This window comes from Nilaparvata lugens, chromosome 10 (genome assembly GCF_014356525.2).
Source record: "Nilaparvata lugens isolate BPH chromosome 10, ASM1435652v1, whole genome shotgun sequence".
Lineage (NCBI taxonomy): Eukaryota > Metazoa > Arthropoda > Insecta > Hemiptera > Delphacidae > Nilaparvata > Nilaparvata lugens.
This window is the reverse complement of record NC_052513.1, coordinates 20,860,027-21,004,205: the sequence shown is the minus strand read 5'-3', so window position 1 is coordinate 21,004,205 and position 144,179 is coordinate 20,860,027. Positions and strand designations below refer to the sequence as shown.

Here is a 144,179-nt window from a genome sequence, read left to right as displayed (position 1 = left end):
TACCGTCTAATTTACTGTTTGTATGTGAACAATAATGAAACCAATTAGAACGTCTTTACTCCGTGTGCTGCACTCAAATCATCTTCCCTAGAGACAATTCAAAGCTAATATCCAGCAATCGAGACTTCAGGCTTCGGTTTATAGTTGGGTATATACTAGGAGAGAGGCAAGCATGACAGATATTTCTAGTATTTCCATCTCTGTTCCTCCAAACATCAGGGATAGTGCGTCAATTTTCAATCAATTTGCAAGTCAGAAAGCTCCTATTCACCTTCATTTTGTGCTGCTTATTCCTTGGGCGTCTCAAATTTCTCCATTATTCCTCGAGGGTAGTATTATAACTGAAATTCTCCTGCAATGTTTGCGTGATCAAGCGAAATTTCAGATGGAATTCAGTGTTTACTCCGATTCAACTAGGTCATGATCATACAAGTACACATCTATGAATTATGTATTATATTGTATTCATCAATAGATCTAGTACACTGTGGATATCTAGTATTGCAAGACATGATATTAATAAGTTTCCTAATGTATAAAATCACGGCTAATCAAGAACCATTACCATCTTTAGTTAATTCAATGAATTCAGCCATTCTAATCTAATCGTTACAGAGTTTTTTATTTTGTTTCTGAAAATGAAACCCTTGAGAGTTCCAGGCTTATGCAATGGGATATGAGATACCTTCCTAATAGTCCAGTCAACGAAATATTGTAGAGGGAAAAGTTCATTTGAAGGGCAAGTTCAAATGAAGGAAAGCTTCATTTTTATGTAGTTGATTATGTCAATAGAACACATTGTTTCCAAGATATAAGCATGTATGTAATAAGTGGAAAATGCAACTTTCAAACCACCCTCATCCCTTCAGCACATGATGTAGGGATTGGTATTTTTTATATGCTAACCTCCAAACTAGTCTCAACAATGCTGCAAAGTCGAAAATTGTGTTCCAAGCATTCCCTTCAAATGATCTATAGTCGAAAATAGTATAAAGTCGAAAATTGTGTTCCAAGCATTCCCTTCAAATTGTCAATTGATCTATTGTCGCTGAACAGAAAATTTCACTCTCAACACTAAAACTGCTGCACAGTCGTAGGGAAATCCGTAAAATAGTGAGAGTATACATCTAATTGAAGATAATTTTATGCTCTATCAGCTCATAATCAGCACGGATTTTTTTCATCAATCGTTCAAAAATTATGAGGCCGAAAAGATGAAAAAATTGGAGGCAGAAGTGTTTTTTCAAAAAATGTCTTACTTTCTAGAGCGGATATCTCAGAAACCATGAGGGATATGGAAAACATGTAAGGGACAAAACTTGTCGGCAATTTTGTAAGCTTTAATTTTGCACGGAATACAAATGCTCATAAGATGCATAGTTTCCGAGATATATGCGAAAAATAAAAAAAATTGGTACTTTCAAACCACCCCCACCCCTTTAGCACAGTGGGTAGGGGTGAGGACTTTTGATATGGAAATCCTCTTACTATCCTTAAAAGATCTGTGCAGTTGAAAATTGTGTTCCAAACTTTTCCCTCTATACCTTTATTTGAGCATTCGTTGCCTGAACTATGTCACGTTATTTTTGATGGAATAACGCTTAGCCTCCTGCTTGGCGGCAATCGGTAGAGCATGAGAATTAACAATTATAAAATCTGGTCGTGGTTTTCTAGGCTATAATTTCTCCAAGATCCTAATAGGCTCATTCCGGAGCTCTCACAATAATTTAATACTGATAATTTATATATATATATATATATATATATATATATATATATATATATATAATTATAATTTATATCCTATGGTATTGGGGAATAAAATGAATGGTACACCATGAAAAATTTGATACATATATTAAACAAATAATCTCAAAGTTGGGTCAATATAGAAAATATATAGAGCAACAAATATATAATGAAACAAGAAACGAAATCAAATAAAATATCACAGATCAGTACTATTTTCTAGTTCTGTAGCACGAAACTTTACCATGTGCTTTCACTTCATTGATCATATGCATTTATCTGCATGTAGCTTTGACATCAACTTGCTGTTGCTTGTCGATTTGGTTAATCCTACTTCATATATTAACTTCCCAAATCAGAGCATGATAAATTGACAAATCACCAATTAAATATATATTAATTTATTAATTTCTACAGTTTCCAATATATATATATATATATATATATATATAATATATATATATATATATATATATATATATATATATATATATATATCAGGGTGCAAGATTCGGCACCTGATGGAATTAGATAAATCAATTCATCCAATGAACCAGAGCTACATTATATTATTACAAATTATATTATAAAATCAATGATCATGTGAACATTAGTATTATTAGCTTAGAACTTAATATTCTTTTAATTGGTGTATCCTTTGATATATAAATTGACTCATTCCTATTCAATAAAATATTTCTTATACCATTTTTAAGACTTGCGCAAGTATTTTTTATTAATTTCTTAATTTTTAAAACCTTTCCGACGAGCTAGCTTCCAATTCTTATTTCACTCGAAGCACTGAGGGTGCCCTATTCTATTTTCAACTATTTGTCACTCACGTGCTGGATTTTTTATAAGTTGCTGATGGCGATCCGAATTCCTGGTAGTCCTGGATATTTGGTGGCCGAAGTCGTCTCTTCCAAGGGATTAAAACATATTTAAATGACTTTTGCTTTACTATAGCATCACAAAGTCTTATGGAAAATTAATAATTTGATAAAAGTCATTAAAAATGTACAGTAAAAGATATTGTGCTCTATAAATTTTGGTGACATTCCATGGTAGTGGTTGGCAGGCAAGTGGGCAAGTTCCACTTTCTTTTTCACAATTTTCATTTCCGACTTGCAAATTTGCATAAAATTTAAATAATTCGTTACTACGCCATTCAAGGCTCAAATAGTTCGTGCCAATCTATTAAATTATTACTTATGTTACCCATCTGACGTTATATCGGTCTTCGGGCAATATCCAAAACATAAACTGAACAACAATAATTCATAAACTCTTATCATTTATATAAATATATACAAATATATTTTAATCGGCTCACTATTACCGCCCATCAATTGCTACCATTCGATTGGTTCATGCAAATTTGTTACAGTATACATGCGCCTACGAACCTCCTACTTCCTTAATACATTAAATTATTTTTATCTTGGGTTTTTAGTACATTTTTTACATGCAATATAATTTTCTAATGATTATAGGTTGTTTCTCATTTTACAACAATTAGCCATGTGCATTTTTGGTTCCTCTAGTTGCATACCATTTAGTTACAATAAATTTCTGCCAAGGTGTCTGGCTAGATTCTACGTTATGCGACTCAATCGATCATTAGGTCGCCGATCAATAGATATTTTACGCCTAACCTCAATTTTTTAATACTTTATATAATATTATATAAGTAGCAAATTATTTCCATTTCTATTCGGCCGTTATAAATTTAGCCATGATACCTAATATTATCTAATCTTTAAAAACGTTATCGCATTTGACGATATTAGCCTATTATTCCACTTAGACCTATAAATTTCTTTCAAGTAAGGATTTTTATTTACCCATCAGAATTTGATACGTTACAACTATAAGCTGGTAGATTTTTATCTCTGCTGGGATAACCACACGTTCTGGCTTAAACACAATTGAATCTTAATATAAATAATTTAGCACGGAGTGTTTGAATTGAAATCGTTTCACAGCACAACTATTTCCAAACTAATATAATAGCTTCTATATTATAGTAACTTCAATAGGATGTAACTCTTTCAAATTTTTAAAGTATTTTCACAAAAATATCTATAATCAACTATGGCTAATTTTTATATCAATTTTCGTCGTGAATGGAGTTTTCAAAGTCTCTATAGAAGATTTTTGAAAGATAAATTGGCGGAGACAGACCCATTTTTCAAACATTCATCAACGATAGATATTGTAGACTGTCTGATTATTCACTATCGAAGAGCACATCCAATAACAACCAGGAAGAGAACATGTCTATAGTGAGCTCCACGTGTTGCTGGCAATGGTATTGCTATCCTTGTCTATCATTCAACACAGCGGATAGCGCTCTCTCTTTCTCGCTTTGCTCTTTTGTCAGATCGTCTTTTAACAATGTAGAATTGATTATTAGCTAACAAAATATTCCATCTTAATTATAAAAATTCATTATGAAATTATTGAAAAATCTAATTTCTTGTTTAATAAAAATCTTTCTATAATTGATTATTTTAAACGAGCATGAACAGTTAATATCACGGTATTTAGATGAGAACGGTAGGGGTCATGAAATGTGTGCGCAGTGGCCAGCCAGCTAGATTGCGCCATCGCCACCAACCGAGGTTTTTAACACCTATTGACAATCTATGAAACTTATTTGTTTAGAAACAGATGATTGGATATAAAATGACGTCAGCTACACCGGAAATTTAGCACAAACATGCGCGTGACACCTACCGTCTTCTTCTATATACCGTGGTTAATATTACATCAATAAACCTGTATCAGCTACCGTCTATAGAAGGCATTGACAAGAAAGAGGATCGGCAACGTTGTTCTCCTATCATTACTGCCATTATATTATATTACTGCCATTAGTTCTTCACTGCCATTATAACGTGGACCTCACTATATGATTGTACAATTGGAAGTAATAATAGTTTTTGTCAGAAAAAATAGCATTACAACAGTTATGAGTTATTGATTAGATAGTAATGAGTAATTTATTAGATAACTTAGTTTAATACAAATTCCTACAATAAATTACATGCTATACTTCAAGTATCATACCCTATACCCTGATATACCCTATACCCTATATCATACGACTATACCATGAATGTCGTATTGAGATTGCATTGAGCTACAAACGTATTTTACTATGTTAATTATACCTCGATAAGTTCGTAATTAGATTCATCCAAGCTTTACAGAAGCAGTGCTAGCTTCCTCTAATCACATATAATTACCAACCCCATTCAGTTCATGCAAAACAGATTAACTCTGGTGAACATGACTTTGCTTAGCTTTTTGAGATAATAATTCAAAGGAACTCACTCACTCCATCTCTCAGAGCGAGTTTAGTTGCCGCTTCAAACGCTCCTCGTTTGTATTAATAACAGAGTTTCTCTTTGAGTAGAGATTTAAACAACTGACGTAAGTAAAACTTTTAACCTCAGAGTCCACAATGCTTAGCTGATGAAATTTTTAAAGTGGTATGTCGGCCAGTGAGATTTTCAAAGTTTGTCACGATTCTTGAATGACAATTTAAAAATATTTCTAGAAATTATATACTATGATGGTGACGCATTTAAATTCATGTTTACTCAAATTCAGATAACGTACTATAGTACTGCAATACTACTACTGAAAAATTGTACTAATGTAGCTTTTAAAGTTGAATACAGCTAATAAAGTAATCAAGTACAGCTTCAAAAAGTAACAAGTTATTTTTTTATCAGAAAATATTATCCACATTCCGACAACATTCTTCAGCCACTTATCACTTGGTATACACTTTTTCATCCAAAGGAATTCCATCAAGTTGGAATAAATTGATGAGTTGCAATCATTCAATTGCTCATTATCCATAAACTCATGAAATTTCATTCAAAAGCATACTTAGTAACACCAGATCTTCCCTTATCCCTGATCATACGATTCTTGCTAGTTGTGTGCTATTTCTTTCAGTAACTAGTTAATATTATAGTTTGAATTGTTTTGCTCTTCTCTGAATTTTTCATCCTTCTTATCCTATTTTTCAATAATCTAATATAATATCAAATATTCAAATTTGCAACTGAAAAACGTCTTCAAATGCGTCCAGCATTCAATTATTCACACGACATGCATGTACGATTGTGAATTTGAAGATCTAGTACTGCATTAGATTGTTCCATTAATTCCAAATTTTATACTATTTTTCTTCTTTATTGAACACCAAATATTTCTTCCGATCTCCAAACCTTTTGTAAATTTTCCCATTATCCATCCCACTCAGACTTCATTCCACAGTTGAGGCAACTTCCCACTAATCCTCCCACATAACTTCTTCAACGGAAGCAATATTCCGATTCTGGAGAAATTCTCATCACCACCCATTGAGAACAATCGATTTTATCCCACCTATATTTTCGCCATTTGAGAGATACTTCACAACAGATCTATATCAGCAGCTACTGTGATCATAATCTCACCTATATTTTGAAGAGGCTTCGTACAGACTCCGCTTGTGAGAGACGTGACCTGTCAACTGATGAACTCCACTCTCGAGTCGAGCTAACACCGTTCCAGTGCTAGTCTCACCACAAATGCAACCCTCGAATTATAATTATCGATCAGGGTACAAACACTGTCGACACTGAGCCAATGGCTTTGGAATCTCAGTCTTGATTTAAACACCACCCACAGACAATAATTATTGTAATACAGTTTTGGTAAGAAACTTGTATATTATGATTAGAAATTCATATACATCGAGTAATCCGATTATGCATATGAGAACATTTGTAAATAATTGTACATTATTTGTCATCATTCAGCATAATTATACAAAATTAGTGTTTATACTATAATATTTTCCAAATCATTCTCAATATATCAAAACACTTTTGTTTCTTCTTTGAGTCTTTGGCATGGGGTGACCAGACGTCCCGATAATCCTAAATTGTTCAGTTTTTTACCAAAAGTCCCTGTATTTCAAAATCGTTTTTTTCGGACGTTTAAAAGCCCCATATTTCGTTTGCTTTTCATTTTATTCTAATTGAGAAACCTTGCATATCTTGATAGGTTGCCCACTAGAACTAGAAATAAGACGTATCTGTCTGTTGTAGTTGATTACTGTAGTTATCCTTTATAGCGATGTGCGCTAACACCTATTTAAGAATAAAAGTGTAGTGTAACCGGTGGAGGTGTGTCTCTTGCATCATATATGGCAACATTATGTAACTGAAAGGGGGGTTATATAATATTTACGGATATATTCTATAATATTTACTGAAATTAAACATCTATTTGAATCATTGACTAGTTGGGAGCTTAGTGAATTCATTCATTGAAATGCACATATCCTCATCATTATTCAACTGTCACCGATTCTAGCAACTAGTAACTAAGAGCCAGGAACGTCAAAGAAAAATATATTTAAATGTCAGGTTTATTGGAGTTTTTGAATCTTGAAACTAAACAAAGCTAATCAGATACTAGATTCATTAACCACTAGCTGGCTCGGCGAACTTTATACCGCCAAATAGTTGATGCATCTCATGAAAAACTTTAGTTGGATGCACAACTGAAGAGACACGTTGCGGCATTTTATTTATATAGATACGAAGACAGTACAATTATTCGAAAAAAAGCAATGAATGTCTTTAGAGCATGTAAGTGCTGAGGCCGCACTACTGGATGGTTACACACAGAACAGTCATTTTGTTTTTAGTCGGGGCGTTTAGAATACATGGGCGTTTATGGAGCACAAACTCTTGTCTACTATCTAGCGACGGCTGTTGGATGACGCAATGATTATAACAGCTTATTTTCATTTCTGTGTGTGGCCAGCTCACAAATCTTCTCCCATAAGGATTACATGTAAACTTTGAAGGACCGTAGGAAAGAGTCCTGAAGTCGGATTATAAATTTGATAGGCCATAAAGCTGGTCCTGAACATAACGAACACAACTGAAAAAATCATAAAATTTGGTGCACACATAAAAAAGCTATTGTCAAAATTTGAGGCTCGATTTTTATTTATATAGATAATCTCATCTCAAATTTTGATACAAAACAAAGTTGATCGGCTTGACAAAAGTTAATGATTTAGGACAAAAATGTATATTCGATTTCAATTTCTACGATTTGTTAACTTGTTGGCATTTTAATTTGGAACTTAGCCATTCTTCTTTCATAACCTTCAATCATTCGATTGGTAGGCAGGATTCCATCATTTTCTGTCCAGAGCTATACTTTTCAATTGGATGTAGCTCTGCATCCCTAGATCTTTGGTAACTTGCATCAAATATTGTAGCCGGGGTCTTCCACAAGCTCTTTGTCCAATTATTATTCCTTCCAGTATTCTCAACAGCCATTCTATGGAACTCAATTTTGAGCAAAATAAGGAAAACCACAAAATGTTGGCACTCACCATAAGAAAGAATACTTAACTTCTGACATTCACGATTTATACACAATAAGATACACAACTCACGAATTCACACAGACGTTCTACCAAACTTCTATTTCATTTATGTTACTTATGAATTTCATTACTAAATTCACCAATAATTTCCATATCCATTTCTCGAAATATCAAACTGAACAGTATCAAAAATGACTATTTGCCTCTCTGAATGGGAAGCTGATACATTCATAGAGTCGAGGCTTGTTCACCATTACATTTTCAATTGCTCAAATCGAGCTGTGGCTTTTTCACTGAAAATTTCCCCCCTCCACGAGCGTTGAGCCCAACTTTCAGTGGAAAGTTAATAATACGCTCCCAATATCCACTATTACATTACAAAAATTATCTATGTTCGAATAATTCCAACGTACAAGTGTAGTAGATTTTTCCAACATTAAATTGAAACTGATACTTGGGAAATGCACGAAAATTTCTTCAATTTTGACAACTAAGCAGCAAGTAAGATCAAGACATCGTTAATCTCACACTAAAAATTCACAGTAAAATCAAAGGTGCATTTCAGTTCAATTTCAATTTCTATCAATAACCTCAAAAAAAGTAACAAGACACACAAAAACTATAATAATACGCTCCCAATATTAACATCTTATCCACTACGAAAGTGTGACTTTTGCGTGGTTGGCTAGTATTCTTCCTGAGATCGGGAACGGAAAATGTGGAATTTGAAAAACCTAAAATAAATCATGTTTTTGGTCTCAGGGGACCTTGAATTGAAACAAATAGAAAACTTGTTTGTTCTTTTCAAAGAAAATTTGTTTAGTTCTTTTGGAAAGCAATACTTTGCTTACCTATGGTAGTAAGTGGGCAAGGGAAGTAAAAACCGTTCAACAACCGTTTAAATCCGCTAAAACAAGAACAAAGAGAATAAATTATTTCTCTTGAACTTAACCTTGAATTCCACAACATCATTAGTTTTTTCCAGGCATTAGTAATTATTCAAGTCTTTCCTGTTGACATTTCCCTGTTCCAAACACTTATCAAATAACTAATTATTATCAACGCTCCTGTCAATTTTAATCAAAACGAACATCTCCAGGCATTCAGGTTCCTCTCCAATCTTGCAATAGTGGAGTGTTAATGAAAAAGATATTGTTGCCACATTCTTCGGATGCTCAAGACAATTGGAAAGCGCAGGAGAATATCGAGCATCTCCGAGCCAACAGCTTACTTGCTCTCTTGTGTTTGTCCTTAGTAAAAGGAAAGTTTCTGTTTAACAAGAAGAGACAACTCGGATACTTTGAAGCTGTATTTTCAATTCAGATACCCAGCTGCTGGCTTTTCACTCCTCCTATAAGGAATTCTCGTCCACTCCGCTGTGCAGGATTTTGAAATGTTCGCTGAAATACAAAACTGGTGATGCGCAAATACTAGCGGCATTACTTTTCAATCTGCTACTTATTATTCGCTCTGCAAAGCCAACACACGTTTCACCTTCGCCAAACTTTTGAGATCTGATGTTATGAGAAACGTAAATGAAGTCAAACTCTGTCAAACTTCTTGTCTTTCACAGTTGCTTGAGGATTAGCTTTTTTCGCACTGACATGTGACATGTACTCTTCTGCTCAGTAAGTTCATTCATTTGTTATGAATTTTAGTTGTTATTCCTTGATGATAATAATTATTTGTGATCTTTAATAACCTCTTTTAATCCATTAAATTGTCAACGAACATGTTTTTTGTTGAAGAATGATGAATTAAGATGGACAAGGACAATACACTCCAAAATAGAAATTCATTCAAAAATATAAAAAAAATAAAACTTAGTAGAAGAATTTGTAGCTAGAAAAGCTTGAGTACACTAACAATGAATTTTATTACACAAACATTGAATTATTGAGTTGTTTCTATAATATTCATCATCAAATTGAACATTTTGGAGTGAAGAAACGATGTGAGAGTGTTATGATGAGAGTGCAATCGTTGAGTATGAGGATGAAGAAAATATTAGAATCTTTTCCAGTATCGATTGCTTGTTTCGTAAGATTCATGCAGAATAATGTTCATGCATGTATAATATTCCGAACAAGTACCTAGAAATATTTAAGTTACTTTCTAACTGTACAGTCTTTATTTTTCTTCCAATCTGTACTATTCATCATCATAACTATCACAGTCATCCTGATTGACCCATCCCAGTAGCATCATAACATATTGAGAGCCATTAAACGTTCCTCAACCCTCCACAAATAAACTAACAAATGTATCGATTTGTAATCCAAACTAAGAATCTGGTAATCTGCTATCAACCAGTTCCAGTCGAGCTACAGAGTTTTATTCCGCTACTTCTCATCAAATACACTATAAACTATTCTGGTATAGAATGTAAGATATATAATAAAACTTTATACCGTACTATAGACTACTTGATATAGAATTTATTCTGTTCGAACTTAACAGCCAGCTAGCTATAGATTCGTCTGATATCGTACTAGGAATGGAGAGAGATTCTACCCCCAACCATCCATATAGAAGAGTGGAACTCAGCAAATTGATGAAATTCGTCAGAGGAGAAACGGACCAGAGAAATTTATGACGCGGCTAGCTAGCCCCATAAATTCGTTTCATACTTGCTAACAGATGCGACAGATCGTTCACCCCGTAAATTTCACCTTCAAGCTACAATATGCTTCAAATCATGGCCTCCATGAACAGATCAATCTTGAACGTTTCAAAAAAATATATGCTATGATTTTGATAACTTCATAATGTTTATGCGGTACCGGAAGCCGAGTTGATAGAATAATAGTTATTTGTGTTTATTTGGAATACTTATCCAACATTTGGAATACTTTACCTATTTTTGGAATACTTTTATGATCACAAATAAAATGTATTTTAATGTCTGTAATAATAATTATTAAGTGCATATTTATGATTTCAGATTCACAGAATAGGCTATAGATCTACTGAAAATTCCTTAACATTTATAATATTCTCATACTCATGTTTGAATACTAGACTATGAAATACTCTATGAATATAGAGTAATATAGAGTATAAAGAGTATGAATACTAGATTTTAGTATGAAATAATTCTATATTATTCCAAGCGGAGAAAGAATTAAATCATTTGGAATTTTTTTCATCAAACTTTCGAATAATTAAATCAGATCTGTTTTCAATGTATATTCCAATCTGGATCAATTTTATATTCTCTTCGAATTCGAGGATATGAGAAAATGAATTTCAACATATACATAAAAAAGACGGAAAAGAGTAAATAATCAGCCTCCACGATGTGAATCTATAGTGAGGCTCATTTTAAACCAACACCATTCCTTATTAATAACATGAATGCTTCCCATTCAATCGATGCTGACAGCCTGAAGTGAATCTCGCCATACCTCATCCACAAATGAACAAAGGTTGCGTTTGTTCTCCCTTGGGTTGGAGGCGAATGAAATCTCGCAATATGAATGTTTTAATTAGCTCTCACAGCGCGATCCCGCCGGAAAACGTTTACGAAGGGAGCAGAAAAGGATACAAAGAGAATTCAGAGATAGAGAGTTAAAAATTAAGAGAAAAATGAATGTACCTTGCCATTGTGCACTACTGTATCTCAGTTCTTGAATGAATCAAGAAAGGAATCATGAATTGAGAGCGATTCAATCGAGATACGTAGAAGCGAACACCATTACCCTCGAGTTTGAGCGTTTTAAATAGCTTACTTCTCTTTTATTTTGTACAGTGGGCAACATTCGGAAATAATAATATTGGTAGACTATACTAATCTGAGGTGGAATAATTTTTCCTTGTCTCATGGAAAGGACCAGAGCTTAGTCGTTAATTGTTTTATCGTTAGGAAGCAGAACATCTATAATTATTGATCGATGGGCACCAGTAGAATCATCCTTCTTTCGTGAAAGGGAATTGGAATTTTAATTCGAGAGATATCATAGCATAGCAGACATTTCATCCTTGATTGGAATATAACACTTCTCCAAGCCTCGATCGTTGGTGATCATAGGTAAATTTCCTCTCACAATTTCTAGACCTGAACCTATTGCCTTGTAATTATTCTTAAAATGGAATGAATCGTTAATAGTTTTTAGCACGTACAAAATGAAGATCTAAACACTGATGCTATTTCTCTTCGATTCTCTCAATAAAGATAATTCTCTTTGCGTCTGCAATAACGCAAATTAATTATAAGCTTTTATAAGCTATTGACAAATTTAGCTATTATCCCTCTCAGGAAAATTGAAATGTTGAGTTCATATACTTGGTGATTGTCCGCCAATAAATCAACCGATTATATTCAAATTGCTCGAGATCACTTGAAAAGTAGCAATTCCATACTGCAAAACATTTAATGCTCTCATCGAAAAGTGACCTGAATAATATAATAATTGGAGAGAGAAGACTCAGTAAGTCTATGCAATCGAGGAAGGTAGAAGATTATTTAGACTGAACGAGATTTGAGTGAGGCGTAAAGGTTGGAGGAGGAGGAGGAGGAGGAGGAGGAGGAGGAGGAGGAGGAGAAGGAAAATTATAAGAACGATGGAAAATTTCATTACACGTATTTCCAAGGCTTTCCACCTCAGACATTGTTCGTCTGCGCTGAACTTAATAAAACTCTTTCCGAATAATTAGGTCCACATCCAATCTTCTCTTTTCTTTTTTCCTCCCTCCTTCATCAATTGCCCCCTCCTTCCCCTCCAACCAGCCACGGATCAAACAATCATCATCACAATCGTCTGACCAATATGGTATCCGAAAAACTCCGCAAAAATATCTTTAGACCATTTTTATTGCTCAACCCTGGGGAAGGTACCTAAGCCGCTTAATGCTGTCTGAATCCGCTTTGTGCAAGCTTATTAATTTTTTACAGGCTCACCTCATTCTCATTATTTTTTGTGGTGCTCATTTTCCTTCGCCGGTCTGTACGCTTGAACAATGAAGTCAGTTAATTCAACTTCCTCGATTCTTTTATAAATGTAAGCAACAGAATTATGCTCATTATTCTCATGTTTTGAACTGCGAAAGTCGCTTGAATGATATTAATTCCTGAAAAGTATTAATTCAAATTAAGAAAATTAAAGTTCACAACACTCCATCAAGGTATTAGGAAGGATAATGGAGTTAGAGTTGTTGATCGCCTCAGGCTGAACGTCTCAGCTTTGGTACAGTACCTACTTCGAAACAATTTGAGAATGTTTTCACTTGATAAACCGACATGTACAATTTCAAGTGAATCATTCCAGAATATTTCAGCGTTTTATTCAGACTAGACTACAGTTTATGATTCAACTTTCATGTAACTGTAATTTTAAATTATCAGTAGATATCAGTAGAATCGGGTTAAAGAAAGGAGACGGCGCCGCGCTACCTGTACACTGGGCTATTGTTCCAAAAAGTTTCTTCTTCCAACTCTCGACTATCACACTCTATTGTCCTCTGAATCCGCTTCATTACCTTCATTAGTGGCCGGAGTGGCCCCGTCTGCTTTCTTGAAGGCAGTTTTAGCTGGTATGGACTCATCTATTACTTTCTATATAGTAATGAAATATAATTTACAGTTTTTGTTGATAATTTTTTTTTTATTTTGCAATGCGTTAAAATATTCATCAAGCTGTGTACAGACTTGTGCCACGAGCACACGCCGTATATATGCTTTCCATAAGCTGATGCTATAATTATCATACTATACATATATATTTGATTATTTGATAATTATAGCATCAGCTTATGGAAAGCGTACGGCGTTTGTTCGTGGCACAAGTCTGTACACAGCTTGATGAATATTATAACGCATTGCGAAATTTAAAAAAATGTAACAAAAACTGTAAATTATATTTCATTATTATAAGGTTCCTCCTATAACCTACACTACACTCACTACACTCTCTTGCTCTTGACTTCTGCTATCCATTCAATCAACTAGGAACTATTCATGATCTATGTTGCCCTAGTAGTTTGAAATTGAACCGGATGTCCAAAAATACATTTCTTGACGATGGATTTTCCCAATCAATTTTCTCATCCTGAACTTCTCCCTTCTCCGGGGATGTCATTCCAGTACATTTCAGTAACAATCACTTGCAGTTTGCAGCTCGTCCAAGCAAGTAGACAGATCTTGTAACTACCGTCTCGAACAGTGTCTTACAATTTACCTGTCCTACATGGAGTATACTCGAAGTCTCACTGAGTTTCGGGAACACATATCAAAGACTGTTATGAAACGTTTTTTAATACCACTATCACCAATTTGTACTTTGATATGTGTGTGTTTATGTACTGTAATGTATATGTGATGTATTTAGTCTCATCATGTACAGTAAATATAATAGGACGTAAGGATAAGTATAAAAGTATGTAAAATAAAAAATAATACGTTCTTAGTTTGACTAAATTTTTTCTTATAATCGATAGTAATGTATGTGTTTATCCAATCAATGTAGGCTACTACTGGTTCACAGCTGAAAATGCCTTTAAGTAATCAGACTGGGCCATCAATTTATTCCTCGGAGTAGAATCCTTAACAATAGACCACGAAAATGTCGAAACTCATTAACAATAGGCGACCACTGAAGGGTCACTAGAACTTCTACCAATTCATCCATTGCTTTCGGCGGCCCCGTCTCCTTTCTTTTACCCGATCTACCTGGTAACAGGTTTGATTCTTTGTACATTCATCAATCCGCAGAGAAACTTTTATAATTTCACAAAATTTTATAATCTTGTTAGTTATTAAAATTTTTTACTCAGGATTCAACTCATCGCAAGTGATCAATTTCTCTTCCGACCGGTTATAAAGACCTTGAAGGCTTTTAAGGGTCTTACATAGGCATTTTTATATCAGAGCCCAATCGATGTAATGACTCAATTTTACAGCTATATAGTTTATTTTTATTATAAGTTTTCGAGGGTGATGAAAATCAGATTTTATGTTCTCCCTTCCATTTAATAGCAGCTGTACAAGCAATCGAGCAGTGCTATAAAGTTGTACGTTATTCTTCTTGTAATTGATTCAAGAATGTGAGGGTGAATCAAAACTGAATTTCATCAAATCTGAAACTTAAATACAAGTTGTACGTCATTGGAGCACAGATGCGACCCGTACTATAAGAAATAAACGCACTTCAGCGTCTTTCTGGCATCAGAGTCGAGCGATAAATTGCCAAGTTATTATCCAAGTTTTAAAACCGCAGTATCAGTTATGCTCTGTGGGACTGCTACAGCCAACTTTTCCACCAACTTTCTTTCCTTATTTGTGGAATAATGTTCAGAAGTTGCCATTCAGTGAAGTTTGATCGCTGCTAGTTTTGCCAGTCTTTGACTTCTTGATGACACCGTCAATCTCATTCTGCAAAGAAAAAAGATAATAGAAGTGGTTTGGCAGTTTTTCATTGTTTTCTACTATTTTCTCTCCTCTATCCTCCCCCTACCCCTCATCCTCCTCCACTCACTGCTCCACCACTTCCCCAACCTTCTACTCCACCACCACCTCATGTCTTCTCCTGTTCCACTTAATACGCAACTATTGTGACATTGTTGCAGCTTCAATACAATTACACTTTGAAGTCAACGGAACTGAGTTTATTCAACTGTTGTTTTCGCCCTTTCTGTTTTTATAAGAGGAAACCACCCTTTCAGAACATCAAAGCTCACATTCTAGTTGCTTTTCTTTAGCATACTGCTTTTCAGGATTTGCTGCTTTTAAAAGTTGAGTGCCTTGTGGAAAACTAAAACTAGCTTATATAATAGGTTCTGAATGTTTTTCTTGTTTCTTCGAATCTAAGACAATATAAGGCCAGTCTATTTGTCTTTGCATTATATTGTCTACTGCTGTCATGATAAAGAACAGACAATTATGATTAATTGGCTACAATTATTGTATTATTTCTTAAATTAGAAGTCAGTACCATAGAGAAATATAGATATAGAATAATAGCGACTTGGCTTTCCTGTTGCAAATGATATTATTCAAACTGTTGAAATGTGTTCAAGCTCTGGATATTTTTTACAGTTAAATCGAGATTCAATTTCAGTAATAATAGCAATTAAACCATTAAAATAACAAAAGAGAAATATAGAAATTGCAATAATAACTACAATAAAGAATAATAAAGTTGTCATTTTCATATTCCACGGAAACGCGGAATATTTGAAATCCAGCTTAAACAGTGACTGGAAATAATACTTCGAATTTAATATTTAATTGAACTTTTGGAAGAGAGATCCAATAAGAAGGAGAATCGCAAGTACACATATACCAGCAATTTATACAGTATAGAACGTATTGTATTATAAATTATAGATCAAAATTGTATTATATTGTATTGACTGTATTGTAGATCAATTTACAATGGTCCAAAAATTTTACATTCTCTATGTAAAGAGGGAAAATTTAAGTAATTTTAGATTTCATAGATTAATAGCAGTTATCAAATTTGAAACTATAAACTTAGGTGCAAAACTATCATATAAAATTTACCACAGCTTTCTCTATAAAATTTTCTAGGCCCTATTAGTAGGATTCAGCATTTATCTTAGATATATTAGTGCAGGAATGATACCGATAGTAAGATACCACACTGATATCAAATATTTGTACATGTAGAAGTCATCCATTTCGACCGTCTACAAGGCTGTAAAATTTGACAAGCCTCTCAGGCCAGCTCACAAATCCATCGCTGAAAAGTGAAGCTACCATAGAAACACCGCTATCTAGAGTGCACTCCTCATTTTATGTGGGTTCCGTCAGCGTTGAATCGCACTTGAAACGTTCAATGAACGTTTATCAACGAGAGCGCTCACCGACCAATGGGAAAGCGTCGTTTTGATGCGGTGAAAGTGGAGCGGCACAGTACGGTAGGGTGCGGCATGTCACTACCACAATGTACAACAAGTACAGCACAACACACAATTGCCGCGGCAAAGTGGGGTACTGCAAAGACAATAGGAAACAGCTCCAAGATGTCCCGCCGCAAATGGCCACAAATCCCCATTGTTTGCCGCAACTCGTCTTCTCCGTTATAAGCCGCCATGTGTCTGAAGTCTCAACCCGTTCTCTTGCAGAGTCTATCCGAAGACAGCTTCGCACAAATCGTGTCACTGTCAAAGACTTAGCCAACGATATGTTTAGTGTTGTCTGGTCGCGCTTGCAGACTCTCTCACGCCTGTCAAAGTGCAAGATATGTTTATTCCTTCTAGAGTTGAACTGCGTTCAAACAGACAATCGCGTCTTAATCAAACTTCAAATTAGTGGGGGTTCCAATGTAAAGGTTGTACTGAAACCTCAATAAAGAGTTTTTCTCATGTACAAGAGATTATAACAGTTATAGAAACTTCCAATATTGACACCACCATCCTTCCAGACTTGAACAGCACTCAAACAGAGACAGCTGCGTCTTAACCAAACCTCAAATTAGTTGTGGCTGCACAGAGAAGTAGTAGTGAGTTCTCAACAAGGAGTTCTTCTGTACACGAGTTTATAACAGTTATAGAAACTTCTAATATTGACACCACTATCCTTCACAAGTTGAACAGCATTGAAACATACATCATTAATTTGAATCTTTATCAAAATTCAAATTAGTGGAGTTTGCACATAGAAGTAGCAATGAGCTCCTCAACAAGGAGTTCTTCTGTACAAGTGATTATAACTTCAACTATAGAAATTTCCAATATTTTTTTTTCTATTGGTCAATACTATAGCCATCTAATGAGCTAATGAGCTAATGAGCTAATTTTTTCTATCCTAAATTACTACTTGAAAAATTGAACAGTGAATTTCTCATTAGAAACTCTTACTGCTATTGTTTAATTAATATGTACACTTATTGACTGCACTATAGAAGCTAGATTCACTCAATCACTGCTCTGCTCTTTCACTGGACACTACTTAAACAAGCACTACACTAGTTCAAACGGTTTCCTCCTTTTGAGCCTCCGCACCAACCCTCCATTGTCTAGCAGCTGGATCGCCTCGACGTTGTGTTCCAATATTGACACCACAATCTTTCCAGAGTTTTACGGCATTTAAAGAGACATGATAAATGCTCTAATCAAACTCAATGTTGTGGGCTGTTTCATAATGTGGTATTGATGACACTTCAATAATTTATAGTATTAATACGTAAATCAATATGAAATATAAGCTGCTAGAATACTAACTTAGTTGTGGCTGCTTTAGAGTATCAAGAATCGAGTAAACTATCAAGTCGACTATGTTGTTGAAAAATACTGTGGAAATAATTCACGTGGATAAATGTTTTTCTTCTTTTGTATCCAACTTTGAATGATTGAACTTCGTAGTTTTAAGACTTCTACAAGGAGACGTAAGAAATGTTTAGATATGATTTTCTCTACTTCCTATATAATTATGTTTTTACAAACAAATTATTATTAGAATTAAATTTTTGGATCAGACAGAAAACTTTAACTGAAACTAGTTTTGAGACCTTGAAAAAACTTTTGTTGTTTAATATCTGTTAGTATACTTTCTGTGTAGGAGTAGACATGACATGCTGTATTTTCCAAAAACGTTTTTGCAAGGACTTTATCGTTCACCACTGAATTCACTGAAGCAGCCTCAATCAAGCTACTGCTGTATTTATTTTAGCTCGAGCCAATAATATTATTTTTCCAATCCAAATAGGAGCTTTGAACTTCTCATGCTTATAATTTTCAAATAGATTTTCTACTTTAGTTCTTATTGAATTGAGGAAGGAAAGAATTGGTCAAAGATTCGATAAATCTATCTATCACTGTCCTTGGTGATGGGATGGACCCATTTAACAGCTTGATCAAGCTTTGAATATACTTTGCATATTCTTCTGGTGAAAATGGAATTTCATAAATCTCTCACTTCCCATTCTCTAAATACGTTTTTTCTCATTACTGAGTAGTGTACAAGCTTTGAAAATCGTTAGTCCTAGTACTAGTAACAGTTATATTAAAACATAATCAATGTACTGTAAAAAAGAAAAAATAAACATATCAATCAAAATTCATCTCATGCTGATCTATAGTTAGTTGATCAACATAATCAATCTACTGTAAATTGATAATTTCCATTTAATAAGCTTATATAGTTCAAAAAGGCTTTCTCTACAATCATTCACATTTATTTATTCATTCATTTTCATATATGAATAAATAATTTGATAATTATTATTGGAATATTTTATTCACCTGGAGCAGTAATTTTAAGACTCAAAATATTCTAACTACAATCGATTTAATACAATGATTAATAGTTTATTCATTTGTGTTGCAGGGCATTGAATAGTCTGCTTCGCAGTTGCAGTTAGTAGCTGAATTGAGCGAGGCAATGTGAAACAACCCTTTCAAAAAGACATCTTGAAACTATGTCATCGTATTTTGGAGTACGCTCAGTAAACGAAATCCCTTTTCCGATTATTTGCCCTGGTATAGAAAGGTAGTTCTCTCTAGAGAGTCATAACACTCGACTTTGCTCAAGAGAAGACAACTTCTCTGTTGAGTTTCTCTCCTGAGTGAGGCAACGTGTTGCAAGTTTGTTTTTAATAAACGAGAAACTTTCATAACGATAGATTTTCACAGCCATCTTACCTGATAAGGAGAGAGACAGTTTGCCATCTTCTGCACTTCACTCTCCCTCAATTCCTCTTTCCCCTTCTTTCTCTTCTTCTTCTCCTTTTCATCATCTTCTCTCTCATCTTTTCTACTCCTTTCATAGAGAACTTAGCACAGTTTCCGCCGCCTGGTGTGATGTTTGTCAGTTTCCAGCTTCAATTGTCTCTATTCAAGCACATTTCAGCAGTATTTGACTGTACACTTCCACACAATAGATTTCAAAGGTTTATGTCACTTTAAGTGAATGTTTTTCATGCTCTGATGACACGATGCAATCATTTCTAAGCTCATATAGTTTTATCATTGATTTTTTTCTCATCAAAGGTCCTCCAGCTGAACTTTATGCAAAATAATAATATTGAGATTTCATCTATAACATGGCATACCTCGAATGATTATGACTAAGAAATTTGATGAATATTTTTCGATTGTTTGGTGATTTTTCAAATACCGTTCCACAGTATTTCATTCTGATATTATAATATCTGCCATATTTATTCACCATATATTATTGTAACCTGAGTGATATAATATTCCAAGATACAGGCTATTCTATTAGCATCATGAGTAAATTCTCTTCTAGATTATAATCAATTAATAGTACCTATGTTGTTTTCAAGAAATGTATTGATGATGTTTCACGTAAGAGAAAGTAAAAATCAAAAAATTGAAAAAAATTGGGCGTTTAAGAGTTAAAGTCACTTGTTTCTGGTGACAAGTCTTCAATTTATTGGTCTCTATTCCAATCTTGAAATTACTCGAGTTACATGAAGTATTTTATAGTGATTATTTTACAACACTGAATCCTTTTCTTTATAAATCTTCCCTATATTGTAATCTGACATCAAATTTCCTTATTGAAATTTCCCTAAATGAATACTCATAAATCAGTTACCGAAGCTTATTTCTTACTTAAAAACTAATTATTCATCGCATCACCTACGCATAGCTCAGGGCAATCAGTGGAATCCATTAAGGACAGCCGGAAAAAAGAGGAAAACAAATTAGTGCTGTTCTGTAAGAAAATTGAGAGCATTTCAGCGCAAAGATGCAATCTAGATTAGTGCGGAAATTCGCGTTCATTGTCGGGACAAATTTCATGAAACCTATTGTATTATTTTGCGCTGCAGGCTGCTCTGTGTTTTGATAGCATATATAGGAGTTTATCAGTGTTTCAGATATGATGGCAAACGCAGTGTCGTCTAGCCACTATAGCCAGTGGCCCACTTTCTGAAATTAAAAGCTTAGAAGCTATCTCGGTTGGAAATTTATCGTCGACAATTCATTTTCCACCTCTTATACAAGTTTGAAGTAAATTTATGGTCGGACCGTGTCTAGCTAGGTAGCTGCTCTCAAAAGATACAATCGTCGTACCAACTGCTAGCTTCTTTCCGGATAAATTAATTTCGACTCAAAAGTTTAACTCTTAAATCACTCACAAACTTTACTACGGTTGCAGCCTCAAAAATTCATAAACGCTTTCTTTCGATTTTCTCGGAACAAAATCAAGATGTTCGCTTGGATTGTGATCTGGAAATGATTGAAATTGAATTTAATTTTAAAGTTTTCTCATAAAATATTTTTACAGTTCTGGATAAATAACAAATCAACTAGATAGTATGTTTGTGATACTTCAAGTGAAATATATTAATGCTTGATGTACTTTTAGTCCAGTCAAAGGTTATAGAGGGAAATGTTTGGCAGACTATTTTTGACCCCGCAGTTCGGTTTAGGGTAGTAAGGAGAAAACATATCAAAAGTCCTCACCCCTACCCACTGTGCTGAGGGGGTGGGGGTGGTTCAAAGGTACCATTTTTTGGTTTCTCGCATATAACTCGAAAACTATGTATCTTACGGACATATCTGTTATATACGAAATTGAAGCTTACATGATTTCCTACAATATTGATTTCACAACGTTTCCTATATCTCCTCTAGTTTTCGAGATATCCGCTCTTGAGGGTGTGACATTTTTGAAAAAACACATTTGCCTCTAATTTTTTTCAATTTTTGCTCATATAACTTTTTTAAAATCGATGGGAAAAATCCATGCTGATTATAAGCTTATAGAGCATTGAATTCTCTTCAATTTTATGTATAATTTTACACTCTTACAAATATTTCCCTACACCTTTTGCAGCAGCTTTAGTGTTGATTGTGAAATCTCCATTTTTGCAACAAAACAAACCAATTGTCAAAGGAATCTGGAGGGAATGTTTTAAACCAAATTTTTCACTCTGCAGCTTTGTTGAGACCAGTTAGGAGAAGAAAATAAATCAAAAGTCCCCATTCCTAACTCATGTTCTAAGGGTATGAGAGTGGTTTAAAAGCTGCATTTTTCAGCGTTTTGCTCCCTCGCTCATATCTTGAGAACAATGCGTTCAACTGACATAACTAACTATTCAAAAATGAAGCTTAATGAATTCTCTACACTTTTTGTTCAATGGAATTTTCTGATATTCCCAACAGTTCCCGAGTTATTCGCTCTTGAAGGTGTGTAATTATTAAAATGACAGGTTTTTATCCAATGTTTTGCTCTTATAGAGCTTACTAGCAAGAGCCCGTGCTTCGCAAGGAACTATTTTAGAACTTGACAAAATGAAAACTTGATGTAATGAAATTTTGAAGAATTGAGAATAGGTCTATAACCATCCTTGGTTAATTAAGAATCTATAAGCAAAATTTCAAGTTAATTAGTCCAGTAGTTCAGACGTGATGATGCGTCAAACATAATTTTCCTATCCCGTACGTGCATAAGCCAGCTCTTTACTTTATATAATTATTATAGATAATAGTTAACGACTAGCTCTTTACTTTATATAATTATTATAGATAATAGTTAACGACTGCAAGAGATAGGACTGTAGAACAGAATAGTGATGAAACTATGATAGCACCAGAAGTGTCTCAAACACAATAGTAGGTACTACATGAACTTATTGAAAGTGATTTGAAAAAATGTTAAAACAACAGAACTGAATCCTTATCATTCTACCTACATTTAGAGAGGCTTTTGTTTCAGCCGAATGGAAATCTATTTATAAAAAATTAATGTCTGTTTGTGTGTTTGTTTGTTCCCTGTAGACTTGAAAACTACTTGAAATAACGGCATGAAACTTTGGGAATATGTTGTGTGAATATTGGGGATGGTTTCTGAACAGAAATTTTAATAGTGGGGCTAATAATAATTATTCATTAATCCATTTTAGAGACATATGTTTTCGGAATAATGAATGCTACATGACTAAGCACATAGGAAGTCCGTATTGAGATGTAAATGAACATGTTGATTGTCAGATAAATTTCATGATTCACCAAATAAAGTCAAGTGTAACATGAGATACATTGGCGGTACGGAGTTCGCTGGGTAAGTTAGTTGTAAATTAAGCTTTATTATTAATAGACAATTCTGAAAAAGACAGGCTCAATCACCAGGAATACTATAAATCTATGAGGGACCAGTAAGCCATTAATTTTGAGTAGTTCAATTACTTCCATTATGGACACTGGAACTGGATACATTATGGACAATCAATACGTATGAAAGCTACCGTACAGAGTAAAAAACTTTTGATTGCAGTTACCCTGACTACTGTATTATGAATAACCATTCGGATCAAATATAAGGAATAACTCGCATCTCTCATCAACTCGTAATTTTTATTCACAAAATATTAACAAAAAATATATATATTAAGTTATATTTAATAAACTCATGGCTAGTACTCAAGTTTGTCTTTTTCTGGCCGTGCTACAAATGAATGTAGGTATATGTTTGACATTTTGTTTCTGTAATCTTGTTGTCTATTAAGAAAGTTTTCAATGTGATTTTTAATGGAAATAAAATTTGAATTTGAAAAAAGAATTATCAACAAACTCCTAACCAAAGAAAACCTTTGTGCTCTGTTCTAATCGGAGTGTATGAGACTCCATATACAGCTGATAGAAGGCGCAAACCGAACTGGCCAAGCATACAACGATGGAACAAACACGTGGTAAGCTTGCGCTCTCAATCAACGCAAAATCAATTCGATCAGCTAATTGATGAAATTGTTTTAAGCTTTCCAATGTTTACAACATATGTTAGAATATGATGTTTCAATTATTTCAGTTCCATATGGAGTTCACCTTACCATAAGCTTACTTAATAGGATCCTTTTTCATCCTTTGAAATTCTTAGAGGCAAAATATCTCAAAATCCGTTCTTAGTGCGCATCTAGCATGTTTGAAGAATATTTGTGCAAAGTTTTAAGTCTGTATACCAATTAGTTTGAGCTGTGGTGTGATTTTACATCAAAATTTTCGAATAGTGCCCTCTCCTAAACCCCCCTGTGCTCCTGATTGGAATTTTTCTGCATAGATCTGATTTTTTTCGTACCTGAACGAAAAAGTTCCTCATGACTTTGCTGTGCAATGAATGTTTTAAAAGTGATAATTTTGGGGGACCCAGCTCCCTCAGGGGGGGCAGATTCCTGAAAATCCTTTTCTAGTGGATGTTTTGAGGCTACAATAAACAATTATTGTGCGAAATTTCAAGTTTTTAGGCTTAGTAGTTTGGGCTGTGGTGGGATTTCAGTTTGTCGGGGCTTAGCCTTTTAGATATAGGTAGAAGAAGAAGAAGAAGAAGAAGAAGAAGAAGAAGAAGAAGAAGAAGAAGAAGAAGAAGAAGTAGAAGTAGAAGTGGAAGTAGAAGTGGAAGTGGAAGTAGAAGTAGAAGTAGAAGTAGAAGTAGAAGTAGAAGTGGAAGTAGAAGTAGAAGTAGACGTAGAAGTAGAAGTGGAAGTAGAAGTAGAAGTAGAAGTAGAAGTAGAAGTAGAAGTAGAAGTAGAAGTAGAAGTAGAAGTAGAAGTAGAAGTAGAAGTAGAAGTAGAAGTAGAAGTAGAAGTAGAAGTAGAAGTAGAAGTGGAAGTAGAAGTGGAAGTAGAAGTAGAAGTAGAAGTAGAAGTAGAAGTAGAAGTAGAAGTAGAAGTAGAAGTAGAAGTAGAAGTGGAAGTAGAAGTAGAAGAAGAAGAAGAAGAAGAAGAAGAAGAAGAAGAAGAAGATAGATTATTATGTTGCTTTGGCCTGTGATCTGTATAAATGTCCTGTAAGAACTAAAGGTGCGTTCACACATGCCGAACCGAACCGCGCAGCAAACCGTGCATTCCTCCGAACATCTTGCCTTTCAGTGAACATGAGCATAATTATGTTTCATAAAGTTAAAAATCAGCTGTACCGTATCATTCGCCATACTATACTCTTAACCATTCGCCGTGCCGCTTGCCTCTGTTCTAACTGCTCGCCTCACCTCACTCCGAACGCTGAACTTTTCAGCCAATCAGAGCCCTCGATTACAATTCGCCGTGCAGCTCGCTCCACAATATTTTGGCTATCCATCACATGTGAAAAACATGCGAACATGAATACAGAAGTATGGGCAATTTTTTATTTGATTAAATTCATGTTTTGAAGAATTCATTGTTACAAATGATAAATTGATAGGAGCTAATAAATATTTTCTAATTCAAATGAAATAACTTCTGAAAAAAATAATGATTGGATAAATACCAATATTGAATTATTGTTGACCAAGGACTCAGTACATCGACAATTCATTCAACTAATTCTTTATTGATAAAATTATAATCATTTTCTCTATTGATAATCAATTTCATCAACTAACTGAAAAAAGTACTTCAATTTTCATGAATTTATTAATAGAATTATATAAATCTAAAGTGTAGGTCATATCTAAATTCACAAAGAGTTCGATTCTTGTTGGCAAGATAGATGTTATTCAATGCAGAAATCATTGTTATTTTACTAAAAGATAGGATAAGTTGAATAGTTCTCTTTGAGGGGGAGTTTTGACAACCCACAAAACTCATTTTTTATTTGAGGAAATATCGAAAATGTGCATAGGATCTTATTTTTTGTTCAGCTTGCCAAAATACCCCTCATTTCAATATTAAAATTTTCGACTGACTGTATATGCAGTGAGTCAATCATTCTATCATGGCTCGAATAATTTTGAAATTGTAATTGGAAAAAAATGGTTGAGAATAATTAACTCAAGTGAATATCAACACCTTTATTTAAAGACATATTAACTGCATTCGTTTTCATATTGCCGATACAGCATTGATAAAACTGTAGACGGTTTATTTAGCAGTCTCAAAAAACTGTTCTAGCTGAAAAATTAATAATCCAATTAATAAACGTGTAGGCCTATACATTGCATCAGGAAAACGAAGTTCAAAACTATGGTTTTCCTAAACATACGTTTTTGAGATAATTTCTTTGATGCAGCTGTTTCACATTCACCATTATAAATTATACAGAGTTTTGTGAAAATAAAAATATTTATTGATTACCAAAACAATGCTATTATTATATTAATGATAATAATTAATTATTAAAACAATACTTTTATTATATCAATAATAATAATAATAATATTATTATTAAACATATTTATCAATTATCAGAACAATATTATTGAGGTTGAGTGGAATCAGGTAGAAAGCAATAATAGAACAGATGTTCTTTTTTGAATTTCTATCATATTATTTTGTTATTTCCAATGATTACAACATATGTTAGAATATCACATGTCAATAAATAAATTATCTCATTTCCATATGGCACTCACCTTACAATGTTCATAACCTTACTTAATAGGATCCTTTTTCATCCTTTGAAACACTTAGAGGCAAAATATCTCAAAATCCGTTCTTAGTGCGCGTCTAGCATGTTTGAAGAATATTTGTGCAAAGTTTCAAGTCTGTATGCCAATTAGTTTGAGCTGTAGTGTGATTTTACATCAAAATTTTCGAAAAATGCCCTCTCCTGGACCCACCTGTGCTCCTGATCGAAATTTTTCTGCATAGATCTAATTTTTTTTTGTAGCTGAACAAAAAAGTTCCTCAAAGTCTTGCAGTGCAATGAGCGGTTAAAAAGTACAACATTTTGGGGGGGCCCAGCTCCCTCAGGGGGGCAAATTTCTGAAAATCCTTTCTTAGTGGATGTTTTCAGGCTACCATAAACAATCGTGCAAAATTTCAAGTTTTTAGGCTCAGTAGTTTGGGCTGTGGTCTGATTTCAGTCTGTCGGGGCTTAGCCTTTTATAAGTATAGAGAGAGAAGATAACTCTTCGAGAGCGAATATCATGGAAGCTTCAATTTTGTATATAACAGTTATGTCCGTAAGATACATAGTTTTCGAGTTATATGCGAGAAACCAAGAAATGGTACCTTTGAACCACCCCCACCCCCTTAGCACAGGTGGTAAGGGTGGGGACTTTTGTTTACCACCTTACTACCCTGAACAGAACTGCGGGTCAAAAATAGTCTTCCAAACATTTCCCTCTATACCCTCCCTTTTTGAGCATATATTGCCTTGACTATTATACATGTCCTGAGTACTGTTTATACACTTTCATTTCCAGAGTTTAACATTGTAGAAAGTCTAGTCTATAGAAAAGAAAGGTTTTATAGACCTTCTTGACTCGTACAATAATTGATTGAAAACAGCGCCACATCGCCAGAGCTATCACAGCGTCCCTAGTGGTCGTTTTAATAAGCTTCAATAATGAAACTTGCAAACAAACCAGTTGCACAGCTGATCAGTGTCATGTCAAGCAGACAGCCTACAGCAAGAAAACATTCAACTTGCAGGGACTAGACTAGAACGGTTGACGCAAATTACTTGATAATAGCTTACGCAATTCAGTTTATTTGTTGTTTTTCTTGTTTTTAAGGTCAATAGTTATTAAAATTGTTATTCTGTGAGAAGCTTTCAGAGTGTTATTGCAATAAAGAAGATGGAACTTTCCACCGATAAAACTTCAAATCGGGTTGAACGACAAGCATTATTCCAACCGCAATTTGAAGATGTAGTGAAAGGTAACAGCCGGCAACAATATTGTCTGTCTAGGCTACAGTTTATATAAATCAAGTTATTCAATTATTTTTTATAATTTGGACTCTTAAAACTATTAAGTTGCTGTTATACTTCTTGTTTCTGAAGTCTGAATCCATTTTGAAGTTTCTAACATCAATTAAATAAATCTTTATTTTTGTTTTTTGACAATTTTTAACTTTGTTTTTATAGACTTTTCTTCTTAGTTTCAATTTTTCTTTAACTTACGTCTAACGGTTCTGTATTATTTGAAACCCATGAATCAGAATAAAATTCATGACCTGAATGCTGAAAGTTTGAAGAATGAAACTTTAATTATATTTGTCTCTCTTTCAGCATTGTCCAAGGGCCTGAGAGAGAATTTTGAAACTGTCAATGTTTCATTAGAAGACTGCCCAGATCTCACCCAGGAACCTTTCCATTTAGCTGCCAAAGGTATCATATCGCACATCTCAGATCATTAGTATTAGCTACATACGGTATTGACATAGATCGAGGCTATGTGTTGTCGTATAGCCTTTCTTTCTTCAAGAGTTACTAGGTTCAGTTTAGTTAATTATAAATTATTCAAAGATGAATAAAAATATTGTTACGGTACCTCTTTATAATAATTATCCAGTACCTATTCAATATTTGAAAGACTTCTTAAAAATGAGAAGATGGTGAATGATAAGAAGATAAATTACTAGTAGAACTTCCATAATTGAGTATTTTGAGTGTCATCACAGAACAAAATGATTATCACCATAGAAGTCCTTTTATCTGAATCACTATTGACTATAAGTTTTACTCAAGTAATTGTAAGACTCATCAACTGTTATTTATTGAAACAATTCAGTTACCGTTTTAAAAACATCCATTATTTACATTTTTTTCTCAAAAAGAAAAAACATTTTGAAATCCCACAAACTGTCTATGTTTTACCTGAAGTATTTTTTTTATTTTTCAGGTCTAGGAGGCTCCCCAAAAATTGTTGATCTAGGTGGTCCACCATATCTCCTCCCAAATGTCGACAAATCGAGATATTACGACTGTGCCTTGTTGGGTGAAATATGCCAGATAGAGCCTGCTTTCATTGTTGGCGCAGGGGCTGGACCTTTCCAGTATGTTGGAACTAATAGTGAGGTATTGATTCATACAATATTATTGGTTTATTATAATGTCATGGATAGTGACAAGCACCATATCGACAATAGTCATACATAAAGAGAAAACAAGATATTGACACAAAACACAACAATTTTGTACATAATAAAACAATTTTGTACATCATAACAAAATAACAAATAACCTATATCTAAGACCATACAACATTTATAACTAATGCAACGTATTCAATGGTCGAATTCGCCACTCATATAAACATTTCTCTAATAGCCAACATTTTAGATTAGTTTTGAAAGAGTTTAGGGTTTGGGCAGCTTTAATATTCTGGGGTAAACAGTTGAACACTTTTTTGCCAATGTAATTTGGGTTGTGCTCATAAAACCCTGTCCTGTGCTGTTCAACTCTGACTAAGCCCCTGTATCTTGTATTGTGTTGATGAACATCCACACCTGTCAGCCAATCATCTTTCATTTTATAAGCAAAGATTGCCATATGGTACAAATAGAGACTAGGAACCGTCAAAATTCTATTATCTTTGAATAGCGATCTACACGAGAAACGGGGTGTTTTTTTAAATATGATTCTTAGGACTCTCTTTTGGGCACGGAAGATAGAGGCAGAGAATCTTGATCCTCCCCACAGTAATATCCCATAAGACAGTAATGACTCATAATATCCATAGTAAGCAGAGATCACTGCCTCATGAACTAATACCCTCCTGAGCCTGGACATTGCATACGAAGCTGAGTTTAATCTCCTGGAAAGAGATTGAACATGAGAGGACCATATTAATACCTGATCCACAGAAACCCCCAAAAAATCCGTTGCATCAGAGGGTAGTAACCCTTTTGCCTCAACCTCAAACTCCAACTGATTCACAGGAAGTCTATGGATTGAGAATTCAATGAAGGTTGTCTTGCCTATATTGACTTCAAGCTTATTTGCAGAGCACCACCTTGTAATTTCAGCAAGAACAGCATCACCAATAGCTTGCAATTCAACGACATTATTCGCCGAAACTAAGAAATTTGCATCATCAGCAAATAAGACAGACCTTCCTGACGGCACATTACAAGGGAAATCGTTCATGAAAACAAGGAACAACAAAGGGCTCAAGATCGATCCCTGCGGTACTCCCTTAGAGAGGGAACGTGGATGTGATTCTGATCTGACTTCTACCCCTCAAGTAAGATTCTACAAGACTCAGTAGATTGCCTTGGATACCATAATAGTACAGCTTCTCAATCAAAATTTTATGGTTAAGCATATCAAACGCCTTTTTGAGGTCCACAAAGAAGCCCAACACCTTTCGACCCTGATCCAGAGAGGAATAAACTTCACTCACAAACTATTCCAATGCCTCCACTGTTGATTTATTATGTTGGAAACCAAATTGGCTGCTCGAAAACAAATTGTTGCTCTTAAAATGGTCATGGATTGCATTATAAATTGCTCGCTCCCAGGGCTTGGAGACCGATGACAGATTGGCTATCGGCCTATAATTACCAACCTGGCTTTTGGATCCTTTCTTGAATATTGGCTTGACCCTAGCTACCTTGAAGCAGGATGGAAAAATGCCCACATCATTAGAGAGATTGAACAAATGAGTCAAAGGTTCACTCACCTCATAGAGAAACTCCTTGAAAATTTTACATGGTATCTCATCCAGGCCACTTGACATCTTATTCTTCAGCTTAGAAACAATGGCCATCAAATCCTCCTCCGAAATTCTAGGGATCCCAGAGACGATTCATTTCCCGAATTGGTATTCACCAACAATTCATGAAAATTCACTGCATCAGTACTAGCAACATCACTCATACCACCCGCAAAGTAGTCATTGAATGCATTTGCAATAACAGTGGGTGAATTCAGAGGGAGCCCATCTACAACAATTGGGAGATGAGAAGTTGTAGCCCTGCTAGCTGTCTCTTTTTTTATCAAGTCCCAAATGACTTTTGACTTGTTATTTGCATCACAAATGAGTCGCTTTGAGAAGTCAGCCTTGATGGAATGGATGAGGGCTCTAATCTTCCATGAACCAAGTTTGAACAAAATTCTAAGAGACTCGCTCCGAGGATAGGTCCTGATGAATAACTCCAAATCCCTCTTCATATCACAGAGACTCTTTAATCCAGGATTCAACCAAGCTAGCTTCCTTGTATGATTTTTGCTCTCATCCTCACCAATGGAAAAGCACAGATGAAGGCATCACTATACTTTCTCATGAAGTAGTCCATCCTTTCATCAAAGGAACCATGATCAGCATAAAGAGGGCCCCAGTCACATTCAAGGAGGAAGTTAGAGAACATGTACTTATTTCTTGAAGAAAGGATCTCCTCAAAACAAAATCACTATGTTGCATAGATCCCTCCCCCATAGAGATCACAAATTCCTGAGCTAAATGATCTGACAAGGAGAGACCAATGACCTTTGCAGAGACTGAGTCAACACATTCCGTTGTGATAAAACCATTATCCAATAGTGATGAAGAATTAGACGCTAAACGAGTTGGCTCCGTAATGAGACCCCGCAAGCCATGAGAGTTGAAGACAGACAATGCCTCCTGTCCCGGAATAGAGTCACCCAAAAAATCCACATTAAAATCGCCAACAACAAGTATTCTCTCAAATCTTCCAAAAGTCTTGATTAAGAGATGATCAAGATTGGTCACAAAAGCTGCTATATCACTCCCAGGAGGCCTGTAAACACACACAACCAAGAAACATTCATTGAAAATTAATGCCGAAGCCTCAAAGTCAGTCTCACATACTCCCGGCAGAGAGTACTCTGATACTAGGATTCCTTCTCTGGCATAGATAGCAACGCCTCCACCCCTCCTTGTCGTCCTATTGAAACAGCAATAAGTACATCATCAAAATGATAGGAAGAGAAAAAATATATAAATATGATTTCAATTATTTTTTTCAATAATCCTTGCAAATATAACCAGAGTTTTATGGGGTTACATGTATACTCATTATAGTATTGAATTTCCATAAATAAACACACAAATATCAGATAGATTTCTTTATCATGAAAAAGAGCTAAAATGTCAACACATTATAAATTTACTCAAGTACTCGCAGATTTTTTTTACCAATATTACAATTTTTGCATGTATGTTTTTTTTCTCACTTATGGGTTTCACCCAATTTCTAATTAATGATGAGAGTTCTTCAATTGAAACGTTGAATTCTTCAAATTTTGTTTTCATTTCATTTTCCATTTGGAGTTCTTATTCTTGAAGTTTCTTCAATTTATAATATAGATAGTTTATTCACTCTCTAATCCATATTCTTTGTGTTGTTTTAATTGTTGATTATACATTAGGTTGTAATTTGGACATCATTTGAAATGATATTCTTGGCCAGGCATTTTTCATGAAAATGTATGTTTTCTTTTGTCTGTTCCATATTTTCTTATAGAGTATTTCAATGGGGCTACTTGAATTGCTAATTCATAGAGAATTAATTTCATAGTACTCTTGTTTTCAAAACGTTTTATTTAAAACAAAACAACTAGTTTCGGCTTTCAAGTTTCCATTTTTAATTAATTATTTTCCTCGTAAAATAGTCAAATACACACTTTTTGACTCGATTCAATCTCCAGTTGACTGAAACCTCGCAGAAAAACGCCGATTTGGGCGTATCGCTGAGACGTACTTTTGAAGCTCCTTTCTACAGAACATTTTTAGACATCAGTTCTCAAAAAAGTCGATATTAACTATGCAGCCTAGGGTTGAAAAATGTCTGTCCATTTTCAATATGAATATAATTTCCCACATAAAGTGATTGAGATATGAGAATTATCGTATTTCAGTCTAGTCCCTGATTGAACCCTCAAAAGTAGCTCGCCATTACCATAGAAAAACAATAGTGTAAGTAGATATCCCATGGTATAGGGAATTTATGTCGCAACTTTTACTGTTATCTCAAGCCGATTACTGTCGATTATTGTCAATTTTTACTGTTTTGTTGGGGTGAGAGTGTATGAATGGCACAATCCGAGAGACTACCAGCGTCACACAGCTGCATGGGAAATAACTACGTGAACTATCGGCTTGGGATAACAGTAAAAGTTGCGACATAAACGCCCTATACCATGGGATATCTACTCATGCTATCGTTTCTCTATGCCATTACCCAAACAGAAATTGTGTATTGAGTTGAGATTTTCAAGTTTAGTCATCATCAACGCCGATTCAGGAATTTTCAAGCACTCTCAATACAACTTTCGCACACTAGTTGAACTACTGTCACAAAAAGCAGTAAACGCCAATTATATCTTCGGCGAAATTTTGATGCCCATCCAAAACAAAACCTCTACTAAATTTGAACATCATCTGACATTTGCTCTTGATAAAATTGAGAAATGCAAATGAACGCTGAAAAAACGCATATTTTGGGCGTATCTTAAGCGTAATTTTCAAGTCCTTCACAAAAACACCTTATACAACAATGTACTCCTTAGCTGAACCTTGTACTAGATTTGAATATTTTTTCTTAATTAGTTCTTGAAAATCTGAGAAAACGCTGGCGAATGCTAGGAAAACGCTGCAAAATCGCATATCTTGAGCTTAATTTTGAATTCCTCTCATGAAAAAATTTCTATACCCTAGCTGAACTTCTGTACTAAATTTGAACACTTTCTGTCAATTAATTCTTGAATAATGGTTGAAAACACAAAGAAAATAAAACCGCCTATCTTGGGAGTATTGGCGTAAGGAGTCCTCTAAAAAACATCCTAGCTCAATTTCTGTAACTCAGCATACATGCCAAATTTTAACGTAGTTGGTTTAGCAGATTCTTAGTTCTGTTGATTATGAATCAATTTTGCTTTATATCGTGCTTTATATATATTTGCTTCAATTTTTATTTATAACGTGCCATTTTGTTTATAGGCCTATATAAAGTCAGATTTAAATATAAATTTCATCGTGTTCTGTGTGTAAATAAGTAATGTAATTTCTTGATGTTAAACTATTTTTCATAATAAATAATTAATATTATTTGAAATGTGTGACTTATTTAGAAACATTCTGTACTTAAATTCAAACTATTTTTGATTTGTATAGGCCTACAGACATGTCGTTTTCAATTTGCAAGTTCTGTCTCAATTTCGGATCATTATTTAAATATATCATCAGCTCTATGTATTTATTTTTATATTTACGATAAAATATTTATTAATATTTTTATAATTATTCAAATAGATTAACTATCCATTAAGTGAATCAACTCACAATAGGCTTTGTCTTTTTTCATGAATCAAGTAAAATAATTTGTTGAACGATTGATAACATCATGACTATTCAATTTTGTGGTGTAATTATCAGTTTAGTGGCTTTCTTATCAAGCAAACAATATGTATCCAAGCTACATTACTTACTGATTGAACACTGAATTATTCATATCAGTATCAGTTCACCTCACTTTGCGGTACGATGTGAATCCCAGATCCATTATCGGTTTTACAATTAGCTTTCATCAATTAGTATCCTATTTGTGGTGAGATGCAAAATTCCCACAATACAGTATTATTATCATTCGCCTTCCTTTATATCTTCCTATTTATTAGGTTCCTTGTTTATCCACTCTGATTTTTTATAATTTCATAAAATTTTATCAAATTCAGTAGGTAATAATTTCTTCTTAAAAACAAATTTTGAAGTCAACATTTCTATGTATGAATGTTGTTATTTACTCATTCTATCACTCACTCAACCTGGGTTCAATGTAAGAGAGGTCCGGCTGCGCCCTACCTTGCCCTCCAAGGTTCAGAATAAGGGTAGCAAATCAATTAATGAATTTTTCAATCAAATGAAAAAAATATATATTTTACAAAGCGGTAAGAAAACTTATCTAAAATAAATGGATCACATTGAATCTATAGATATTATTAATTTTATTCCTAATGACGATTCCATTCTGCATTAATACTCTCTCATCCATGAGCTCAATAGTAGTTTATACTTTTCACTTTTCATATCAAAAATATTTATTTTATAAAAATCCAGTTGAATTGCTGCCACTAAGTAACAATCCAGTGAAGATTATATGTTTGAAAGTATCATACATGAATGATTGATTGATATTAATTTGAAAGTGATCTCTTAAGTGTGCAAGAATTCAAGGATCACTATGTAAGTTACCAGGATGTTGATCGTGTTAGATTTTATGTTCTTATGTATATACATTTCCTGGACTAATGTTCTACTTTTGACGATTTCCCATTCTCTCCAAGAGTCAACATGAAGAAAATTCAAACAAACAAATCATATTAATATAAAATCTGAGTTGCCTTATGGAGCTCAGATCCACTGAGAGGTCTTGAAAATTATTTGTATATAAAACTGAAAAGAATATGATTGCATTCGTTCAATTCTCAACATAAATAATAATTCCCTGTCCTAGTGAACGAATATTGACAGATACATTATTCATTGTTCTATAGTAAGATTCAAGTTTCAAAGAGCATCTGACCAACATTGGTAAGTTTGCTATCCTTGTCTGTCATTAGACAGCATGGATTACTCCACTTTTTTCCAATTCCACACTGTTGCCAAATTGTCAGATACTTTTGGAGCCTTTGTAGAAATTTATTGAATTACCAGAATATTTTATATCAATTATGAGAATTTATCATTAAATCATGAAAAATATACTTTCTTAATGAATTAAATATATTCAACATTATTAATCATTATTAACAAGATTAAAATTAAATCAGATATACCGAGATGACTTGAATCACAACCAACTACTACTGAAGGAAAAGGAAACGTGACAACTATGCTCTCCCATGAAGTCCACTAACTGAAACGTAAATCTCACAATTTATAGGTATTTGCGAATTTTAGAAAAAATCTATTTGGTACAGCCTACTTCCATGTAATACAACAATAATTAAAGATGATTTATTTTTCAGATGATAGCTAATCTTATTGTTGAAAAAGGAAAGGAAAACAAAGTTGGAACACGAATTGTTAAATTACAAAACCATCAGAGAGATAAAATTGAAGTCCAAGTTCTACCCAAGGAAGAAACAAAATGTGCCTTACTAGCGAACTTTTTCCTGTCACAGGGTAAATCTGGAAAGGTCAGCTACATTTCAAATAATCCAAGTGGACTCGATTGTTCAAATAGTTGATTGTATTGTGTAGAATTTGTAATGTGGGTTAAATAGAAGAGAGAGCTGTTAATGCATGCCTCAACTTTGCTTACAGAACTACATTCTAACTTGAAAAGTGTATAGGCCTAAATAAAAGCGAAAAATATAGAATCTGCCCATTCCATTTTTTCTGAGTTCCATCTCCTATATTATAATAGTAGTGATAATATGACAACCAGTCAGCTTCCTTTTTCTAATAGGTGAATCTTCATTTCAAGTAAAAACTATATGATAAAATTAATACTTCATCCTTCTCGTAGAGAGAGACGATGAGGGACCTATATAGATAAAAAAACCTAAGAAGCCCCTATATAGATAGGGACCTCCTATAGAAGATAAGACTTTTAATGTAGGAGGACATGTTATTTGAACTCTTGCGAATATGGTATTTGAAAAAACACAGTTTTATTTTCAATCACATTTATTAAACTTGTAAAAATGAATCTGAAATCAAAATGAACACAGGTCCAATAAATGTGGATGTGACAAAAATAAAACGGTGTTTTTTCAATCATGGAAAGATTCCTCAATATCAATTCTCATTCAACAAATTTTATGTTACACGAATATTTTTTTTTCAAAATGATCAATTTTTAGGTTATCAAAGTTCATGTCAAGAAACGCACTGGCTCAAAAGACTTTGTCACTTCCATGAGAGAAGCTCTCAAAAGTCAATTTGGAGATAAGGCTGTGGGTGAGTACCACACATATCTATCGTTTCTACTTTTTTCCAGCTCACAAAAGGAATAATTCCTTATATATAATCATTCATTTTTCATGGAATCCAGTATACTAGTATTTGGCATCTATTTCTTCATTCAAATAATAAATTAGCTTTAATTATTATAGAAATTAATTTTACTCTCTTTTTAAGTTTCTATATAAACTCAAGTAGTTTCGAGCACTCAGGCCATTGTCGAGTGCCAAAATAGATAATATTTTGAATAAAAAATAAATCAACTTTGACACTTCAAAATGGCATGAGTGCTCGAAACTAGATGTGTTAATGTAAAAATCTGGTGTGGCGCACTCACACAACTTTCCTTGCCGTTATGAAAATTGATCACCTGACGCTAGTGTTCCCCGCGCATCTCAAGTCTACTATTCAAAGATTTGAGCCAGCTGGTGGCAGGGCAATAACGCTGGAAACACACATGAGGTCTGCTATCTCTTCATAGTGAATGATTTAATAGAATCAACAATAATTTGCAATTGAATAATCAAATTTTCTCGAATTTAAAGCTTATTTTCAATTTTAGGTGGAAATGTTACTAAACATTAATTGTAGAGATTTTCATGCTCAATCTACTCCACTTGATTTGTTTGTTTCAATCGTATCTGAAGCCTGATAATTGGGAATCTATCTGCATTGATGGGGCGGAGCTCCTGAAATTTTTACAGATATGGGACTTGTGGCAGTTGATAGAGCTTATCGATAAATATTTCAGGTATGAATTTGATCAAAATCGTTGGAGCCGTTTCCGAGAAAATCACAAAAAACCCTGTTTTTGACAACATTTTCGCCATTTTAGCCGCCATCTTGAATTGCATTTGATCGAAATTGTTCGTGTCGGATCCTCATAGTGAAAGGACCTTAAGTTCCAAATTTCAAGTCATTCCGTTAATTGGGAGATGAGATATCGTGTACACAGACGCACATACACTCATACACACACACACATACAGACCAATACCCAAAAACCAGTTTTTTGGAATCAGGGGACCTTGAAACGTATAGAGATTTAGAAATTTGGGTACCTTAATTTTTTTCGGAAAGCAATACTTTCCTTACCTATGGTAATAGGGCAAGGAAAGTAAAAAAGAAAAGAGGGTACTAGTAGTGTGATGATATTGATCATATATGATCATCATGATCTATAATCATATGCTCTAGTTCCTAGGAAAATCAATTGCATGTTTTATTTAAGTTGTCATTAATGTTTGATAAAGCCTTGTTAACACATCAAAAGGTTTCTCTTTTGTTTTAATTTAGTTCAATTAATCATACATTAATCGTTTAAAACTCAAATGGATCACCTCTTGAAGCCTAAAGTTTTGGATTTGGACGCAAACTCGGCCACAGCTCAAACGGAATGGTAACATCGGCACAAAACGTTATGAATCTCATTTCAACAATACAAACGATGGATGCAGAAAAACTCAAAATACTAGTCAATTTTATATCTCCAGCAGTATTCGAACGAATAAGTCACTGTGGTACGTATACCGATGCTCTTAGTTCATTACAAAAATTGTATACTAGGCCAATTAATGAAATATTTGCACGTCATGAACCTCAAACTAAAAATCAACAACCAGGCCAATCTATTGAAGAACTGATGCTTTTAGGAAAAAAATGTAAATTCAAGGCAGTAACAGCAGAACAGAATCATGATGATTGTGTGAGAGATGCCTTTATAAGTGGTTTGCAGTCTCCAGACATTCGACAATTTCTCTTGGAAACAAAGTCTTTAGATTTCCATGAAATAGTAGACCACGCTAGAACTTTAGAATCAGCATACCGTGACTCACTTAGTTTCAACTCGTCCTCATTGCTACTAAACGCCGCACAGCCTGTAGTCAAATCCTCAGTTGAATCTCTAACTCCGGCTGAGCCTGTTATTGCACAAGCCACTCAATCAAGAAAAAAACTCAAATTATGTAATTACTGTGGCTTCAACTCACACTTCAAAAATGAATGCCCTGCTCGCAATATATTCTGTAGGAAATGTGGAATAAAAGGGCATTATGCAAAAATGTGTAGATCAAATCAGGCCCACATCAAGAATGATAAACTAGTATCAGCAGCAGAAATCTGTTATTCATCACCTCCAGGACTCAGTAAAGCTACTGTACCGGCTTTGTTGAATGATTTTAGAGTAGCTGCGCTAATTGACACTGGCAGTTCTAGTAGTTTTGTTAATAAACAACTTGCAAAAGATCTGAAATTAAAAATTTACCCCTCTAATGAACAAATTTGTATGGCTACTACCTCTCTCCGATCATCAGTTGTTGGACAATGCTCAGTTAACCTCTCAATTCTTGGCCACAAGCACAAAAATGTAATTCTCCTTGTTCTCAAAGATCTCTGCTGTGATGTATTACTCGGTCATGACCTATTGTCTAATCATTCAGGTCTGTATATGTCTTTTGATGAAACAAAAGACCCACTAAAAGTAGGTGGTCTTGCCGCTGCTCAAGTCAAACCTGCTACGCTGTTTCAGCACATTACTCCAAACATCAAACCCATTGCTGTAGAATCAAGACGTTACAATCAAACCCACATGGAATTCATTACTCAAGAGGTAGATAAACTATTAAAAGAAGGTATCATAGAGCCAAGTGACTCCCCATGGAGAGCTCAAGTGCTTGTAACTTCCAATGACAATCATAAAAAGCGTATGGTGATAGATTACTCTCAGACGATTAACAGATTTACTCCACTGGACGCATACCCCCTACCGAACATAGAAGAAGTGGTTGAAAAGGTTGCTAGATATTCTGTATTTAGTAGATCTTCGAAGTGCTTATCACCAGATACCAATCAGGAATTGTGACAAATTATACACGGCTTTTGAAGCAGCTGGCCGTCTCTATCAGTTTAAACGTATACCTTTTGGAGTGACAAACGGGGTTGCTGCCTTCCAACGAGTGATTGATGATATCATTCAAAAGGAGAATCTCTCAAGTACGTTTGCCTATCTCGATGACGTTACTATTTGTGGAACTACAACAGAAGAGCATGATAGAAACTTGAAAAACTTCATGAATGCTGTGCACAAATACAAATTGACAATAAATATGGAAAAAGCTCTTTCGCGAAATCAGAAATTAATCTCCTTGCCTATATTATCAAGGACAAGACTATCCGCCTAGATCCTAACAGACTAGAATCACTGAAATCCTTCCCCCCGCCGACGAATGCAGCTTCAATGAAAAGAGTACTTGGTATGTTCTCTCACTATTCAAAATTTATTCCCAATTTCTCTGACAAGATGCAACCTCTAATTCAAACTACATTTCCAATGAATCAAACTACCATTTTATTGTTTGAAGCTATGAAACAATCTATACTCGATTCAATGGTAGTTTCCATTGATCCAGAAGCTCCCTTTGTTGTAGAAACCGATGCATCAAATGTTGCTATTGCTGCTAAATAAAAAGTAAAAATCTGCCATTCTCCCTTGATGAAGTACGACAGGCCTTAAATCAATGCAGAGTGTGTGCTGAAATTAAACCGAAATTTTACAGCCACAAAGGAACTCTGATCAAAGCTACATCACCATTTGAACGCCTCAACTTAGACTTCAAGGGCCCAATACCTTCAAAAACCAGAAATCATTACATTCTGACAGTGATTGATGAATACTCAGGTACCCTCTAGCTATACATTGCCCTGATATGTCTTCCACAACTGTTATTAAGGCCTTGGAAAGTATATTTTTTATGTTTGGAACACCAGCTTATATTCACTCAGACCAAGGGCCATCTTTCATGTCTCAGGAACTCAAGAGCTACTTAACAATGAATGGGATTGCTTGCAGCAGAACAACACCCTATAATCCAAGAGGGAATGGGCAAGCTGAAAGATACAACGGGATAATATGGAAAACAGTTCAATTGACTCTAAAATCTAGAAAACTCCCAATCACACACTGTGAGGACTGCCTACAAGAAGCACTCCATACGATCAGGTCCCTACTATGTACATCCACCAATGAAACTCCACACGAAAAAATATTCCGGTTTCCTAGACGAACAGGAAATGGCGGTTCAACTCCATCTTGGCTCATCTCACCAGGACCCGTATTACTCAGAAAGCACGTGAGAACATCGAAGTATGACCCGCTTGTTGAAGAGGTTACTCTGCTTCAAGGAAATGGTGAATACGCTCACGTACAATTTCCAGATGGGAGAGAAAAGACAGTGTCCTCGAGGGATCTAGCTCCCACTGTGCCCATAGCCAGCTCGGAAGAAGTAGAAGAAGCATCATCATTCCCAGATCCTTCCAGAGTTCAAGAGCCAGAGTCGGAATCAAAGTCAGAATGGTATTCCGGAATTGTATCCCCAGACATCCAAGGAGCGGAGGGTCCGCATTCAGTTCAAGAGCCTGACGTTAGTGAGGCTAACGGCAATCAAAGAAGCACAAGGACAAAAAGGCTTCCAACTTATTTAAAGGACTATGAACATTCATTCTCCTAGGTGGAGTGAATGTGATGATATTGATCATATGATCTATAATCATATGCTCTTGTTACTAGGAAAATCAATTGCATGTTTTATTTAAGTTGTCATTAATGTTTGATAAAGCCTTGTTAATACATCAAAAGGTTTCTCTTTCGTTTTAATTTAGTTCAAGTAGTTTCTATAATCATTAAACAACTTAAGTAGCCCTATAAAAATACTTAATTAGAAAATAAGTGAGCTATTTACTCCAGACGAATTGGGAGAATGTCTACTCTATATTGATATTCTATATTCTTAATCAAACCTGTATTCTTTCCAATCAACAATTTAATGAAGCTTAAATAAAGAACATAATTGTTTAAGTATTTTAATAGGGCGAGTTCAATTAAAAATAATTACTAGAACACTTAATATATTATTTTATTTCAGACACAACTAGTTTTGAGTATTTATCCCATTATCAAGTCTTAATATTTTATTTAATTATTTAAACATTTCAGTGTGGGAGTATACTGGGAAACCCCCAAAAATGTCTTCCTAATCAAAAAATTACAGAAATTTTCAAAATAATAATTTACAAAAGAATAAAGATTAAGAGAAATAATTTATATATTTAAATATATAAATTACATTAAACTGAGATCAATTCAACAGATCAAGGTGCGTACAGTATTGATTATACAAAATCATCATGCTATTTATTGGTGACTTATAATGATTATTGGAATTGCATTGAGGAAGCTGACATTTGAGAATGTAGCGCCGCGTGACTGGAGAAACTTATATGTTCAGCAATGACTGCAGGTATGGAGATGAAATCCAGAGATGATATTATTTTGATTGTAGGACTTGGTGGAGCTTTTCTGGTGAAGGAAGGAAAGGTGAGACAGCATGTAATGTCAGATTTTTCGAAAACGCCAATTCACACAGAAGAGGAGCTGAATAGCTGGCTCAACTTCTACGAGATGTCGGCACCTCTGGTGGCTCTTGGAATTCTCATTTCTGTTGATCCTGTAAGTATTAGTACTTTGAGTTATGCTAGTGCTGTTCAGTACACAATAAGAAATTTATTGTATTGGGCTACAATAAATTTAAATTTATGTTTGAATAAATGTTATTTTTTAAATAAAATAAAAGTAAATGAATAAAATTGAAATTTATTTATCGGGCTACATTAAGGATTAATACTATGAGTTATGCTAGTATTGTTGTAATGGGCTTCACCAGCTGGTATCAATCATCATGAACCAACTAATCATAGTGCCTGTTTCTTGTGGATTAGTCATCGTCATCTAGTCAACAGGTCTGCGTATCAATACCCTATGACATAGTGCTATTAAACACAATCACCAACAGATTATTGTAACTGTTGCTTTTGTAATATCCAGTATAATATTATCAATTTACCATATTATCTATTTAAAAAAAGTCAATCCTTATTAACGTGAATGTTTACAAAAATCTGAATCATTCCTCGGAATCATCCAAACGTATTGGCAATCCGAAGAACTAGTCTTCACACACAGACCTCAGGTCCATGTGAAGATCATTCCTGAATAAAAGCACTGTCGGTTCACGACTCTTCCCTGATAAGTTATGAATCTCAATCATGATTAAAATACTAGGTTGTGTATTTTTTGAAAACCACTTTCTATTTGATTTAATTTTAATTTTTTTGTGTTTTTTATTGTACAAAAATATTATTCTCATGTATGAGTTCTTGTAAGAGTATGTAGAACTGACAGCAGATTGTAAATCTTATTGTTTTCTTTTCTATCAGGAATAAAGAATTTTTTGAATTGAATTGAATAGTTAAGCTTCACAAGCTAGCTTAGCATAATACTGATCCTGTATTAATGATGGCTCACATTGCTGAATCGATAATCGCATTTAGTGATGGAATCTAAAATTGAAGATTGATAAAGTATGAAGCGCCTGATTGGAAATTCAAATTATAAAAAATCATTCACAGCCAACAATACAAATTGTACAATGAGGCAGAGTCAGAATAGTTGATAATCAGTTGACACTATATAGTCATTTTTACAAAGAACAGAAACTATTAACATAGAAAATGAATTAAAACTCATTTAAGGCTACTAAGAAGTATGGTCATTATTTACAGTTTTCTACGCAGTCAGTATATTATATCGTAGTCGGTAGAAAGATCGCGATAAATTTGTGAAAATAATATTCAAAACCTCTGCACGGTATAATTGATGTGTTATAGATTCGAGATTCAAATTATATTACTGCACTGCTTCATGATAATTTCGTTAATCAAAAACAGTTGAATGGTTTAAAACCATTTAAGGCCATATCGTCTGTTTGGTGTAAATTCACGAGAGGTTGACTAATGATTACGGTAGTGAACCATTTTATATTATGATATTTTTCCAATATTCCAATCATCAGTTCTTAAGTTTCAATAATAAGAGAAAGGCTTATTTTGCACACCTTCCACTCCATTGTACTTGCTATTGATAAATTACATTTATTCTTTTCAAACCAAAAATATTGATCAAATATTTAGTTATTTACTTATCTTTTATCGATTCTATCTCCTATGCAAAGTTGTATAATAATCATTTTGAAATCCATCTTAACTTTTAACTAAGGTCTCAGCGATCTTAACTTTTATTTTTTTCGAAATTTTCAGGGCATGGATTTGAGAGTTCAGCACTTCCACAGCTTTAGTTTGCATGGAGAAGGTGGTCACTACCACTATGACACTACACCCGACTCAGTAGAATATCTGGCCTATCTGAATATGGCCGGAGAACTTATCCGCATTGATCGACCCGAGGTCACCCACCAATTTGGACGAGATTAGATACTAAATTGGACTAAAGCAAAATTAAATCTCTCAAGTTACCATTGGTCCTGATTCACGCTATCAAGAAAGCTATATGTCATGTAGGTACCAAACTACAGATTGATCCCCTTTAATAGATATGCTATTAATATTTAGGGTTAGCTGACACTATGAGAGTATCCTTGAGTGATTCCAAGGTTCCTAAAGTTTACACTTATTCTTATTTCAAAAAGTCTACCTTTGAATTCGAGAAAAGTGACTTGGAGGACTTGAAAACACTGCACAGAGTTGAATTCGGATTAATTGAAGATGTTTAGCACATACAGGTTAGCATAGGTAATGATATTATCTAGATCTAGTGTAACTGCTGCGATATGATTTTGCTTTTTTGTTGAAGCCAAATCTGCTGAACATTATTATGTTAATCTTTATGAACTAAAAATTTCCAATTCGCCTAAATTTAATTCTGTTCAGTGTTTTCAGGTCTTCTAAGCCTTCTACTTCGAAGAATCAACGAATTCCACATACCGGTATCTCTCAACAGCTTTGTGCCTTTGCCATGATCAATTTCAATTATCTTAATGCCGTGTTCATCCTCCTTGCAGCAAAATATAATTAATTTTAAATTGAAAACAAAAACGATAATATACTTTTTTCAGTCCCAAAGATACAGATACAGATACACAGAGTGGCCCAACAGAGGCACTATTCCATGACTAATACTTGCATTCACTTTCAATTTCATTTTTGCACTAGACATTTCTTCTATCTTTTTCTCCTAACTTTGCTCTGCCTATGTACTAAACAAAAAAATATAATTGACATACATCAAGTACTTCATTTCAAGTTGATTTATATACATTTTACTGTGAATAATACGACTTAAGACAAAAAATTATATTTTTCATAAAATTCTCTGATTAGCTTCAAATTTTACTGAAGTATCAACATTTTAAGTCGCATCCTACATTTAGGATTAATGTTCAACTTACCTCACCCTGGTATGCTGCAATCTTGGGTAGGCTATTATCGGCACAGTCGTAGGCTCGAATCCGGCCAAGCTCTTGAATTTCGGAACATCTCTCATCTTATCACCCACGCACAAGTAGATAATTATTTCAGCATCATTCAGAAAAAATATAATAGCTACATGCAAAATGGTTTTTGGTATTTCGGTGGAAGGAACGGGAGATATTGTACCGAAACAATGCTTATGGGTTCAGGATTATACATAATCTTGATATGTATTTTATTATTTAATAATTTCAATTATTGTTATTTCAAGTTCTATAAATTATATTCTATATATACAATATATATGTTTGTTTTCTTTTTTTTAATTTGAAGCAATTTTATTGTTGGAGGAATATTAAAGAATTGCATATTAACTCAATCTATTTATTACCAGTGTAGGTACTATTCTCGTTTTCCAAAGAACGAGTATTAGCGATATATTGACTGGGATTTACTGCAGAACTTCAATTTAGCATTATGAATTTTACTGAAAGAACTTGAATTATTTTCCGTTCTATTTCATTATAATTCATTCAGAAACTCACTTTCAAAAATACTCCTTTCAAATTAGAAAAATAATAAGGGAATGTTTAAGGCAGATCTAGAATATTGTCACCATCCTTTCATTCATCCCCAAACTAAAATATCATCAAAAAAGAATTGTTCTTATTCAGCAAATGTTATCTGTTAACTCTGCCAAAAATTTTGTAAGACGTTCTAGTCTTTATTCGGATGGATTTATTTTTTAAAATTTATTATTCATTGTCATATTACTGTAGACTATTATGACATGGATTGAAATTAAAAGTACTCAAATTGGTTTAATATATTCTGTATTCATATTTATACAAACATTGCCAATTTACAGAAAAATATTTAGAGAACAGTTGATAGTTCAATTATTTCCAAAAATATCAATTACATTTACAACCTATAGAGGATAAAAACACTACCCATGTTGAAGAGAAACATGATAAATCAATATTCGGGGTTCAAAAATGAGATCTAATAGATGAGAATTGGACGATAGATACTTTTTTCAATATGAGGTTTCTAAACAACTATTTTTTTTAAATAGATTCAAATCTTTGAAGGATTGATTTTTAAATATCATAGAATATGATAAAAGTCATTATAATTTATTGTTATTACAGTATTGTCTGGATAGGTTTAACTTGAAATTTGTTTTCATTTCCAATGAAATCATTTAGAGCACAATGAGTATAATTATATTTATAACATTCGTTGGCAAATCATCTTATTATTCAAATTGAATTATTGATACATATCTCATTAAAAATCATTATATAGCATTAAACTTGGGTAAATTGAGCATCTACCAATATAAAGGTAATGACCGATAACAATACAGTACTGTACTTGTTAAAAAAACATCACAGTATGAACTGTAGGCTATATCACGATCAACAATAGTTTTGTCAATATATGCAAGTATTGAACTATTTTTTTATAATAGTTTGTTACTGTGATGAAAATGCCATTCTTTATTCATTTTTTACAATAGTAGTTGCTATCACTACTCTGGTACTCATGATGGCAGTGTAAAATAAGAATATTATTCAATTTTATATAGAGAAGCCAACTATGAAATAGGTACTAAGTGTGATTAATTCATTACTCATGAACTGAATACTCGATGTTAGTTAGTATCTCACTAATAATTTCGACTCACAATTATTCATTCTATCACAGATAGATGAGTGCGATATCAAATTTCTGTAACTAATTATTTTACAATTTCAATACAGATTATATTTTAAAATGCTTTCGTATCTTTGAACAGTGATTTTTCAAAACCAGAGTATCTACCTGTTCTAGTTAGCCTTCAAGCTTTAGATCAGTTCAAGAATTTTTATAAAACGTAATTAACTGAATTAAAGGAACTGAATAAAACAAACTGTCTATCAGTCAAAGTCTGTAAAAGTATGAAAAATTTATGCAAATAATGCGCCAGAGCATCGACCACATAATGCCTCTTGGGCCGAAAAAATAATGTACCAAAGTAAGACTGTTTTCATGGATTGTGAGTTGCTGAGGATGAAAGCTTCCCATCAAGATTTGAATGACAGATATTTGCTAACAGGATCTAATAATGACAAGAACAGGTTCCAAGAGGCAAAGAAAATCTACGATGTGGATGTAAAGAGAGCAGAGCATACAATGAAAAGAATAAAACATTACAAGGACAAAACCAGAGAGCTTTGGAAAACTGTAAATTGTGAAAAATACAAGCTAAATGGAAAGCTGGACAGTATGAGACTTCTTCTGAATGATAGGCTGACGACAGACCCATTTGAGATGCTTTCAATAAAATCTTCACCATGCCGCAAGCATCAGAGAATGAAACCTTAAACCAGTATTGCATCTGATAGTATGCCGATCTTCTTATCATTCAACAGTATCACACATCAGGAAGTAAATGAACTTTTTAAAAACCTAAAACCTAACAACCCCTAGCAACCTAACAAGTCAGGGTGCAGGCTTTGATGAAATTTCTGGTACGGTGTGCTAAAACTCTGCAAAGAAGAGGTTACAAATCCATTGGCTCACATCATCAACACCTGATTGAGCCAATCTACACTGCTCAGAAAATTGAATCCATTGTATGTCCTGTTTATAAGAAAGAAGACAAGCAGAATTCCAACAACTATAGGCCAATCTCAATATTTTTAAATTGGCTACCAACATCAGACAGTCAGAAAAAGTGTCAAATCATCATTCCAAAAAATATCTAAAGGTGTGCCTCAAGGATCAATCCTTGTACCTTTGTTTTTCCTGATCTATATGAACCACTTTTCGAAAAATCTTGAGAACCACCATAAATGTATAGTTTCCCCTGACGATACCACTATAATGATTCCCACACATAAAGAATCAGGAAACTAATTACACTTAAGGCAGCCACAACAATATGTAAGAAGCTCAATCTAACAATCAACAAAAACAAGACAGTAAATATAAACTTCTCACCAAAGGGGCAAATCCTTCAAGTTGACAGCATAAATGATGAACCAACAAATGCAAAGCACTGCACAACGCTTCTCAGTATAATAATGTTATCGGAAAGGCACGTTAAACTGTTCCCGGCTGAAGTATGACAGTCGTTAGGCCCATTGACGGCTTAAATTCAGGCGTGGTGGAACTGCTTTCAGGGACATAAAAGCCATACGAATATTATTATTTTAATGGACAAAAACCTGAACTAGCATGACCACATTGACTCATAAAAAATGGCAAAACGCAAAAAACTGGCTTCAGCTAAAAATGTTATTCGAAGAATAAGTAGTACCACTGACGCTATTACTGCATTTGTTGCTTATCAAGCCTCACAGCTGCTATTGCTTTGTAAGGATCAGCGCAAGTCTGCAAGTCATGCACAGAGTTCTACGAAGCCAGAAAATATCCCTACGAAGACGAACCATCCTAAGACGAGATTCACTGGAGCACTGCAGGTCACTATTCATCGAATACAAGTTACTTACAGTGGTTTCAATCTACATACTTGAAACTGTAGTCCTCGCAATAAATTCAGACCCCAATTTGAGAAATAGACAACATGAGTACAATACAAGGACCAAGCTTATTGAATCACTTTTTTGCTATTAAAAAGAACGAATAGCAGTCTGATTTTTTTAATAAATGAATTTATCTACTTATTCCTCAGAGGAGGAAGATGGCGGACCTGCCGAAAGATCTCGTCATAGTAAGTCTATAAATTCATTTATTGAAAAACAGACTGCTAGTACGTCGTTCTTTTTGATAGCAAAAAAGTGACTTAATAATAAGCAGTTCGTGATGGAAAACAACATTGAATAATTCTTAATATTGATCTTCCGCAGCAAAGGGTTAATAAATTTTAACACACACCATTTTATGCTGGCTCATACTTCAATATTCATTCTGCCAGTTAGTCTAAAAAACTTGAAGAATTTTTTTACAATCAAAATTCCACAAGAAACTGAAAAAGTAACTCACTGCTAGACCATACTATTCAGTGGTGGAATTTATTTAAGAACATCTTAGAGGATAGCGGTACAAGTTGCACCCACTGCCAACCCGTCTACTCGACTATTGACGAACCTGATTAGGAGATCGACAATTTCCAGATCCTCAGACCGTGGTGAAGACATCGGAAGTAAGTAAGCAAGATGAATAAATTTATTCTATTCACGAGTCAGCTCTTATTTTGAAGTAAAATTAAAAATATATTGTCAGTTCCACATAATTTATTTGAGCCAAACTTAAGTTCCAATGCAATAAGGCATCATCTTCAGTGGTCTTTTTTGTTTAGACTGAGGAAATTGGATGGAGGAAGGAAATTCTGGTTGATCTCTTCTAGTTTTTATCTAAACTTACAGAGTAATTTGAATTTCATAAATATATGTTTCCTTAAAATTAGCATTATATCATATTTCATGTAAATTGAGTTATCAATGTCTGATAGTTCCATATATACCGTGAATTTGTTTGAATTATTTGAAATTGTTTATTTGAGTTTATTTCTTTATATGTTGAAAAAAATTTCCAATTGTTAGTTGAGGACTTATTTCTTTATTGTTGAGAAGAAAATTCCGAAGAATTTTGAGAGTGAGATTCAGCACCCAGTAAAAGGTCAATATCTAAAGTGAAACTACATCACAGAGATCAGATATTGGAGCCTCTTCATAAACTACTGTACTTTGTATTTGAGGAAAGTAGAATTTGATACTGGTTTAACGAATATTAATAAATAAAATGCTGGAGTAACTAGGACTTATTTACATATATGATATTATAAACTTCAAATACAGTGTTTCAAGAAATATACACAAACTAGCTGGAAAAGAAATATAAAAATATAAATAAGGTTTCAAACCCATAACATAAGGTTTCCATATACATAGTGATATAAAATATGATTTGCAAACACTATACTCATGTGTACCTGTTCAAACATGCTAAGAACACAAACTTCTATATTTCCCATCAATAAAATGAAAATAAATTTATCCACATTAATAGTAATGTGTAATACTAAAACACTTAATAGCAAGTAAGCTACCTAAGCAAATAAACCTAAAAATGTTAAAATAACAAAACAAATCAAAAGAATTTAACAAAAATTTAGAGTTATAAGTGTTACCCTTGTTATAAGTGCATCAAAACTGGTGTAATGTAGCCGATTATTTGACACACACATGTCAAATAATCAGCTACATTACACTGGAAAAATGGTAAGATTGAAAACACTCACACTGTAGCAATAGTGACACATTTTTGAGAATCTTTCGTAGATTCAGAAAATGGCCGAGACGTATCAACACACAACCATTGATTACATTAAAGCTCTGTTGAGGAAGGTCGGAGTTCGTCTATGACGGTTTAGGATAGTTTTCAAGATCGTTCTCCTTGTAAAATGTCAAGATGAATGTGACGTTCTCTCGGAGTTTATTGGTGAAAGATTCCATATCTCTGTATACAATGTCTTCCATGTTCTCCCTCTCTAGAGCAAGTACATTCACTAGATCCTTCCTTGTTGGACACATTCTTGACAGAAACTGCAAAATAAAGAATTACAAATTTAGCTTCATCTAATATTCTTAAAAAACAAAAGCTCTTATATTGAATAGAAAAATCAATTTTAACGGAGAAAGAGAGAGAGATATGTGACTGACCAGGGCTTGGTGCAGGAGCACCAGCAAAGCTGGGATAAAATTATTAAAAATTACATTGAAAAAAAGAATATTTTCGATTGGATGAGTAGCGAATAAAACATTGAGAGGAGGTAGAGTTTGGAGGTTCCTAGAGATCACCAAATTTCTTAGGCCTCGAAAACTCTTTTCCTTTGATGTATCTCAGTACCTATTACATACTTGAAGTGTTTTCAGAGAGGAAAAATTATTAGGAAAGAGTAGTTCCATCACAACTCCTACTTATATTGCAAACATTGCAAAATTGAAAGAGATATTATGAGTCAAAAATGATTTATATAGAATCATCATTATCATTAACTAGAGAGTTATTCATAAGTAGCATGTAACCTGTGTACTGGAGAAAATTTTGTGTTGTAAAATGCAATCTTATGTCCAGGAAATATAAAAATGGTTCATTATTTCGTCGAAATGACGTGGATAATCATCAAAGTTAAAAATGTTCAACCAAAAAAAAAGAGTTTGGTCTCGAACCCAAAACTTTTCATTTATCAATAGCGCGTGCTAACAGTTACCTACGCCACTGAATCATTTGAAAAAAGCTCTATTTGGTTGGTTTTTTCTCCGTATCATTTCTGATGATGTACTTATTGTATGAATCAAAGGATAAAAGAATAAATAATAAAAGATACGTAAACTTTGAATTAGAAATTGGATAAATTTGTTCAAATTATTAAATTAGAATTAATTGAATAATAGCAATGGAAATAAACCTATGTCTATCCTCGGTAAATTCACAATCTTTGAGTAAAATTGCAAATCTCCTATCCCACATGTCCAAGCCAATTCTTCACTTTTATCGATTATAGATGAATCAAGTCATATCACTAGAGTAATGCCAGGAAGTGCACGTTGTAAAAATGAACAATAACTGTAGAAATGTTTTTAATTGACACAGAACTTGAGTATCATAAAGAATTCGTATTTAGGCCTTCAGGATGAAGTATATTTCAATAATTGTACATGTCTAAAATAATAATAATAATTTAATCAGAGAAGAAGCCTATGAATCAAGAAAATGTATAACAACTGAGTACAACAAGTCAAGCATAACAGAGATTGGCTATACCGCATCGTCTCTGCTATTGCCCCAATATATGATAAAAACGTTTGAATTCATTTCCTCTCACTATAAAAAAGTGAATCACTATAAAAAAGCAAGCCGTATATAATTTCTCTGGCCTGTTATTAATAAAATGTCTACAGAACGTAAAACTTTCATGGATTAGTAGATTTTTTTTAAATTACAATGTAAGTTATCATTTTCATTTCAATTATTTAGGCCTATATAGCTATATTTATAAGGTACCTATTTGAATATAAATGAGCTTCACTCTTCTCTCAAAAGCTGAATATAATTGATCTTATCACTTACTGTAAATAAATGTTGAGCGATCCATCCATGATGTTCCTTCAATGTGTCTTTATAAGCTGCCTTGAGAAACTTGACCAGATCGTCACTTGGTTCTTCGCTAGCGTTGTCTTCTAAAATCAGCTCAAAAAATCTCTGAACTAGGTGGTTTGCTCTGTTTAACCACAGGAGAGCATCGATAGCTGTGATTTCTTGAGCCTCTTTATCATGGAGAACCATATCATTAAGAAATTCGAATTTTTCTTCATTCGATGCATATTTTTCACTCAGTTTCTAAAAATAATCAATCAATCAAATTCTTTATTTACACATTGTTGTACAAAAAGTTAATTGTATCAAATAGTGTATCGTCAAAGATAAAATCAAAACATATATGCCATACAATAGGTTCCATTATCAAAAACCTCGTCAACACTATAAAATGCCCCTTTTACCAAAAAAGAAAAGACATCTTTTTTTAAATATCTGCGATTTCTACCCTTGATTGCAGATGGCAGGTGATTAAAGAGCTTGACTCCCATGTAACTAGGCTTCTTCTCAAAAAGCCTTAACCTATGTGAGACAACACACAAATTACCCTTGCCTCTAGTATTGTGTTGGTGAGCCTATGAGTTTGTTGAAAACTTTTATTTTTTATCATATGTTAACAAGAGTAATTTATAAATATAGATGCAAGGCACAGTCAGAATACCCTGAGTTACGAAAGCTCCTCTACAAGACTGACCAAAATCAAGTCCAGTAAGGCATCTAACAGCTTTTTTCTGTATGAGAAAAATTTTATCTATTTTTTTACTGGCGCTACCCCACAGTTCAATGCCGTAAACCAAATACGAATATATTAGTGAGTAGTATAAAGTTTTTCCAGTACCAGGTGGAGTAATTTTTATTATAATGCTGCCGTGCTACCAATTTTTCCTTAAACGGTTGGAATAGCATTTAACACCTATCAACCTAAGAATAGTTGTCGGCTCCAATAAAATAGATTCTTGATAAACTGTGAATGGATCTATTGCCTATGAATGAGAAATCCAGTTTTCAGAGCAAATTAACTTATAATCTTCAGATGAATTTACACAAATACACAAGGAGAATATATATTAAGCCTAATTATTTCAGAGTTATTACGAACTAAAATACTTATCTAGTTTACAGTTGAAACACAGTGGCTATTGGCTTTACTACACTAATAGCTAATTATGCACAAAAATTTATATAAAACTCAATTTAAAACATTAATAAACGAAAATGATTTAGAGCAAAACTCCACGACAATACTTGTAGCCAGCCATTTTTCAGAAGAAGGTCGAACAGGAAAAAAGACCACAAGTTGCAAGTCACGAAAGCCAACGCCTCGTTCAGTATCGATTTTTACAGACACGTCAACACAAAATTATAATTTACAAGTTTAGAATTCACATTCTACATCTGTTCTCAATAAAACTTTATTTTGAAAATGTTATTTTAAATTTTTATACATATATTCTATTTAAATAAACGATTTATTTAGTAATTTGTTAACCCTGCCTCGGTGACACCATGGAACAATGCAACAAACATTTACGATAATAAATTCTCCGTCAAAAAATTTGTCTGTCTATTGATAACTCTGACATTTACTATAAAGTTCCATAGATCTTGAATTGAAGATTCGATTCCAATGTGAGAAGAAAAATGTAATATTACAAATACCCCCCTCTTGACATAAAAAAATTTTACTGTTTGAAAATTTAAAGAAAAAATTTACATTGACCCTAATGAAAATTGTTGAAATTTAAATTTGAGAACAGTAACAATTTTTTCTAGAAAAACAATACATGTCACCCTATAATTGAAAATTATTATAAAAATTCATCAATAGCGTTTGTTATAATGTTTCCAAACAATATCTCAAAATATAGAATATCAATATTACTTTTGATTTAGCTTTATAATTTAAAGAAAAATATCTCAACAGAAAGTTTAATATGTAAAGAATAGTTTTTTTTTTGAAATTGCACATAAATTTAATAGATAGAAAAATTCAATTTTTATTGCATAAAAAAAATTTAGTATGTTGAATAAAAAAAATTATTATTATTTTTTTTTTTAAATGAATTGATGAATTGTTACATTTAATTTTCACATAAAATTTCAATAAATCAAAAAATGTTCATTTCTTTCACTATTGACGCGGTTGATTTTATTGATGCACATTTTGGAAAACAGTCCGTTAAGGCACTCAGTATGATTTTCAGTTAAGTGTGACTCCAATGTGATGACGTTAAGTGTTGGGCTGATCTGGATGCACGTAGTGTTGGGCTGATACTTGTAGTCGACTGATGCATATCAAACTCGATACAGGTGACATCTCAGTTAGCATTGCTTCATGTTTGTAGTAGACGGCTGCATTCCAAACTTGATACCGGTGATATCTCAGTTAGCATTGCTTCATGTTTGTAGTAGACGGCTGCATTCCAAATTCAATACAGAGTCACATAAATTTTGTATCATATTTGTAATTATACAATGTACATTTCAGGCTTGAAATGACAATGTAATTCGTTTTTTGGAAAAGAGATAGACGCTGCATACAGGATTAATTTAGGTGAGGATTAATTTAGGTAAGGTTTGGTTTTTTGATATTTTCAGCTTTCAAGGTTTAGAGTTCTGCATACAGGAATAATTTAGGAGAGGATTTTTTGAATCAATTCTTTCATGATACTGTGACTGTTTCTCAAGTCCCACTTGAATTCAAAGTTGTGAATGTGAACATGGATGGCAATTACCTCCAGGTAATGCAGTAGTGTTGAAGTTTGAGATACAGAGTCAGCAATAAGCATTGGCATTGCTATTGGTGTATGCTTTGGTGTCGGCTTTGGCATCGGCGTTGATATTGGCGTTGGCGTAGCTATTGACATCAGCACAGGCATCGGCGTTGATTTTGGTGTTGGCATCAGCATTGGCGCAGGCATTGGCGTAGCTATTGGCATTGATTTTTGTTGTTGGCATTGGCGCAGATTTTGGCATTGGCGTAGCTATTGGCATTGGCGCAGGCATTGGCATTGATTTTTGTTGTTGGCATCAGCATTGGCGCAGATTTTGGCATCAGCATTGGCGCAGATATTGGCTTCGGCGCAGGCATCGGCGTAGATATTGGCGTTGACATCAGCACAGGCATCGGCGTAGATTTTGGCGTAGTTATTGGTGTTGATATTGGTGTTGACATTAGCTTAGTTATTGGTGTAGGCCGCAGCGTAGATTTAGGCGTAGATATTGGCGTAGTTATGTCACACTAGTTTGAAAATCACCCAAATGTTCTTAACACTCTTCATGGCGTTCACTTGTTACTGATTTCGAGATTCACATGATAACTATTTCAATGTTAATGTCTGTGCTGTACCTGTTATCTTAAAATGCTTATAAACTAAAAAGAAAAACTTTGATTAGGCTATCAATACAATCTAATACACATAAAAATTATTTTAAGTATCTATGAAATTGAAATTTGTTAACATCTTATTATACAGTCAGCAATACATAAATTGTGAAATATGGACATATCAATGATAAATTAAAAAAAATTCATTTTCATCTATTCACTGTTCAAATATCAAAATTTTAATCCATTCTTCAAAATAGAAATAGAATTTCATAACACCCTGTATCATTATCAAAATTGTAAAAAACATCAGATTATCACAACAAAAAAATTTAATTTCAATACATATTTCAATAATTTCAGACAATTGGTCTTCTATTCACAATCATTTCATAATATATCTGCATTTCATTATCATTTAATATAACATTTCATTTATAGCATGTTCATTTCACATTTATGATTTATCAATCAGGGTTTCAAAATTATTTAGTTTTAATTTTGTTCAAAAATTGTATAAAAAGCAAATTATTTAATATTGTTAATCATCGTTTGTTGGATACTATAGTTTATTTCGACTCTTCAATGTTCTAAACACAAACTACATTTCATGACAAAACTTTACTATCAAACATTAAACAAGAAACCATTCAAAACATCAATAATATTTTGCTTCAAAGGCAAACAATATTCATCAGTAATCATCATTTTGCATCTATGGCAATCAACATAAGTAATCAACACAAAAAATATTATCTCATTACTGCCTCTCTAAGTCATAACCTCTGTTATTCCTTCTTTAGGCAATAATGGGTTTCCATCTCAAAAAACAATCACATACCAGCAAAATTCTAATCAACAAACCCCACTAAAAATTCTACATACACTCCAGCATCCATTTCAAACGATAATCAATCATATCAAAATTTATAGAACAAACAAATTTAAAAATTTAAAAAAAAAATCAATCACAAAAACTTATTTCAATTAATAATATAACAAAACGTTTTAAATTAAACCAATTATTTTTTAAAATAATTTAAAATTTAAAGACTGTATAATAAGTATAAACATTTCAAGATTATAATACAAAGATGATCAAGATGAATACTGGGTAAATAAGTTCCCTAAAAAATACAAAAAAGAGAAATAGAAAACTGGGTAAATAAATTCCCTAAAACAATACAAAGAAGAGAAAGATTAATTAGAGCCTATCCTACATGTCAGTACTGAACTTTCATGAGGAAGTATATTTAATAAAATATACTACTATGGAATTTTGTAAATTCCAAGTATGACTCTAATTTGTTATACTTGTGAGCTATCACTCCCACAAAAACAACTGGTGAAGGAAAAAAATGTTGACTATTGTGACTGGGTGGAAAGTTCCTAGATGTCTGTAAGGCAATGTGATAGCAGACTCTAGTATCGGACCACAAAAACAAAAGTATGCAAAAGGTTTTACAAACATTTGTTGTTGCAGTCATAAGGTTTTTATATCGCAAACAAGTAGGTCAGATAATCGAGTCCAGCCGTATGTGGTTCACGCCCACACCTCTAAAAGAATCACACCTACTTGTCTACCAAAAATCCAAAGTATTGGACAGCAAAGAAAAAATAAAATGCAAAATGGGTTAAAAGCCCAGAAGAAAACTATAACCTAATTACATATGGCTTATGGCACAATATGCAATGAAAGATGAGAACATGGGACAAAATTGCTCTGAAAAACCTAATTACCTAATATAATACCTAAAAAAAAATAGACATGATTAAAATATGTAATACATGATGAAAAAATATACCGCAAGCAAACAATTATTTACACTACAATGGATAGATTTTGGAAAAGTTAAGTTTTATCAACAATTTAAAGATTAGGAAAATAAGCTACTATTTCAACTTCTAATATTATTTCAGAAAAAATACAAATTTAAATGACTATGGACAAGATTGGTTAAGATATGCTTCATAGAAGAAATTTACTGAATATTACACAAAGACAGGAAAGAATCGAAAATTGAAAAGATTAAGGGCCAAGAAAATAGGCTACAGGAAAGAAAAAAGACACAATTATGGACTCTTACCATACACTGTGTAGCGATTATGCTATTCTGAATCCCGGCATAGCATACACCTTTTCAATTCTCAGTTGAAAGTTGAACTCATCAACTTGACTCAAAGCAACATTCATTTTGTTCACATTATTTCTAACCTCCACAGAAACCTGTCTCATGTAATCATTCATTTTGTTTACAATCTTCCTAACTTTTGATGTAGTAATCTGATCCATAGAAACATTTGATCTGTTTACTGTTTTCCTAACCTTCAATGTAGCAATAGTACTTTCTCGATAGTTGACTTTCAATGAAGACAACTCCCTACCTACTTCTTTACTCAATTCTACTATCTCATTAGGGTTGATTTTTTCAACAACAGTAACTAGGCCTACATTGTCAGAAACTTCAATGAGTTGATCTTGTATCTTAACATTACTATCTTCATGATTATCTTTCAATGTTTCGTGTGCATTTTTCAATAAAAGGTTTATACTAGCCTGCTCTAGTCTAATGCTAGCAAATTCTTGCTTCATCTCATCAAACCTAGCATTTTGATCTTGTTTCAAATTATCAAACCTAGCATTTTGCTCATCAAACCTTTGTGTTAGGAATGCTATAAGATTTATATCATTTTTAGCTCCTACCATACTTGTTTCATTTGATATTTCTACTACTTTCTCATGGATTGTTACATTTGAAACGTTTTCACTTACAGCTACACTATCGTTTGAGTCATTGTTTAAGGTTAGGTCTAAATCTTGTGATTCTTCATCTAAGTTTTGAATGTTTTCACTGGATAAAACTTCATTATTTTTATTGCTCTCCATCTTGCTACTGCGTAAAAAATATTTACTCATTAGAACCTAAACTTTCTCGAACCGATTTCCCACTCAGCAGAATCTCCCATTCACAATCTATCAAGATATCTATCCTACCAATAATTTTTTATATAACCAGGGATATATTTTGTAGTTTGAGTCCCACACCAGGGCGTACCATTTGCCGTGCTACCAATTTTTCCTTAAACGGTTGGAATAGCATTTAACACCTATCAACCTAAGAATAGTTGTCGGCTCCAATAAAATAGATTCTTGATAAACTGTGAATGGATCTATTGCCTATGAATGAGAAATCCAGTTTTCAGAGCAAATTAACTTATAATCTTCAGATGAATTTACACAAATACACAAGGAGAATATATATTAAGCCTAATTATTTCAGAGTTATTACGAACTAAAAATACTTATCTAGTTTACAGTTGAAACACAGTGGCTATTGGCTTTACTACACTAATAGCTAATTATGCACAAAAATTTATATAAAACTCAATTTAAAACATTAATAAACGAAAATGATTTAGAGCAAAACTCCACGACAATACTTGTAGCCAGCCATTTTTCAGAAGAAGGTCGAACAGGAAAAAAGACCACAAGTTGCAAGTCACGAAAGCCAACGCCTCGTTCAGTATCGATTTTTACAGACACGTCAACACAAAATTATAATTTACAAGTTTAGAATTCACATTCTACATCTGTTCTCAATAAAACTTTATTTTGAAAATGTTATTTTAAATTTTTATACATATATTCTATTTAAATAAACGATTTATTTAGTAATTTGTTAACCCTGCCTCGGTGACACCATGGAACAATGCAACAAACATTTACGATAATAAATTCTCCGTCAAAAAATTTGTCCGTCTATTGATAACTCTGACATTTACTATAAAGTTCCATAGATCTCGAATTGAAGATTCGATTCCAATGTGAGAAGAAAAATGTAATATTACAATGCGTAACAAGAATATACTTTTTGAGATTTTACTAATGAAATTCTCTATATGTGGCACGAAAATGAGCTTGCTGTCCAGAAGCACACTACATTCAAACTTTATGTAGGTTGAGATTCAAGAACGAGCATTGGCTGAAAGATCAAAGGCTTATTTTCGAACATAATCATCTTGAATTTCTTTTTATTTACACTAAGGTTGATATCACTGAAATACTAGGCCACATTATTGCTACTTAGATTCATGTTCACCTCTAAACTTTCAAGACACTTGTCGCTGAACATTAGAGTGGTATCATCAGCATACAACGTAATCGGGAACTTGTCTCAGTAGCGATATTGGACATCATTAATGTTATGAAAAGAAGCGGCCCCAATATAGATCCTGAGGTACCCCTGTAGATAGTTTCAATTTATTGGATTTAGAATTAGAAATTAGAAATCTTCATTTGTCATAAGGACCATGCCCTATACAAAGAGTTGCACACGAACATCAATAATAAATACATAAATCACGAAAATATCAAAAACAGAGCAGACTAGAAGGAAAAATTGATAATCACAAAAGCACAATTTGTAACATCAACACTATAGAGAGCATAACAAACAGAATAAATGATCTAGGATCAATAGCATCATCAGGGAAAGATTGTTAATCACAGAAGCACAATTTGTAACATAAACACAATAAAGAGCATAACAAACAGAATACATGATCTAGGATCAATAGCATCATCAGGTAGCGATGCTACTTGTACACTAAAAAATGGCACATTGCAAATTCATCAATTATGGCACACCAGAGCATATCCCCTTCTATTTAATGATTCCACAGTGTATGAATAAATATCTAATATTTTTTGCCTTGAGAAATTTGAAAGTAAAACTATAATCTTATCTCTATCGTCCACAATATTATATACATTCGTCTCAATGTACCGTTCTCTTATATCCTGATATACTCCACAGCTCAATAGAAAATGGCTCAAAGACTCATTCTGAGTGATGCAAGTTGGGCAGGCTTTATTAATGTCAAGTAAATATCTTCTACTACCAAAGTTGAGTATAGTTCCCAATCTTGAAACATTAATCGGAATCCTACATGACAACAATTCTGACATTTCTGAATTAGGGTTTATTCTCCAATACATGCCACAGCTCTGCGATGCGAACGCATGCTGGGCATCTTCATTCCTAATATGTGTCCTATAATCATCCAAAAAACGCTTGTAGTTGTTTGTGAGATCAACCCAACAAAAACCATCATTTCCCCAGACTTGACCTAAGTTCAATGTGCGAAGCCAAGATTTCACGTGGGTAACCCAATTTCGTTCCCCAAACTCAGCTTCCAAAAGAACTCTATAACAAACGTACGGGTACCTAGACTCACACATATTTAGAATTTTTATGAGCCATAATAGACTCAACTTGAATATAGAATTTCAAATTAGGTCGACCAATTAGGTTCCAACCTAACTGCCCATCCTGGTGAAGCCCGCCCCAGTAACAATACTCTTCTGTAAAAGAACAATTGAGCCTTCTCTAATGCTTCTTCCATGCCCTACGCCCAAATTTCAGCTCCGTAGAGCGTAGCTGGAATCACGATAGATTCGTATAACTTTGTCTAGTCTCCCAAGTATCAGATTTGAGCTTTGATAAGGTATTCATGAGTGCAGCTGTCTCTACTTTAGATTTATTTAACGCTCTACTACACATATTTTTGAAACCACCTGATGACTGAAAAACTACTCCCACATAATTATATTCCTTGCAAGAATCAATATTCTCCCCCTTACATGCAATAATCCCCATTTTACTAAGACGTCCCTTGTGGAATGGCATTACTTTTGTCTTATGATAGTTTATCTTTAGCCCCAGTGAATCGCTAAATTCAAACAAACAACGAACTTTATTTCTAGTATCTGGAATACTGTCTGCAAAAATGACGATATTGTCTGCATATTGCAGCATAAAAATATCATGATCCCTTCCAAGCAGCAGGCCACTCAGCAATCCCCTCTGTCTAAAAAACGATTCTATATCCGATATGTAAAACGAAAATAAGAGTGGACTCAAAGAATCCCTCTGCAAAACCCCCTTTGTCACCTGTATGGGTTTTGATTGCACTTTACAATGATCCTCTTCCTGAACCTCAATACTAAAGCAAGCTTTCGAATATAATTCTTGTAAGACTCTTAAAATATTTCTACTCACACCTAACGATCCCAGCTTATTCCATAGCCCTATATGTGGAACAGAGTCAAACGCGGACACATAATCCACGTAAACGGCGAAAAACTTTTTGCTTTTATTTATTAAATAATAATTAATAAGATTGTTCATTACGAAAATGTTGTCTAAGTAGCTTCGATTTTTTCTGAACCCAGACTGGCTCGGCTCTCTTCTAGTACGGTATGTCACAGAAATCAACCCAATGAGTCAGTCTTCTACATAATAATTTGGTAAAAATTTTCAAAATGCTATTTATAATTGCAATAGTTCTATATTTTTTTGGATCCGATAAACTACCTTTTTTGTGCAATAGAAACATTTTCACGAACGTCCATGACCCCAGAACCGTTCCTGTGTCCAGTATACGATTGAAAATGTAGGTGATAAAATCTTTCCATTTATCGGGCAAAAACATGAAAAACTCATAAGGAATACCGTCGGGACCCGGAGATTTACCCTTTGTTGTATTTTTCAGAATGCAATCAAACTCTTCTACAGTAACTAGTCTATCAAGGAAGGGGTGTCTAGTGTCTGCGAATATCAGTTTGGTTAGAGATAAATCTGGTACCTTATATTTTTCCCGGAAAAATAAAACCTCTAACAAGCCAATTGAATTTGATACGCCTTTACGTTTCTGAAATTTTCTTTAATTTTTTCCGTAAAGAGCTTTTTGCCAGTTCAATTGTTTTTTTATAATTCAGTTTTGCCTGGAGGAAATCATTTAACTTTACTGGATCAAAGTTCTCTTTTTTAAAGGATCGATAAATCTTTCGTAAATATTTTTCAATTGTTTGCATTGCCCATCATACTATGGCTTATCAGTTAAGTTATCCCTTCTCTTCACCATATTTAATCTCTCAGCTTCGTCAGTAATTGATTGTAACAAGCAGTCAGACAATTGATCGACCGTACAATCGGCAGGAGAGAAAATTCTTTCCGACAAAAGAGAAAAAAGAAAAGTATACTCTGCTTTAACGCTATCTTCCCAACGAAAACACTTATTATCTTTAATCTCTCTCACACTGATTAACGGCACTGAGCTTCTTAACTGTATATTTTATAAAACAATAATAGGCAAATGATCTGCCGTTAAAACAAAATCAGAGATAAACATATATGTTACCATTTCTAATACTTCCACATTCGTCCATATCATGTATACAGGGCTGTTCCCGTTTGCGCCATGGAATGTAAACTTAGCTGGCGAATCACTGATAGACCTACCATTCAGAACACAGAGGCCGTTATTCTCCATTAATGAAACTAAACTGTATGCATGCTTCGAAATAATGAGATCCAATGTAATGCGATCCGCTTTGAGAGAAGTTTGCTCGAACATGGCCTCATCAAAGTCCTGATTTGAATCTCCTTTCCTGACATTGAAATCCTCTCCAAAAACTACAGGGAGAGAGAGAAACAAGTCCTCGTACTTGGAAAAACAATCTTGCAACATTAAGAGGGAACTCTCAATTGTTTGAGGCCTTAAATACACAGAACAAATTATAAGCTCAACCTTATTGACGCGAACTCACAGCCTCCTTCATTCCCTGGGATCTATTGGCCTGCACAAGAAATAAAATCAATTCTAAGTTTAGTTAATATTTTTATTTTTATCTTTTATTTCTTAATTAAGTATTATTTCTTATTTTACTATAATTTGAATTTGTATTTAATCCATTATTATCATTATTATATTCTGAAGCTTATCTTTTCTATTATAATTATTTTATGTAGTGACTGCTTATGTTGTCCATGGAACTCTCCTCCACACGCAGACGTTTAATCTTTGTGGAGGAATTCCATAATATTGAGTTTTTCACTGTAAATACTTAAAGGAATAAAAAATATTTGAATTTGAATTTATTAATAACTATTTTTACAATCATAACACTATCACTGGCTTCAATTAGAGTAGATTGAAATTTATTTTTAATAAACATTGTCATATTTATTGGATTTAATACTATTATTTACCGTGTCAAGCTGTACATATTGATACCTATTTGTGGGTTATGAGCTGAATAATTTATAGCTATTTCCTCTTATTCCTAATCTATAGAGCTTATCTAGAAGAGTTTTGATATCAACACAATCGAAAGCTTTTGACAATAAGTCTATCATCACCCAACATGCAAATTTTGAATCTTCAATATCCGATATTAATTCCTCAAAAATATCTATTAAAGCCGTTTTTGTCGATTTACCTGGAATAAATCCATTTTGAAAAGGAGCTATAAGTTTATTTTTCGTTAGAAAGCTAATTACTCTAGTAAACAAAATTTTCTCAAATATATAAACAAGACAAGATAATGATAAGTTAGACCACATTGAAAATTCCAAGAAAATAGCACGAGGAAATAACTTTATTAGCATTAGAAATTTATTTTTAATCGAGAGCTTAATTTAATAATGTTTGCTTTGCTGATTATCTACAGATAGAATACCATGCAAATTCAACCTATATAGAATGCTTTATTGAATCGATGGGGTATTAAGGGATTTATTCGTTTTTTTAAGGTGGGCGACGGTCGGGGCCATACAATTTAATCATATCAACCCATCACCCGCGCATTAACAAAATACTATATTTTTGAGCAAACAAAACAGGCATCTGTCGTTGGTGTCATGTAGAAAGTTTGCACACGTTTGTCCCTAGATGAACTGTTTGCAGTGGCGGATCCAGGGGGACTGTACAACCCCCTCCATTATGTATGTCCAGCAATAATTTCTATTTCTATAAAAATTTAACATATCTGGGAGGTGAACTCGTCCCACAAATTCCCATTGCATGACTCAATCATAAACCCACCATATTGTTATCTAAGAATATTCTGTTCGATTAACATACGACTCTACAATATAACAACAAATGAACTAATTGGCTAATGAATAGTGAATAATTGAACTCACATCGATATTACCGGTCATATCATACTTCACCGGTGCAAATACCTTGCCAAATCTATCTGAAATAAGAGAGCATACCATAAATATTTGAAACATAAAAAATTCACACCACTGCACATCAGTGTGTTTTTCTCTCGTCTGTAGGTTTTTCTAATACATAGCTCATGCAATCATGTAAAATATTGCGATTGAAAACAAATGAATCTTTATAATACAATCAACAGGTTGCTATAATGAAAACAAAAATGAGATAATAGTGATTACCTTACACGACGTGTCAAACTTGTCTAACCTATAAGTAAATAAATTTTATTACCTACTAACTCAACTACACCTTTCGAAGCTTCTAAATATTGTACAGTGTTTATTTTTCCGTCATTCAAATCAGGAAAAGGAGCCTGAACCATAGAAAAGAAATTTTTTCCTTCATCAGACGGCAAACCACCGTTTGAAGCAGACATTGTATGACAGCAACTTTTATTGAATAACAGAAGCCGCAAGTGTCACAAAACAAAACAGCTGATTATACAATGGGTATCGACATCTCGAGTATCGATATTGCTTGAAGAAGGCTTATATCGACTCTCTAAAATCTTTAGTTGCGTCGTCTTCGTCTTCTGATTCTGATGTGTTTTGTAGTTTTGTCATTCAAAATATTTTACTATTAGAATAAAACATAATTCTGTTTTATTTTTAAACTGTACTCAATTTTCTGAAAAAATATTTACATTCTATCTAATTTAAAGTATTATAGAGAAAGTGACAAACTTATTAATGATTTATAGCTTTGTAAACTTTATGTTTGTTAGGTTATGAAGTGATGAGAAGTGTATTTTGTCAATATTGTAAAATTTTTGTTAGCATTATTGTTAAAACTGAGAGATGAAGATGATGAAAACTAAATCAGCATTAAAATGACGAGGGACTGAGTTGAAAACCCACTTTATAAATAATTTTAATAATTTAAAGACATTCAAAAAATGTATACACTACTCTATGGATTGTATAAATACATGGTACAGAAAGATGAGTTCTGTGTTCTGATTCTAGGGTTGGATAATGCTGGCAAAACTGTAAGTATCTTTAAGCTTCAATGTAGATGTAATTGTTCATGTCAATTTTCTTATAAAAAACATTAGTTCAATTCAATAAAATATAAGTTGATATCTAGCTACAAAAAATAAAATTTACGTAAATTAAATTTTATGAATCGTTGATTTCTGCTTCTGTCCTATATAGATTTAATCAAAAAGTGATACCATTATAACCTACCAATAATACTTTGTCAAGTTGTCACCAAAAGATTTATCAAGATGTTTGGTCTTGAAAACAACAAGAAGAACCTGTTCATCTTGTCAATAATAATTGCGTACAGTCACATACTAAACAAGTATGTCGCGCAATTGTTTCATAAACATTTGCACATTAGCCTATCATGGGAGTAGGCTACATCATAAAGAAACAATAGCGTAAGCGATAGCTTATATGCTACTGTTTCTCTATGGCTTTATTGATAACAACTATTATGAGATTGTGAAAATCTGGATTAAGGCAGGTCGACATCTATGTACCTCAGAGAGCTCAGGTGACGTAATTGAGCTCTTTTGAAATGTGTATATCATCTTTTTAAATATTTATAGTGATTAAAATTTGTAGCATGTTGCACAGACTTAGAGGTTACTTGAATAGACGTCAGCATTTAATGCTCACATACTTCTACTACCATGACGGAGAAGAGTCTATCACAGATTTAATAAGTCTTACCTTCTCCTTGCTGAAGGATGATGAAACACAATAATATGATTTAGTGAACATGTGAATACAATGCAATAAACATAACAGTTCTGTGTCGTTACCTTATTTATAGGCTGCTTGTTTGATGTAATCAACAAACCAGCCTCCTCAATAATTGGGATGATTTAGATATCCTCTTCTAGTGAAATTTAAGCTGTGTAATCCTCAAATATCAAAGCTTTCCTATTCCTATACAGATCAATAAAGGTGAGAACAATCAGGAGATCCAGGTCAGAACCCTTGGGCACACCAAAGTCTTGATCTTTAGCCAGGCGTTCCCGGATAAATCGCGTAAAATAAAACCCTTTTAACTTTAATCAAGATGGCGTGGCATCACAGTCCCTCAAAGCTACCCCCAAGGAAATCACTGATGCTGTAATAGCTTCTTTCAATTAGCCTCCTTGACAGCCTCTTCTTGAAAACACCAATAAGAAAGATCCCTCACCGAGCCCGGCAGTAGGTTGAACATTTTGAGTGCCAATACTCGGAAAGAGTCCTTCACCTTTGACAACCTACTGCGTGGAATCTCCAACTGTAGCCTTCCGCGGGTACCGTTTGAATGCACCTGACACCTACTCATCATGTTAGCCCTGTTTATCTTCACTGCGGTAAGTGAGGCCAGTATGTACAGCCTGAAGATGGTGTGCACTTTCAGGCGTCAGAAGATGGGTCGACAATGGGCAATGAAGTCACTGTATGTAAGGATCCGCAGTGCCTTCTTCTGAAGAAGCAGGATGTCATTGTCCTGCGGAGAATGGCTCCAGATAAGAACTCCCTACTGCACTGCCAAACATCCTGGTCTTGGTACTTTGATCCATGTAATGCAACAAGCTTCTTTCTCCTGGCTAGATAATCCAACATTGTTCTGTTGAGCCACCTCGAAGACAACGTATCTCTCCAGCTTTCCTATTAATATCCCATGCGAGACACAATCAAACACCGTAGCAAGGTCACACAAGGCCAAGACAACTGTTCCTATTTATATAAACCCTCAATACTGTCTCAAAACAGTGTGGAGCACACATTTTTATTGTTGATCTTTCTCTAGAAAGTCAAGCTGTTGGGAGAGAAAGTTACCCTCAAAATGAGTAACTTTTTAAAGATTGGTATGATCCATATTTTTTTCATTTGGTCAGGAAAGACTAACCTCCGTAACATTATTGACAAAATCTTTGTGATATAGGCCTAGGTATTACGTTCCCAGCTTCCCTATTTCAAGAATTCCTTGTGTTGAAATTTTAGTTTTCTTGCCTTATGAATTACATGGGTAGTAGTAATTAACTCTATAAATATTTTCTTTTTCTTGGCTTAATCTGATTAGTGTCAGGTAAATGATCTTATTGGACTGCTACAGGGGTGTACTTTCAACTTTAACTCAACTATTGATATTATTTTCCAGACTTATTTGGAAGCAGCAAAGACAAAATTCACAAAAAACTACAAGGAAATGCATCCTAGTAAAATAACAACGACAGTAGGTTTGAATATTGGAAAAATTGATGTTGCTGGTATTCGATTAAATTTCTGGGATCTGGGAGGACAAGTTGAACTTCAATCATTGTGGGACAAGGTCAGTTTTATTTCAGTCAAACTCGTTATATTCTGCAGTAATTTCTTATTGAACCTTTTCGAAGTAATTTTATGTGTTATCAATGAGGCTTTAAATATATTACAAACCAAATTATGTTGAATTAATTTATTGAATCTGAAAGTGAGAAATGCTCACCTAGAATTATTATTATAAGAGGATATTCATTTGATAATTATGCTATGTCGACTCAAATAGTCAAATCAATCCTTTAGTATTCCATGTCATGCCTTTGTACTGGATAGATTTTGTCCTAAGATATGAAAAAATATTGTTTACTCATTCACATAAAATGATATTCTTATAAAAACAAAATAGGTATTCTTTCTATCTTCATTATTTAATGTTATGCATTGTCATGTCTTATCAAATTATTTTATTGTTTTGCTGTTTTTGTGTATTCATCAGATTTTGCACAAACAAATTTATAAATGTATTTCTTATTTATTCCAGTACTATGCTGAATCACATGCCCTTATTTACATTGTTGACTCTTCAGACCGAGAGAGAATACCAGATTCCAAGGAAACATTTGGTAAGTATACAATTTTTTTTCAATTTTACTCTATTTATTTATTGAAACGATAGTTTAGAAGAATTATATAGTATAAAATGAAGTGTATATCAACTTTTAGGCAGATGTTTACTTTTAATTAATGTTATGTTAGTATACCTATCAAGCACACTCAGCTGATGCTGGATCAACTTCTCAGTGGACACATTTTGTTGTGTATTTTTTGGTGAAAAAATTCAAACTTTAGAACATTTAGAATTCAAACTTTAGAAGTTTAGAATATTTTTTTTATTTTATATTTGACAACCAGAATACAATTCAGACTGATACTTCCGTCTTTATCATATTCCTAACTCCCATCACAGTAACCATGTGATCTTGATATAATTTTGTGTTCGTGACAGCTACTATTTTTTCAACAATCTCCTACTCATTGTAAGATGTACGTATATAACGTATATAAGCTCTTCCCTGTATAGTCATAGTGGTGAGAAATTCATGAACAGTTCAACCTATTCGGTGGGCTAAATCAGTGGATTGTGAACCATCAATGGATACATTTATTCCAAATTTTTTCATGATCAGATCTTATGGCTCCGCTCGATTTACATTTTTTTTGTTCAACTTGTGTTAAATTTTTCAAGTGAAATCTAATATTCTTCAAAATTAGGAATTGTTAACTATTATTTTTTTGTTATCTTCAACTTCAAACTTCTTGAATTTCAGAAGGATAAAGTCAACTCTAATTAAATCTAATTGACCGAACGAAGTGAGGTCTAAGATTCAAGTTGACGGTTTGGCATGTTTAAATGTTTATATGTTGCGCATTTATGGCGAAACGCGGTAATAGATTTTCATGAAATTTGACAAGTATGTTCCTTTTTAAATTGCGCGTCGACGTATATACAAGGTTTTTGGAAATTTTGCATTTCAATGATAATATAAAAGGAAAAATCTGGTGTGTTACACTCACACAACTTTCCTTGCTCATTGAACTAACTATAAGCCTCATTCTTAAACGAGAATGATTTAGGGGAATAACATAATGACGATTGGCGGCAACATATTTGAAACTACGATCAGACTTCTGTATATGTGTATAGTTGTTTTCAGAGTACTTTTTCCTTTGTGTAAATTGTGAAATTCGATATTTTTTAAAAGTCGTCAAAACAGCTGTTCTACAGATGAAATATCTCGATGTGTTCTTTTTATGAACTGCTCTACCTACCTACCTCATGCACGAGAAAGAGGCTACAAAGTCCATTTCTCAAGGATGGGGTGGACCCCTCATTAGTTTCTCAGAAAGGAGACTCATTCCAGTTAATAAAGCCGATGAATAACTATACAGGGTTTGAATTTGAAAAAAATCGGTCAAGTCATTTTTGAGAAAATCGTGAAACACATGTTTTTTAGTGATTATCCGCCATTTTTCTCAATAATATTACGGAGCTCCTGAAATTTTCCCAGAAATGAGACTCATGTCAGTTGATAGGGCTTATGAATAGCTGCTATCCATGGTATGAATTTGAAGAAAATCGTTCGAGCCGTTTTCGAGAAAACCGTGAAAAACATGGTTTTTTAGTGATTATCCGCCATTTTTCTCAATAATATTACGGAGCTCCTGAAATTTTCCCAGAAATGAGACTAATGTCAGTTGATAGGGCTAATAAATAGCTATCCATGGTATAAATTTGAAGAAAATCGTTAGAGCCGTTTCCGAGAAAACCGTGAAAAACATGGTTTTTTAGTGATTATCCGCCATTTTTCTCAATAATATTACGGAGCTCCTGAAATTTTCCCAGAAATGAGTCTCATGTCAGTTGATAGGGCTTATGAATAGCTATCCACGGTATGAATTTGAAGAAAATCGTTCGAGCCGTTTTCGAGAAAACCGTGAAAAACATGGTTTTTTAGTGATTATCCGCCATTTTTTCCGCCATCTTGGATTGAATTCTATTGAATTTCTTATTGTCGGGTCCTCATGGTATAAGGACCTTAAGTTTAAAATTTCAAGTCAATCGGTTAATTAGGAATGGAGTTATCGTGTTCACACACACACACACACACACACACAACACACACACACACACACACACACACCACACACACACACACACACACACCACACACACACACACACAACACACACACACACAACACACACACACACACACACCACACACACACACACACACACACACACACACCACACACACACACACACACAGACCAATACCCAAAAATCATGTTTTTGGACTCAGGGGACCTTGAAACGTATAGAAAACTTGAAATTGGGGCATCTTATTTTTTTGGAAAGCAATACTTTCCTTACCTATGGTAATAGGGCAAGGAAAGTAAAAAGGAGCCTCCTTCATACGCCAATATTAGAGTTAAAATCATACTATAGAATAATTATTCATCATAAATCAGCTGACAAGTGATTACACAGATGTGTGGAGAAGCCAGTCTATTACTGTATTTGTATAAGGTCTATTTGTATAAGGTCTAAGTTTCTTTCAAAGACCTTGAAGAAGTATGCATCTTTAAGCTGGGTTTATACCAAAGTTATTAACAAAATGTTAATAACTTAATCCTAATAGATTCTATTAGATTGAACGCAAGTTGACAAACACACATGTTCATCATGTGTATGATAAGTTATGTTCAATCTAATATAATCTATAAGGATTGAGTTATTAACATTTTGTTAATAAATTTGGTCTAATCGCAGCTTCAAGGTTATTTGTTTTGCAGTCATGGTATTATTATGCGTGTCCATCAGTATCAATATTCTCACATTCGAAAAAACTAATTTAATAGGTGATTAAAAATAATCAAATAAACTAAATAATGCTGAAGAAATTATAATATTTTTTATTGAAAAAAATTATTTTCATTAGATGGAAAGATTATCACGGAACTGGATGAATATTATATAAATTCTGTAATAGAAATATATTCTATTCATTGTTTAAATTAACATAAATATTAATAAATGATGGAATAAAAATGCAAACGTGAACTGATTTCGTTAACATTTGTACAACATATTAAATCTGGGTAGATGAAAAACCCTAACAGAAATAGTAATAGGTCTAAAAATAAAGTAATTGGCTAATATCGCCAAGCAGATAATAAACAAGATTAGATAGCATCAGCTTGTTCTGGCTAAATGGTACAAGAACTAAAAAGGATTTGAAGGAAGTTTACTACTCATAAATAGATTATTTATAAAATATTTGAAGATTGAGGTTAGGTAGATGTATTCACAGATCGGTGACCTAGAGATCGATCAAACCGAAGAACGTAGAATCTGACCAAAACCCCTTGGCAGAGCTTTATTGCATTCGGATGGTGTGCAATGTGAAAAAACACCCGTCCACGTGGCTAATTATTAGGTAGCATGGAATTAATATTAATATATAGAATATTAACTAGCATGCAAAGAGCATAAATAAAAAACCAAATAAAAATAATTTAATGTATTCAGGAAATAAGAGTTACCAGGCGCATGAATACCTAATAAAATTTGCATGCACCAATAGTAAAACGGCAGTTAATAGGCGGCAACTGTAGGCCAATTCAAAAATATTTATATATATTTATATAATGTACTAGATTTTGTGTAAAAATTTGTGTAATCTATGTTATCAATATGGCTCGAATGCAAAGAAATTATTAATCATATAATCTAAGCAATATTTTGGCATTTTTGTAAGATCTATTTGAATTTAATGGCGGAGGATTGGGATATTTAAATTTTATGCTAATTTGAAAGTCGGAAAGAGGATCTGTAAAACTTGAGAAGGAAGAACCAGCACTCGCCAGCCAAATGCCACCATAAGAGGACCCCAAATATTTTAGAGCGAAGTACCTTATTAATAATTTTGTAAAAATTTAAAGTTAAAGTAAATTATTAAATTTCTTAAAAGACTTCGTGATGCTATTGTGAAGCAGAAGTCATTTTTTTATTTTTTATTAAATTTATAACCCCTTGGAGGAGACGATTCCGGCTACCATATTCCCGGACCACATGGAGTTGGATCGACATCGGCGGCTTACAAGAAGATTTTCGACACGTGAGTGATTTAAATTTGAATTTAGTGATGGGCGCCCTAGTGCTTCGAATTAATCTGATGATCAAAGCTAGCTCGCCGAAAGGGTTATTATAAATTGAGAAATTAATAAGAGTAATACTTGCGCAAGTAAAAATTAGTATTAAAGGTATTTAATTGAAAGAAAAATATAGATCAATATTTTAGAAATTTCTATTTAATCAAAGAAGTACGAAATCTAGGCTATCAAACGTATGCATACAATATTAATTTTTTGCAATACAATTTGCGATAATTTATCATAGTTCTAATTCACTAGATGAATGGCTCTACCTATTCCGTCAGGTGCCGAATCTTGCACCCTGAGATAAAAATATATATTCGATACAAATAAATCTACTAAATACTAGAGATTTTAATATATAGATATATTTGGATTATTAGTGGCTAATTTATCAAGCTGATCTTAGAGCACATATTTTTGATTGAATTATCCAAGTCGACAAGTATTAGCAAGTACATGTCACAGCTACATGCCAAAGAATGCATATGATTTCAAGATAAAGGCACATGGTAATGATTCGTGCCACAAATCTAGAATATAAAGTTAGCCTGTGATATTTTTATTGATTTCAAATATTGTTCTATTTTTTATATTATTTTTTATCGCTCTATATATATTTTTTGCCTCGATTGATCTTTGCATTATTTTGTAATATATGTGTGAAATTTCATGGTGTGCAATTTATTTTATATTCTCATCTATAGATAAGTATCATATATATATTTATATATATATATTATTTTTTGAATTACAAGAGTTATTGGAGAAGCCCATATCTAGGCCTATCAAGATTTTTTAAGACTGAATACTATTAGAAAAACCACGACCTAATTATATTAAATCTCATGCTTTACCGACTGATGCCAAGCAGGAGGCTAATCGTTATTAAATATAAAGAATACGTGACAAAGACATGGCCCAACGTGATAGGCCACGGATACGACAGAAAGACATGTCGTACCAACGTGGGACTGATGATGAGAGCCAAGCTCATTGAATAATATTTGAAATTAGTCAATAACCATATTGAAAATTATAGATAACTTATACGAGTGTGAGGAAAACTGGCGAAGGAAAATTTGTATTACTTTTTGGGGAAACAATAGCTTTAAATAGAGAGAAATTATATGTTTTAAAGAAATTTTAATTATTAGTACTGTAAAAAATAATTTTATAGAGAGAGCTATTATATTTTATGGCCTAAACTGCTAGTCAGAATCAATGAATAGTATTATTATATTATAAGAGCTTAAGTAATAAATAGGTTACCTGGCTTGTAATGTCCATAGGCCTATCCTCATTTGTGTCCTTATTAATGCCTTGTTGGCCAAAACTTTCACTTTTTTTAACAAACACTTGACACTTAATCCATTTTTAAAATATGAGTCTCTTTTCGTCCACGCAAAGTAAGGTAGCAGACACACTGCAGACGGCGATAGTAGCGGAGATCGACGCTGAGGGGGGCGCGATGGAGTCCAACGCCCAGATATCTTCAATCACCGCCAAGAATCCTGTGAACAGTAAAACCGTTAAATGTCTCCCAAGAAGCAATAAGGAGGGTTATAGTAGAGGGGATGATCAAGTCATTTTCTAATAGTTTAGAAAAAACAATGACCACAGTAATGAAGAACTTAAAGGCGGAAATGAAGGAAATGCGGGAATCACTGAAGGATAATCGGTAAGAATGGGTAAGGAGACTGCGGAAAGAATAGATAACTACCAGCACAAAACACTTCACAAATTCATGAAATAGCTACAAACAGGAACAATAGTCAACTATTTCCATAAAAAAAACAACAGAATAGTAAATCTACACAAATAGCTCACCTAAATTCTGATATAATCAAAACAAAGTACAACTTAATTCATTGGAGACAGCCGTTGGAGAACAGCAATTATTTTCATCTGAATTAAATGCCGAAGTAGTAGATAATGAAACAGAAGCTTCTAGTCATTGGAAACAGGCCCAAGAGAAGTTGTACAACTTGAAAGTCAAATACATCAATTTCCGCACGAGAATATAGAGCCTATTCCATAGCAACGTTTGATTCATACACAGTTTCAATGAATTAGGCCGTTTTGACAATACAGACCGCTATCTCCAACCTAAAGAATTTATAGATCAGATAAAAACTAGTTCAATCATTAACACCCACCTCTTGGAATTTTGGGCGTCTTCGTTTGACTAGTTTATTGATTGGCGAACCCCTGATGTTCTTTCGGAGTAGAGCCCATGAATTTACATCATTGGATGAGTTTGTAGCTGTCTTCCTGGAACAGTATTGGAGCAGAAGTAAACAGTTGGACGTGCTAGCGGACATCATATCATGCGATTTCAACCCTAACTTAGACGGTGCATGTACCACTTTCGTCACTGCCCTACAGTTTAAAATTCTCAACTGAGCGAGCCCATTAATGAATCGGCATTAGCAAGCATTATTTTAAAGAAGCTACCGTATCAAGTTAGAATGGCACTCGCCCACAACCCATTACTGATTGCAAGCAGCTGATAAATCATTTATATGGCATACAGTCTGTGATGGCAATATCAAACCACCGTTCAGACCAGAGATACGCACAAAATCAACATAACTCAAAATTTAATCAGTATAACAGCCAAAATTATGAATCAGTACCATATGAGTGCTCACGATCTACCCAATTAAACGAAACGCGCTATAATCATAATCAAAAAAACAGCTGGAATAATAGAAGTTTTCAGAATCGTCAAACAAAACCATTATCCACAGCAAACCTATGAAAGAAAGTATTTATGGCCGTGATCGATTAACACAAATAATGATTACACTCAGAATAATTACGACAAAAATTACAAACCGCCACCTCATCAAATAAGTACAAACTACACATTAGAGCATGCGTCCAGATCAAATCACCAAAAAACACAGAACCAACCCAACAACCGCCACCAGATATACAGAAAACTACAGCTAATAAACAGGACTATATGATACCCCCGATATAACAAGCACAAGCTCAAATGAAACAAAACCAAGAAAAGCAGGATATTTCAACGTCATACACCCACATCAGAAGTGATTACCGAAAACATTATTAGAAGAACCGGAAAATAGTATTAGAAGAACCGAAGCTTAGAAGGAATACTATGGATTCGTGCAGGGGCAACAAAGGACATGGAAGAGGACTATGAAGAATGGAAAGTGGTTAATAAGAGTGAAAGAAATAAAGAATGATATTAATAAAATGGGAGAGTACCGGGCCTATTATATGTGGAAAGATTATATTTAAGGCTAAATTAGTGTTTTGATCTATTGTATTGTGTGGATTACCATGGCTGTGATAATATTGAAAAGTGATGCTATAATTAAGACCATGTTATGTTGAAAGAATTTATTAGTGTTGATTGGAAGTGTTATATTATTGAATTGTTATTATGATAATGAAGCCAATAATGAATTTAAGTGGAAAGTATCGGATGAAGATGATTGGAAGCTTTATATTATAAGCGTTTATTGTGTAACTAGATTATAAACAATGCCACTAAAGTGGAATATCGATACTCAACGGAATAAATAGAAATAATAAGGAAGAAAACAGAACCAGATCAAGAATTGTTTTAAAAGATACACCAGATACATGGGCTTTAAATTTGAGAAGGATAAATTAATAATAGGACAGCCTCAACAATCAACAGCAGATAAACGAACGGCCAGAGCAACATCTACAAAAGAATGCAAGAAGATGCAAGTAAATCCCAACATTTTACATGCAATATCGTCAAATTTCAAATAAATATGATAAGAAGTCAAAGAAAAAAAACACTATCAAGCCAATTACTAACCTTCCTTAATAAATTTAAAATTGGTATAGGACCTCGTGGCAACAATCCAATGTTTTAATGCCTTCCAGCCGTCAGAAGCCTGCAATAAGGAAAAGAACAATTTTAAATGTGTAATTAAATTATATACATCAGATAAAAAAGGACACAAGCGGGGATAATAAAATTAAAATTGTTAATTACCTTTTTAAGAGAAAAAATTGAGCAGTTAGGTTAGTTATGAAAGTCGATAGCAAATTCTGATGTAACATGTAACACTATGAATTGTAGAACAGCGAACAGCTGACCAAAGCCACCCAAATCAAATGAATGTAATATCTGTTGAACATATGTTTATAAAAAGAAATACTGTACCCAAAAAGTTATTTATTATTGTTATTTATATATTTATTAATATCGATATTTATTTATATGTTTTTATACTTATTACTTTTAATTATGCCACGTTTGTTACCTGAAAAGACTTAAAGTGAATACCAGTTACCAAAACCAAAGAGCCATTAGCAAAAGAAAGTATTGTACCTGATGTATAGAAAATTATTTATATTAAGACCTAAGAAATACTATAAGATATAAGCCCAGAAGTTATGAATCGAAATTATTGTCTAAAAGGAATCATTTATGAGAATTATGAAATGTGTGTAGTTAAGTTGGCAGCCCTGCAAGCGGCGAATTCAAAAATTACTGGGTTGTAAATGGTGTCAGGAGGAGTACGTTTAGAAGTTTATATTTATGATATTTTTATGTGTGTTGAAGAGGAGTTGTTATTGTTTTTGATAAAGGTATAAAGGAGATGCAGCAAATATGTCTGCGAAATGTGATAGAAGTAGGAGAGTATAATTTATAAATAAAGTATAGTGTATATCAATGTATTGAAGGGTGGGTTTTCATTAAAAACATTGTGATTCTCAAATATTTTGAATTCAAACCCAGGGGCGCGTGTAACATATTTAAATCTGGGTAGATGAAAAACCCTAACAGAAATAGTAATAGGTCTAAAAATAAAGTAATTGGCTAATATCGCCAAGCAGATAATAACAAGATTAGATAGCATCAGCTTGTTCTGGCTAAATGGTACAAGAACTTAAAAAGGTTGAAGAAGTTTACTACTCATAAATAGATTATTTATAAAATATTTGAAGATTGAGGTTAGGTAGATGTATTCACAGATCGGTGACCTAGAGATCGATCAAACCGAAGAACGTAGAATCTGACCAAAACCCCTTGGCAGAGCTTTATTGCATTCGGATGGTGTGCAATGTGAAAAAACACCCGTCCACGTGGCTAATTATTAGTAGCATGGAATTAATATTAATATATAGAATATTAACTAGCATGCAAAGAGCATAAATAAAAAACCAAATAAAAATAATTTAATGTATTCAGGAAATAAGAGTTACCAGGCGCATGAATACCTAATAAAATTTGCATGCACCAATAGTAAAACGGCAGTTAATAGGCGGCAACTGTAGGCCAATTCAAAAATATTTATATATATTTATATAAATGTACTAGATTTTGTGTAAAAATTTGTGTAATCTATGTTATCAATATGGCTCGAATGCAAAGAAATTATTAATCATATAATCTAAGCAATATTTGGCATTTTTTGTAAGATCTATTTGAATTTAATGGCGGAGGATTGGGATATTTAAATTTTATGCTAATTTGAAAGTCGGAAAGAGGATCTGTAAAACTTGAGAAGGAAGAACCAGCACTCGCCAGCCAGATGCCACCATAAGAGGACCCCAAATATTTTAGAGCGAAGTACCTTATTAATAATTTTGTAAAAATTAAAGTTAAAGTAAATTATTAAATTTCTTAAAAGACTTCGTGATGCTATTGTGAAGCAGAAGTCATTTTTTATTTTTTATTAAATTATAACCCCTTGGAGGAGACGATTCCGGCTACCATATTCCCGGACCACATGGAGTTGGATCGACATCGGCGGCTTACAAGAAGATTTTCGACACGTGAGTGATTAAATTTGAATTTAGTGATGGGCGCCCTAGTGCTTCGAAATAATCTGATGATCAAAGCTAGCTCGCCGAAAGGGTTATTATAAATGAGAAATTAATAAGAGTAATACTTGCGCAAGTAAAAATTAGTATTAAAGGTATTTAATTGAAAGAAAAATATAGATCAATATTTTAGAAATTTCTATTTAATCAAAGAAGTACGAAATCTAGGCTATCAAACGTATGCATACAATATTAATTTTTTGCAATACAATTTGCGATAATTTATCATAGTTCTAATTCACTAGATGAATGGCTCTACCTATTCCGTCAGGTGCCGAATCTTGCACCCTGAGATAAAAATATATATTCGATACAAATAAATCTACTAAATACTAGAGATTTTAATATATAGATATATTTGGATTATTAGTGGCTAATTTATCAAGCTGATCTTAGAGCACATATTTTTGATTGAATTATCCAAGCCGACAAGTATTAGCAAGTACATGTCACAGCTACATGCCAAAGAATGCATATGATTTCAAGATAAAGGCACATGGTAATGATTCGTGCCACAAATCTAGAATATAAAGTTTAGCCTGTGATATTTTTATTGATTTCAAATATTGTTCTATTTTTATATTATATTTTTTATCGCTCTATATATATTTTTTGCCTCGATTGATCTTTGCATTATTTGTGTATATATGTGTGAAATTTTCATGGTGTGCAATTTATTTTATATTCCTCATCTCTATAGTATAAGTATCATATATATATATATATTTATTATTTATTGAATTACAAGAGTTATTGGAGAAGCCCATATCTAGGCCTATCAAGATTTTTAAGACTGAATACTATTAGAAAAACCACGACCTAATTATATTAAATCTCATGCTTTACCGACTGATGCCAAGCAGGAGGCTAATCGTTATTTAAATATAAAGAATAACGTGACACATTTGAAACAGTTGACATCAGGTACTTGTGGATGAGAATACTGCGTGAGGTCTACTGTTCACAGAACTACTAGTTAACTCAGAAGAAATTAGTTGAAACAAACTTTCAGTATTAGTTAAAATTAACTAATTTCTAACTGGAAATGTAGTTAACTTTTGGATTGCTTTTTAAAATGTAAATTTGTGAGGTAAGTAGGAACAAGTAGGAAAGAATAGAATTGATATTCAAAATCAATCAAATAAAATAATTTTTATTCCGACAAAACAATAATACATAAAATTACATACAGTAAATCTAGAAGCAAAAAATAGAATACAATTTCACTTGAATTAGTAGCAATACTGGATTAAATTAAATATTTACTTTACCCGGCAAACAAAAGGTCTTTCTCCTCCTCTCCTCTTCCGCATGCCCAAAAATCTTACCTGAGTTGATTTATATGATAACATCAACCATCTGCTCAAATTTGCAATCAACCATACTCATTTTCAGAACACAGTATTAACAATGCCAAACTGGTTAAGGCTAAAGCCCTGCACACACATCGATTTTTGACTGTACGATATTTTGCCATCCTTATGAACTCTATCAGATTGAACAGAACTTGACAAACGTCATCTGTTTAATCTAATAGAATTCAAAAGGACGGCAAAATATAGTACGAACAGAAATTGATGTGTGTGTTCGGGTCTTAACGTGTTTATTGATACTGATTGGCAAAAATCACAAGTATGCAAGTGCAATTCCAACTATAAATTCGTGTTGTTGTATTTTTCCCGCAAGAATTTAGTAAAACATCAAGATTTAGATGGCGTTATAAGACTTTTTACAGGTATGGTACTTATAATATTTTTGGTTGTTGCTATGGAGTATCGTGTGGCAGTGGTGCTGTTGCTGCTTCGTGCAATGGAAACTGTGAATGCTGAACTGTATACAGCTGTGGTCGATTAGGAAGCATTAGTTGAAACACAAGCAGAACTTATCAGTGGTCTGGACAATTACATTTCTGCGACAAAGCATCGGCTGTCACATCTTAGAAGACGTGCAGCCGGATACAGCAGAAAGCACAGTGAGGCAATTGTGGATGTGAGCGGCAACCATCTAGTTTTTTTTGTGAAAATAAAATAAATGGATAAAATAAAATTTGCTTCAATAAACATTGGAGAAATTTTCCAGTAACATTGCCTACCTCCTATCGAGGATTTTTACTCCCTCATGAATGTTACTTATTGTCCATATGTTCCACCATAAATTAACAGTCATTAAAATAATTTCCCATCCATTGTAGAAGTATTCATCAATTACTCCACCTGCGAGGTGATTGTGGGGGCGGGCAACGGCTCTATCAGCTGGAAACCGCCTTTCTAGCCCGGAGGCGGATCAACGGTGTACAGTACACCACTCACCTAACCGCTGACGAATGCTTCCAGATAGGTAGACCAATACCATTCAGTGCTATGGATGTCTGAAGCCCTTCAACGTTATCATCACGAGGATGACGTCAGACGATTGGAGATACTAGAGTGCCTGGCATATTCTACTTACAAGCAAGGCAACCTACGATCTGCGTTCCAGATTAATGATGAATTGCTGAGCATCTCTCCCGATCACCCATTTGCCCTCAGTAACCGCACCTGGCAGAAATGGAAAAAGGGACAGAACAAGTAGTTGGCATCAACCAGGTGGAGAAATAAAGGTCTTCCAGCAGCTGATTTGCAAAGCTCTCTCTCTCACTCCTCAAGTGCTTTCTCAACTTAAGTGCCGCTATTTACACAACCATTCCTCCAGAATCGTACCGTTGAAAGAAGAAGAAGCTTATCTATAGTGAGGTCCACGTTATAATGGCAGTGGAGAAAGATAGGAGAAAAACGTTGCCGAGCCTCTGTCTTGTCAATGCCTTCTATAGACGGTAGCTGATACAGGTTTATTGATGTAATATTAACTGTTCATTCTCGATTAAAATAATCAATTATATTTTATTATACAAGAAATTATATTTTTAAATAATTTCATAATGAATTTCCATAGTTGAGATGAAATATTTTGTTAATTATTAATTCTGCATTGTTAAAAGACGATCTGGCAACAGAGCAAAGCGAGAAAGAGATAGCGCTATCCGCTTTGTTGAATGATAGACAAGGATAGCAATACCATTGCTAATCAAACACTGCCATTATACTGGGCTTTACCTAGGTTGTGACGTGTCACAGTGAGGAGCGCCGCGACGAATCAACGACGGATGAACAGCTATCGGATCAACAAGTCAGTGTGGCTGCATGATGCCGAACACCCTTGCATCGAGTCGAGCCACTGATCCCCAAAAAAGCAAGCTAGATATCAATATAACTAAGTTAAACATTAGTAACTACTTCTACAAAAGAGCAAGCTGAGCTTGGGAAAGGACGAGAATGACTGGACTTTCTGTAAATAAGTAGTCTATTCCAACATTATTTTCCTAGCATAGCAAGTATGGTAAGATTGTAAGATACATTTTACCGGGGCTCTTCAGTACGCCTACTTTGATAATAAGCTCATTTAAATTCAAAATCAATATCTTCCTTCATGAATATATTTTTGTAGTAAAAAGAATCTGATTCCAACAGATAAGATGATATCGAGTGAGAGTCTGACCGGGGTTCCATTGCTAGTGCTAGCCAATAAGCAGGACATTCCCGATTGCATGGGAGTGCGAGACGTCAAGCCCATCTTCAATAAAAACGCGCATCTCATTGGTCGGAGAGATTGTATGGTTATGCCAGTATCAGCATTGAATGGGTGAGTTTCATTTCATTAATTTCAAACAGGTACATTTTATTTTATGCTCTGTTAGTCATCTTCTGGTAGTGAATGACTTAAACATGGAAATACACTTATTCAATTATTCAGAACTATACAACATCTAGAAAAGTACCACAGGCGGTTCCAATCTAATATTTATTTAAGAGTCCAAATGTACTTATGTGTGACTTTCACATTTTTAATTACGTATTCCAATTTACTATCGAATAACACAGCTCTTCAAAATCAAAAATTATTTTTTTAATACATTAGATCTATTCCAAAACAATTATTAAAAAAGTCAAAGCTTTGAAGAAACTTTGAAAATTTACACTTATGGTTTACTCTGTAGATGGTTTACTCTGTATGGTTTACTCTGTTCATCTCACTGAGTATGTGCATTTTGAAAATTTCCTGCCCATCTTTAGACGTTTCGTGGGTTGTAATCCATCTTTGAAACTTCCAGTAATACAGTAGATCCATATCAAATTTAATTTCAATTTATTTACAGCCAACAATACAAAAAATTGTAAACATGGCAAAGTCAGAATATTATAATTATAGTCATACAAATTTTTGTACGAGTAGTCATTTGAATACTTGATACAAGCACATGAAAGTAACATAACTCTAAAGCTGGGTTTACACAAAAGTTATTAACAAAATGCTAATAACTTAATCCTTTGGATTCTATTAGATTGAACGGAACTTGACAAACACATATGTTCATCATGTGTATGATAAGTTATGTTCAATCTAATAGAATCTATAAGGATTAAGTTATTAACATTTTGTTGTAATTGTGTAAACGCAGCTATAATAGGCTAAAAAGTTATATGGTCATTATTTACATGGGTAGCCTACTCAGTTTTCTTCACAGTCATATACATCACCGTATCGATTAATTCTTTCAATCATATCAATTTATCGATTCCTCGATTCAACATGTTTCATTAATTATTTTCCATCTAGTGTAATTAAATTTATTTATTTAGTTGTATTGCTTCTCCGAAATAAATAAAAAAATAGTGTTCCATATCTTTTACAACCTTGATCAATTCACGAATTTCAACCATGTGGCCTTTCAACTTGATATTAGGTGTTTTGCAAATTCTCTAATTTGGAATAGCTGACCACTTGTCTTGCAAACATATTTCTTATAACTCCATTCTCTATTTAGCTACCTCAAACAAAGCTATGATATAATAAAACGTGTAGTAATCTTACTGATTTGATTATTATGCTTCTGAATGTAATTTAATCTAGTTCATTTGTTTTAATCACTAAAACTTCAAAATTTGATTATAATTTTAGTAATAATCGTAATTCACAACAAGTTATTTATCTGATATTCATTGTATGTGTTACCTTTGAGTTTTCATCTTTATATACTGCTAAAATCTCCAAGATTGATCTATTATCAATATGTATTCATTTTATCTGTGTTTCATTCGTATTATTTTTCATAAGGGCAGTAATGGGGATTTCCCTGGTGCCGTTTTATTATAAATAAATTATGAATGCCCACTATACAAAATGTTCATTCAAATTCAAAGTTAAAATCACATCGAATGATTCATATGTTCAGTATTAATGGTTAACTGGAAAATGTTGTGGTCATCATTTTTTCAGTGATGGAATCAATGAAGGTATTATGTGGTTAGTGGACTGCATCAAACGCAACATAGATATACGACCGCCCAGAGACCAGGATAATACATAACATGAATTATGGTGGAATTCTCCGGTGATAATGGAGCTTATAATAAGCTTCCTGCACATTTGAAGGAGCTAGAAGTGGGTAAATTTAAGAGAACCATGAAAAATATTCTAATAGAAAAATGCCCGTATAGAAAAGAGGAGTTTTTAATTTGAGGGTATTTTTGTTTGCTGTTTGTATGCTTGTGTTTGAATTTTTATTTCTATGAATGTAAATACCTTTTATTTACCATGTTAAATTTATTATGACTATGCTATGCATTTGTATATAAATGTTTTTCGCAATAAAGAAATCTTGAATCTTGAATCTTGAATCTTGGCCTTTCAACTTGATATTAGTTGTTTTGCAAATTCTCTAATTTGGAATAGCTGACCACTTGTCTTGCAAACATATTTCTTATAACTCCATTCTCTATTTAGCTACCTCAAACAAAGCTATGATATAATAAAACGTGTAGTAATCTTACTGATTTGATTATTATGCTTCTGAATGTATTTAATCTAGTTCATTTGTTTTAATCACTAAAACTTCAAAATTTGATTATAATTGTAGTAATAATCGTAATTCACAACAAGTTATTTATCTGATATTCATTGTATGTGTTACCTTTGAGTTTTCATCTTCATATACTGCTGAAATCTCTAAGATTGATCTATTATCAATATGTATTCATTTTATCTGTGTTTCATTCGTATTATTTTTCATAAGGGCAGTAATGGGGATATCCCTGGTGCCGTTTTATTATAAATAAATTATGAATGCCCACTATACAAAATGTTCATTCAAATTCAAAGTTAAAATCACATCGAATGATTCATATGTTCAGTATTAATGGTTAACTGGAAAATGTTGTGTTCATCATTTTTTCAGTGATGGAATCAATGAAGGTATTATGTGGTTAGTGGACTGCATCAAACGCAACATAGATATACGACCGCCCAGAGACCAGGATAATACATAACATGAATTATGGTGGAATTCTCCGGTGATAATGGTGCTTGCAATAATTCTTCTTGGGACAATCCCCTAGCAAATTGATATTTTTGAGATATGTAGTTGGTAAGGTGGATGTAACACGTCTTATTTGCAGGGTTACTGCTGTACAATGCAGTTTATCGAAGAGGAAGTGTTGTTTGGACTATCAAAAATAATCTTACCTAATTATTGCCAATTATTTTTATTATTTATTGCTGATGAATTGTGTATTTTGAATAAAGCTGAAGAGAGTGGGTGCTCGGCACGGGGATAAAAATATATTATAACATACTTGATGGGTTGTCGTTAGCACATTTTGTCATTTCACTCATAAACTATGAAGCTATGAACTATAAAGAGTGCACTCACTTCAGTCATAAGCTTTACAGCTTCTTTCCCTGTACACATGGATTTAAAATGTATAAGTAAGAAAAAAATGTTGGTTGATGTTTTTACCTTCCATTATTGCTAGTGATTTCAGGAGAATCTTGTATTAGTCTGCTCAAGGTATTGTTTTCAAAACTATGAAAGGGTACTAATGATTTTTAAAAAAATATTTAGTTGGGGATTTTTGTAACTTTTACTATACATACAAAGTTTATAAATCCGATTTCCCGACAGAATCTCTTTCATTTTTCAAGACGTTTCTTACATTGCTTCCACCTATCAATTATATTGAAATTTATCGATGTGTTAGATCATTGCAACGAATACTGAGAGAGTTTCTAATATTCCCTCAATGACGAATTCATTATATTATTGTATATTATCAGGGATCCGACTAAGAATACTTCATGTAATAGAAACAACAGTTCATTGTCGAGCATTCCTACAACTGTGATAATTCTATTGTAAGACAATGTGGATGCAAATTTATTGGTATAAGTTCAGTGAATGTCGAAAGGCATATTGTTAGCCTTGTTGTGAATCTGGTGTGTGAAATGAAAAGCTATGATATAATAAAACGTGTAGTAATCTTACTGATTTGATTATTATGCTTCTGAATGTAATTTAATCTAGTTCATTTGTTTTAATCACTAAAACTTCAAAATTTGATTATAATTTTAGTAATAATCGTAATTCACAACAAGTTATTTATCTGATATTCATTGTATGTGTTACCTTTGAGTTTTCATCTTTATATACTGCTAAAATCTCCAAGATTGATCTATTATCAATATGTATTCATTTTATCTGTGTTTCATTCGTATTATTTTCATAAGGGCAGTAATGGGGATTTCCCTGGTGCCGTTTTATTATAAATAAATTATGAATGCCCACTATACAAAATGTTCATTCAAATTCAAAGTTAAAATCACATCGAATGATTCATATGTTCAGTATTAATGGTTAACTGGAAAATGTTGTGGTCATCATTTTTTCAGTGATGGAATCAATGAAGGTATTATGTGGTTAGTGGACTGCATCAAACGCAACATAGATATACGACCGCCCAGAGACCAGGATAATACATAACATGAATTATGGTGGAATTCTCCGGTGATAATGGTGCTTGCAATAATTCTTCTTGGGACAATCCCCTAGCAAATTGATATTTTTGAGATATGTAGTTGGTAAGGTGGATGTAACACGTCTTATTTGCAGGGTTACTGCTGTACAATGCAGTTTATCGAAGAGGAAGTGTTGTTTGGACTATCAAAAATAATCTTACCTAATTATTGCCAATTATTTTTATTATTTATTGCTGATGAATTATGTATTTTGAATAAAGCTGAAGAGAGTGGGTGCTCGGCACGGGGATAAAAATATAACATACTTGATGGGTTGTCGTTAGCACATTTTGTCATTTCACTCACAAACTATGAAGCTATGAACTATAAAGAGTGCACTCACTTCAGTCATAAGCTTTACAGCTTCTTTCCCTGTACACATGGATTTAAAATGTATAAGTAAGAAAAAAATGTTGGTTGAGGTTTTTACCTTCCATTATTGCTAGTGATTTTAGGAGAATCTTGTATTAGTCTGCTCAAGGTATTGTTTTCAAAACTATGAAAGGGTACTATTGATTTTTAAAAAAATATTTAGTTGGGGATATTTGTAACTTTTACTATACATACAAAGTTTATAAATCCGATTTCCCGACAGAATCTCTTTCATTTTTCAAGACGTTTCTTACATTGCTTCCACCTATCAATTATATTATATTGAAATTTATCGATGTGTTAGATCATTGCAACGAATACTGAGAGAGTTTCTAATATTCCCTCAATGACGAATTCATTATATTATTGTATATTATCAGGGATCCGACTAAGAATACTTCATGTAATAGAAACAACAGTTCATTGTCGAGCATTCCTACAACTGTGATAATTCTATTGTAAGACAATGTGGATGCAAATTTATTGTTATAAGTTCAGTGAATGTCGAAAGGCATATTGTTAGCCTTGTTGTGAATCTGGTGTGTGAAATGAAAATTTATGGTATGAAAATTGAAGTTTTAAAATAATTATTCTTTAATTCATGAGAAAATGACATAATGTGTAAAACTCTTAATAAAATACTGTTGAATAATAAGTTTTTATATAATAACGAAATGTCAGTTGCTTGTGTTATTATTCTGTTTTTTGAAACCTATGAAATGTAATGATTCAATATCATTGTTGCTAAAGAGCGATACAAAATTGCAATGCCCTCGTCATTAAGACTCGTACCACATTAGGTCACAAGGGGCTAGGGTACATACAAAGTGCCCGAGCGACTCGCGGGGCATTAGTTCTTATAGGACCAGTCGAGACACCAGATTTTGATGTCATTAGAACACCAGTTCAAACACCACTGGATACCACTGGAATTCCAGCTTGTTTAACCCGCAATTTCTGGTTTATACTTCATGAAAAAATATTCCACTGTGTTGAAAAACATAGAAATTCAAAACTTTAATATATTATATACTTCAATTTTACCTTGAACGTTGTATTATTGGTTTACCTTTTACCTATGTCCTATTACTACTTATCCCTTCATTTATCGTTTAATATCTGTGAATCAACCGATGAGAATGAATACTAGTTTTTATTGTAATCAGAAGATGAAACAGAATTTTCCCGCCTGATAAAAATCAATCATTCAAAAAAGAATCAATTGGAAGTAATACCAGAGAATAAAAACTAAAGAATGAAATTAGACACTTATTTCAAATAAACGCTGTCACAAAGAAACATTTAGTAAATAGTAGATCAATCCATTTCAAGGTCAAGCTCATTCATATGCAAAACTGGATGAAACTATTGAAACTTATGTAACAATAAGCATCTTCTCTTTATCTACTTGCTTGATTTGAACTTATTCTTTAATATTAAGATTGATGATCTCGATCAAAGTTGATGGGTTCTATAACTAAGGTATAAAACTTCAATGTTAACTTTTCAATACGGATTAGCCTACCTGTTGACTGAATTAAATCGTCCAATTACTATGCCATGTAGGCTGGCTTATTTGCATTACTTTCAAACAAGGAAGTATTGCTAAGCCAGTCATTTTCTTGCTCATACTCTGTCATTGCCTAATCAATTACTTGGAAAATTTCATCACACTGAATTATAAAGAAAACTTCAGTGCAATAAAGTAAACTTTGCAAAAAAAGTTGGAAAATCTATCCGAAGACCGGTAACTGAGATTGTCGCATGAAAGTGTTGTTAGTTCTTATCTTCAACCTAAACTTTTCGGGTTTGTTTGTATGCCAGTCGCGTTGAGTGTTTCCTCTTATCATATTTAGTAATAAATGGAACTTGAAGCATATCAAGTTTAACGACATTTTAGTTTCAATCCACTAACGTGAAAATTATTCAAGCTACACAGTTCAATTATTAGTTTGTGCTATTAGTGTTTCAAGTTCACTTTTTATAGTTTGTGTCTCAAATATTTGTGTTCAAGTTGGTGTAAATGTTCAATATAATGCATTTAATTGGAAACATAATTGTGTGAGTAACGTAAAATCTTTTCAAACTTAATTAATTGCTGAAGTTAGTGTTCATGTCTTTCAGCAGTTTTTAAGTGACATATATTATCTGAAATGTGGTACATAGAATCTGAGGACTTCAGTGTGCTACCTCCTGAACTGAATAGAAGGTACGTACCGTAATGCATCTTATTTTGTGAAATAGACACTTTCATAATATAAGAAGGAATCCTTGCACTTTATCTTTGATAGTCTCCTAATAAAAAAACATAAGCATATTGTATAGCTATAGTTTGAGTTTTAGCTGAAACTCTTAAACAAGCAGAATCATTAGAAACTGTAATGAGTTTTGCCAATGTGTTTGTAAATACTTGATTTTTCCATTAGAATAATTCTTCTATCAAATCTCCAGTTTGGAGTCTAAGCTTTATATTCTAGTAGAATTTTTATTGCCATTATACGTCCATGTTTTTTATGGTCGCTCATTATGTTCTAATTTAAAAAATATTTAGATATGTTCAATGATCATCATGTCAAAGCCGAATATATTTTGAAGCATTCATTTCACTTCACCTAATAAAGCTAAAACGTACATGGCAGTGACATGCAGAAGATGATATCCTGGCTCTAAACATACACATTCTAATATATACTTAATGTAATTGTAGAAACGTCGTTGGTGAAGCTAAATTATTTAAAACTTAATTGAATAAGCCTAATTCAAAAGAGGCCTAACATTCCTGAATTGAGTCTAGCTTTTTTTAAATGGTTTCCAATTTATAATAGGAACGTAGCTGATGGCACATCATAATTAGTACAAAAATAATCATTGTAAGTAGCCTAACGTTAATGTTGTGTACTCAATGAAAAAAATGCAATATAGCCTAATCAACTTGAGTTGCGTACTAAAGATCAACTTAATCTTAATTGAAAATCACAACACCTCCAAATTGAGGAAGACCTGTGAAATTATTATTAAACATTTAAATAAGTTAACTCAATTGAAATAGTTTATAAGACGTTTGAAATCTAGTGGTACCTATATCATTTAAAGCTGAACTGGCTAGTCTCATAATGTTATGGGTAGGCCTGATTCATTCATTTTTAATTTAAAACAATTTAGCTTTTCTTTATGGTTGCATTCAAGCTTCATTATTAAAAATTTATACACTATGAACAGAGATTTTGTGGAATTTCTCCATATTAATGTGAAATGAAAACGACGTTGTCATCAGTTCCACATATATTGAGCCAAACTGAAGTTTCAATGCATTTGAAGCATCATTAGGCCTATCAGTGGTCTTTTTTGTTTGTTCTGTTTTTAGAGTCTAACAGTTCAGGAATGTTGGGCCTCTTTTGAAGTAGGCTTATTTTATTGATTTTTGAATAATTCACATAATTCATTTGATTTTAATTATTTATTTAGTATTTATTTGTTGATTAGACTCTTACCATAAAGGACCACAGATGTTGATACTTCAAGTGCATTGAAACTTTTAGTTTGACACTAACTTCACTTTCATTTGCTCTGAACGATTCATGAAAATATATGTGCGTAAAGTAAGATTCGATCCTTAAAAAAATCAAGAAATTGAAGATACTTTTCTCATATTAACAGTCTCGGCAGTGCTATGATAGGAACAGTGATTCAAGATGAATTTTAGGCAACTGAGCTCGTAGAGAATAAAATTATCTACAATTTGGAACCAATCAACCATAAGTATCTTATGATGTATCAGGCTCGTTTTAGAGACTCTAGATCAAGAAAAAATCATTTTAGAATTGGCTGTAAATTTTATTGAAATCGAAAATACTGTTCATTGGAGTGAGAAGGGAAGACAATTTTCCCTACCTCACTGAATTTTGAAATTTTACACACTAGATACCTATATCCACATAGCTTTGAATATACTGTATAGAAAAATGTCATTTTGTTGTGTATTGAAAAACTAGCTAAAGTACACTCAAGGATGTATTTTCTATTTTTAACCGAATTTGACTTATGATGCAAGATTCCAAACCGCCTTGACGGACCGAGAAGTATGAGCTGTAGTAAGATGTGATCATTGTGTCGAAAGTGTTTGAAATTTTGATCCTTGCAAAGTGTCCTTATGCGCGCCTCTTCACTAAATTAAGTGCATCTAACTGGTGATTCTCATATATAACATGAACTTATATCATTGTGCGAAATATCAATGTGACGACAATTTAGTTACGGTAGTGATGATGGTTGAAGCTAAAAAATATGTGTTTTTCACAATACAAGGATCATTTTTGTCAGGTGTACCTGGAAATCTATATGAGGAAGAGCACTCTACCTGGTCTCAGATTGTATAGCACAAAATTACGCCCAGAGGAATTGAGAGACTTTGTTTGTGGTTTCAAATTGGATTTTACGGACCTAATAGTTTTAATTTCTAGTGAGATTGGACTCCCCGATATAGGAGATACATTTCAATGATATAACAATCGGAAGATATTGTTGATCAAAAACTACAACTCATCAAATTTGAAATATTCTTCAAATTTTACTTAGTAATTCAGTACCTACTTATCTTAGATAGAGAGTTCTGAATGATCTCATTTCATTTAGAATGATCTAAAAAAGGCGAGAATGAATTTTTCTGTCTGATTAAAATAGGCCTATTTGTCAAAAATATCTGAAAACTTGAGGATAAACCGAAAATACAAGGTTTTGGGCCATTCTGTACAAGGAAATTTTGCAAGAAAAACTTGGTTCTGGACTTTTTTTATGTATCCAAACATATTGAAAAATCAGAACTACTATATGAATTGCAAGCATACCCCCTTTTTCATGTCTATATTGACTGGACTATTTCATTATTTGACCTTCAATATTTACTCGATTACATAATGACATTTTTATCCATTGAATAATTTAATGAAAAGGATTGAGTTATATTCTTATCTCTCAAATTACAATAAATGTAAACTATTACTTTTTCGTGAAGTGATTAAGGTGTGAAGCAAATTATGCCACCTTTTTAATAAATTTAATGATGCGACCTTTTCATTATTCTTTACGAATTGATAGGCCCAATACTGGCGTCTTCACACAGTTAAGTTTTTATACTTTTCATAGTATGTTGATTGCTAGTCAAATAAATGAATAAATTGGTAAATAAAAATATAATATCTACCATTGGTACTTGTACTGTATACATTTTTCAACAAATGGGTGAATTTCCATGATAAGAGCTTCATTACAACATAATTAAGTAGAGAAATTAATATAATAAATAAATATAAAACTGGGAGAGAAAAGAGTACATACAGAAATACAATTTTTTTGAAATTGAACGTTTTTACAATAAATTATATAGCATTAGAAGTTGATTTAATCGTATTCATATTTAACCGGTACCGGTACCCAACATGACGTGTTATAATGAAGATTCTAATGAATTTCCAACTTATTTCACCATTTATAGCCAATTTACATTGTATTATAATTATAACATTCAATTCGAGATATATATTTTTCTAGGGATACTCTTGATAGATTTCCAACTTGATAGTCTAGAGCTACATGTACCTCTTCTCAAAGAAGGAAAAAGGTTGCTAGTCTAGCAGATTAAAAAAATCATTCATTTTTTACTTTTATTTGTAGTTTTTGATCAATGATGATCCAACGAACGGGTTTTGTAATATTTTTACTTTTCACATTTTTTCTGACACAGTTCATAACTACACCCACTGATTACAAGTGGATTTCCTTATCTTGAGAGCCTTGAATTCAACCAATTAGCTTTCTAGTTTCCGATAATGTAGACAAACTCATATGAACGAACACCTCTTGACAGTCACAGGCCTATAGGCCTACCTGTCTTCAGTTCTTAGTTCACCTGCCATTAACGACTGTTATGTGTAAGTTCATAATTCAGTTTTGAGGATATTCCAAACGACAGAAATGGATGTTCACATAGAGTGAGTTCTTTTTTTATTCATGTTATTATAGAAAAACATTTTCTCCATAAAATTTAGACTATTACCGTACGGTACAGTATTTAATTTTTGTTTGTGTATTATGATAACTTACAAATTTCTGAACCAAAAATATACTATTATTTATATGTACCGTAATATAATGAAATGTGGGCTACCTATATTAACATTTTCATACCAGAACCAGACAGTCTCTATTAGGAGTAAACGTTATATTCCTTGCATTTTTGTAATAAAAAATCTTTCTATTTTTAAAATATACTGTATTATTTACAGTTATAAACACTGATCTATAGATTATTTTATATAAAACATTTTTGAAAACTTTGCTCTCTAGAAATAATAAGAAGGTAAGGTGAATTATTTTAATTGAATTTTATCCTATAAGTTAGGTACCGTACCGTAGGCCTATATTAAAATAATATAATTGTCATCTACAAAGTAGCCTGCTATATAAGCTTCGTTTACACCGGAGTTGATAACGAAAGTTTTTAAAATTTTTGTTATTAACATACTATGTTAATAACATTTTCTCTAATAACAAGGAATTTTCTGTTAAAAACACGAGTTATTAACTTTTGTTAATGAACATCTTTGACGATTCAGTCAAGTTAATACCGTAACTTTTTGTATTTTTATTATATTATTCAAAGGATACCTACTACAATTCGATTTTATAAACTTTTTGTTAATAACTCGTGTTATTAACTCCGGTGTAAACGCAGCTATAGAAGTATCTATGTATCCACCTACAATATTAATATAGGCCTAAAGTACAATAAAAAAATTCCAATTTTTCTTTTCAGAATAATAGAGCAGAGTTTGCGTTTACAAATCTGCTTATACATAGCAAATAGCTACCGTATGGTAGGTGTAGCTTGTAAAGTGTTTCATTAAATCTACATTTAATGCAAAAAAGACTTTCTACATGCATAACTATATTTATAATATTATATAGCCTAATTTAATTTATTGGGTACTTTGTGCTTTATCAATGTCTGTTCCTGATTCATGAGTACAGTCCTCGTAGCTTGCAGTAGTAACACCGTTCAAATTTCCCGGGCTTGTATTGTGTCAACTGTATAAAACTATTGATCAAAACTTCAATCGAATTGCGTTTGATTTTGTCAAATTATTCCAAAACTCAATTCGAAAAATTGAAATAAAATGGAAGAAGTTAAATTAAAATTCTTAATAGATTTTGAAAGAGCTTTAAACTTGATCTATACTCAGATAAATGCAATCAAGTTTCATGATGAACTTATCGCTTCAGCCATTTTCATTAGTGTCGGTGTGGTCAGTCAGCTGGGCACAGTTATGTATTTTTAGTAGTTATTTATTAATTTTTGTTTAATTTTTCGTGAAAAGGTGAGTTTGATGTAATTTAAAGCTATACCTTATAAAATATATGCCTGAACTGAATTGTGGCATGACTCATAGATGCTACAGAGAGGTGACATGGTTCCATGTCATTTGTGTTACTGTTGTACTATATCTTGATTTATTTCAATATTTTACATAATTTTTTACAAAGTGAGGCTCATTCATTAAATTGCTAACTTTCTTACAGTGACTGAGTGAGTAACTAATCAGTTGATTTATTACTGTAAGTTTTTTAAATGTCACCATCTAACCCTCCAATTTAATAATCCGATGATATGTACTCCAATCCTTCATTGAAATACTAACAAACTCTATAATAAAATTTGCTGGAACTCCTATGTTATTTTTAATTGGTCAAGTAGAATGAGTGTTATTGTTACCTACCAAGACTAGGTTATCTATGTGGCCCATATAACCTCTCACTCTCATTGACACCTGCGGGCTATCGCTTTGGAATGTGAAAAATCTCTAAATCAATAACACACTGTCCCATCAATTGTCATTATTTGCTTGTACCGTCTCATCATCTGCTTTCTAGGTTACATTAAATTTAATATTGGTTTTGTGTTATTGTCACTAAACTGAGAGTCCAGCCTACATCCTTGAACACCTTTTTACCTAATTTTTTTAAAATACTGTTTGATTTATTCTAAGAGTATAATTTATTGTAAAACTGAGCATCATATGCAATCCCATTTCTAATAAATGTGTAGAATTGGTTTCAAGGTAAACTTTTGATTGATTCAGCCAGATTACCTTCTTTCAAGGTGCTCCTAACCTTAAAAGTAGCCTATATCATAATGCATGTTGTAAATTACCTTGATACCTCCAATCATTTTGTTTTCCATAATTTTTGTAATTGATGGCTTGGTTAATAATAAATATATAGTTAATACAATTAGTTACACAACTTTTACATACAGCAGAACCTTTATTCCTTGGTTGTTATTTACCATTCAATGGTTTCATAGCTTTTAACAGCCGGGCAGATAGCCGAGTTGACTAAGGCGTTACACTCTTCAGTCTGCTAGTGCGTCCTGGTCACGGGTTCGAATCCCGCCAAAACCCATAGATTAGGCATGGACGTTTGATCATCTCATAATTCTCATTCGCACTTCCCAATACCCAAGCACAAGCAAAATGCTCATGTGGGCATCATCCGCAATAAAAAAACATTGATTCATTGTTTATCGCATCTATAAATTTTATGTTGTGTAACTTAGTAAATGTAACTTAACTAATATTACATTATAAAATTGTTATTTTTTTGTCCCGCCCTTTCTTCATTCTTTAAAACTCAGTTTTGGGAATGGAGGTAAACGATACTAATTGAATAAAATGTAGCCTATTCAAAGATTGAATTACAAAATAGTACATTTTAAGCTATTTTGTACATCATCCATTGTTTAATAACGTGGTCAATGGCCAGGCTCAGTTATTAAAAAAACATAAACTGTTGGCAGCGTCACAGTCAAGCAAAGTTTTCAAATAACAAAATCAAGCTACTAATAGAAACTCTTTACAATTATTATAAATACTTATCAGGCATTCTAATAAGAATAACTACAAACATAGATATAGGTACTCAATGTTTAAAAGCTTGGTATTTTTTTTACTGATAAACACATCGATTTTGGACATATTTGTCGGTAATGGGGAGGATGCTGATAATTAGAAGCTTAAGGTAGGTTTCAAATAATTGGGAAGCAATTTTTAAACATACAAGATGCCAGCGCAAAAACAGCCAATCGTGTCCCTAAATTTATTTTGTAACAAATTATTTGGTTAATTATACATAAGTTATAATATATTGCTACTCATCCATATTTATTATAAATGTGAATGTGAAAGATTTAAGCTGTAGCCTAATAGATTATATTTCTTACAATTAGAAATGCCAGCTTATCCTCTCCTCTGATACAATGTGTTACTAAAAATTGTACTTAATCCACAATTGCTCGAAATGTTGTATGTGCTGTTGAGAAATTTGAACTTTGCTAAAACACTTCAAGACCCAAGGCATCGCAACAACAATAGATAGTTCAAGCCAATTAAGGCCCGCCGCAAAGTAGACCCATGCTAATCCACGAAAAGCAACCCACGGCGTGGGATGTTTTGTAAAACATTGCTAGGCTTCTCTAGACATCTGTGTAAAGGTGCGTACAGATATACGCACCGCGAACATGAGCAATTCACTTTTAATCAGCTGACTATATCAGTATTTTTACAGAAACGGTAAGATACAGATATAAAAAGCTTGGCATCAGCTGATTAAAAGTGAATTGCTCATGTTCGCGGCGCGTAAATCTGTACGCACCTTAATACATGAATGAATAATCCACTTGTCAGCTGATTGATTATGAATAATTATTTTATAGCAATGGTTTACAAAACATCCCACGCCGTGGGCTGCTTTTCGTGGATTAGCGTGGATCTACTTTGCGGCGGGCCACGTTTATTATTATCATTAATGGAATCTAGTGGGATAAATTTTGAATGTAATAAAGGTCAATTAGAACACAAATAGGCCTAATACCAGTTTTTCCTAGTAGATATAGATAGAAAACATCGAACGAGAAAACAGCTCTGTAGTTGAAGTAATACACTATGTATTCACAGGCTAATCAATCTATAAGTATTATTAATTTTGGAAAAAGGAGTTTTAAATCTGTTGAAACTATTTTTGTTGCAATTTTAATTTGAAATTACTAAATAATTCTGATTTTGTATTCAATTCAAATTATTTGCGTTTGTGCGAGACAAGACCATTGAGTTGTAGTGAACAATAGTGGGTGTATGCTTTGCTTACACCACTCACAAAGGCGAGTCTTTACAATAGGCATTGAGTTAGAACGTCGGTTTTGTTACTTTCACGATTGAAATTGATTTTTCGAAGCTTTTCTAGAGCAGAAACAACTAGGCCTATTTCCAATTGTTGTCACCTCTGTTTGGAAAAGAATTGAGGTTGTGATAATACTTCTCTCAACCTCATAATAATGTTTGGTAAATACATGTACACTTGAATGGATAGAGATTGATCTATGATGATATTAAATTTTCCAAATTTTATTTGTCAGAAAAAGTACGGTATCGACTCAGTTTGAAAATAATGTCATGTGAAAAAATGTAAATTTTAATTGGTGGCTTAAATAATAATAAATATAACTCATCTTAAACTGTGGGTTCCTCATCTCATCATTGTTATTATCATCATCTTTCTATCACCAATGCACAGTCTAGGATTTATCTAGGCATCATTCTCAGGATGTTGAGAATATTATGATATTATAATAAGTGGTTGCTCGTTTTAGGCTATAATAAATTGCTGCACTCATCACAGTAAGTTCAAATTTATTATCTTCATAATCTCTTACAAACTTGGTTAGCTCTTTCATACACTTTTGAAAAAGTGTATTAATTTTGTAGTTGATTTAATTCAAAGAAAAAAATCATTATCAGCTCTATAAAAAATAATCTCTAATGGGAATTATTTCTATTTCTACAAAAAAATGGGTATACATGTTTGAAATACTTCCGATTGCTTTGTGTCACTCTTTATTGGTGTCAATGAGAGTTTTTATATAAGTAACACGCCCTTCCTGGATTTTTAAATATAATTTTAATTTTAGAATGTTTTAAGATTAGTGAACATTCGAGTTGAAATTCAGTAAGTCTATCACACTTATATTTTTAGAATAAAATTCTATTCAGTAATTATCCTTGTTAGTTTTTAGTTTGAGAAGACCTTTGAGATTGACACTGTTGATTGGATTCCCTATACATTTTGTTTTGAATTGTTTTATCGTGTGAAACTTTATGAATGTATGTAATACTGTCATCTGCTCAATTAAATCTCAACCTTCTAATGGTCCAAATTCTGTTCCATTTCTTATGATAATATAATGTATAATATTAATATTATTGCTAGCTTGATGTCATCCTTTTTTCATACTCATTTTTGCTTTTCATTTTGTGTGTTATGTTTCGTTTGTTTTGTATGTGCTTTGTTTGTTGTCTGTGTTGTTTGTCATGAGTGTCTCCATTTTTGTGGCTGCAATTGTATTATTTGTTACAGTATCGCGAATTCTAATTAACTATCGCCTCTATAGCGTTAGTATCTAGGAACGATGAACCCCTCTGATCATGGGTATAGTATTTACTTGGCAGTATTTGCATCCACACATACCATCAGTATTGTGTATAGAATGAAACACTCACACAATCTATATCTAGAATGCATCCAGAGTTGCTTGTAGCGTCGTTTGCTTTATTAATTTCACGGTTTCAATTGAAATTGTAAATAGACATTTTGTTTGGGGTACAGCATTCATTTTTATGTGCGTTTGCTATGCCACGGCATCTTAATGTTTGCAAGCATTCTCATCACATTCTGGCCACTTATTTTCATTGGTGTGTTCTACATTATCATTCTCGTAGTAATTGTAGGTACTCCAAATTGAGCAATTTTTAAATAAAGGTTTCATGTAAGATTACATTCAATCACATGCACAATTATTTTATAATAAAAAATAAGTCTGGGAAGTGCTTTGTGGTTTTGTGGTAGTCAAAGCTTTCATCACACTCGTAATTCGGTTTGTAATATGCATCAACCATATACAGTATTTGGGTCAATGTTTTTGAATGTTTATGCCGAAGCATTAATCACATTCCACCATAAGCATAATATTGGGGATTGTGAGTCACGTTCATCTTGCATCATCTACCTTTTGCTTTGTTATTATTATATTATTGATTGATCCCTCAGTTATTATTTATTTAATTTATACTTGCTTGTACTTGATGAAAGGTGATTCATCATTTAATGCTTGAAAACCATTCACAGGTCAAATGAAATGTAGATGTATTATAATTATATTTAATTATGAAATAATTAATGTTTTAATAATAAAATAATTTATATTCAAAATACCAAATAATAATATTAATTCAATATTTAAATGAATAATAATAAAATAATATTTTAAAAATAATTCATGACTTCTTTAAACAAATTAAGCATTATCTAAGATCAAAATTTAAGCCCAATTCATACAGAAAGGACGTTGGGCAGAGACAAGTCTTCTTGGCATGGACGTGGTGGGAGCGTTACCATTGCAATTCACACCAGACGGGCAAATTGTATGTGAAAATCAACGCCATCCCTAGGTTAAATATGTGGCAAGGGACTGGCTTGTCCGTTCTTATACGCCACATCTTTTCTTGAACTGTGGACCATTAGTTTACATAGGAGGTCGCGAAAGTGTCAAGAGTCTGCGCTGTGTCTCTGCCCGATGTCCATTCTGTGTGAATGGCCCTAAGAATACATTAGTGATACTATTTCATCTTTCAATATCAACATAGCAATCAGTTTCGGATGGTATCAAGGAGTCAAGCAACTGCGAAATTATCATATTTTCTCAGATTAGAGTTCAGGTAGTTGATTTCTAATTCATTAATACTGTTGAAAACAACAATAAAAAGCTTATGAATGTGATTCAGCAGGTTCGTAGGTTTTTGTTATCAATTGACTATTTATAGCTGTTGTTGAACAGTATTGTAAAAAACCGTAGTGATTGTTGAAGTGACACCAAACAATTACTTGTTAATTAGTTCATGTTAATTAGAAGTTCTCAGCCGCTCTTGAGCTCTCACTTACTTCAATAGCACTAGTAATTTTTGAATTCTCTTGTGAATTTTCTTTTTATTCCTCACATTTTCAAGTACTGTACTGTATTGTAAATAGCTTTCAAGCTTAGTCTAATTATTTGGATTCGATGTAGAACTGGATTGCAGACTTGTGCTGTATCAGTGGATTAATGTTTGAAATCAATGCATATATTGGCTGTACATAATAATTCACTGTTTCAGCAATTGAAGTTGACAAAATCGCCATCTATACATTGATTTAAACTGCTTTAGGACCGACCTACAGCGGGCTACTGGTTAGTTCATGAGAGTCTCAATCATAGAGCAGTTTAAATCAAAGTATAGTGCAATCTCATAAATTTGGATAAATTTATAATGCTTGCCAACCCAGTTTCCAAATCATCAACATTAGAATTCAATATTAAGTATCAATATCAATAGTAATAATGGTTTTCATTTAGGCCTGTGAGCGAAATGCATTTAGAGCCAATCTAACATTTTTTAACTCAATACTACTCACCCTATGCTAGCTTTGCTGATGATTTGTTTCTATGACACTGCATTATGTGCATTTGCACCTGTGAATAATTGTTGAATAAATTTATCATTTCTAATAATTATTATCTGTATTCTGATGATATGTTTATATTTTTTTCTAAATTTTGTTGCTATCCATGAAGCTTGTACTTTATGGAAAAATTAAATCACTACTGTAACCAATCAATAGCCTATATTTGTAAAATTAAACTAATTTTTCTACCTGAATTTGAAATCTTTCTCAAGCAGCATGCGTGCTTGACTTGAAACTAGGGTAATTCAAATTAACTAAATATTCTTGGTAATTATAACAATACAATGTCTATTACATTATGCTATTTTGTTTTATTTCATTTCACATTTTCTCATTAAACGTTTTTGGTTATGATTCATAACCAAATGCACCATGCATCGATCAAAGAATGTTCTTGAAAATGTTGAAACCAAGTATGAACTTGAAATTATATTTTTCATATATTCATAATTTTTGTTCCCTTATCCTTATAATATACTATACTTGTAACTATTTGTCACAATCCAAAGTGAATTTCAAAATCATTAAACAGTACCCTTAATACCGTCTAAATGTACGAATAGTTCTATCTGCGCTACCATAGATGAAATCTTTAAATGATGATTCAATTTTGCTTGGATATTTATTGTTCATTACAAGCAATAAACAATTTTACCTGTGCATCTCATTTCACCGTAACCACTTGATAACAATCCTCATCACTCTCACTAACTTATTGCATGATTTATTTACCAATCACTTTTTTAGATTCATTTGCAATAATTACTGTACCTACGTTTTCACTATCAATAATCTACTTACAATATCATATTGTTTTATAACTAACTCTAGTCACTCAATTGGACATATTATTGAAGTTTCGATTTTGTTTGCCTCAATGTTGAAGTGCATTTGCATAAATTCAGTATTGTACTAATCCCTGGTTTTAGGAACTCTAATTTAAAACTCTGCATGTGTAACTTTATTCCCATTAAAGTAACTCAGACTCATACTTTTGAAGTATTTTTTGTTTTAACTTATTTTTATAAAATACCATTTTATCAGACTCCCTGTGTCTTTTAGATAAAGATGCGTCCATCTTCAAACTTTAACTAGAGTGGCAGTAAAAATGATTATGAAGAATACATTTAGAAACTATGTGACTAAATCTGATAATATTTTGGTTCGTAAATTGCCTTTTTTCTTTGCCAATTGAATGTATACAGAAAACTTTTTTCAGTTTTGTTGATTGTTGAAAATATTATGATACTCTTTTTGAATCTTATCCGTTTTCTTTTTTTTTTTTAATCAAAAACCCCTTCTCAAATATAGAATGTTATCTACAACTTTTTTCATTCGAAATTCTGAATCTGAATCCAATTTCGGATTCTTGATTGTATCTTGAGTCTTTTTTTGCTGTGTTTACTATATTTCAGGCCTCTAATGTCGTATTATCTCTCTCACAGCTTGCCATGTTTAGAGCTCTTCCAAAACTGATAGAATTAAAATTGTTACTGGAACATGGATAATATTCAAGGAACTCAAAAACGAATACCTCATTCGAAAATTAGCCGAATTGCAATGTGCATAGTACAAATCGCTATTTTGCTCTTATCAATTTAGTTACGTGTACATTCTATGTTCCTTTTTTGGTCACACTTATTGACTTATATCCGTCTCATAAATAATTCAAAGAGAGTTCCGATGAGGACTATCATATTTCCTGTCATATTGAAGCAAATAGATTGAATATTTAGAAAAAATAAACCATGTCATAATGTATTAGATAATTTTGAAAAATTGAAACAAATAGATTGAATATTTAGAAAAAATAAACCAAAATTGATAGCATATTATAGATATTTGATACAGAATGTTAAAATAATCCTCAACATTTCCACAGCATATCGCGTTTCAACCAAGTTATAATTAATATCTCTTTTATTAAGTTGAAGCGTTTCAAATCATTATTCAATTTATACAGGCATGTATTGAATTACTTGCTACAAACCTGATTCCACTATCATGGTCAATCTAATCTAGTATTAACTTAGTTCATTTTATTGAAGTTCCACTCTTCTACTGCATATTTATGTTTAAACTTGAGTTGTTTGTCTCTTGTAGTGAGTGCTAATAATTTTAACATAGTATTTACTTTGTCAACTCTTCAACTGTATCTATTGATTGAGTGTTTCCCTCGCATGTTGTGTGTTTATGCGTTTGTTATGATGTGTTATCAGGTTCAATCCCACATTCAATATGGCGGCCATAAAGCAAGTCATCATCGATGCTGTCGAAAGAGGTAAGTTTGCGCATCTTTGAAACTTTCCAACTTCCTTCCAACTTGATGATTTAATTACCAACTTTCCAGGCGAACCGATCCAAGAATCTGCAATCGGTTGAACCGAGTTTTCAAAATGTATTATTGAAAGCTCCTGTAGTGAAACAATCAAAACCCTAATTGGAGCCTGGTTTGTTAAGCGCGCTAGTTATGAGTTTCTTGAACTTTTGGGAGCCGTCGTCTGCTATCATCGTATGATATTATGAAGTCAAGTGCGAGATCAATATTCATTGCATATTCTCAAATTATCTACGGTTCTTGGCTTCGTATCAGTGTGTTTCAGTATACCAATAATTGACACCAGTGAGTACTTTTATTCATTTTCTTTATACAAATTGATTCAATGGTATAATGTTCTTGGTTTGTCAGTTATTGGAGTTCATTCCATTCAAAAGTCATTCATATCCATTTTCATCATCATAGTGCATTTCATCATCGTATAGTCATGTAGGCCTAATTATTTAGATCATATTATGCAACATTAATTGAATAGTTTGATATATTGTTAATTACTATCTAAGTTAGCATATTATAATAATTTTGTAATTCACATTTATAAATAATTCTTATTTAATCTAAAATGTAGTGAAAAACTTATTACTGTTTAAGGTATTTTTACTGATAATATTATATTCAGTTCTTGTATTGCACCCAATTAGAGCTATTTGACTAAATGATTCATTATCTAGAAATTCAGTTTTCAAAATTTAGGAAATAATCTTTTTATGCTAGTGAAACAGTAGCCTAATAATTATCACTAAAATAGGAAATATTCACATATTAAATATGCCTACTCTAATAATTACCAAAGTATGACTGAAAATGTGATGAGAGGGATTTTTTATTTTTTCCATTGATGGTCAAGCAACATGTAAAATTTATACATGCAATTTTTTATGCAAAATATTAGGCTCGTATTTCGCCTGTGATGGAGGAAATAGTTCAATAAAATTGATAAGAAAGTATATTATTTATAAATTGATTGACGATTCTAAACTCTTAGTTGAATTCATCGGTTCTAGGCTACAATTATTATGTTTAATTTTCAATTTATCAACTATTAACTATATTAACTATTGGAAAGTAATTTCGAAGGCTTGCTACTGATGGATCTGGAAGAAGTAATGAGTGAATATGTATAAAATAATAGTAGATATATACTATTTAAGTAACCTTTTGGAATAAATCAAAAATACTACAAAAATATCGAATAAAATATTTTTGACATCAATTATTAATTCAATGAATTACTGATCCATATATCTTCAACAGAGTCACATTAGTGAGATGTATGAAAGTATATATTAATTCCCAAAATGAATAGAAGCTTTTGCATTTATATCATCTTATAATAATTGATGTTCGGTTTGGTGAGATATGTATGTTCGGCTGCTCGTCTTCTTTATTCCTGTCTGGAGAATGAAGAATACAAAGCTCAATTGAGCCAATAAATATTCTATTGATTCACTGCGACTCGAATTAGGTCATTAGGTCGTCTTTCATTCATTCAAAGTGCGTTGAAAGTGATTCCCCGAACTTTATATGTTGGTATTGATTTACTACGCCTTGTCTACCTTCTACATTTCTAATGCATTTTCAAAGAAATAATAAACATTTTATCAATCATAAACTTCCACAGTTTGGACTAAACTAAGTTGTAAGAAAAACATTTTTGGAAAATTTTCATAAAATATTCTTTTTTTTGTTATCAATCTTTATCTAATTTATTTGATAGACTAACAATTCTATTACACTTTATTTGTGTTTAACATTGAAATTCATAGAAAACAGAAACGTTCGACCAAAAACTCGGTTTTCTGGTCGAGTCAAATTTTCCATATAAAATCTTTGAACAAATTGAGTTTCTCCTCAAATAATAACAAAACCAAATGTTTCAATGATTATACTTTTCTTGTATTGATTGGTGTGATATTTATTTAGTTTTTCATTGTTTATAGTAATTATAGTTTTAAATAATTCAATTCATTATTTATTCCAATTCCTCCTCTCTAATTGCATTGAAACATTTGCTTCTTGACTTAAAATCTGTAGTATATAAAGTTGAATTTATTGCTGTTCCACTGTAATCAATTTTTATATTTGCAATTCTAATCGTACGAAATAAACGCGTCAACAATTTTATTAAAAAATTGATGATTGGCGAAAAAGAGTAATAATTTAATCATTTTATCTCCTCTATTTGTATTATGCTTATGCTACATATTTAAATCTGATTTGATTTATTATTATCTTGCCTCATCGCATTATAATGAATTGTCGCAGATATAAGAGGTAAAACTATTGCTCTGTTGTAATTGGATTGCGGGACGTCTTGAAAAAATAAAACTGAAGAAACGTCTTATAGTACTTTCAGAAGCTTCTACGTTTCTATTGAAAGAAAATCGTTGACTATAATTCTCCACACATTGGCAAATTTTTATTATTTCTTTATTAGTAATTAACTATGAATATATTATCTTTAAATGATTCAATCCATTATTTATTCTAATTTCTCCCTTCTAATTGCATTGAAGCATTTGCTTCTTGATTTTGAATCTGTAGTATACGAATTAACATAATAGTTTTTACATTTATTAATTAGATCGTCATCCATAAATCTTATCGTCATCTTCTTCCTAATACTACTTATTACTTGTTATTATCATAGAGTAAGAATACTGTTCAAAGATATTATACAGACCTATTTATTTGTCTCTGATATTATCAAGTGATCCTGTTTCTTATTATCCTGAAAAAGATATATCAATAGTGAACTTTTAAAAGTAAGAATTTTCAACCTGAAAGGAACATTTTCGAAGTTACTCATTTTTTTGTGCTTAGAAAATCTATTTTGGCTTTACAGTTGATTTAGTTGAGAAGAATTGAGAATTTTATCGACAATAAGTCAAACAGGTTTACAATAGGCTAAACACTTTTAATTTCACATTTTATAATGACTTCTTGACGACTCATGGCTGATGACTTGAACTATCTTCAACTTGATACTTGTTTCTGAATAACTTCCTGATTTGTTATAATTCTATGAAGCAATAAAGGTGTTTGTTTAATTTTAGAATTTCTCAGTTGCACAACTTTGGTCATCTTGTTCTTAGGTCTAAAATTTGTTTGGTACGTGAAAGCACTTTCTATTTATAAATTATTATAGTACAGTTTTCATATTTATTGGTTTACGATTTATCACAATATTTGCAGATTGGCAACATGCGTTCTTTCCAAATCTGTTTTCTCCCTTTTTAACATTTTAACAATATGTTAAATACAAGTTTTGGTATATTATTTTAAATATTTGGTTCATCATTAATAATTTGGTGTTTGAAATAGGTAATTATATGCAATAATGATGAAGAATGTATATAAGTGATAGTGGGAAGTATGATAAAAATTGGTTACATTAAGTTTACTCGGAAGAATCTTTTTTTAAAAAAACGTTTTACTATTATTATTATTCCATTCATTTGAATGATAAAATAAAAAATATGACAATAATTGAAACAACTTGTTCAAACTAGAACTGTTCCTCTTACGATTTTTGAGAAAATAACATTTTGTTAATAAAATGCGGTAATATAATAATTTTCCTGCTAATGATAGGCAGTATCATTAGAATTTTTGTACAGTGTACGAATGTAAGCCTATTTGATAAGGAATAGGATGGTGTAGCCCAAGTTTCGCCATTATAATTAATCATTCTAACGTATTTTCTTTCGGTGAAGTCATACAAATACAAATAGGCCTATATCGGGGAGTCCGATCTCACTAGACATCAAAACTATTAGGTCCGTAAAATCCAATCTGAAACCACAAACAAAGTCTCTCAAGCTAGAAGCGATGTGAATATTATAGTTTCTTACTTTTAGATTAGGGAATGATTGAGGCTAATAATATATTTTCTATATTATGTAATTAATAGTGTAGTAGATAATTATATTTTAAAGTGATTTATTTTTGTAGGCATAGGCCTACTCAAGAGTTTTCAATTTGATGGACTGGTCCCCTTTTTCCTTTTTTATGACATGACTAGTTTCGTACAAGTATTCCAATCTACAATCAAGAATGGAATAATTATCCAAAAATAGTCGTTTTAAGAAATAAAAAAGGGTAATAGTTTCAAATATTTAAAAAATATTGTCCATGGTATGAAAGTTTAATATACTTTAATCGTGTAGTTTTTCGATAGAGAACGTAACAATGTGAGTATGTGAGTTTCTTGAATACTTTAGTGGTGAAGAGATTTTAATATTTCACTTGCACTTGAATGAAAATTTATTGTGGAAATCTAACCCAATATATTATAACCTATAAACTTTAGGGGCGGTTTCCGAGCTCGGGATCTATAAGTTCTGGACTTACAGAGTCCAGGACTGAAATAAGCTCTCGGGTCTAAATCGACTTTCTGAGTCACGATTTTATCTTCTAAACTCCAGAGTCTATAAAGTTCTCAACTTATTTGAGTCCAGGACTTTAATGTAGTGAACATGAGGGAAATTCGCAATATTTTGCTGTTATATTGTTGGCATCATAGCAAAACGAAAACAGCTGATTGCAGCGGGATAATTCAAATGAGCATGCTCTCTAAACTATTTTGTGAAAATACATTTTGATTTCTTTGTAGGCCTATTCAAAGCAAACCCTAACCTTTTGAAAGATGAATGAATAAACATTTTATTTCACTTTAAGCTATTATTGATCCTAACCAGTGATTTTGGAATAAAAATTTCATTAGGCTATTGAGTTTGAAAACGTATTTGTTTAAAAAAAAACTGGAATAATAATTTATTATTGTTATATTAATATGTTGAATATGACATTGATTAATAACATTCAGATTAAAATATAAATTTCCAAGCCAATTCTGTATTATTTTTCTTGAACATTTTTAGGTTATGTAACATTCGTAAAATAAGGTTAGTTTTTACGCATAATTCTGATACAATTTTCTTCCAAAATAAACTTGCAAACTATAAATTATAAATTTAGATGTACTAATACAAATAATTTAGGTATTCCATGACATGTATTTGGCTTTTCATCTACTCCAAAACAATAACTGAATTGTGTTTGCTCAGTTAAGTCTAGAACTTAATTAATTTAAACCCTACCCCAGTCGAGGGTTTAAAATTACGCTGTTTTAAGTTCTGGACTTAACGATTTTTAATAAATCCTCGACTCGGAAAGAGGCGAGAATCTAATTCAAGTCCTGGACTTATAAGCCCTTCACTCAGAAAGCGAAATTATAAACTCCAGTGTCTAACATGATCTCTAAACTCCAGAGTCTATTTAAGTCCTCAACTACGTTAACGCTCTGACTCGGAAAGCCAATTTTCTGACTCCAGAGTTTAAAGCCAGTTAAAGTCTAGAACTTAGCTAAATCCCGAGCTCGGAAATCGGCCCTTTGTCTTTATAGGAAGTGACATTCGGTAATACGGAGAGGGAGAACATACCAAAGGATCTTTCTGCCAATAAAATGCATAAGAATAAATCAATTATTTGAGGAAATAATTGTTTAATGTTTTTAAAATTTGTGAAAATATCATTAAATTTAATCATGCATTAGTCAAAGTAATCCTATTGCTTAGAAAAAAACTGTGTCCTGATTTTATGATTTGTATAGCTTTTTAGGCTACCCTGTGATACAACATTCAAGTGTTTTTATATTACTTATTCAGATTCAGATTCTTCTTCGCACTCAGACACTTGTTTTGTTTTTAAAAGCTTACCAAAGACTCTTATCAGAGTATAGGAATTGTCAAAATTTATGACACAACACAAAAAAAAAGAAGAAAGAAAGTCACACAAAGGAATCCTCTCTACATAAAAACTCTTTCGTGATTGGAATACTCCAATTTATTTATTATCAGAAAGCTTTTCAACTCCTTCTCAAAAACATCGATTTGAGAAGAATAGCCCTTAAAAATAATAATATTATCGAGTGACCTGGCTGGCTCAGGTCAGGTGTCAGAGTTTTCAGGTCGAAACTGATCGATTTCAGGACCTCTTACATGACCGAACGACTTCTTTTTAGGCAGCCGGGACCGACGACTTAACGTGTCCATCTGAAACATGGGAGTGGCCCGAGGAAAATATCTTGTAGCCCTTGTGAAGAATAGTTATTCTTTGTACCACTGTTTTGTTGTGTAACATTGAAGAGGAAAAATATTGAATTTGGGATATTTGATTAGTGATTGAGCTTTTTTGTTGTAGTGCAAATGCCAAGCCCGATGCGGCTGCGCGACCTGATCAGACAGATCCGAGCGGCGCGCACTGCGGCCGAGGAGCGCGCAGTCATCAACAAGGAGTGCGCCACCATCCGGTCCACCTTCCGCGAGGAGGACAGCGTCTGGCGGTGTCGCAACATCGCCAAGCTACTCTACATACACATGCTCGGGTATGCTCAGTCGCCTCACCACACACACACACACACCTACCTCTATGCACACCTGCCTGTTAGCAAATTACTACAACACGGATCGTCTACTACCTAGAAACATCGATTATCCTTAGGGAGGTCACTAACGGTCAAACGTGCATGGTTATTATGCACACACACACACACACATGTTTATATTGCATGTTTTGTTATCAACGAGAGGCTTCTAACATAGAATAAACAAACAATAAATAAACCACTGAAAAATAACAAATTAAAATGATATACAAAAATAATTCAACCTCAAACGCTAGCAAAGAAGAAATAAACAACAAAAATCGTAGATACAAAAACTTAACCTCAAAAATTTAGCTCGAAGTGTTTCGCTGTGATGATACAACAATGTAAGTCGACTATGTATATCATGTATGTTCTACGGTTAGTGGCCAGCCTAAGGTCGGCTTTGTTTCTCATGGGAATGTTCACACATTGACAGAATGTTGAGCAGATAAAACGAATGCTTTGGACGTGGGCCTCCCCACTCATACATATACGGGTTGACCTCACTTTTATAGCATACGTGCCACCTCAGATCTTTTCTGAGGCTTTTTTATGCTGTTTTTCAGTTCAGTTCAAAATATGAATGTGATAATAATAAATATTTTTGCAATTCAAGTGTTCGCCTTATAGGTTATACCTTTACAGGGTGAAGGTGAAGGCTAGTCCTATACCTTTATAGACGCCTTTACAGGGTCTTCAATTATTCTCTTTTGAAACTCTGATCTTTGAAGATCTGATGTAATTTGATCATGATATAAACATCTGCATACTAAAGTAGTTTAATAGTGGATAATTTAGCCCAATAGTTTACAATTTAGTAACAATTTCTATGTGGATTTTTCAAAAATCACATTCGATGCGAAAAATGCCTATATTTTTCTTCTAAAATTATTATAGAAAATTATCATTATCAAACTAATTATTAGAAATATTTAGTTTTCAACATAACTGATCAATTCCCAAACGCAGTTACCAATGAACTGTTAATATGACCAAGGAATCTGTAGAACCAATGAGCCAACTAAACTATTGTTCTGTTCTATTCAATTGTACTAAATCACAGGATTAAATGAATGTTGTGAAATAATATTGTGAAAATGTTGCAGTTACCCGGCACATTTTGGACAGTTGGAGTGCTTGAAGCTGATTGCGTCGCCAAGATTCACTGACAAGAGGATCGGCTATTTAGGTGCTATGTTACTGCTTGATGAGAGACAAGATGTACATTTGTTGATTACAAACTCTTTAAAAAAGTGAGTATTCTCTATCAAAATCCTTGTAGCCATGCAACCTCTCCTTAGCAAAAGCTTTGTTCGGGGATGGATGCAACATAATATAGTTTCAAGATTATCTTGGAAAATTCTCAATTTCAATATAGAATAATTAGTTAATCTTTTTATTTTGACTTCAAAATATATGATTACCTTTATTTATTTATTCATTTTAAATTGATCTGTACATGTATATAAACTATGCAAATTCGAAAACCATTATAAAAATGTTTGTTTTCAGTAGCAAGCCTTAAAATATCCTAATTGATAAACTCATTTCGATTGGTACACCGTTATTGCTTGATGTGAATAGAGATTGATAATGGTGTAACTTAACAACTAATTATAGTTTCACGTTGCTTTAACAAATTTGTTACTTTTTCTAATATGGATTCTACCTACATACTATCCATAATATCACTGCACTACTAGAAAAAAGTTTGGTTCTGGTGCACTAAATAGGCATTTAATCAGGTTAGTTCCGCTTCAGCTTGGAAAAATCAGGTTATATAAAGTTTGGTTTGGAATCTGAACTGTTAAACACAAAAGCCCTCAAGCTATACTCCCATAGAGTGCAGTAAATGGGCTTTTCACATGTAGTGCACTTCCTCCAAAAGATTGTGTTGATCTATATACTATAAATAAAGGAAGGAATTTGCTTATACTTGTGCGGGATACAAATACATGTTTGACGCATCATCACGGTTGAACCATTGAACTGATTAAGTTGGAATTTTGCATTAAGATTCTTAATTCACCGAGGATGTTTATAGGCCTATTTTCATTTGTATTAATAAATTAATTATAATTTTAATAAGTGAAACTAATTTATCCAATTCGTTACATAAAGTTTACGTAAGATAAGAGTCTCAATCAAATAGTTGTTCTATTGTAAATTATTACAGTTGTTAATATTTTTAATAGTCAAAGTAAATTAAAGTTCAAGTAATATTTGAAAGCTAAGTCATTCTAAATGAAAATATTGTAAATATCAGGATGGAACAACCACCATCTAACAACTAATTCAATTCATTTGTACTTTTGACAGACCCTTGCCACGGGTAACACCTTCTTGTAATAGAATAAATAATACTACAGTTTGATGTGTTATTTTGAGACAAACGCAACGTGTCTATTTAGATTTGTGGTTTGTGGTGTCTAGTGACCTGAACAGTTCAACGCAGTTCGTAGTTGGGCTGGCGCTATGCACACTGGGCGCGATCGCCTCACCCGAGATGTCACGTGACCTGGCCTCCGAGGTGGAGCGCCTCATGAAGTCGCCCAACGGTTATGTGCGCAAGAAAGCTGCGCTGTGCGCCTTTCGCATCGTGCTCAAAGTGCCCGAACTCATGGAGATATTTCTGCCCGCCACTCGCTCGCTGCTCTCCGAAAAGAATCATGGTCAGTAGAAAAATAATGGGGTTTTTATGTGGAAACAGATTCAAGATTCTCAATTGTTAGAACATTCTACAAAATGTATAAGCTCCTCATCTTCTATAATATAATAAAGGAAAGAATTGGCTTATACACGTACGGGATAGAAAATTCACGAATGCCGCATCATCACGTCTGAACTACAGTCCGGCTCCTGTAGCTTTGTCTATCGGCGGAGGGCCACTAGCTACAATACTACCCATTCAAAAACATAGAATATTTTTGAAAATGTATCTTTCCATAAGCTCAACAAAAAATACAGAATTCAACATATAGAGCACAACACTAAGCACATAGCTACAACAGGAATAGCAGCATTTAGAAGGTTAACACAACTTGAAGAACTCAAACACAAAATACTGACTAGATAGATATATCAGTGATATTAGTACTTTCCGAAATCAGGAAGAGCAGCATTTGGATATATAAGTCATTTGATGCTTGAAAGTATGGTGAATTTTACTTCAGGATGAATTCCATCATGACAAATGTACTATTTTATAATAATGTATTTTAGTAGGGCTACTTGATTTGTTAATATTAATCAAAATAATTCCTTAGTGTCCATTCGTTATTTTTAATTTCCTTGCCCTATTACCATAGGTAAGGAAAGTATTGCTTTCCAAAAAAATAAGGTACCCTAATTTCAAGTTTTCTATACGTTTCAAGGTCCCCTGAATCCAAAAACATGATTTTTGAGAGTTGGTCTGTGTGTGTGTATGTCTGTAAACACGATAACTCCATTCCTAATTAACCGATTGACTTGAAATTTTAAACTTAAGGGTCCTTATACCATGAGGATCCAACAATAAGAAATTCAATAAAATTAAATTCAAGATGGCGGAAAAAATGGCGGATAATTACTAAAAAACCATATTTTTCATGGTTTTCTCGAAAACTGCTTTAACGATTTTTTTTCAAATTTATACCATGGATAATTATTTATAAGCCCTATCAACTGAAATGCGTCTCATTTCTGGGAAAATTGCAGGAGCTCCGTAATATTATTAAGAAAAATGGCGGATAATAACTAAAAAACCATGTTTTTCACGATTTTCTCAAAAATGAATTGACCGATTTTTTTCAAATGAATACCCTGTATAGTTATTAATCAGCTCTATCAACTGTCATGAGTCTCCTTCCTGGGAAACTAATGGGGGGGTCCACCCCATCCTTGAGAAATGGAATTTGTACCCTCCCTCTCGTGCATGAAGTAGGTAGGTAGAGCAGTTTATAAAAAGAACACATAGTCGATTATATTTCATCTGTAGAACAGTTGTTTTGACAAAATAAAAAAAATCATCGAATTTCACAATTTACACAAAGGAAAAAGTACTCTGAAAACAATATTATATGTACACATAAACAGTAGTCTGATCGTAGTTTCAAATATGTTGCCGCCAATCGTCATAATGTTATTCCCCTAAATTATTCTCGTTTAAGAATGAGGCTTACAGTTCAATGAGCAAGGAAAGTTGTATGAGTGTACCACACCAGATTTTTTATGATTATAAATTTGATTTTTATGTAGCTTAACAATTTGTTTGAAGAATTTCAATCATATGATAGAGTTTTTAAATTCGAATAAACGTGCAGAGTTCATAGTGAATTAAACTATTGCATGTAGATGTAGGTGAAGATCTACACGTCTACATCCTTGATTTGAAATATTTACAAATCTGTAGTTTCTAATATTAAAAAACATGATCAATGACAAGTTTAATTATGACAGGAACATTCAGTACTTCATACTCGATTGTCATATATTATTCTTAGAATTATATATTATAATTGTATCAACAATTTATTTTCATCGTTATTGAGTTCCGTCAATTTTTGTTGTTTTGTTGCAATAAATTTGATTTTGATGAAGCTACTCAACAATATTCTTCTACATCTTTTAAATTCAATAATATGTTTTTCCATGAGTAAGAATAATCTAACCATCATAATCTTTTTTAAGGTGTTCTCATCACCGGTGTGACACTCATTACGGAGATGTGTGAAAACAGTATAGACACTCTTCAACACTTCAAAAAAGTAAGTTTGAAACACAATTTTTCTTGTTGTAACATTATTCTGAGTTGATTTTATCGTATCATTTTCACTTTAAAGTTCATTATTACAAGAATTTAAAAAAAATCATTGTGTGAGATATTTCGAGTGTGGTTTGCTTAGGTACGTACATTTGAAAAATGCACTTCAATATTCTTCCATTATCTTCAGTAATCTATTAGCACTCACAGTGTGTGATTTAAGTATTTTGTGACTTTTTTCAAAAATTGTCCGTGTTGAAAACAAATTACAATATTTGAAAACAGAGAATTCAAATCTAGAAGCAAATGTTTCAAATTAATTTGATATAAATTGTATTCTTATTTTAATAGCATAGTAGTAATTGCATAACTGTAACTCAGAATCTATACTCTTTAAATTCTAGTTTCAATTACTCCGTTGATAATTCATTTTTTTCATCAATTGCTATTGAAATAGTCAATCTGAAGCGAATTTGCTTTGTCTTTAGTATTCTTTTACTATTTGGTGAGAATTTGGAGCATGAGCATTGTATTCCATTCTATCAAAAATGATGTAGTTGTAGGCATGAATCAATGCCATAGGAATTGTGATTGGCCAATATTTCACTCAAATTTACTGCAAATTATTTAATTTAGCCACTGCAAAGAAACTATGTATTCTCGAATAAATTGAAGATTTTCCAAATTGCAAGTTCTGTAATTAATTGTATTTTCAGCCCTCTATGCCATTAATAAACTCTTACTGTAAAACTTTATCAAGTTCCATGTTGATAATGTTGAAAATAGTGATCTCTTATAATCTATTCCGATATCACTTGAATGTTATTCATTTTCTTTTGTTTGTTTTCTTGTTAGGACGCCTGCTTTCGGGAGGTAAAGATTGAAAATAAAATTGATAGTTATTATTCCGTTTCGCTGTTTGTCTATTGGTTATCTCTTGGTGCGATGGCCTTGCTCTTATGCATGTCAAATGGATTGTTATCTCTATTTCATTTCCTCTGCTCCTGTCTGGCTAATATACACTCTTGACATGATATAATATCGCTGAAAGTAATGGGCAGAATCATGATTAGGGAAGTTTGAATACCCCATCAAAAGATTGTTTTCCTTGGTATTGCATTTTTTGTTAACGTTACCTTGGAAATGAATTAGTATGCACAGTTTTCAATACCTTTCCCCTCAATTTTTTCACTTGAAATTCCAGCTCTTAGCACCCAGTTAAGATGAGATTATTACAATGCATCTTTTTAATTTTGTTATTTCATTGCATACATAATCATATCTATACATTCCTTTTAAATACTTTATTACTTAGCCTACCTATTATAAATATCAATTTATGTTTTCGTTTTTTATTCATTATGAAGATGTTAATCCTTTCAACAGAACATATTCAATAGATGTTCAATTATTAATGAATTATGAACAATCTATAATATTGCTGTAAACGTTATCATTCATAAATTAATATACAGTCAATCATTGTACAAAAATAAATTGTAATGTTTGGCAGTTTTGTAAAAATAAAGATTCTGCCCATATTTTAACAGGCTTTAGATGAAGTTTTGCATGTATCGCACATGATGAATCTTATCAAATTATATCCTGATAAAATAAAGTGGGAAAATCAAATCAATTTAAATGAGTACAATAAAAATAAAACTCTGAATCCAAACTTATTGAATGATCTTTATAGAACAAAGGGATTTTATCTTACTATAGGCACTACCTCATTAGACTAATTTGACCAATAGTTCAATATGCTGGGCTATTCCATATTAGATATAATTCTCGATTGCTACCATGTTTCACTATCATTATTAATCCATACAATACTATAATTATAATTCCACCCTTAGCTGACCAATGATAATTACTTTCAAAAACAAAATTCTCTGTTATGGATTGTAAATCTTTGAAAATGTGACGTAATCGGATTTTAATGTTTATACTTTGAAATAGGAACAGGTTCGGACATAATCTGTTGTGTCATTTCGAATTTGTACAGATAATTCTGTACGTTTTGCTTCTACTCACTGATTTTTTTATTTTCCTATTTATTTCAAAAGTTAAACACCAATTTCTTCTCAACTCCATGCCTAAAGTTGATTTTATGTTTCTGGATATCTATGTAGGGCAAGGGGTATATATATTTTCTCAAACTATGATTCTGTGCCCATGCTATCTTAAAATTTCTTTAGATTTTCGGAGCTGTCAGTTAATTGTGAAAACTTTCTTTGTACAAAGTTCTAGCTACTCAATTCTATTACATGTGCTTCTAATTTTTCCGTTCATTCGTTTTTACGGGCTGATTGTTCTATATTTGTGTAACTGTGTCGTTATTTTGTGAATTGAAATGATGTTGCCTTGATAGCTTGCAGTGTTGTTAATTATTTAGGATAAAATAGATATTTTTCTACAGTTTCATATTTTTAAGAACGAGTATTCTCTGTTCTTGACTGGTGGTTATCACGGTTGATACAGGAGTCATAATTTGTGAGACTTTGAAAAGCAACTTTGCAAAACGATCTTTATGGAGCCTTGCAACATATGCCGTGCTACACATGTCAAATGGATCTTGTTGTTTATGTAAACTTCCTTTCCTCTACACGGTATGCCACCTGTATCAACCGTGCAAACTCCCAGTTGTTGATGAGTAGTTTTACACAGTCTTTGCACCAGTAAAGATACTGCTGTGTATTCATTCACATCCATTCATCAACTCATTAAAAACTTCATAAAATCATTAATAACTTAATGTATTTTAGAATTTGTGTTCGTATTTAATGCTTGAAACTACATTGATGTTGTTCAGTTTATTTAATTCATACAGTCACTGTATTTCATCACTGAATTCACAAGTTGTCTTCTATCTATATCGTTCATATTCACAGTGTTCTATCTTCATTGATTTAATTGTTTAAAAGATGTTAATTTCTATATTCTAAATTATTCATATTCTCAATTCCATCCCACAATGCAACGTTCGCCCAATCACTAGTTCACCAAAGTAGAAATACGCATATTCTATTGAGTGTTCTTTACAGAAGTTTAGAGTTGTTAAGCGAGCTAGATTCACGTAAACTTATTGAATAGTTGTTGAAGAAAATTGTTTATAGGTTCTAAATTTATTTTCCTAAAGAAAATTGATGAAATCACAAATATTTGATCACTTCTGAGATATGATATTGGTAGCTTCACTTGATTCAATTATACTATGGATCACAGTAATATTACTCAAGATTAAACCGATACGGTACAGTCTATTTATTTAGGATCAGCATTCAAGAAATTAATGTTATCATTCCACTTATTGATATGGAAACATTTTTACTTGAAAATATGATAAAATTTAGGATTTAGATTGCACCTAATAATGTAAGAGCACTATTCACATAATCACAAACAGATAGATTAGTTTTAGAATTTTTAGAACATTCAATATGGCTTGAAACTGGCACTACACGAGTGTTTTAATAAGTTATTTTATACTTGAAAACTAATAACTTTAAGTACACATTTTAAAACCATACTGTACTAGTATGCAATTACTAATACTGCAAGCACTGTTACTAGTAATGTGCATTGACAAGCACTTTGAAACTATTATTCAACACAGAGTTTGAGCACAAGTATTAGTTCTTCAAGTTCAGTTTTCAATATTAATTTATACCATCAACACTCCACGTAGAGAATTTAATAGTGTTACAATAACTTGGGTAATTGTTGTTATTAGTCAAAATCAGTTGTTAATTCACTTTCGAACGATAGTGTTGTCCGTTAATGTGGAACAACAATATTATTCAATATGATCACGATCAAATCTATTGACAAGTTATCATTGAAAGGCAACATTAACCAGCATTAATCGCTGTTAATCAGCGGACAGCTCTCATCAGTCCAAAATTCGAACGAAGCTTCATCCGATTGATTGTCATGATTCACGTTCTGCCATACAATTAATATTATCTTTTCATCCTCTGCCAATCATCCATTGAATGTTTTTATTGTCTTCATCTCACCTATTTAGCTTATCGTAATATTGATCATTTGCAATAAGATTAATGTATGAAAACTAGTTAATTAATTTGTTATATTTTGTGTAATAATGGTATTAATCAAAAGGTTACTAATCGAAACTAGAAATGTGTTCTATAGACTTACAAGTATAATGTATCAGAGAACTACTCTAGCGTAAGTTCAGAAAACTCAGAGTCTTGGAGTGTATATTAAAAACTTTGATATTTGTAGGTAATTTTCTTGAAAGATACTTCAACACATGAATATATATGTGTGAAGGAGACACATTAGGGGTGACCTGTTGTCTCCATAAATAAATAAATAAATAAATATAAGTTTATCTTGACGATAGAGGAAACTATATTATAAAATTCCATTCTTACCATGCTTTAAAATAAAACATATTTATTGAATTATAAGTAGGCTACTCATGAATTCATATAATGAATTATTATTATTAAATCTCAGCAAACTATCAACAAGTTAATGTTTATAAGTATTATTCTCAGTGACTTAATTTAACAATAAACTCATGTTTATCCTATAACAATGAGGCAGATTCATCACTCTATAAAACTCACCTGTAAAACAATAACTATTTCGAATAAATTTCAATTAATATTGTCTTCTTTTCCAGATTGTACCAAATTTAGTAAGAATTTTAAAGAATCTCATATTAGCTGGTTATTCTCCGGAGCACGACGTTTCTGGTGTCAGTGATCCATTTTTACAAGTAAGTAATCAAAAAACTGATTTTTGTATTCGTTGACTCTTATAAACTATAAAAAACACATTACAGATTGAAGGTAGACTTTCATTTTATGCATAAATAACTTTCGTACTTTTCACTACCTTCCAAGGGCAAGAAATCCATCGGTTTATCTAATTTCAATATTTACTAGCTCTTACAGCCGTTCCTATTTTCACTCACATAGTTTATGAATTACTCCTACAATTTTACATTTTTATACTTTCCAGTCTAAACTTTCACTCATTTCAAGAGTTTACAGATCTGACTGTTTAAGTTTTTTTGTCATGTTTTGTTTGGTCATAATGAATATTGACATATAGTTACTTTTGATAACATAGTATATTTATTTATTAGGTTAGCAAAATCAATAAAACGATCGGAAAAAAACAGGCTATTGCCCAAAACTTCTTCAATTTCCTAATTTAGTTTCAAATTGTCCAAATATTATACATAGGTTATGTCCATTTCAATTTCTACACCAAATCATCAATCTGAAATTATAAATTAGAATAAAACAAACAATTTTAAATTTGGATAGATTGATATTAAAACTTTTGTAAAAACATGAAACAAACTTAATTGAGTAATTTTAGTAGGTAAATAGCTTATCACATTAACACAAAGCTTTTTCATAATGATTTTCCACTGAATTGATTGATTGACACAGGTGAAAATACTGAGGTTACTAAGGATACTGGGCAAGAACGATGCGGAAGCTTCAGAAGCCATGAATGACATTCTGGCCCAAGTGGCCACCAACACTGAGACTAGCAAAAATGTGGGAAACACCATCCTCTACGAGACTGTCTTATCAATAATGGACATCAAGTCGGAAAGTGGACTAAGGGTAAGTTTCACCTATTCACAACACTAGTCAGCGTCTAGTGTAAACAATGGTTATGTATTCTTACACTTCATGAACATTCAGTCAACAGTCTTATTCTTATAGGTAAATAGATATTATACGTATCTGTATGATGAATAAATTAGTTTATTTGTATAGGTATGTTTAGTTGATTGATATTTATTTCATTACTAGTAACTTGTACCTTATTTTTCTACTTTTTTAAATATTCATCATGTAATATTCATTATGTAGGTAAGACCCTTAGACCTTATAACTCAAGTTTTAACAAATGAATCTACTTAATTAAAGAGAGTAAGGATGTTCTCATTCAGGTCCCGTGAACTTGCTTGAATTTCAAGAATCAACTGATCAATTGAATCACTAGAGCTTCCTCAAATATTGAACTGATGCACCATGAAGCAATAATTCATTCCAATTTTCCTTTTGTACCTAGAGCAAGTACCGATTTGTTTTTAGTTTTTTTTGGGACATTTTAAATCTGAACAAGTTCAATTGAATGCAGTAATCTCCAGTTTAGCCTATCTTCTGTAGTGAAATTCACATTATAATGTCAGCACCTGATTAACATTGGTTTACCATACTTGTCTGCCATAAGATAAAGTAGACAGCTCCATCCTTTTCCACCTACGCACTGTTGCCAATCGTTTATTGATTATGAAGAAACATAATGAACTACCAAAATATTCTATTTAAATCATGAAAATTCATTATTAATTTATGAGAAAATAGGTTTATATTCTCGGCAAATAAAGTGCATTTCAGATAGAGTTGATCATTGTTAATAATTAGCAATTGATATTACATCAGATGTACCGGAATAACTTGAATCTAATATAGGTGGTGGTAACAGAGAACGGTGGCAAATCTGTTGTCCTATCATTTCCACTGACATCAAGTAAATCTCACTATAGTATAGTTCTTATGATATATCTCAATTGGGTGGGCTAGGCCTATTTAATTTCTTACAATTCATTCCAATGAATTCTACATAGTTGAAACATCTTACTCATATTTAAAAGTTATGGTCGATTATAATATGCATGACTTGTCTGTTGAATTTGCACGGATAAAATTGTATGGAACAAGTTGCTTGTATTCTGTCCATGATTGAAATAATGAATGTTGCGTTGCGTTGGTTTGGCAGGTACTAGCCATCAACATCCTGGGCCGGTTCCTGTTGAACAACGACAAGAACATCCGCTATGTGGCGCTGAACACGCTGCTCAAGACAGTCTACGTGGACACGAGTGCCGTGCAGCGTCACCGCACCACCATCCTCGAGTGCCTCAAGGTATGTCATAGTAGTTTCCTACAATAGTTTTATAATCAAATCGTTGCATAATGTTCACATTATAGTTAGTGTAGTTATTATAGTTAGTTCACATTATAGTTACTCGTAGAATAGTTTTGAAAATCCATTGCGAAAAGACCTCTGTTATGGCATTGATTGGAGGGATCCGTGGTCTAGCGGTGAGAGTACTTGCGTAGCAGCCTAGGGATCCCGGGTTCAAACCCTCTCATTACATAAAGATTTTTAACAAGGTCACTCCCGTGTTATTGGATGGGCTCGTTAATTGTCGGTCCCGGCTGAAGTATTAATGTAAGAGCCTGTTCACATGACAGCGATTAACGCTCGGTTGTCGCGCGATTGACCAACCGAGCGGTTGCCAGGTATAGGGAAACACATGGTGCCGTACATATGCATCGCTCGGTTTTAGTAGTCGCCGGCGAATCGCGGCGGTTGTAATCTCAGACTTGCTCATGAATCGCTGTCATGTGTACGAGACTGGCAAATCGAGCGACTTGCCAACCGCGCGACAACCGAGCGTAAGTCGCTGTCATGTGAACAAGCTCTAAGGCCTATTGACAGATTTAATTATACAGTCAGTCATATGTATGGGAACCCTTCAATAAATTGGATATAATACAATTGGTCTGGATATAATACTGTAACTTTCAGGGATTTTTCCCTTTTCCTTTTTGTTTCATTCCTTTCTAATAAATATTCATTAATTTTTTTTATGAATTCTCTATCAAAATCTGATGTATATTCTTATTTTCTTTTTGCAATTTTTATTTGTTTTTTTCATCTTATACTTAAAATCTTTGAAATGTAATATCTATCCATCTAAGTTCATTTATCTTTTGTAATTCGTTTTTTTGTAACTGGGCACCCGTCGAAAAACCTTCGGGTTTGGCAGTACCCTCAATCGTTTGTATTGCTAATAACATTTTTAATTTGATTTGATAGTTACTGGCCGAATACTCTACCTTTTGACGTACAACTGAATTTCAACCCCTCATAAGGGGGGTTGTAACTCGAATATTTTAAATGTTAACACCCATTGTGTGGTACATCATTTTAAAGGCCTTTTTAAAACAAGAAAGATGGCATCAATAAAAATGTTCTATGATACTAGTATCCAAAATGGTTAGTTTCTATAGAAATGAGGGGTTGTAACTCAGTTCTACGTTAAAAGATAGAGTATTCGACCAATAACTTATCCTGAAAGTATTATATCTACAACAGTCTCCAACTTATTGAAGGGTTCCCATACATGTGACTCAATCTGTATATTGAGGCGAGGTGGGACCTTCCCGCAAGGGACTTCCAACCAACAAAAGCCATACGAATTCACTTTTATGGCATTGATTGTGATTGTGATGTTGTAATGTTTACATTTTAACCTGGTTGTAGATAATCCATATGTTCTTGGCCCACTAATCATATGTTCTAATCCATATATGACTGGGCCCACTGTACTATTCAAGTATTTATCGGCTAATAAAAATATTTCTATTGTATTAAAGGACCCGGACGTGTCGATAAGGCGGCGCGCTCTGGAGCTGAGCCTGGCACTGGTGAACGCCAACAATGTGCGCACCATGATGAAGGAGCTGCTGGTGTTCCTGGAGAAGGCCGACCCCGAGTTCAAGGCGCAGTGCTCGTCCAACATCATGCTTTCCGCCGAGCGCTACTCGCCCAACAAGCGCTGGCATCTCGACACCTTGCTTAGAGTTTTGATAGCGGTCAGTTGATCTTCAATTTTCATACAATGACTATTTGTCCAATGTTGTTCAAATACAATGTTATCCCTTTCCTCACAATAAGTATTGATAGCATGTCAAGTAAGATGGTACACAATGAAAGGTGAAACTGACTTGACGTTACTCCGTACTGTTATTGGTCTAAATTTGGGATACAAAGTTGAAGGGCTGGTTCGCTTGTTATTCCCCTCAAAAAATAATTTTAAATATCAGTTCTTGTTTTACAAATAATAATAAAAAATGAATAAATGATTAGGAGAGGAAAGAAGGATAACCTTGAGCTATTTCACTCCTGAATTTAAATACAAGTAAAAATAAGGGTTTGTTTCACTTTCACACATTACAGTACTACGACAGAAGTTTCATCCAAAACATTTCTTTAGTGATATAATTTGAAATCGATGAGATGAAAATAAAAATGAGATTCCACACTTTTTTCCACTATTCATTACAAACGTTGAAAATATTGAATTATTTTGAAATCTTCAAAGCCAGAAATTCGTTTTGGTCAATAGAATACTCAAATTCTCCTAGACCCCGGATAGATATGACCGAATCCCACATAGATATGACAATAAGTCACATTTTTCAAGGTGCGTTCATCCTAATTAAATAACAAGCTTTTGTTGCAAACACCTAAACATTCATAAGCACCAAGAAACATTGTAGCCAGCTTTCTACTTTTCCTAATATCTGAAACGAAGCACCATAAGTGACACATAACCTAGCTACATTTGAAACTGTTGTATAAATTAGAATTGGAACTGTTTTGGGCGTAAGCCTGTGGTACTCTTCTGAAAGTTGTGTAATTCTGAATGATTAAATAGGTGAATAAAATACGGGTTCAATGGGTGAAAACTGGGAATCATTTCCTATCAATTCTGTTGTAAATGTTTTTACTTTCTGCAAAGCTTCCAGAATAAATTATCAAACTAATTTCAAAAGTTATCCATTTCCTAGAGTCCAGCGATCAGTGTTTTTGAAAGTCAACTTAAAATACATTTACATTACATTAGCATTAATAAAACATTCTATTCTATTCTAATTACATTACAACAAATACAATCACCTGAACCGTGATGTGGTGTTGCTTTTGCAGGCGGGTAACTATGTTCGCGATGACGTGGTATCGAGTACAATCCAGCTGATCTCGGAGACGCCGTCGCAGCAGGCGTACATGGTGCAGCAGCTGTGGACGGCACTGGAGCAGGACCATGCCGACAGGCAGCCACTCACGCAGGTCGCCACATGGTGCATCGGCGAGTATGGCGATCTGCTGCTCTATTCACCCGACTCGCCTATCAAGGTCAACTCATAATCTTGAATCAATTTTAATTTTTTCCAAGAATAGAAAAATACAATTCTCGATTTGTTTTTCAGCCTGAAAATCGTTAAATTAGACATAAATTTCGAATAGTCCAACTGAATTAATTCAAATCAAATCAAGCTTTATTGTTTACATCAGTAAAAAGAACAAAATACACTACATCAACGAATCATCCTATCAGATATAACTTACAATATAAGTATACTATTCCTCACAGGTAATTTGAATATCAATTTGTTATTACAATATAGTGTATAGCCGTGTCCACACTGAACAAATGTTCGGCAAACATGTTTGTTGAGGAGCTCAGGGACAAACATTTTAAAAAGTTTGGACAATCATTGTTTTCCAAACAAAAAATTACTCTTACTTTTTCCAAACATTTTCAGTGTTAACAGCTGTAAAACATAAAACCTGTTCTTCTCACTTACAAATATTTTGTTTGGTGACGCGTCCACACTGGCCACGGGCAAACATTGTTTGTCGAAAATTTGTTCAGTGTGGACACGGCTATACACTATATTGTAATAACAAATTATTATTCAAATTACCTGTGAGGAATAGTATACTTATATTGTAAGTTATATCTGATAGGATGATTCTGATATCAATACATCAATAATTGAAAAGTATACAGCTCATATTGAAATATTGGTATGATGGAGAAATAATGCACATGTTTATATGGGAACCAATGCAACAAAATTACTATTGACAAAAAAGCTTCCTTAAAGCCCTTGTCCGTGAATAGGAGTCGAAATAATGATACATTATGAAAAAGATGGACACATGCACACACACTCACACAGTCATAAATATTTTTGAAACTTGTCATATCCGAGCAATCTCCCTTATTACAATATCTCATAATGATTCACAAATTCCAAATGAAAAATAGGGAGGAAGCCACCACTGAGAAATCAATCAATAAACAAAGTAACAAGGCAGGAAGAAGAAGAAGAAGAAGAAAATAATAATAGAAGACGAAGAAAAAAATTGTTTCTTGCAGATTAAAGCATATGAAAAAGAAAAGATATAAAGATTTGTGTCGTAGCGCCATATGCCAAATAAATAAAATACTGTAATAATATAATTATTATATTATAATACAACGAATATATTAGATAAATAAAATATTAATGACAAGTGGATCATTAAGTTGAAAATAAGAAAATAGAGAAGCCACAAGGTGCTGTCACAAGTAATTTTGAATGCATTCTATTTCAATTGAATTGGTGTTAATCGATTCAACAAAAATACTATTGTACTTCTATTGCTATCTATCATTATCATGAAAACGTACGTAATAATTGAATTAATTGATCAATAAAATAATAAAATGTTGTTGATACCGAGGACATAATTTGTAGCTTGTGTATAATCGATGAATGCCATAATACAAAATATTTGTTGAGGATGGAAATCGAACACAGTTCTTTCTGATTACCGCTTTGTTAACTTGCTGTATTCATCCTATTGAATAATTGACGTTTATTCTCAATAATATACAATGTTGAGCAATACTGACACTAACTGTAATAAACTTTTACTGTTCTTATATAAAATGAAATGAAAATAGTCAATAAAACATATTAAATTCCATATTTATAACTCTTTAAAGTTCATTTTCATTTCATGTTTATCTTGAATGAGGATTTGAAGTAGTTTTGGCTATTGTCTGCCCTATTCGCTCGCATTGTATTTATTGTCAGAGAATGAATGAATAAATATAGTACTGTAAATAGAATTAAGTATATAAAAAATAATGATATATTATTGGTCTCTTGGATTTGTAATATTGGGTTGACGGTTATAGTAATCGATCATTCAAGAGTATAAAACTTCCAATCACTGTATGAGAATAAGAAGACCAAGTTGTCACTGATTCATTAATTTATCTTGATGATTGATGAATGTGGGAAAGCAAAGAATACAAGTATAAATGTGAAAAGTCTTAATTTTTTCTTATGTAAATTAATAAGTTATTGAAGGCTACTGGAAACTGAGTTCATCATGAATAATTGAATTGTACTCTTGTTTGTCGAGTTTCATGGCGACATTTATTAATTGTATTTCTCGATTGCAGGTTAATGAATCAGATGTGATAGAAGTGTACCATAGGCTTCTCTGGTCGACCCAGAATACAGTTGTTACCAAGCAGTATGCGCTAACATCGTTGACTAAACTCAGCACTCGTTTCCAAACCGAAACAAGGTAATAATCCAAGACTTTTATCAATGAACTCATATCCATCGTGAGACTGTAATATTGTATGTGATCTTTTTATAAATTCAAATGTTAAAATAATTATAATAATGAGTCATCATTTATCGTCTTTGTTAATCTATGAAGTATTGATGAAGCAAAAACTTCGAAGATCAAATAAAATTATGAGGGGCTTTATCAACTTTCAATAGCTGTATTAGTTCACCAAATATTTATATCAATTGTTTAAATATAATCATAACCATAGTACCGTACAAGCTATCTTTTCTCCATGATATAACTTAATTTGCAATGCCACATGTCTGCACAATGAACTACAATGCCTCTCAGTTTACCTGTGTCATATTACCTGAATTCGAGGGAAAATCAGTTTTGCCTAATTATTTCTCTTTCAATTTCATTTACATTAGTGTCATTTGTAAAAATAAATAAAGAATAAAGCCATCAGATCCCTCATTCCTCACCTCCTTATAATTGCTATTAAGTGTAGCTCATAATAAACGTTTAGGGCAGCCTATCTTTATGATGTTTGTATCATTAGCTTGTAAGACAACGTTTTTTGAACAAAACGTACTTCCAGTTTCCAATTACATTTTACATGATATATTGCAGTTCTGTTGAACCGTTCTTATCCACCACATTTTAAATCAGGCATATCAAGCTGTTGATTGTTCCTCTATAGTGAGATCTACGTTATACATTCAGTGGAAATGATAGGAATACATGGTTGCCGATTATCTGCGCTACCACTACCTTCTATGCGTCACCACTGCCTTCTATAGTAGATAGCTGATTCTGGCATATCTGATATATATCTGGTATTAATTAAATATATTTATCCGTCAAGATAATATATTTTCTCATGATATACTTAATGATGCATTTTAATGATTGAGATGAGATATTTTGGTAGTTTATAAATTCTTCATAGCTAAAAAAAATTGGCAACAGCACGGAGGTAGGAAAGGATAGAGCTATCTGCTTTGTCTAATGACATAACACGGATCACCAATGTTATTCAGGTGCTTGCTTAACGGAATTTCACTATGTCATTGTCAATCAGTATGGTATAATGGGTGTTTTCCGATAAATCCTGCTGTCAATTTGTCAACACTTTTATAAGGAACATTGGTGCACTGCACTGGTAGACCAGGCTGAATTCGTTGCAAAACACCACTTCAGCAAAGTGAACAAGTTGACGTTTTCATCCTCATAAACTACACTCGGTTCCGGTTCTGGGAGCCGAGAGACGATGTAAACAAACATGCGCGTGCAAGAGTGAAGCAAGTGAAGAACTGAATATCACATTACCTGTGTGTGTTTGTGTATCTTGTTTAGAAAAGTCAAGTCTTCATTTATTTACTCAGAACTAGATATGTATTCCTTTTTTTCTGTATGTAACAAATAAGTTCTACTCTTTGTTTCCAAGAAGAGTATTCTACATATTTATTCTATGTTCTGAATAAGTTAATTTTTTCATTTGATCTAATAAAAGTGTAGTGTTAGTAAGCAATTGCAAAACCTGGAAATACATTTGTCATGTGATAAAGAATCAATTACCTGATTCAGTTTAAATGTAACATTGTGAACTGGTATTTACGAGTAGAACAATGAAATGCGGATCTGAGACATCACTTACTCTCATAATTGCGAATTTTATGTTGTCTCTCCTTTCTATGATGAATTGACTATAGTAGGTTATGTTGATTGCAGCAAAATCCGCGAGCTAGTAGAGATGTTCGGCAGTCACGTGCACATGGAGCTGCAGCAGCGCGGCGTGGAATTCACGCAGCTGTTTGGCAAGTATGGGCATCTGCGGGGCGCGCTGTTAGAGCGCATGCCTCCCATGGAGAGTGCGGCGGCCCGGTCACGTGACCCGGCGGCTGACACGAACGGTGACGTCACACCGGGGCTGGCTGCCGGCGACTCGTCGCCTGAGGACATGCTTGGTGGCGGAGGGGGAGGCCTCGTGGGAGGTGTGGGTGGAGGGGGTGGCCTGGGAGGCGGAGGAGGGGGTCTCGAGGGACCGGACTCGGTGAGTGGACACTGATTTCAAGCTGCTGTAGAATGGAATTAAATCAAATCAATTTATTTTCCATTTGACAAAAACAATATAGAAATTTTATATGAGAAGCATAAACCCTAGATTTCAAATCAATCATAAGAAAGATTAGAAATAAATAATACAACTCAAAACTTGAATTATTCCTTATAGCAAAGAAATAAATATACAATTGTAAATTACGTATTATGACACTTATTAAGAATCATACGCCTGGTACACCCGTTGGAAGGGTGACCACTTGAGCCAACTCCTCTGAATATAACTCATGAGTTGTAAAATTTCTTCCCTTTGGTTCGAAAGCCCAACTATAACTGTATAGTCCAGTCAAATGGTCGTTTTTCAGGAAACAGCCCCGAAAGAATTTTTCTCGACGGTTCTATATGTATTTTGGGGCGCTGAATTCGAATCTTGCTGACACGACAGAGGGCAGCTTCACCCCAAAAATCCCCAAAATTTCGGACTTTTTTCAATTCTCCCATTTTATCTCGTAAACCTTGAGTTTCTCAAGAAAAATCATTCTCGACAAAATTAAATAGAATAAAATTTCCAATAAATTGAGTGGTCGCTCAGGATTCTACCATTTTTGGTTCCGGAGCTACGAATTTTCAAAAAAGGGGTATTTTTAAGGGGGTTTCAAAATTATGCAAACCTACCACTTCTACCCTATACAACTTGGATATTTTCCTAGTATAGTTAAAACAGAGAATAGAAGAGAGTGGAGGGCTGCTGCCATATAGAAGAACCTGCTTACGAGCAGAAAACTACAGACATAGTTAAAAAACCACACATCACGTAAAAGAACAATTCATTATGAACAGAATTCCTTAGGAATTTTCGAATTTAGTAGTGGGGGAGGGGGAATACACCCAAAAATAGAAAATCATGTCCTACAGCCAAAATACAAATTTTTCATTATAATACCTTTTCAAGGCCTTCCTAACAAAAAAAATACATATTTTGACTGAAATCATCTTACGAGGGTTATTTTCTATGAGAATCGCCCGTTAGAAACATTTAATTTTAGTATTTCCTATTGTTGGGAGACGTCATAAGGATACGTCAAGGATCAAAACTTTAAACACTTATAACTTTTGACAATAATCAGATCTCCTCGTACTACAGCTCATTCTTCTCAGCTCGTCAAGGCGGTTCAAAATCATGTATCTTAACTGAAATTTGATGAAAAAATAGAAAAGTCCTCTTTTAGTGTATTTTAGTCCCTATTTAAATACACATAAAAATGGCCAATTTCTATATTCAAAACTGTGTATCTCGGTAACCCGAAATGATAAAAAATGGTTCATCAAATTTCAGTTATGATACATGATTTAGAACCGCCTTGACGAGCTGAGAAGAATGAGCTGTAGTACGAGGAGATCTGACCTGCGACTGGAACCCAGGAACTCTTTGTTTCCGGTTCGTGCTATTGCTTTTAAACAAATTTCCCATAGCTATTACCTGTGTTGCCAATACATCTGACTTTGTCAGATGATTTAATAGCATTTATTTGAAATTTAGTTTAGTGAAGGGAATCCATGACGTTTCTGAAAGCTTCATGGATTAATTATTTTAACATTCGTCTTTACTCATTTACTGTAAAATTCAGAATCAGAAACAATTGAAAGTAGAAACAAAAATATTGTTTTGCGGTTTGAAACAATTTGTGTTATGAACATAAATAATGTGATGGAGAGGTTGCACAATATGAATTGTTCTTTCTAAAAATGTTATTTCATTACAAACTATGATTTCAGATTCTAGAGCTAGAGTATGGCAATTGAAACTTCAAGTACATTAATCTCTGAAACATTTTACAGAGTTTGAAGTGGTGAGATATTAGACTATATGAGACAATTATTAAATGATGTGGCTACTTGAAACGGTTAACTTGAAATAGGAGCATTAATTTCACATAATAACAAGAACAGTTGCTTTACATTATAACTATATTTGTAAACTATTAAAATTGAATAATTTCAAACTCTGGGTGAATTCTAATTTGTTGTTATCATTTTATTACAGAATGCTCTGTTAGTACTACTTGGAGGCGATGGAGGAGACGCAGACGTAGTTAGACCATTAGATGCAATTAAGCCACCATCAGCCAATAATCAAGATCTACTCGATTTGTTGGGTATGTACTTTACAATTGTATACAGTAATCATTTCAAGTTCTACATGCCTCTGTTCCAGTTTTAAAATTGATCAATTTATTATATTGGCATGGCAAAAATAATTCTACTCGAACTCTTATTCTACCTAACAATTTTTTTTATTTCTTTACTTGTATGCAATTTTTTTACTGAATTACGACTTGTAGGCAATAACTTGGATATTTACAATACTTTCTCCTAATTTGTTGGTTGAACTCCCTTTGACTGTAAGCAATCATGAATCAGAGTTTGATTAAATATCGTTCAAATATTTCTACCAGAAATGGACTTTCAACCTCATACTATATAAACCTCCATAAGACTTTATCTCTTAAACTGAAATAGTTTTAATATTTGTTCTTGAGTAAGTACTCATACAAATAGGAGTTGCTATCTTGCAACTTTGATTATGCCTAATCAAATACATACTAAATTATTGATCAACATAACGTTTCATTGAAACACGAACATTATTACAAAACCCTGCTAACATTTAATAACATTATTCAAAATTACAAAAACAGTTTGGCTGTCATTGAGTTATGTAGGTAGCATTATTAAAAATAACAAGCACTTGAAATAGAATTCGATATAAATTTAGAAATATAGCAATACTAAAACTATCCAACAATGTGATATTAGATTAAAAATTCTATAGCTACATTAATAATATGTGAAAATTTTAAAGTATAAATTATGACCAACATTAATTGACGAAATGTGAGAAACTATAAAAACGAGTAATAAAAATGACCAGTAAATTCATGAATGGCTAGAAAAGTGTTTATTCAATTTTAACAAGCAATCTCTGAAAGGAATGATCTCATCTAAAATATTTTTTTAATACAATGACAAAATCCTTCAATTTTCATTCTCTGATCAAAAATAGTAATGAATAAAACATTAAATATTGTCGCACTCCACCAACAAATTTTGACATAATAACAATGATGATTAGTTCAAGCCGATAACAAAAACTACTTTATTTGGATCTTCCTTTGATAGCCTTGATTCAGTACAAGTGCGCCTAATCTGAAGGATTATCAATCTTCTATATATGCTTCATCAGATACTGGGATCTTAAATTTTGATACATCCTACATTCAATAAAGAAATGTTTCAATGTTTCCAATCCTGAGTTATATGCTACACACGTCTTCTCCGAATTGAGATCAGCCCTTGTAAAGTCAAAGTACAGATGCACACCTGTTGTGGTTGGTATAAACAACTGCGTAAGACATCTCATTCTTTTTACGGGGATCGGGAAAGTCAATTGATATGTTATTTCGAAATTTGGATTCAAATTGTAATATCGTTGACAAGTAAGAGTACTAAGCGCTTTCTGCCTAACAACCTCCCTCAGCAGCCATGAGTACCTATTCAGAATAGTTGCTTAAGACTTGCTTAAATCTATTTCATCAAAACCATTTAATTCATCCGAAAACCATGGACATTCCAAACAATAAGGTCCTTCAATTTTCTCCTAATAAAGTGCACCCAGTTATCGCTGCGTACTGAATTAGTTCAAAAATACTCTAACAAAAATGAAATTATGATTATCTTATATATTATACTTTGTTGCATTGAATTATACTTTCAATTCTGTTTTATTCGCAGGTGGGTTAGATAGTGGGATAGACAACTCAACGCCAACATCAAATTCGTTGCCACAAACAATGATTACTACAAACTCCGTCCCGATCCAGAACAATAACAACATTCTTCTCAACACGTACAACAACAGCACGCCCAGCTATCTAATAGACGACATCAACACCACTATTCGTAAACCAGTCCGTAAGTGATCAAGTTCTGTTGGAAATAATGTTTCTCTAAGATCAACTTTGCCTCAGGAAATATTAAGTTTGTAACTGTAGTACATTAATTCATAGCTGCTAATCCAGTCTTCATGAGACCGAACCGAAAGTTGTCTAGTTACACACACATCGATTTTTTGCCGAGCTTATGAATTCTATGAGTGACACTCATCAATTCAATCACATTATCATCATCATCGTCAAGTAAAAATTAATCCTTTTAATAATACATTTTATCATGCTTATTATTCAACGCTTATGAAGCTGATTCCCACACATCAGTGACAATGAAATTACCGGCGAAAATATAATTTTCATGAGTTCTGATTGGACTGTTCCCACTCAGCACGAGGGCCTAGCGAGTATGAATATAATCTCATTTGAACTAATGGAAATAATATTCTCACTGTACCGGTCACTATCATTGTCACTAGTGTTCTATCCTTATCACGAATCGTCCAATTTACAACTTGTTTTTTCATGTAATATGTGTAGTTATAATGATAAATATAAAATTAATCGCTTTATTATTACATACATAAATATAAAATTAATCGCTTTATAATTATTACTGTATTCTATTGTATTAACTTGCTCTTCATTTTGAATATGTTTTTGTTTAGAAATGATGGCGTACAACAAGAACTCGCTGCGAATAACGTTTGACGTAGAGAGACTGAACGATGTGCCAAGTACAACCGAAGTGAGCGTAGTCGCCAACAATGACTCATCAGCTCCCTTCACGGAATTCGTTTTCCAAGCGGCTGTTCCCAAGGTCAGTTTAATGGCAAGCAAGTGAATCTCACTATAGTGCAACTTATTTTCGAAATTAATTGTCAAAATATTTTGGAAAAAACAATATTTCTAAATATGTGTTATTCATTTTGCATTTCACTTGAAGTTTTTTAGATATTATTCATAGCTAGCATGTAACAACCCGTGCTTTGCACTGGGGGAAATTTGGTGCAGTAAAATGCAATCTCGCCCACACGACTCGACAGAATTTACTCGGATGGACTCCATTGAACCAAAACCTCTCATAATCTTGCAGATCATTCTTCTTCTTTCAAATAATGACTAGGCTTAGGCCTGTTCTGACGCATAATTAGCTTTATATTTGCATTGATATATAGATGTATATATACCACCTTCACGTGATTGACCTACCTCTCTTTTCCCTACTGACTGATGATATAGGATTAATATACCGTACATGTTTTTATTGTAAATGCTGTGGCTTTGTATTGTTTTTTTATTGACAGTATTTATATTGACTGAGTGTTGTTTTGTTATTGTTATATTGACTGGCCTATATGTCAAATTGTGACATCCTGTTTTTTGGGCTAATAAATTTGTTCTTTTCCATAGAATTACTAGTGGTAATCTCTGGGTAGTCTGTTAACATGCAGATTACAGAAATTATCCTGAATGTACACAATAATTATTATTCTGGATAAACAGCTTCACAACACAGAAAGAAATTATAATCATTAGTGATCTGTTGAAGCATTGAAGCACTGTTGTGGATGACTTCTTTGACGTGGTGAAACATCTATGTTAATATATACTATAAATTCATTCATTTCATTCCTGTAGATGAAAGTGCTGTATTGATCAACAATGGACTTATTTGATTACTCCTAACTTCGCGCTGCTGCTGATTCAGAGCCTTTGTCTCCTTCAAAAAGCCACTCCATTCGTCTCCATCGGCAGCCTTACATCTCTATCCCCTAACACCCAGCTTCCTAATATCGCTTTCTAATCGTCCTCCACATCCTCCAGCCAACGCTTTTGTGGACGTCCTCTCAGCCTTCTCCCTCCTTGGTTGTTTCTGAAGACCTTTTTTATGACTCTTGATTCACACATCCTCTCAACGTGTCCCAACCAACTTAAACGCCTTATCTCGTCAACAATTTGCCATTTCTGGTACAGATCAAGCAGCTCTTGAATCGATCGTATTCGCCATTCACTATTAGTATTTACTGAGACATATACCCTTATCAAAACATTTCGCTCCCAAATATTCATTCAATAGATCTTCATCCTCCTTTGTTTAAACTCATGTCTCTGTTCCATGCAAAACAACTGGCTTTATAACTGTTTCATATATTTGTATATCTACTTTCCTGGACAGGGTTTTGGACCTCGAATATTGGGTCAGAGTATAATAGTATCTGTTTGCGGCAGTTAGTTTTGCTTTTATGTCAGTCTCAATATTGCTATCATCTCTAAATCAATAATTACTACTATTATATTCACCTTAAACTGTCAGCATTGGTTGAATGGGGAAGCATTGATGTTGTCTATTAGGAATGCTGACTGTTTGAAGTGAATCTCATAGACCTTCTTGGTTTGGCTTGAGACCGTCAGCTGAGAACATTATGGAAACATTTCTCTTCATAATCTTGCATTTACATGAATATTATTATTATTATTATTATTATTATTATTATTATTATTATTATTATTATTATTATTGAGCTTATTCAAATAAACCAATTCACTGCCTATCATCAGTATAATATAAATGCTTGCTTCTCTCTACAAAACGGAATAGATTAGATATCTTTATTTATTGTACTCGTAATATGCATAAATAAAGAAATCGGCTCTAAATCAGTTTTGTATTTATGATTAAATTAACAATAAGCGAGCGACAAATAACAATGACAAATAAACAAGTAGATATAGTCCAGTCAAGCAAAGGTTATAGAGGGAAAAGTTTGGAAGACAATTTTTGACCCCGCAGTTCTGTTTAGGGTAGTAAGGAGATAAAACATATCAAAAGTCCCCACCCCTACCCCCTGTGCTAAGGTGGTGGTGGTGGTTCAAAGGTAGGCTACCATTTTTTTGTTTTTCGCATATGACTTGAAAATGACTCATCTTACGAACTTAACTGTTACTGTATATAGAAAATTGAAGCTTACATAATTTCCTAAAATATTTTTATCCCATAATTTTTTCTATATCTTCTATAATTATTTTTGTTTAAAAATGGATGGAATGGGAAAAAATTAATGCTCTATAAAGCTCATAATCAGCATGGATTTTTCCATCGATTTTTAATCAAAAATAACTATTATAGAAGATATAGGAAAAATTGTGGGATAAATATGTTGTAGGAAATTATGTAAGCTTAAATTTTCTATTTACAGTAACAGTTATGTCCGTAAGAAGCATGGTTTTCAAGTTATATGCGAGAAACCAAAAAATTGTACTTTTGAACCACCCCCACCACCCCCTTAGTACAGGGGGTAGGGGTGGGGACTTTTGATATGTTTACTTCTTTACTACTACCCCAAACAGAACTGCGAGGTCAAAAATTGTCTTCCAAACTTTTCCCCTACACCCTTACTTGAGCATTCATTGCCTGGACTAATAGTATATTGTGAATCTTGTTTCTGTAAGCTCCCATGTGAAGAGTTGTGTTCTTGTTGCAGACATTCCAACTTCAAATGATGCCTCCCTCTGGAACCGTCATACCTGCCAATGGTTGCGTCACGCAAGTACTAAGAGTCACCAATTCCAATAATGTAAGTATTGTTTCTCCATAATAGATAACGGTCGTGAACAGTGTTGCCAGATGTCAATCTGGTATAGCCTCTCCGGATTTTCCACCACCACAAGCCATATGTGGAATAAACTGAATTGTTTTCAAGGATTACAATAATTCTAGATTATTTTTTCCATAGTAATCTTATGAAATGGAAATTATTCCATGAAAACCTGAAGGATTGATTATTCACACCCTTTCACTTCAAATTCCTGAAATGAAAACCAGTGAAAAGTAACCACCTATAACATCTATTTTCAAGTACTCATAACCTGAACTATTACTATTTACAGATGGAAATTACTGAAATATTGCATTTATTCAAATGTTAATGAATTAATTATTATCAAACGAAAATCCCAATTAAATGCTGTAAATCAGCCCGAAGACTTCTGCTACTGCAAATATTGACAACAGGGTAAAAAGCTAGATGGAAATAATTTTTTAATAGTAGCACTCATTGAATTTCCATCTACCTGCTTACCCTGTTGTCAATATTTGCTTTAGCAGAAGTCTTTGGGATGATATACAGCATTTAATTTTGATTTCCGTTTGATAATAATAACTATTAGGCTACTATTTTATATATTATCTTTCATTCTAACTTTGAAGACAAATAGCTTTGCATGTTCATATTCATATTTATAAGTTATACGATTTCGGAACCAACACACTTTCAGCTTGAAAGTATATATTCCTCTCTCTAATTAAAAGTATCAGTCCAAATTTAGGTAAAGGCTACTCACATACAGATAGCAACCAAGTGTAGCAACGCGGGAGATGCTATTTCCCAGTATACACAGTTGAATGGTATTGTTCATAGTGAGGTGTTAGCAACGCAACCAGTGTGATGAGCATGGAACCTACGGAGTTGCTCCAGTTTCCGTCACGTTGCTATCACACGGTTGCTCACTATGTGTATTATTTTAAGTTTTTTTTTTTTTTGCTGTATTTTCAATTTTTGAGAGAAATAGATTTCTATATTATTTATGTAAGCAGTCCAAGTGTACTAGATTTATACAGTAGAACCTTTCATATCCGACCTTCACGGGACCAGAATAGCCAAAAGGTCGGAAATACCGAGGAACGATAAAAAAAATAATAAAAAAAACATTTCTTCGAGTAAAAACAGCCGTATACTGAATTATATAGTTCATCACATGCACTCAATACACACAATGCTGCTTAATCGTAATTAATGTATTAAGGTTCAACAATGAACCAATGCACAGCACTGATGAGTCAGTTTTCATGATAAATCATGAACTCGACGCTTATCTGTTTATACACATGCGCATACACTGGTCGCATAACTTGAGGAGTCTGATATGAGGAGTTAAACTGTATTACCATCGATTTGATGTCCAAATTATCATCAATACACACTTACCAAAACTGCAAATCTTGGCATAGTGTTGTCGTGATAGTAAAACCGAAGCCTCAAGAAAAATGTCAACTAGTGATGGAGAACTTAGTGGATATTTTCCATTCAGATGAAGATTTTCTTTCGGACAAGGCGTCTTGGCCATATGTTAACCAATTTCTCTATCCATACGTCGAGATTTTCTTCGAGGCAGGCTTAATGAATTGCCTTTGCGTGCAGAGCCGACTTAATATGTCTTCTTTATTCAATAATTTTAGAATGGATTGTCATGATGTCAAAGTAGTAATGTTTTTGTGCTGGTTTTAGTCGGCGTTGCGGATGCGTATGAGAGTGTCGTACCGCACGAGCGAGGGTGCCTCCATACAGGATCAGGCTGAGGTTAACAACTTCCCCACCGACTCCCCCACCCAATGACAACGATCTCTGCGCTACCTGGACCTCCGCTAACACTATCCTATCCCATCCCATCCCACAAACATCAAAGATATTTTTTTATGATGAGCGTCAATTGTTTTTCTTATATATTATATCAATTGTAGAACAATGACTAATCGAAGTGAAGAAATTAGCTCGTACTCCTATGGTTGAAAATGGGTCAACATCGTTATTTTAACTACAGATGTGTTTACTGCCTCAGTTGACTTTATAAGGTATGTGTAGATAATATTATAATATTGTTGATGATCAACTGGTTTTGCGAGAACTTCCTCAGTTAAATAGAAAAATTTGTGTTAACTTTGTTTTTTGGTTGATTTTATTTTAGCCAATTACACCAACGTCAATCACAGTTTGATCTCCGATAAACCATCAACTTATACAAGCAATCAAAGATTAATCTTGATCGACGTTTATGCAACTGGCTGTCTCTGTTGTCAACTATTAGGTTTCGTTAATAATTACTAAAAGGATGTTAACAAGATCTTCGTTATAATCTTCATCGTTCAGACTAATGGAAGCAAAATTATTTATGCATTTTTTTGAATGAAATATTCAATCTATTGTGATCGTTTTCACATAAAACATTCAAAGGCGGTTACATCCGGGAATTGCTTGATTTACGACTAGTTGCACAAACGTCAGTCAACGTTCGACCTCTGATCAACTGTGACTGAAGTTAGTGCTGATAACCGTCAATGTTCATAATTGTTCATATCAAAAATACCAATTATCTGAAGATCTGTCAACAACCTTTGTGATTAGTTGCGAAGGCTTAATAATTTTATATTAGTTTTTTTTTTTAATATATGATGAATATATTCATTCGTCGATTAAATTGATTGTACTAGTTAATCAAAATTGATTTCTGAATTGTTTTTTCCTTGATAACTATGATACGTTTCTGACCGCCTTTTTGTGGTTGGAATTATGTTAAATATCCCATTGTATGGTTAGTAGAAAAATAAATTGGACTGGAGCCTTTATTTTATTAATAACATCATCAATATTTTTGTCTGGCTGGTCTATGTAAATTCGATCTGTACGGTTGTGTAATGATAATGCAATAATTTGCATCTGCTGTAAATTTGCAATTTTTTGGAAATAATGAACTTAAGGACAGATATTTAATGAAAATTGTCATGTAATTGTAAACCTGTCACCTCGTCATTTCTTAAGAATCCGTTGATAATATTCAGTTCATATTTTTCTTCATAAAGCTCAGACCAAAAGTATCTCATTCTCCCTTTATTGAGGCTCTTTTATACTTTTGTTAATACCTTTTTGTATTGCATATTTTTGCTAATATTTTTTAAAAAATTCAAAGGAAATTTAGTTACGTCAGAGTTGGAAAAATCAATTTATTAACATCCTATTGCATCATGTGAACATCTAAGCATTCTATTTGTTGAAATATATATTACAGCTCCGAATTAGATGATGGAAGTATGAATTATTTCAAGAATAAGACTGAATTATTATTACATTCTGACCTGTGCTACCATGATACACAAACTAAATACTTCCATAAATTACCAATTAATTCATCAAACAAAGAAGTCATTCTATTCTGTTCAAACTCATAAAAAAATAATGGTTCTTGAGATTAATTGTTGAAGGTTAATCGAAATGAAACTTTAAAACGAATTTAATTAAACAAACCTAGTTTGATGTTTAACCTGACTACATGTGTTTCTTTTCTCTCACAATATCATTCAACAAAAAGAACGATTTCTTTGTAGAAAACTTTCTTCATGTGTTATTGGATTATAAAATTAGTATTTTGAAATGGGACACTGAAATAATACACATCCAATCTTTGAATTAGTTTGAACTGAACATTAGAATGGTTTCAAAAGTCAATACGAGGTGATTGAAATTTTGAGCAATTGATTGCCAAATATCCTATTTGAAGAGAATTTCTTGATATCTAATTTATAAAAATTAATTGTATATAGTAAGAAATTATACTAATTGGGTAATGCAGCAGTATACATTTCAACTAATCTTAATACTGGGTAAATAATAATATTATTACTAGGCTTTATGACATTTTTAGAATATAAAATTGAAGTAAACTGTCCGTCTGATTCAAATCATATTTTAATCATGACTAGAATTATTATTACTGCAGAGAGATTATTATTACAGAAACAGAAAAACTTTGTTATCGATGACAAAGTTTCTTAAAAAATCAAGTAGATGGACGGAACTGTATGTCTAGCATTAAAATAACGAATTTTCACGATCAACTTCTTTGCTTTGTAAGTTACGGTAGACCACGTACTGTATTGTGCTCAGTGCATATTTTTTATGAAAATTTTATTTTCTTGGAAATCGACACCATATATTTAGTTATTTGTCAGGAAATCTGCACTCTACTCGTATCCCATCTACTAAGTCTAAGTTCATAATTTCGGAAATTTCTTGTTCTCAGTAAATTTGACGCAATGAATATAGCACTCGAGGATTTAGCTTTCCCCTACTCAGAATTTTCGAGACCAATTTGTCGAACTGGTAGTGAATAAATTACAATATACAAGTAATGTTGGAGAATGGGCCACGATTCCTAAAGTTACTTCTTGTGGCGATCTAGAAAAATACTACATTTGATAGTCGAAAATAGATAGATATTAATGAAAATCAAAGTCATTGTTGTATAAAATCATAGTGTGTAAGATATATTTATTTCAAAGAATGGAATAGTCTATCTTTCATTGTTATTTAGTGATAGCTCGTGTTGGCTCATTTGAAGAAAATCAACTCACTCAAGTCACTTCTTTGCTGTTATGATACTAGAATATTTGCAAACTATTTATTTTCTAAAGATTATTCTTATTGTAATTCCAATACCAAATAAAGCCACAACAGATATTAAATCTTCCCAATTTTGATTCTATAAATCTGAAAAACACATCACATTGTTTATTATTGATTAATCTACCTAAATGTTGCAATGATTCATATTGAATAATCCGAATTTACCCTGACATTGCAATACATATTCAGGAAACCCGAAAGCATCACAATAGGTAAACTTGCAATATAAGCTATTAAACATACAATCATCAACAGACAGGAGTTCTTCATAAGGATTTTAACATTCCTCTTAGATTTTCATTGATCACAAGTGAGCAACTGAATATTTTTAATGCTATTGTAATGTATTTGTAAAAATTGATTGAGAGATTATTTATTGTGATTCGTTGAAATACTCAGCTTTTAACAAAACATATTTTTTCTATTATTTTCACTTTCAGTTATTATAGAAATTACTTTTACCCTTTCTATACTTTTTCACATAAATACAACTAGTTTTGAGCAGTCGTACCATTTTCAAAACTAGTTGTTTATGTAAAAAAGTACTAGTAATTCCTTTAATAATTTAACAATTCAAGTACCGTAACCCTATTAAAATGCTTTATTATTTTCACTTTATTTAATTCATTGTTTATAAATATTATTTGTTGGATTTATATTGATTATAATAGTAAGCAACTCGAAAATTTTCTGTTTATGTACAAAAAATAAATGAGATTATTTTTATTTTGTTCAATACTCATATATTTTAACAAAAACTATTTTACTATTCTTTAGAAATTGATTCAATGATAATTATTTATTATTTAGTATCTGTGATCAAGAGTATTTTTGACAGTGTTGATAGGACAGTATTAATTTCCATTATTATTTATTGATAACTTAATTTTTTAATCAAATTATTTTAAATTGAACCTTCTCAGCTTTAAGCTGATGATTTTAACACTTCTACTTATAGATAATTTATTGAAAGCTCATTATTGATAGATTTGAATTTTTTGAAATTTATATTTGTATTCTTTGTGTTGTATAGGTAGTCGTCATTGTGGTTCGTCCTTTGCTCGTAACATTGATTTTCCAAAAGATTTTTATCTTGTTTGAATTTGATGTAGTGATACTTGGTTCATAATTTGGGCGGTGATAATCAAGTGAATGCATAAAACTTCTGTTGTGTAGATCTTTCATCAAATATAAATTGTATATCTATTCTATTTACATTTTATTTTATTAAGTTCATGTATCACAACCGAAAACAAAAATTGATATTATTAATAATCTCCCTATCGTATTCTGACTCACATCATTCATATAATTTATTAACTCTCTCATGAATCTATATTTGATTGATTTACATTATTTTGTAAACTACGGTAAAAATATAACTCATTTTGTGTATATTATGCTTCATAACTATTTTTGTATGAATGATGAATGACTATGAAATGTATATGTTATTGCAATGTTTTTAGAAATTGTGTATGATTGGAAATAGTATAAATATCTTATGAATTGTTATAGTATAAAATGATGTAATTATAATTATTTGTGTCAATAATGTTGAATGATTTCAATCGTGATTAAATTTATCATATTTCACGAATTTGTAATGGTTTGGAATGATTATAGCAAATTTGGTTGGTAGATCTAATTCAAATTTTATTCTACATGGACAAATTTTGTTTCCTATTGAATTGTACTTAATTATAGACTGTGCAATCCGATTCAACAGTTGATTAAAGTTTATTGATTTTGAATATAATTGCAATTGTTGTTGAATTAATCAATAATTATATATTGTTTCTCTTTATGGTTGAAATGAAAAATATTTTACTTTCAAACGGAAAAGTGTAAACTTGTAAATATTTATTAAAACGCAAGTTATTAAATATTCAATACGCATTTCATTAATTCATATTCCTGATTTTATCTAATATTTCTTAGTATTCACTTTCAAATCCACTATCAACTTTCTTCTCTATTATCTTCTTTTTAGATACTTATGTTCTTCTATTTTTTAAATTTATATTTGTATATTATCTGAACGAGCGTTAGCGAAGTTCTCACTTTTGACTTACTAGAAGCCAAAGTCGTTGTCCGTCTGTATGTATGTTCGACAGTAACTTTAGTAAAGCTGCGTTTATACCAAAGTCATTAACAAAATGTTAACTTAATCATTATAGATTATATTAGATTGAACAAAACTTATCATACACATGATGAACATATGTGTTTGTCAAGTTCCGTTAAATTTAATAGAATCTATGAGGATTAAGTTATTAACATTTTGTTAATAACTTTGGTGTAAACCTAGCTTAAGTATTGATCTTTCAGCTTCAAATTTTGAACACGTATTCTTCAAACCTTTTTACAGGTCAAGTTCGTTGGACAACAAAATTGGCTCACTCCTTCGTTCTTTTAAAGGATATAAAAATAACATTGAAATTGCATTAGAAAAAAATTGATTTATCATTTAGTCAGCTGAAAAATTAATTGCACGCAATTACTACAGTTTTCCATTTATTCATTCATAACATCAGCTAAGACTATTTGGGTGCTATCACACGCGCTGACATAATATGATTCCAGATTACAACTTTCACATCAACTAAATGATACGGGTTGATTATATCAGTGTGCGGTTTTCACCATTTATTTCAGGCCCGCCCCAAAGTAAACCCACGCTAATCCACGAAAAGCAACCCACGCCGTGGGATGTTTTGTAAACCATTGCTGGGCTTCTCCAGACATCTGTGTAATGATGATAATACATGCAATCCACTTGATAATATACATACATGATAATACATCCACTTGTCAGCTGATTGATTATGGATAATATTCTATTTGCTATAGCAATGGTTTACACAACATCCCACGGCGTGGGTTGCTTTTCGTGGATTAGCGTGGGTCTACTTTGCGGCGGGCCTAAGTATATGAATGTTATAATTAACATGCAATTCGTAATGGAAAGAAACATTGATGAGTATTTATTTTCTTTTAGAACTCTGTATCGAAATCATGTATCACATGACCACCTTCTCATTAAAAAAGATGAATTTGGATTTATGTACGGTAATATATTTTCATATTATGAGGGTCAAAGATGTTGAAGCGACCGAGTAATATTTGAAGAGTAATTTTTCATTTCAATTAACATCCCCAATGAAACCTACTGTCAAATTATTCTTGTAAAGGAAACATTTTGCTTTTTCCATAATTTTCATCAATTCTACATAATTAAAAGTTGCTGGTTTCAAAGATTACAATACAACAGTTCTTGAGAGAGTTCTCCAACTAAGGGGGTCACTAGTTTATTATATACGAAACGTGTCAATAAAATTCCAGTGGAAAAAAAACTAATCCTTTTTTATGTAAAAGTGAATTAGGAAGACTAGAATAAGAAGCAAGAAAAGTAATTTAAATTCCATTTCACTATAGTATAAATCTGTGCAAACCTTTAGTTTGCAGCATTGCTCTTATGGAGTATAGCGGTGTCCAATTTCACAGATATCCTGTGTAAGAGAAGAGCGAAAAAAACGTGGACCTTTTTTAGCATAAAAACAGCAACATTCAATTTGTGCTCCTACTGTTCGCTATTGAAATAACATTTGACATAAAGCCCCTACTTGCTGCAAACTGAGTTAGATTATAGAATGTTGAATACTTTTACTGACTCACACTTTACTGCAGTAGTTCTATCACTTGAAGTTTTTTATTATATTGTATAAAAATTGATTCCCATGCACATATAAGTAAAAGTGACCGGTACTGATATATTGAGATGTGAGAATATTGTTCCCAAAAGTTGTATTCTAATAATATATAATCGTATCCATAATAGCCTATAAATACTTGTTCGGTTTTACTGAGTGGGAACAGTCCAATCAGAGCTTATGAAAATTATATTTTCACTGTGCTAATCACTTCACCTATCACTTATAGGCCTATGTGAAAAACCAGTTTAAACTTGGCCATGCTACTGTCAAATTAAGACCTTCTGGTAATGTTAGATTTGGTATCCTAAAATAGGCTATTGACAGTATTCAAAATAAAGTAATGGTACCTATCAAG

General features: G+C 32.8%; 4 protein-coding genes across 14 annotated transcripts; 3 read left to right on the top strand and 1 right to left on the bottom strand.

Annotated features, from left to right (window-relative positions):
• Nucleotides 1-27,389: 27,389 nt before the first annotated feature.
• On the top strand, nucleotides 27,390-45,358 carry LOC111063794 (ester hydrolase C11orf54 homolog). Of its 2 annotated transcripts, XM_039436530.1 has the most exons (7): nucleotides 27,390-27,672; nucleotides 28,025-28,123; nucleotides 28,638-28,813; nucleotides 35,726-35,896; nucleotides 36,566-36,662; nucleotides 42,002-42,168; nucleotides 43,815-45,358. In XM_039436530.1, the coding sequence occupies exons 1-7, from the start codon at nucleotides 27,591-27,593 to the stop codon at nucleotides 43,986-43,988; spliced, it is 966 nt and encodes a 321-aa protein (XP_039292464.1). In that variant the 5' UTR covers nucleotides 27,390-27,590; the 3' UTR covers nucleotides 43,989-45,358. The 2 variants fall into 2 exon arrangements, with proteins under 2 accessions (XP_039292464.1, XP_039292465.1); XM_039436531.1 differs by lacking the exon at nucleotides 35,726-35,896 and having other exon boundaries at nucleotides 27,396-27,672; nucleotides 43,815-45,285.
• Nucleotides 45,359-45,800: 442 nt separating this feature from the next.
• Nucleotides 45,801-64,916, bottom strand: LOC111047263 (pleckstrin homology domain-containing family A member 8). Of its 2 annotated transcripts, none has more exons than XM_022332983.2 (4): nucleotides 64,729-64,916; nucleotides 64,416-64,471; nucleotides 52,071-52,340; nucleotides 45,801-50,542 (listed from the first exon to the last, which is right to left on the bottom strand). In XM_022332983.2, exons 1-4 carry the CDS (start codon nucleotides 64,871-64,873, stop codon nucleotides 50,357-50,359), a joined length of 657 nt encoding a protein of 218 aa, XP_022188675.1. In that variant the 5' UTR covers nucleotides 64,874-64,916; the 3' UTR covers nucleotides 45,801-50,356. The 2 variants fall into 2 exon arrangements, with proteins under 2 accessions (XP_022188675.1, XP_022188676.1); XM_022332984.2 differs by having other exon boundaries at nucleotides 64,677-64,806.
• A 76-nt stretch (nucleotides 64,917-64,992) lies between these two features.
• On the top strand, nucleotides 64,993-87,207 carry LOC111047262 (ADP-ribosylation factor-related protein 1). Of its 2 annotated transcripts, XM_039436532.1 has the most exons (6): nucleotides 64,993-65,485; nucleotides 67,606-67,776; nucleotides 68,248-68,329; nucleotides 81,775-81,946; nucleotides 83,582-83,657; nucleotides 86,106-87,207. In XM_039436532.1, exons 1-6 carry the CDS (start codon nucleotides 65,393-65,395, stop codon nucleotides 86,118-86,120), a joined length of 609 nt encoding a protein of 202 aa, XP_039292466.1. In that variant the 5' UTR covers nucleotides 64,993-65,392; the 3' UTR covers nucleotides 86,121-87,207. The 2 variants fall into 2 exon arrangements, with proteins under 2 accessions (XP_039292466.1, XP_022188674.1); XM_022332982.2 differs by lacking the exons at nucleotides 83,582-83,657; nucleotides 86,106-87,207 and adding an exon at nucleotides 84,540-85,539.
• A 1,282-nt stretch (nucleotides 87,208-88,489) lies between these two features.
• LOC111047261 (AP-1 complex subunit gamma-1) lies at nucleotides 88,490-140,216 on the top strand. Of its 8 annotated transcripts, XM_039436525.1 has the most exons (20): nucleotides 93,814-93,900; nucleotides 97,991-98,062; nucleotides 102,352-102,413; nucleotides 108,675-108,858; nucleotides 110,007-110,153; nucleotides 111,334-111,572; nucleotides 113,569-113,645; nucleotides 114,497-114,514; nucleotides 118,299-118,394; nucleotides 119,080-119,259; nucleotides 120,425-120,571; nucleotides 122,092-122,310; nucleotides 123,428-123,634; nucleotides 125,742-125,869; nucleotides 127,595-127,916; nucleotides 129,969-130,080; nucleotides 131,717-131,896; nucleotides 132,540-132,691; nucleotides 135,357-135,449; nucleotides 137,160-140,216. In XM_039436525.1, the coding sequence occupies exons 2-20, from the start codon at nucleotides 98,043-98,045 to the stop codon at nucleotides 137,265-137,267; spliced, it is 2,691 nt and encodes an 896-aa protein (XP_039292459.1). In that variant the 5' UTR covers nucleotides 93,814-93,900; nucleotides 97,991-98,042; the 3' UTR covers nucleotides 137,268-140,216. The 8 variants fall into 8 exon arrangements, with proteins under 8 accessions (XP_039292458.1, XP_022188673.1, XP_039292460.1 ...); XM_039436524.1 differs by lacking the exons at nucleotides 93,814-93,900; nucleotides 97,991-98,062 and adding an exon at nucleotides 88,490-88,736; XM_039436526.1 differs by lacking the exons at nucleotides 93,814-93,900; nucleotides 97,991-98,062 and adding an exon at nucleotides 92,411-92,514.
• Nucleotides 140,217-144,179: the final 3,963 nt, after the last annotated feature.

Bases quoted from the DNA above. Each gene is read 5' to 3' on its own strand.
- LOC111063794 (XM_039436530.1), top strand. From the start codon at position 27,591: ATGGAACTTTCCACCGATAAAACTTCAAATCGGGTTGAACGACAAGCA. The intron at 28,124-28,637 runs GTATCATATCGC...TTTATTTTTCAG, and splicing joins TTTCCATTTAGCTGCCAAAG to GTCTAGGAGGCTCCCCAAAA. The intron at 42,169-43,814 runs GTAAGTATTAGT...CGAAATTTTCAG, and splicing joins TTCTCATTTCTGTTGATCCT to GGCATGGATTTGAGAGTTCA.
- LOC111047263 (XM_022332983.2), bottom strand. From the start codon at position 64,873: ATGTCTGCTTCAAACGGTGGTTTGCCGTCTGATGAAGGAAAAAATTTC. The intron at 52,341-64,415 runs GTGAGTTCAATT...GATTATTTTTAG, and splicing joins ATATGACCGGTAATATCGAT to AAACTGAGTGAAAAATATGC. The intron at 50,543-52,070 runs GTAAGTGATAAG...TTTATTTTGCAG, and splicing joins TCGCTCAACATTTATTTACA to TTTCTGTCAAGAATGTGTCC.
- LOC111047262 (XM_039436532.1), top strand. From the start codon at position 65,393: ATGTATACACTACTCTATGGATTGTATAAATACATGGTACAGAAAGAT. The intron at 68,330-81,774 runs GTAAGTATACAA...TGATTCCAACAG, and splicing joins AGATTCCAAGGAAACATTTG to ATAAGATGATATCGAGTGAG. The intron at 81,947-83,581 runs GTGAGTTTCATT...TCATTTTTTCAG, and splicing joins CCAGTATCAGCATTGAATGG to TGATGGAATCAATGAAGGTA.
- LOC111047261 (XM_039436524.1), top strand. From the start codon at position 88,681: ATGTGGTACATAGAATCTGAGGACTTCAGTGTGCTACCTCCTGAACTG. The intron at 120,572-122,091 runs GTATGTCATAGT...ATTGTATTAAAG, and splicing joins CCATCCTCGAGTGCCTCAAG to GACCCGGACGTGTCGATAAG. The intron at 131,897-132,539 runs GTAAGTGATCAA...GTTTTTGTTTAG, and splicing joins CACTATTCGTAAACCAGTCC to AAATGATGGCGTACAACAAG.